General features: G+C 40.2%; 3 protein-coding genes across 3 annotated transcripts; 2 read left to right on the top strand and 1 right to left on the bottom strand.

Annotated features, from left to right (window-relative positions):
* The first annotated feature begins 32760 nt into the window (after positions 1–32760).
* loxl1 (lysyl oxidase-like 1) lies at positions 32761–50376 on the top strand. Its single transcript, XM_078252414.1, has 7 exons — positions 32761–34284; positions 38323–38431; positions 39520–39657; positions 44544–44700; positions 45112–45207; positions 45537–45652; positions 48184–50376. Exons 1-7 carry the CDS (start codon positions 33165–33167, stop codon positions 48188–48190), a joined length of 1743 nt encoding a protein of 580 aa, XP_078108540.1. The 5' UTR covers positions 32761–33164; the 3' UTR covers positions 48191–50376.
* A 14409-nt stretch (positions 50377–64785) lies between these two features.
* scamp5b (secretory carrier membrane protein 5b) lies at positions 64786–69613 on the bottom strand (the record flags this gene model as incomplete). Its single annotated transcript, XM_078258710.1, has 5 exons — positions 64786–64971; positions 65329–65446; positions 66315–66416; positions 67779–67935; positions 69484–69613. Coding segments are annotated over 5 exons (693 nt in total), but the record flags the coding sequence as incomplete, so codon positions are not given.
* Positions 69614–80141: 10528 nt separating this feature from the next.
* Positions 80142–137179, top strand: igdcc4 (immunoglobulin superfamily, DCC subclass, member 4). The gene is made up of 20 exons (XM_078258031.1): positions 80142–80208; positions 96586–96900; positions 108556–108694; positions 110575–110708; positions 115462–115596; positions 119450–119602; positions 120214–120624; positions 120722–120886; positions 122223–122360; positions 124344–124526; positions 125037–125246; positions 125747–125848; positions 125928–126117; positions 126997–127124; positions 131613–131783; positions 131980–132114; positions 134423–134525; positions 134719–134950; positions 135067–135195; positions 136319–137179. Exons 1-20 carry the CDS (start codon positions 80142–80144, stop codon positions 136811–136813), a joined length of 3735 nt encoding a protein of 1244 aa, XP_078114157.1. The 3' UTR covers positions 136814–137179.
* Positions 137180–144179: the final 7000 nt, after the last annotated feature.

Below are 144179 nucleotides of genomic sequence, written 5' to 3'. Positions count from 1 at the left end.
TCTGGAAAGAGAGCCAGCTTTTTTGGCAGGTTTGTAAATCAGTCTATGAACTTGCCCACTGAGTGCTTATGGTTAAAAGACAAGAAAAACCCAGCGTAAAAATGCTGAAAATATACATTACGGTGTACCTAATTGCAAATTACTATTTCTCTTAAGTGACAGAAACCCAAATCTTTGACGCAAAATAAGTACTTAGTTAGCAATAGGGACACCTCGTGTTTTTAAATAATCAGGAATGGTGCATTGTTGATGCAGTCAAGGGCAATCTTGCGTAACCAACAGACGGCTCAGGACCTGGCAAGGGGCAGGTGACAAGACTCTCTACATTGTCGGCTTGCAGCTGAGTCGCGAGCGGGATAAGCCAGGCTGACAGAGAGAATTAGGTGGATGCTCTATGCATACACTTGTTGTCTTTTGCGTTATACTCCCACTTTTATTGTCCTTGATATGGTCAGTCAATGGGATTAGGACTATTATGGTAAATAATAAAAACTAATACTCCTAATTTTTAGTTTAAAATCAATAAGTTCTTTGAAGTTTAAGTTATTTTTTATTTTAAACTTCCTTCCTACATTAGAAGTTACAGTAGGCTTCATAGTTCTAATGCTAAATAATATTAAGAATTTGTAATGCCGCTAAAAAATGCACTATCAAAATGCAGTTGTAGTCCCTTTATGCTACCCTATAATTTTTTTTTTTTAATTAATTAGCATCAGGAGGAATGTAAATACAAAAACTCTCTGGGCAGAAAAAATGGCCAATATTTAAATCTAAATGATGATGCACTGCTGTCATATTTGTTTAATATCTGTTTAATGTTTCTTGCACCTTTTCATTTGCACAAACTGTATACAGATTTTGTCTACACTCAGTTTATATTTGATTTGTTTTTTTCCTTGACTCTTTGTTGTATTTTGTATGTTTTATGCCTTGTCTTGGTCAGGTCATCGTTGCAAATGACAATTTGTTCTCAATCGGCTTACCTGGTTAAATAAAGGTTAAATAAAAAAAATTATAATTATGTAAATTCTGTAATTGATGTTACAAAATCTCAGAGAAGACTTCTATTTTTCGGTCTGACAGCTGCCAAAAAGTTGTTCATATTAAGATGGAAGATTACCCATAAACTTCAGATTTCCCATTGGATTCTCCCATTACTAAACATCATCTCTCTTGAACTTTCTATAGTTGTAGAACCAACGGTGCAAAGGAAATGGAATTACAATAGACATGTTATCCAAGGCACTGGAGAAAGTTAAATTAAGTTGTATAACTCAGACTGTGACATAGCGCCTGTGACTGTATACAAATGTTCATACCCTTACCAAGATACTGTATGGTCTACATTGTTTTCCTGTGGCACTTTTTGAAATTTATAACTGCATTGTTCACTAGCCAGGTTTTATTTTACTGTATATTGTCTGTCATACTGATGTAGGCTACATTGTTTTAAGTTACTTTATGTGGGGAGACTTCTGTAACTTTGTACATCTTGATCCTCCCATGATTCCTCCTATTCTCAAGAGGTGTTACGGCGGGTTGTTATTAGACCTGTAAACACTCACGTACGCCTTTTGAGATTATTTTACAAATTTACAAATCTGACTATGAACACACGGATTGAGATACATTTGCACACATCTCCACACACATTTGTAAATACTTTTGCTACAATAATGGCTCTATAATCTTTTGTTTATTTTATTTATGTATTACTGATCCATTTATTGCTAATATTAATTTATATATCTTTATTCATTTTCTATGAGTTAAGAGTTGTATTGAAACTCAGATATATGATGTTGCGAGAAGAAAATGAAGCAAGACTCATATGCCAGTTTATTGTTAGACATACCGTATATTGTACCAAATTCGGTACATACTGTAAATAATACATAATAAACGTATATTTAACTTTTTCATGCAGAGATCGGACTTTACAAACCTGGACTATTTTGCATGACTGTCACAGGATACTTCTGTTGTGATAGAAGGTCTCATCTAACTCTTTGCTACTGTACCAGTCACAATTTCTGGGTAAACGCTTCCTTTCAACATTTCAAAACAAAGTAAAGCTTTTGAGTGTAGTCTCTAATTCCATTCCTCGCCATGCCATAACATTTGCTTTCTCCATGTGTGCTTCTATGAATTGGTATATGATATCTCTGAGACTCAGTGAAGCACACCACTGCTGTCCTGCTTCTGACCCCCAGTCACCATCTGTCACAGTATCCCACCTATTCATTTTCTCCTCTGTTCTCCCTGGCATTTTGGAGCATAGCCAGCAGGCTCTGTGGTGACTGTCCCATCAGTAAATCATGGTACATCAAGAAAAGGATGAGCTGCTCTGCTCCAAAGGCTCACGCCCTGGGCTGACCTGGGCTAGTTGAGGATGAAATGCAAATGCAAATGCCATTTACATACACTTATTGGGCTGTAACACAAATGTGAAACCTGCTTGAATAACTGAACACTGTTTTTCACAAGTTCAGTTTCGAAAACTAGAGATTTGTGGTTGGAATAAGCATTGTAGTTCACTCTTTTTTTTCTATATCATGATGCAAACATGTATAGCAACGCACATGCAGGCTTCCCAAACACACATTGTTTCTGAAGTGCTGCATATTTAACCCAGCATTGTGTCTCACCTATGGGTCGGATATAGGTTACTTGTAGGGCTGGGCACCGAATGTTGATACTTTTATGGCACCAAAAGAAATACTCCGATCCTATGAGTATCGAAGAATTATTTATCTTTCGGTGCCAAATTTCGGTTCCAAAAGCATCTAAGCACATAAGCGCACACTTATCTGTCCTCTCTGCATATTTACAGAGAGCAGAGCTCCGACACACACACGCGCGCAGAGGTGCGGACGGAGTAAACTCCAGCAAACTGCAGTTTTGTTGAAGTCACAGTGAGTCACGGCAATGCCGATGAAGTGGTTTCAAGTGTGGTTACAGTTTTTCAAAACTTCACGCAGACAGCGTTTGCTGCAATATGATATTTATGAAGAGGCGAAAGCTGTTGTGGTGCTGTTGACGTTACACTTCCTCTGAGACAAGCAGGCACAACAATGGTCTCTATGCCCTGGTGACTGACTGACAGGCTGAGGTTGTAAGGCAAGGCAACTTTATTTCTACAGCACCTTTCATCAACAAGGCAATTCAATTACATTCCTTTGCACTTAAGTTAGTTCTCCATTAGTTCATTGTTGACAACAGGGCAGTCACCAAGTTTATTGTTAAAGGTTTGTGTCATTATGCACTTTGCACTAAAAAGTCTTTGTTGTTTACATTCCTTTGCATTTTAGTTAGTTCAATATTAGCCTGTACACAATGTCATTTGTTTATTGATATATTATTTAAAATATGTTCATGTTGTGGCAAAAAGGTTTCTCTTTTTTTGTTAATTTTGGCCAAATTCGGATTGATACCAATCCTAAGTGTCTGACTGGCGCACCCCTATCCAAAAGCACAACCAGTTTTATTAATGTTACTGAGTGAGCAGTGTTACCAGAATCTTGTTTGAAACTGTTTTGATTCACAATTACGGTGAAAAATAAAAGTTTTGTATTTAATGTATTTTTGTTGATGTTGAAATGGATTTTCAAATATATGGTATCGAAAAAAGTATCGTTAAGTAACCGGCATCGAAACTGAGGTATCGAAATTGGCACCGGATCGAAAGATTTTGAACGATGCCCAGCCTAGTTACTTGAGTAACTTGTTTTACCGTCTTTTGTGGTGCTATAACTTAAAGGTTTGGCCATAGTATCTGATAAAGGATGAGCATATAAAGGTCATTGGTTGACATCCCACTCCTTATACACTCAAGCCTTTCAGTAACGGAATAGATCAATCAAAATGATTTATTTATTTTTTATTTTCTTTATTCAACTTTACTTTTTTAAGCTGTTCTGTATGTGGGCTGCTTAAAGTGCTCATATTATGGTCATTTGGGGTTCATAATTGTATTTAGAGGTTGTACCTGAATAGGTTTATATGGTTTAATTTTCAAAAAACACCATATTTTTGTTGTACTGCATATTGCTGCAGCTCCTCTTTTCACCCTGTGTGTTGAGCTCTCTGTTTTAGCTACAGAGTGAGGCATCTCACTTCTGTTCCATCTTTGTTGGAAGTCGCACATGCACAGTAGCTAGGTAAGGACTACTATCCAGTCAGAAGCAGAGTATGAAGGCATGCCACACTAGCAGCTAGGCGAGCATTATAACATGTGTTACAAAGTGACGCACGTTTGTCACGGAAGTAAAGGCTGGACTACAATAGAGCTGTTTGGAGCAGTTTGTGAACAGTGTTTTCTGTTGGAGATGGTAAGTCCCTTTGGGGTGGACTTTGGGATTTTTCACTTTGTTAACCTATAACGTGCACAAAAAAGATATATAACACAATAAAAGAAAGGGAAAAAGGCAAAAAGCATAATATGAGCACTTCAATCTTGTTTTGTGTTCTAAAAACTTGGCAAACAGTAAAACTGATTTGCAGTGCAAATCACTATGAGATGGTGATGGATTATGAAATTATGGCGCAGTCCAGAGCCTGACAATTGCTTCTCAGGTCAGCCAGCCTGACCCCAGAAGCAAATCCTTAACCACTCATCACTGCCAAGCAAGACTCATGGGCTACAAGCACATGAAGCGTAGAAAATAGCATCTTAACAAAGTGGCTTGGCAGAGTGATGGAAACTCTTTCTCATTTCACAAAAACCAACAGCTGTTTGTTAAATCATCTGTTAAAGAAACCAGAGTGCCAAAATTTAGCGAGTGCCAGTTTAAATACCACACGTTAATGCCTCTCATATTTAATCACTCACTGAACAGATGCCGGCTTCTTTTAATTAAGCAACCTCTGAGTTTTCTTACTACTCTGCGAGGGCTAATGCAATCTGCTTCACAAACCTGTAACTACAAACGCTGAACATCCCATTTTCCACGTTGCTGAACTGGTTCTAATGATCAGTTGATAATGGCCTATAACCATATAATTAAGTCCTGAGGGGGTGAAGCCAGCAGTCAACTGGTCATTAGATCAATTCAAGTTGTACTGACAAACTTTAGTGTTAAAAAGTTATAATGATAAAGTATCCAGTCAATAAATTATCCAGTGTTATGCTGCTGCTATGATACATAAGGGAATTACTTTTGAATTAGTTTGATCTCTATTGCATTACATTTTACGTTTACAAATGTATGATACTAAATGAATACAAAGTACCTAATTAGTGGCCAATGCATAGTGCTGATTGTCTGCTCAAGGATCATAGCCAGAAGCAATGTGAGTTCCTCTGAGATTTTTTTTTCTTTGTAAAGTAACTTGAGGTAATGGCATTTCTCTCACATTTTGAATTTTGGCAAGGAAGCAGTGCCAGCCCCTGTGGTCCGTGACATTGTTTGCAAGGTTTAATTAAGTCACAGCCCTTCTTGATGGAGTTAGTTAAAGTCATGAGCCCCTGTTGACTTTGGAATGGCTGAGTGAAGCACACTCATTTTGTTGCTTTGATTATTTTTAGTCATTAAAGAATCAGGACACTGAAGAAGTTAAGGAAAGAGTACAGCCAATTCCACAGCATCCTGAAACGAAAAGTTATCCATGGAGGGCTAAGTAAAACCATTGGATTACTGGAAGCCAGGTCCTAGACCACTCTTGGTTATGCGACCAAGTAAGACAGCCGAGGTATCAGTAGAATAGTTTTCAGTAGACGTCCTTTGTTGTTTTGTACTGTCAGAAGTAATCAGCAACAAAAACGAGTAATCAGTAAAACAGCGCATACACAAGGCCATAAAAACTTTGTAAAACTTAAAAATGCAGCAACACTACACTTTACACAATTAAACTTTATTTTCAAATGTAAATTTGTACTGATATGTATTCATTGTAACATAAGAACAGCACAAAACATCATAAAATCCACAGCCAGTTTGTAGTGACAAGAGTCGGGTAACTTGTCACTACAAGGAACCTCTTTTACATTACACATAGTCATTTGATTCATTGTTTGTTAAACATATTGGTGCAACTTGAAAACAAAATCAATATGTGATTTAAAACAATAAATTTTTTTTAGTCAGTAACTAACAGTAACTGTAGACAGCATGGTATCAATTAATAAAATGGTAACACTGAATTTTTTATTTATTTTTTTATCTCCAGCTCTCTGGTAAAACAAGATGATCGCTGCCTCTTGACGACCACAGAATAGGGCAAATAGGGTTAGTAAGCCTTTAGGCCCTGACTTAGCAGGCTGGTAGACCACTTGTGTATCAGTTTCCTGGCCTCAGGTCAGATCCTCCTGCACAGCTCCTTAGCTACACAAGAAAGCTACCACACTTACCCATGCAAATCTGCCTAGATAATGGTATTAATGGCTGCACCTCCAGGCACGGCAGTTCCTATATTACTTGGATACCTGGATTACTGGAAACTCTGTACATCGTCATAGGGGGAGCGAGGAGATCTTTACTAAAAGGTTTAAGATGAACATGTTTATGCAGAGGTTGGAATGTATTTGTGAAGGAAGCGATCAGGTGGCCATAAGTCTGTGTGTGTTCATACAAGAATTGAAAGTCCTACAGTGGTGATAACGAGCATCATATTCTGCCTCTCTCATGCTCTCTCAATCTTTCTCTGTCTATATGCTCTGGTAAAGCTGAAGGCCAGTTTGGCTTAATTTGCAGTACAAGTCTCTTAATCCCTGGGGTCTCCAGTGTAGAAAGGGACATGAGGAGCAAATAGAGGGCTTCTGATCCTTATTAGTACATGCCACACACACACACTTACAGCTGGAATAATTCAGGTAATTTTAGAAAGCTGAACTTTTTTTTAAGCCTTTCTGGTTTTATCATTATTTCTCCTCACATCATGACCCATGAAGCTTCCTTTCCTTCTTTTGTAAAAATCTTATATATATATAACTCACATTTTCCCTAATATTTTAAGATTTAACTCATTTGTTCAGAGAATTTTCCTGTGTATGTGTTCCCTTCTGTAGTAATGCCCTACTTTACGCTTACTGCTCATTCATGTGTTAGATCTGCCCACTAAGACCACAGTCTTCAACTGCAGGTCTCTAAATAGCTCCACTTAAGCTGTTGGGGTTAGGAAGAAGGGATTATTCATTCACTTTCAAAGCCAAGATTTTAGTGCTGGTGAAGATTTTTGACCCAGCAACCTTCCAGTCACACATTTATTGCCATCCGTTTTGGTCCATAATTTGACTTTCTCTGGCATATCATGACCTAGCTGTAAAAACCTGAAACAAGAGACTATCCAGTTTAGTGAAGCGTTGTCACAAATCACTCCATCGTCTGGAATAAATCCTTCCACTCTGTCTGAGTGGATGGGATTCAGCTGCCCAAACACTCTCTGTACTGGCAACGTCACATATTTAGCTATTAACATTTGTACCAAGAGTGGTTCAACCTTAACTTCACCCCGCCGCTCAAAACAATGAACCATGATTTACCATGCTGGATTTATACACCTCTACTAATCACAGACTGAAAATCTACAATAAGACTAAAAATAATAGCTGTTTGCAATGATCCCAACTAAAACCACTCCTACTTTATTCAAATCCCTAAATGCCAACATCTCAGAGTTTTATAGTAAAAACTATTAAATTATCCATTCTTTATCTTTATCCAATTATCCATTCAACAATTCAAAAGACTTTGAAGTCTTTAAGTCCCAGATGTATTTCCAATACATCATTAAGTGGATCAATCCAAATGAGTCAGACATCTTCTGTATAGAAGAATGGTAGACCCACCATTCATCAAACCAGCACACCTGCGGACAGATTTTCCTTTAATTAATAGTGTTGCACTCAGCTGTACATACAGAAATACAAAAAATAACTCCACAAACTTGGCCAGTTGTAAAGTGGGAACAGTTGTTGGATTGTCAGTCCCCAAAAAGTTACCGAACAGTAAAAACACTTGTATATACATAAAATACTGTGTACACAGTGTGTGCAGCCATCCTTGCACTTAGTTGGGCTCGAAAGTCAGCAACACTAACTGTCCAGTCTGTCATGAGTGCCTACAGCACAAACGTTTTTGCCAATAATACAGGGCTGAAAATGTCACAGATTGCTTTAACAAAGTGGATTCATTACACAGCTAGAAAAAGGAAGGGAGAGCAAGGGCAAAGCCCCTCATCCTGCATCCTCATGCATATCACTCTTACCCTAACACCCCTCTGCCACAGTCTCTAATCCACGGCTTTATTTATGTTTTTCTGTATTTTTTTATTTATCATGAATAAGATCTAGTCTCATGCATTCATAATTTCTGCGCTCTCAGAACTTCCCAATGGGGTCAATGTATTTTTTTTCTTTCTGTGGTTTGATCATTTGCATAACTAATGTGGTATTTACATTCATCAATTGCTTCATTAATTAGGTCAGTGATCAAAGCAGGATTTCTCTATCACTCTGGAGGGGAGGAAAAATACATTTTGGTGGCTCTGCTTTGCGCAGTAACAAAGAGAAATAAAGCAGGGAGTTTGGGTTGAGATCTTACGCATAATGTCTTATGGAGAGCCTGCTGAAAGATACTGCACTCTTATGTAACTCAGCAACATCCTTATAAAGACAGTCAGAAATGGCAAAGGGCCTCCATCTTTAGCCACTACCTCTGGCAGAACAGTCAGATCACCCACGCCATCTACTGGTGGATAGGGAGAGGGATTCTAACCACCTCTAATGACCACCCAGGGGAACGGGCTGAGGAAAACTAAAAGTCCCTAAAGGGATTCCAGACTTTTGAACACTAATGACATGTATGATCCACCATCGGTCGGTATCATTAGTCATGTGAGACAAATCTATGCTCGGGGACTCGCAGTGCTGTTCTCCTGCTTTCCTGCTCCTTTGTTAGTGGTGATGTGTAATTTGTCTACCTTCCACATCCATCTGACCTTCCTCTTGACAAGACATCGTCTAAAAGACATGTTTGTGTGTGCTGGGCATTTGCGGTATCTTGCTGACACATGCAATGTAACCATCGAGCAGTGCTAAGGTCCCTGTTCCACTTCTCCAATCTCTCATCTGCTGGCAGCACTACATCATAATCTGGAAAAGCCAAGTATTAGACAGGAAAGGTACACAAATAGAAACTGCTGACCCATCTGTTTTATATGTGTGTAAAAAGACTTATATTTTGAAATGTGTTCAAAATAGAAAAGATGATGAATTTGATAGGCATGACTGGATTGAAAAATGAGTGTTGCCTTGCTTTAATTGCACATATTGAAGTTTGCGCGCCTCGCTGAGTTAAGCATTCTATTATTTCATGAGTTCACTCATTCTGTACGACCTTCTTAAAATAAACCTTCTGCAAAAAGAGAGACTGAATTATTGTGTTTAGGATTGTATAAGTAAATGACTGCAGTAACCATTATTCATATGTTGCTGTATTTACTGTTATCAACAAAACTAGTAAATTACAGCACACAAATAGGTATCATTTTAGTTTTCTTACTCTCATCAATTTGATTTAAACTATACTGCGATGCCCCGAAACACATAAATCATCAATGTTTGTTTTACAGTAATTTCTCACACAGTTTTACACCATTACCTAATTTTTTCTTGCTTATCAGAAACAACAAAACTCCCTAAAGGAAACTGTTTCAGTAATTACAGTGCCCCACCACCCCGTCCACACATACGCACACATACACACACACACACACACACACACATGCACACACACACACGCATGCACACAGTACACACACACACACACACACACACACACACACACACACACACACACACACACACACACACACACACACACACACACCTTATTCCCTCCTGCCCCTTCACTTTCACCCCACCCTTCAGGGTATGTGGACTCAGATACTAATGCAAGTTTTTCAGCAGGCTGCCAATTAATCCATGTTGACCCTATAGAGTTGCACAGGTCTGCCGCTGCTCTTCAAATACCCAGGAGCCATCAGCTGCTTCTTGATGTCTTAACCTTCATAGAACAGAACCATTTCTGACCACAGATGAATGCAGATACACATATTTTTGGTTTGATGGTCAACTTCCTGTCAGGAATGGGTTACTGACCTGTTCTCCAATATAACATCAAAAGAGGCTTTGAATAAAACTTTGCAGCAAAATGTGGGTTACAATCCCACATATATGAAGAGTGAACGTTGCCATGGATATAGGTTTTATAGCTAAGCTTTTATTGTACCCATTGTGTAAAATGGAACAGAAAGGGACATCTTTTTTGTGTGTTATTTACTACGTGCTAAATCACAAATATATAAAAATGGTATGTTCTGTTCACTCAGTATTGCGGCATCTTTTAGCAACAACAGCCATGACTAATCCAAGATTAAATGAGCTGGAGGGAGGGCACAAGGGCTGTAGTCACTTCAAATGGAGAGGGAACATGGTGTTCATACATATACACACAAACACAAATATTCACTTGCGTTTACACAAGTCCCTCTATGAGGCTTAGAGTATGGAAGATTAAATTCCATTAAATTGAAAAGTGTGCTGATTGCACTTCCAGATGTATCTAGGCATATATATCTATGTGGAATATTTTAATGAAATAAATTGAAGATATAGTAGAAAGTTAGAAATGATAGGATAGAAAGTATGCCCCAGCTAGACTTGAGTACTGGGGTTGCTATGGTGTTTTGGAAACACTGGAGAAAACCAGACCTGTATTTTGAGTTGGGAAAATTCGAAGGTAATAGCAAAAAACAGCAAATCACAGATCAGGCAGAATTGTGTCACCAAAGATTTAGTGATGGCTCTGTCCCAACCACAGGTTAGAGCCTCCAATTCTCTGGTGAGCTGCTGAACTGTAATTGCCTGCTGTTGCTCTTATCAAACTACTGCCACTTTCATGTCGCCCTTCCTATCGCTGCCCTACATTAACCCCTGGGAACCTCTTTAGAGTAAACAGACATGAACAATGCAGTTTTTTTGTCTTTTCTTACCATGGCAAAGAATTTGCGAAGCACCACTGGTGCTACTTTTACAAACCCAGAAACGCTCACATCTTACAGCAGCCTTGTGCAAACATGCCTCTCTTAGTATTGACCACCTTTGGTGATGCAAGAGGAGGGTAGATGCCTTGCTTAAAGGAAAGGGCATAAGTTACTATTTTACATAATGCAGTGTGATATACCAGTGCAGTTAGACTGAGAGACTGAGGAAACTGTTTTTGCAACTGATGTTATGCGAGTCTTTTTGATATTCAATGACATCCCCTCTAACTAACATTGATCTGTGAAACAAAGTGATGTTTCAATAGATTTTGCTCTTTTGTAAATGTGGCTTTGTGCTTATTACTACCAATTTAGTTGTGTGTTCATCTGACATGGCTTCTTTCTCCAGATAAAGCTTGCCTTATTCTCTCTCTATAGTAAATTGGTTTTGGTATCTGGTGCCAATTTGTTAAGACACTTACACAGCAACTGCACCATTTTTAATGGCAGCAAATTGTCGGTGGGGTATTGTAGGTATAGGCTTTGCATTTTAGTGGCTGGTGTTTGAAAGTATTTGCTAGATAAGACTTTTTCAAACATAATATTGTGCTGTGTGTGATTTCAAACAAATGCTTGGGATTATATGTATGTAAGGATTGATACACACCTACCTTTTGCAATGAATAAGAGAGACACAAAGAGAGGAAAGGTGAGGTAGAAGAACGGGAGAGCAATATAGCAGAAATGGAAGTGTGTTTAGAGGATGTGCAGAGGGCCAGGGGAGTAAATAAGAGGATGGATGACAGCGATGCACCTCACTGTAATAAGTAAACACATCACAACCCCATGTGATTTATTGCAGGGCCAGGATGACATTTTCGGCTGCAGGACAAGGAGCCAGGGTCCTGTTTTTCGTCGTTGTTGTTTTTTACGTAGAGGATAAATCCTGCATTCTTATTCTCGCATTTTCCCAGTGAAGAAAGGGCAGTCTGCTTATCTGGCAAGAAGAGGAGAATCCAGACGCTTGGGCTGAACGGGGTGAGAGGTATGATATTGGAAAATAGGGGTGGGAGGTTGCAGCTTGATAAAGACCCGAGAAGTGCACCATGACAAGAATATTGAGTCGTTCCTGTCATTGATTCCTTTGTATGTATATTTATTATTTGGTTAAAGCTTCCCACCACCTGCAAAGGGCACACTGAATATGCAACAAGAATCCTGATTTTACAACAAACACTTGCAGTTGGTCATATTTACTTGAAATGTTCAAGTTTTAATATCTTTTTCTCTTTTAGAAACTGAAATCATGGACCATAAAGTCCATAGTTCTTGTATATCATTAAACCATTGGGCCTTGTCTAGCTGTCCTTGAGCGCTAAAATCCAAATTGCACAATTACCAAAATAATTTATCCTGATGTGAATCATATGAGCTGTTCTTGTTACTTTGATCGAGCTGGCCTTCCTTAAAAAAATACTACTGAAACTGCTTTCAGTCCTGGACTCAACATAGTTAACAAGAGAAGAAAGGTCTGGCAAAGCAGATCCCAAGTCAGCATTCCAGGGCTATTATGCCTGCCAAGGGAAGCTCATACACAATAAAACTAGAAATAGAAGGGTGTTGACAAGTGCTAAAGTAGACGACCGTCCCCATGCTGAAGTGTTTACATACAGTAATATACTGTAAACTACATTTAGGCGCTATCGTAAAATCAGAGGGTGCAGTGATACTAAAAGTGTACAGTCACCCTCACCCTCAAAAGAGCCACAGTAGGCAGCATGCTATCACCTTATCATAGCTATGTGCTTATCTTTCACCGAGAAAAGCAAAATGTGGGCTTATTGTCCTCATACATACAGAGCAATTTGTTATATCTAGCGACAGATAAGACTTTGAATTATCGGGAATTCAAAGTGAGAATAATGCTAGTTATTCTATCACTTATTTGAGATTAAACAAAGAGGATTTTCCTATCCATGACTACAGTTGACACAAACAAGATAAATAAATGTGTGAAAGGATTATGAGGGGATGTGTGTTGACAGGTCTAAGCTAACAATTCTGGGTACCAATAAATGCTGCTAGATGCCATTCTGCTCTGTGAAAATGGATGAAATCATTGTTATTCAGACAACTTTGCTGTGTCAAACATTTATGGAAGACTTGAAGACATTAATATGCCCATAAATAGACCCACAAGGGGGCAGTAATTTGTTAATGTCCTTGTCAGTTTAGATGTGGCTGCAAGGCAAAGTTGAGGTGCATTCCACTGCACCAGTAATAGGTTGAAACAAGAAACCATGTAAGGCCATTAAACACTGACCATTAGGCCAAGCATGTTATTGACATCCTCTTTCTCTATCAATTTTTTCTAAAGCTATACATATATGCATGCATACAGGAGGTTTTGGCAAGTTATTATATATTTATTATCATGGTTAAAAATACCATGAGAACGTTATAATGTCATACTTCACTGTGATTCACAAGTTCTCTGACACTTTTTAGACTACCCTACCTATCTAATTCTGTAAGCTTTTTTTTTCAACTGAAGATCCATTGATCCAGTTTTAATTTCAGTTAGAGACAATTAACAGATGGGAGTCTTCCTTGGGATCCTACACAGTGGAAGTCAAGGGAGGGAAGAGAGAGCATGGCATCTCTATCAGATCATGTGGATAGGTTTGTTTGTCAATATGTATCTGCCTACAGTGTGATCATCAGGAAATGTCTGGGAAGTGTTTTAACCTGCCCATCCAAAATGCCAGAACACTAAATCAGGCAGCCCAGAGCAAATATTCCAGTTGTTTTTTTGGCTTGGCATCTGCAGTGCACAGCACTCTCACTCTTTCTTTTCTCTGAAGCACTTTGGCATTGACCCCACATAGCAGCATACATTACAGAAATACTCTGCCATTACACTGGGCCAAGGTAGCGTAATTATTTGAAATATTTATTACACACCTTGGTTCAACTATTGTGCTCTGGAGCAAGGCACCAGACACTTCAGTGTAGCTGCACAGGGGCTAACAGTAGAAGACTGTGTTTGGACTGTGCAGCTTTTCAGTATGACTGCATGTGACTGTGAAGTAGGGCGTTATTGCAAAAGAGCACATGTTCTCAGCACAGCCCTCCCAGGATAAATAAAGGTTTAAAAAGCACACACACTTAAGCATTGGCCTCTGACTGCAGTATATGTAACAGGAATATTCTGTCATTCTGTTGGGACTATCCAGCATATATTGGTTTAAGATTGATTCCACATGTTCTTGTTTTGGGTCTTAAATCAATGTGAAATTGGATTTTTCTATTATGCAGTAATTTCACTGCACATAGTAGATAATCTCAGTACTGGCTCATATTTGTGGCAAACTTTCTCTGTGCCATAATTATTTTGAATAATAAACATAAGACAACTTCAACCCCTCCGGGGAATGGCAGGATAATGATCTGTGTTCTTCCCAAAGGGTGTGAGGGTGTGATGAAGCTTTAAAATTCCCACACTTACAGTCTTAACCCCTGACTTCAAACAAGGAGTGGAATTTCAGGAAGAAGTTCCACATTCAACACCTGACTGAAATGGTTAAGATGCTTCACATTTCTGAGGAAATTCTGTCCTAACTTGGTTTCATGTGATATTTTGGATTTTTTCCTTCAAGAAAAAAAGAGACCGATAGTCTTACTGCTGACCGTTGGTGTGAAATCTCAGAGCCTATAAAATGTAATAAGTACTGAAGGCCTCGGATCAAAATTAATGATTATATCTGGCCGGGGAGGCCAGTTCTCCTTAAAGGAAACACAGCCTTTTGGAGGAGATAAGAGGAAAGAAAATAGTTGTTTCGCTATTCTCTTATCAGTGAGAACTGCATAATGTAATCTGACTCAATGGCGTATCAGATCAATCACTCTGTCAGGGAGAGGAGGCAGGGGGAGAGAGAGAAAGGAGGTCAAGAGACTTAACAGATGTAGGAAAAACTAAACTCCAATAAAAAAGGACTTAGGCAGAAAGGAATCATTTTTTTAGATAAAGATACATTTTCCTGCTCCTTGTTGTTATTTGATATAACACAATAAAGTAATTTATACGTAAGTAGTGAAATCTTTTATACATACATTTACACAGTACATAGGGTTTTGAATGGAATACAATTGGGATGTTAGCATGACCAATGACAACCAGTATCATACAGAAACCTAATAACTGTTATCAACAGAATATTTGAGGAATGGTGCATAATGTAGGTGTAAGTGCACCAACTACACTATAACCCCACAATTTATTTACAAAAACATAGTTTAAATAGTTTAAATGAATGTTTGCTAAGCAAGGAATGGATTAAACCTAGTACATGCACTTCTTAGCATATTCGGCTAACTGTTACCTATATTAGTAACCAAGCGTTAGTTCCAAGGGGGTAAGCGAGCGTCCACAAACCGTACCTCCTATGGAGCCATTTTGTTGCTAACAAGCCATCACCCGCCGTTAGCATTCCATTGACTGCCATTCTTATTTTTTATATATATATGTTTATTAAATTTTCACAGGTAAAACAATATATAAAACAGGTATATATATGACAGAAACAAGCATAACCTACATATAACATAAACATAAACATACATTTGGCTCACACATACATTTAAATTTGAATTTATACAGGCGAGAGATTCAGGAGTCATCCTATACAAATAAAATAATTAAGTAAAATAAACCAATTGCCGTGCACAATACGTTTATATAGTCAAAGAAAGGTACACAGAGACAAAAACATGTTAATTAAATGCTGGGATGTCATTTACGAGGCAGAGCGTGGTCAGCTATGATACAAACCCTCTTGCAAGAATAGTAGAAATATTTAAACCAACATATGACAAAAAGGGTTCCCATGTTTTACGAAACACATCATCTTTGCTGTGTAGCTTACACATCAGATAGTCCAGAGCAACATATTCAAGAGTCACTCTTTGCCATTGAACCTTGGCTGGAACTTTATCCGTTATCCAATTTAAGAGAATACACTTCCTGGCACAGAAAGCAAGTGTTTGATGACGTTTTCTTCTAAATTTATCAGTAATGGACAAATCAGATATGCCAAGTAACAAACATAAGGGATTATTATTTCTATTAGTAGATAGAATCGTATTGATTTCCTGCCCAATGACCTGCCAGAACCGCTGCACTTTTCGACAATACCACAAACAATGTGTAAGACTACCAGTTTCTATTTTACACTTGGGGCACAGTGGAGATGAATTAGAGTTAAATTTATGGTGTTGAGAGGGAGATATATGGGCCCTGTGTAGGAGCTTCAGTTGCATGGCTCTCACACGGTTACAAACACTCAGCGTTTTTGCACTCCTCCAAGCATCACTCCAACCATCATCTGTTATATTAACATTAAGTTCTTTTTCCCATAAGCTCTTCAGAAAATAGGTGTTTGTGGTGTTATATCTCTTAAGGATATTATAGAATAAACTGATAGATTTACTGGATTTCTGTAGAAAGAGCTGTCTCTCTACATGTCTAACATTTTGACACTGATGGATTGTAGTATCCTTTGTAATGAAGTTTTTTATTTGCAAATATCGAAAGAAGTCCTGTTGCTGAATGTCATATCCCCTTTTCAACTGATTAAAGGACATCATGGTAGAACCTTCCAGCAGTTTGTGTAAAGTAGATTTTCCTTTATTTACCCAAATCTGGAAGTTATTGTCCATCACTCCAGGAGGGAAATCAGGGTTATTGCAGATTGGAGTAAAGACAGAGGTGAATCGAGATCTGCCCTCTAATTTTCTAATGGCATGCCATGCCTTAACTGTAGAAATCGTAATTGGGTACAAGCAGACTTCAAAGATGTATTTTTCCTAATAAACAAAAGATTACTTAAAGGGTATCTGGACATTGAACTCTCTACATACAACCAGACAGATGTGGCCTCACTACCCAGCCAGTCAGCTATAGTACGTAGATGAACACTCAGCTGGAATTTCCTAATGTCTGGGAGATCAACACCGCCTTCTGTGGAAGACAGACATAACGTAGCTATTTTGAGGCGTGGTTTCTTCTTAGACCATATAAAGGAACTAAACCAGCTATTTAGCTGCTTGATGGTCTTATGGTGGAACATAACTGGGATCATTTGTATTGGGTAAAGTAGCCTGGGGAGGATGTTCATTTTCAGCAGTGCAACACGGCCTAGCCAGGAAATTGGGAGAGTGTTCCATCTCTCAAGGTCCAACCTTATACGCTCAAATATGGGTGGGAAATTTGCTTTATACAGTTGGTCAAAGGAGGGTGTTATACGTATTCCCAAATATACAAAGCCTTCTGATGACCACTTAAAAGAAAAGGAAGATGGAGTTTTGGGTATTTGTTTCAGACTGCCTAGTGGCATTACTTCCGATTTACTGTAATTTATCTTGTAGCCAGAAAAAGTACTAAACATATTGACGGTCTCAATAAGGGCTGGGATAGATACCTCAGGCTTAGTCAAAACAATCAAGACATCATCAGCATACAGAGTAATCTTGTGCTGCCTCGTGCCAATGGTGAGACCATGTATATTTTCATTGCTCCCGATTGCCTCAGCGAGAGGCTCAATCGCCAGGGCAAAGTGCAAGGGTGACAGAGGGCATCCTTGCCTTGTACCTCTTCAAATTTGGAAGTTAGAAGAACACAACCTGTTTGTAAGCACTGCTGAGAGGGGATTCATATAAAGTAACTTCATCCAGTTTATACCTTTTTCACCCAAGCCAAATGTATGTAGTATGTAAAACAAATATGGCATTTCCACGCGGTCGAATGCATCTCCGCATCCAGAGAAAGCACCAGACCATTCACAGACCGCTGTTGAAAAGCTTGAATTGTAATTAGTAATCTGCGCATGTTATTGTATGAATTGCGACCTTTGATCAAACCAGTTTGGTCGTCGTTTATAAGAATAGGGAGTAAGCGTTCTAGTCTTGTTGCTAAATATTTTAGAGAGGAGCTTCAAATCAACATTCAACAGGGAAATGGGCCTGTATGATGCACAGTCCTCTGGGATTTTCCCCTTTTTTAAATTAGAGAGATATGCGCTTCTCTCAGAGACTGCGGTAAAATACCTTTCTTAAAAGAGTCATTAAACATATTTAGAAGAGGGTCAATCAATAAGTCATGGAACGCTACTGAATCCATCCGGACCCGGAGCTTTGCCAGATTGTAACAATGTAATAGCATCAAGAACTTCCTTCTTAGATACAGAAGCTTGGAGAGATGTTTTTTTGGTCAGCAGATACACTAGGAAAGTTGAGAGAAGAGAAAAAAACATCCATTTTTTCAATTGTATCAGTTTGCAGATCAGATTTATAAAAATGTTCATAGAAAGTTTTAAAGGTATTGTTGACGGTTATGGTGTCGAAAGCCTGTTTACCCAGGCTGTCTGTAACTGAGAAAATAATGTGGGAATCTGCTTTTTTCTTCGCCAGATATGATAAATATCTCCCTACGTTATCTCCATGCTCATACATTTTCTGTCTAGCAAGTCTGATTTTACCTTCTGCATCTTTATATAATAGTAAGTTCAAAGTGCATCTTAATGCAGAAATCTCTTTAAGCTTCTGTGCAGAGTTTTTGATATATTCTTTCTCAGCATGTTTCAGTTTGGACTCTAAGATTTTTCTTTGTTCGTTCTGTCTTTGCCTCTTAGTGGATATATATGATATAATAAGACCTCTTGAAAAAGCTTTGGATATTTCCCACAGCAACGACGGGTCATTGGTGGAAGCTGAATTAATAGATGGAAAAGACTGAAATTCCTCTCTAAAGTAGGATATGAATTTATGGTCTGTCAGGATAGAAGGATTGAACTTCCAGTATCTAGTTTGGTTGACTGGGTTCCTTAAACTATATTGTATAGACAGAGCAGCGTGATCAGAAACGACTATATTTCCTATAGAGCTAGAGATAACTGATTGCAGCATAATTCTTGGGAGAAGGAAGTAATCAATCCTAGTATAACATCTGTGGACATTTGAAAAAAAAGTATACTCTTTCTCAACCAAGTGTTGGGCTCTCCACACATCTATATAGTCTAGGTCTTCACAAAGTGCTGATTTGACAAAGAAATGATTTTCCAGGTGGAGATTTATCCATAATGGGATTTAAATGACAATTAAAATCTCCCCCAATAAACGTGTTTCTAATGTTAAGATCTATCACTTTAGAGAAAGACGTAGTCAGGAGATTACTTGGGTATCCAGGTGGGTTATAAATATTCATTATAGCAATTTCTTCCCCGTGAAGTACGCCTCTCACTATCACATAGCAACCTGCTGAGTCTTTTGTACAGTCTAGAAGTTTGAATGGTAAATTTATCTGGATTAAGATGGCCACACCTCTACTCCTTGAAGTGAAGGATGAAAAATAAACCTGTCCAAATCCTCCCTGTTGTAATTTTAGATGTTCACTGTCATTTAAGTGTTTCTTGCAACAGTGCTATGTCAACACATTCCCTTTTAAGATAAGTTAGACTCTTTTTCCGTTTGACAGGTGTGTGAACACCATTTACGTTCCAGGTGCATAACTTCAAAACTGACATAGTTACTGACTATGAAATAAAATAATGCCTGAACACATATCGCCCGTAAAGTAGTCTGTAACAGAGTGAGCCAAATAGAACCAGAACATAACACACTAACGGTTATAACATAAAACAGTGCATCTAAAGCACACTTTGCCGAACACTGGCATTAAACATAGACACTGTCCTACTCCTACACTAACAGGAGCTTGAGCGAGAGGGTTCTCTAGCAACAAAAGAAAGATTCCCATCCGGGGGGTCGGGAAGCATTGCTTATGTGAGCCTGCAAAGCTAACAAACTCAGTGCTTTAGATACGGCGCAAAGTACGCCCATTGTCTAACTGTAGCACTAGGGCTGCAGCTATCGATTATTTTAGTAATCGAGTTTTCTACCAATTATTCCATCGATTAGTCGAGTAATCGGATAAGAAATACTTTTGTTTTATTGAAGAGCAATAATAAACAATAGTTTGGTTAAATTTTCGGAAAAAGCAACATGTTTGTTGCCTACATTGCTTACAATATCATCTCTCAAAAAACTAAACATATGAAGTGCATTTAAGTGCCATATTACATTGTAAGATTTTTAAAGAAAACATTTTCTGAAATGACATCAACCTCACACTAAGGCATACATTAAACATACATAAACATGACCTTAAGTTGACTTAACTTTCAGAACTACAAGTTTCATCCTGATACTGATCTGTATATAGGCCTATATGTAAATATATGTATATGTAAATATTAATTATACTCAATCTATTTTAATTTATATTTGATTACAATGCTACACAGCTCTGTTACACTTATGCTAGTAGATTGTTGATCAGCTGTTTCTCCGTGAAGAGAGAGAGTGAGAGAAAATGGTGCGCAACAATCAGCTGTTTCTCCGAAGGGGTGGTCAACAAGTCGGCTCTTTAGATCAGATTGTGGTCACTGCTACGTATTTTCTTGCCTTTGTTTTTGGTAGTTGGTGTGTTTGGTGTAGTTTCATCATCCATACAACTCCGTGATTTACTTTTGTCGGGTCCACTTTGTGGAATGGATGAGAAATGTTTTCTGTTGAGATGCTGAAGCATTGACGTCGTGCTATTATTGTGGTAAGCTAGTTCGGCTTTTCAGTAGACACACTGTGCAGAGTTTTCGTTTTAATTACGTTTGAACTGATTACAAACTTTGGACACTTCTGTTGTTTTCTCCAGCCTGTCTTTTCTCTTAGCCCCGCACTATTTACGCTCTGGCATGTGTCGCCAGCAGACTGAGCAGCGTCTGGTGTGCAACAATAATAATGATCCGTGTGGAAACATCGTCCGTCAGCAATACAACGTTGGTAACATTGATTTAACGAAGCTTCGAGGCAAATCATTTTGCATCGAGGATTTTTTGTAATCGAATTATTCGAGTTATTCGAGGAATCGTTTCAGCCCTATGTAGCACATAGTAAAAGTCCGACTAGTCAGCGATTCAGCATGAAAAACTTACAGAGTAATGTTCACACATCGTCACGGAGGGCCTCCTTCAGTGACTGGACGTGTTTCTCCACCGCGGCTGGGTCGTGGAACACCTTGATGGATCCGCGACAGGTGACTCTCAGAGATGCAGGGTAGATTTGCCTGTAGTCAGCGCCGAGTGCGCTCAGCTGCTTCTTCACTGCATCGTATCCCTTCCTCCTGCGGAGAACGAATGTGGAAAAGTCCTGAAATATCATCACCGTCGCGTCTTCATATTTCAGCGCTTGATTTTTCCGTCCCATCTCCCATGCCGCATTCATTACTCGCTGTTTATCTTGGTAGTTATGGAACCTAACCAGCACCGGTCGTGGTCTCTGGGTGGAGGGGGGTGCGCTCTCTCCAACTTCACTCGACCCGATTTCGCTTCAATGTGAAGGATTTCAGGGAGCCAGGTCTCGAAGAACTGAGTCGGGTCATTCCCCTCAGCCTCTTCTGGAAGTCCGACGATACAGATATTTTTACGTCGCCCCCTGTTCTCCAGGTCGTCAGCCCGCTCACTTAATTCACACACCAACTTTTCCAGCGCTTTAATTTTTCCGTCGACCAGGTCTGTTATGTCCTCCAGCGCTGAAATCCTCTGCTCGGCTTCGGTTATGCGCTTATCGTGACTATCGAGTTCCTCCCGATGTATTTTTAAGAGCTCAGCTTTTCGTCGATAACTTTGGAGATGTTGGCTGTAATTTCACTCACGGCTTCACGAAGTGTCAGTAAGCTAGCATCTGCACTGGTGTCGGCTACGGTGCTCTGGTGTCGGCTACGGTGCTAGCATGGGCGTCGTCCATCTGATGGCTATGCTCAGAGTCAACATCATCAACAGCTTTGTTTTTCTTACGTTGCATGGCGTTGGACTGTCTCAAAAAATAACAATGTCAATGTTCATGTTAAGCTAGCGTAACATTAAGAGCTTAAGGTGCTGTTTTGCAGGGTTAAATGAGAAAATTAGCGAAATTAGCGCACCAGCTCTCCCGAACATGACCTTCTCTCACGCCGCCATCTTGAAAACCACACTGCCATTCATTTTGGCGCCACTTTGACAGCGAATAACTTTACATCTGAAGCGTTTAAAGACTCTATTTGTCCATTGTTTATTTCTAAAGAAACACAACAATGTATAAAAGGCTCCATTACCTTGTATCTCACATTATGGCTCCGTAGCTGGCGTTTTTGTAAAAATAGGCTTGTGTCATAACCACACGACTTTCTGTCGCATAATAGACAAATTACCGTACAGTATAGGAGAAGCTCGCTGGCAGTTTCGACTTGCATTAGCTATTTTAGTTTAATTACTAATGTTAACTAGCATTTTAGTTAGCAGTAATTAGCCTGTGCCTATGTTATCTCCTTACATATACCTACACTCTCCGTCTCTGCAAGATTGAGATTTCTCTTGGCACAGCCAGTGGCGCAAAAAGTGGGTATGCACTATATGCGGTGCATAGGGGCGCAGCACCATGGGGGCGCCAAAGCGATGGTAAAAAAAATAAAAATAAAAGTAATTATTTTTTGGGGATTTTATATATGTAGCTGCTGTTGTGCGTTTCTAAATCATTTCTGCATTTCCTCAATGTTATATAACATTTTAGAGGACTAACAGGATAGACTAGGCGCCCTGTCTCATAAGATTCCATCATAGAATGTTGACATAGAAGAGGGGGGAGGGCTGGGCGGGGAGCGGGTGAGCGCCGTGAGCGCAGAGCAAGCAGGTACGAGTAGTGAAGTAGAGTAGTATGGAAAAAGAAAAAGAACAAAGCAAAACAGCTGTTGGGGCTAAGAATAGAAAAAGAAAGAGGGAAAAGGAGATGACATGTCAAGGGATGTAACAACAGTTAAATAAGTGGATGGTGAGAGGCAACAGGTGGAGGCTCGCAAATATTCATGTTAACAGACTAGCTAGCGTTTGCTAACACTGGGAATGTAGCAGCCAAAGGGGGGTTTACAGCTAGCTTAGAATATGCAAAACCGAGGTTGCTGAGCTGAAAACTGGTAAATATAAGGTAGAAAAGTACAATATATGACAATAATCTGGAAAACATAACTAATGCAATAACTCTGGTTTACCATGGAATCATGCATAGATTTGCTACCAAACATATCTCAATTTTATTAAGGTCAAATAACAACTGGTAAATATAAGGTAGCATACACAATAAATGACAAGAAGAAAAATAAATAAATATGAAATACAATTTTTTTTTATATATATATATATTTAAAATACAAAATGTGAATGTAATTTCAACAGCAGCACAACCTTACTGCATAATAGTTGTCTTACCTGATGCCATCACTAGGCTGATTTAAGAATTGAACTTAGGCTACTATATTGAACAGTGAGTTCATTTTATTCAGGTGTGAGGATGGTGGATCAGGAAAGACAGGGGAAGGCAACAGGTAGGTCTAACATTAGGTGGAAGTGTAGGGGGAGCCACTTGATACCAACAGATTCATTTCTTAATATTATTAATATGGAAAAACTAATGATTGTTTGAAAATATTGTTTGACAATATGTCTTAGTGGAGAAGAACACAGGCAAGGAGTGAATGAGACAGACATGAGGTCGGCGATGGCATCACGTAGAGATGAGACCAGTGATGACATCAGGTAGGAGTTATATTAGACCACACAAAACTATCACCGGAAAAGTGCTTCTAATAGACTTCACTGGTCTCCGTTGCAAGTCTACGGTGTCGCTTTGTCCATTTTACTGTCTATGGTTAGTTCCAACGCCAAAAGTTAGCATGTCATTAGTTAACAGCATCAGTTTGTGGGGTTACAGGGTATTGTGTAGTATTTCCCCACTGTGTGGAAGCTGATACTGAATGATATGAGAGTTTAGGCTAACATTAGCGGCTCTGTCCTGATCTTATTGGATTTGGGGACGTTTACACTATAGCAACCCAAGCTAATGTTACCTGAGATAGATTTACGTTTGTCAAACAAAATGATTAGTCCGTAAAAAGTCCTTTCTCTTTTGATTAATTAAAATAAGTCAGCTAGAAATATTAAAAAGACAGCAGGACACAATGTTTTCACCATGGAGCAAATGATTGCTTTGTTAACTAGCCAGCTACAGCTGAGCAAATCGGAACTAGTTGTCATTTAAGTCAGTGATATCAAATGGTCGCAGGCCAGAAATGAGAAGCTTCTGTTTGTCTACCTCTGTCTGAAATCAAGCACCCATTGTTTAAAAAAGATTTTTCACTGGTTAATCTTCTGCTCTCAGCACAAGTATTGTATCATACTAATGACATGATAACATTACACTGCCCTCTAAGAGATAATTCACTCCACACCTTCAAAAATCCACTGAAAGCAGGCCTCACCATTATTTTTGTCCACAATATTCTGAATGTGGGTGTGTTTGAGTGTACCTGCCTTTGTGTCTGTACCGAGGAGGGCCTTTGATGACTCTTTCTCCTTGAACAATATCAAGCGGAGGTGTGAGATGATTTCAGATTCAGCCTGTTGTCTGTCTCTATGCTCTGTATCCCGGCTCAGCCAGCATCTGATTACCAGGACCTTGTTGTGTTGTCTAGAGAATGTAACAAAGAGGGGATGAGAGAGTTCAGAAAAGAGAGAGAGAGAGAGAGAGAGAGAGAGAGAGAGAGCAGAGGAAGGGTAGTTCTCTGGGATGGGGAGACAACGGCATACAACACATCTGTGGAGATGACTCTCTGGGGACCAGCTGTGGATATCTGGGGCTAATTGAATAGGCTGCACTAACAAATGTACCGGCTCCTCTTTCTTTGTGAAACACATGACAATGGAATTCTCCCTCTTGCATCACTTGCCTCCGCCCACACCACCTTACCCATCTTGACTTTGTTTTCCCTCTTTTCCTTTTTGCTTTCCCTGCATTCATGGTGGTGCATAGCGTATACTAGAGGTGCCCACAGACAAGCGGTAGGCACTTACTATGCCAGTCACTTCCCTCCATCTCAATGTCCCTGAGAGATCTAATTGATATTCCAAAGCAGAGTTGAAGCTGCATCTCAGGCTCACCTTAGTCATTAGTGAGCCCCACAGGGCTGTTTGCATTATAATCTCTGATTTAGATTGTGTTGCCTCCGTGTCCTTCCCTCGAGGTTGAGCTGTGAGTGCAAAAGGCCACCGTCATAGGGGATCCAAGCTCAAATTAGCCCCTGCCTCTGAAGTTTGCAACTGAGGAGAGGGTTACAGGTCGTGAACTCACACTTTAACAGACAGATCAGATGAGCAGATTAATCCCCCCCCCCCGAGTTCTGTTACAATGTGTAAGGAGTGAACACCACCATCTAAAGGTCCATCTGGACATTTGTATGTAAAGAGGGAAGTAAAAGTGCTCATAACTCATCAAATCGGGCATATTAATGGAGGGAGCATCAGCAGAATGAAAAAGCTTTGGGATCTTCAAATGCACACTTTCAACTGTAGTATCTGTGTATGGATACATGAGCCCACTATATGTGCATGGAAAGGCACATTTGTTGGATTTTTTCTTGAGTGTAACAAACCCATTGGCACCAAACAAGCACATATATTCCCCACAGCTCCTAGTTCCGAGAATGTGTGTGTTGTTTGGGAGAGATGGGAGGGTGTCAGTCAATTGTGGGTGGGTGAGTGTGTGTGGGGGAGAGAAAAGAGAGAGTGAAATGTATGAAGGGGATGGGGGGTGTTTGTTACATATTTTACCTATTTATTTATCTTTTTAAAAGCACTGATGTGGAGCGGCACCTTGAATTTCGTTGTTTTAATACACTGTATTCATGCAATGACAAATAAAGCTTGATTTGATTTGATTTGATTTGATTTGAAGGTTTTGTGAACTTGATACTTTAATTGGAGATGGAGTAAGTTAATACAGTATGTCTTTCTTTAAGGAAATACTGTATGTAGCCTATTTAAAGGAATATGCCAATTTATTGTTATTATTATTATTTATTATTATTATAAATTATTATTATTTATTGTTATTGTTATTATTTATTTATTATTATTGACTAGCCTACTGCTCCGAATAAGTGACAAAATAACGCCAACATGTTCCTATTTACATGTTGTGATTTGTATAGTCACAGCGTGTACGCTGTGACTATACAAATCACAACATGTTGGCGTTATTTTGTCACTTATTCAGAGCAGTAGGCTAGTTGGAGCCGATTACCTTCAGGATCCATGCTAGGCTAAGCTACCGGTGGAGCTGTCGGAAAGAGTTACAACACGCACGGAGATGAGAAGGGTATGTATGGACTTATCTAACTCTGGGGGTTACGGTGAATAAGATAAAGTCCCAATAAGTCGACGTGTTCCTTTAAGGAGAATAGAAACGTATGACTTTTTTATATGACTTTCCGCTTATTTTTTTAGGCATAACTGTTCCGTAAAAAAACACATTCCACGCCTTCATGTGTTGTTGCTCCTACATTCACTCCTCCTTGATGATCCAATTGATTACCAGAACAATCTAAATGATGTAAGCAGCACTACTGTGTCCAAAATGATCCCACTGGGAACAATCAAGACAATCTTGGCGCTCACAACTTAACATAAATACGAAAGGAGGGAGTTACTGTAGAGGCCCAATTTAATTGACTTAAACATAAGAATATCAAATACAACACTAGGGGATTTCAGCTTGGCACAAGCAAATGTTGCTGTAATGTGTACTATGAAGCAAGTGGTATTGTCGAACAAGATCCTAATCTCCTCAGCTGCACTGCCCTACAAAGGCAAAACGCCTTAACATCATGTTTGGTCAAAAATGAGTTAATGTCATTTTTGGGTTATTTGAGACCTCCTTTATCATGTGAATAAATATTGTGAGTCAATTTGATTGTTTTAATGAGAAAATAAAGGGCTATGACAACTGTAACATCCAAAACGATACGAGAAACCACAGCAGAATGCCGTAACAGCTGTTAAGGCTCTTTGCCTTTTGCCACGCTGAAGTTGAGTTAAGGTGGTCTGACTTTATTTAGCCAGGCATCAAGAGAGATGTTACTGTACTCTGGCTTTGTCATACTGTCAAAGTTTGCCACTTGTAATTGTCACCAAACCACGTAACATACAAACAACACATCTTTGCAATAAAGTGGCGATGGTTCAGATCTGTCAATGTCAGTGACAGCCCGGAGCTAGCTAAATTTAATCTGTGTCATGTAGCGCTAACGGTGATGCTGACACACCTCCTCACTTGGCGGAGCCTCACATCAGACGCCGAAAACCAATTATTAAATACACAGGCATCCTACCTTTCCATGCAATCCGATATAATCCATGGAAGATATAATCCATAGCAATGCACGTCATCTGCTGTATCCACAACAATCCATACGTGTTTCCTTCTTGCAGGTGTTCATGTCAGATCTTACACAAATCCATAATAGCACTAAGCTTGTTACCGCTAACGTCCGTACAAAGTAGGCTAACTCTGTCTATGTTATCTCAGAATTAAAAAGTAGTAATCCAAGTCGAGTTTGTTGACTGTGCATCTTGAGCAGTTTGGTGGCCCTTAACCCTTAACCAGTATGGGGTGCCGAATGTAAAAGTTCGGTTACAATTTTTTTAGCTGATACATTTTCAACATTTAGCTCACTTTCCTCACATTCAGCGCATTTTCCTCACATTTGAGAGAGAAATTATATATATATATATATTATATCTAAATGTTATATCTAAATCTAAATGTTAAATATATATCTAAATGTTAAATCTAAATGTTATATCTAAATCTAAATGTTAAATCTAAATCTAAATGTTAAATATATATCTAAATGTTAAATGTTATATCTAAATCTAAATGTTAAATTTATATCTAAATGTTAAATCTAAATCTAAATGTTATATCTAAATCTAAATGTTAAATATATATCTAAATGTTAAATGTTAAATCTAAATGTTATATCTAAATCTAAATGTTAAATTTATATCTAAATGTTAAATCTAAATCTAAATGTTAAATATATATATATATATATGTATGCAGCCTGGAGACTTCCCGTCTCATGCCCTCCTGGCTTGGTGCAGTCCGCAAGCTTTGACTTTTCAAAACAAAAGCTTGCGTCTGGTCCGTTATGTTTTCGTACAGTTTTTTTGATGTTTTTGATCTAAACAGTATGGCAATCATGCTAATGAATAAAATCTTTTTTTCATCAGATGTCTTAGTTACAACACGATGAAGCTAGCAAAGCAGTTTGGTGTTTATATGTGCGAGCCGGATTTATTCAGTTTGGGAATAGGCCTCGCAAACTCGATTCCTTTTAAGGATTCCGGTTATTCTGAGTCACTCACTAAACTGATCCGGGTTGTGCGAGTCACTTGAGTCACTTGAGTCAGTATTGTATGCTACATCCAAGTCGAGCTTTTGAGTTGGATAAAATGCCATGTTTTCATTTAGAATCTTTTAATTTTATTTATAAAGCCATCTGGACTCTGAACATTCACAATGACTTACAACCTCTTTAATGTAAATTCCATGCACCCCTTTTTCATATATGTATGTATGTATGCATTTAATGTTTTCAATGTGTATGTGTATCTGTACTTGAATAATAAAGTTTTTTGAAGACAAAAAAAAAGTTGTCGGCGAGGTGAGCTTAAGGACTGTCTGCTCGCCCTAATTGCATTTTAATATACTACATTTATACACCAAACCTACAGTAGGCCTATCTAGGCTACGAGCAGAACATTGTATGTTATTTCAGAAGTGAAAGAATGGCTTTTGTTGTGGATTTGCTTTACTCAGAGCTCGAGGAGAGACTTCACTTGCTCGAATCAGATCCACATGTAGCTGGCCGATTCCCGCGAGAACACATGAATCGCCTGACAACTCATGAATCACAGACAACTCATGACAACTCACGAGCCCTCGTTGACTCTCGAGTGAATCCCATGGTCTGCGAGCTTCCGGCTGTGAGTCTGCGGGTCGGGAGTATCTCAGACCCTTGATTGACTACTGGAGTTGCTGTTGCCTACGAAATTGTAAGTTATAAAGCTTTTTGCAGCTAAGTGGCTAGCATAGTAGAAGCTAATGTTGCAAGAGGTTTGTACAGGCGCTGTTATCATTTTAGATTGAATTTTAGCAGGACTCAACTGAACCGGGTTAATGATACTAGAGACTCGCGATTCGTGAGTCAATTTAAAGACTCGGGTTAAAGATCAGAGTGAATCACGACTCAAACAGGTTTATTTGAGAAATCCCACGGTCTCTAAAGCTACAGTTCAAATTGTCTGGCTGACTAAATAGGGAGGGACCCATCTGCTAGCGATAGGGGCCGAGACTGAGAGAGCTACATGGAGCTACATGGATAAATATGCACCAAACAAGCCACTTTGAAATGTTGCTGTTCTCATGAATACAAAATTGGGTGACCATCCCCCCCTAGACTAAAAAACATTGAATGACCCTCCCCTAACAAAGAATAAAAAGACATGGCCCTCCCCTATTTTCCTCAGGTGGTCCATTCCCTAAATACCGAACAGTCCCTTACTGTCTTTTTAAAAGGTCACAAGGTTCATTTCGATGTTGTGCTGAGAAGGAAACAAATATTTAAATTATTCTATGATTGAAGGCATTTTTATGGTCTCTATCTCGTGGTATCTGATACTGAGCCAAGAACAGAGTGCAGGTGTCTGATGACTCTCCTTGAATGAAAATGAAATGAATGGAAAGCAGGTGGGTACTTCAAAGGCTGACTGCTCCAACGGTATGACCAAACGTGCTTGCAACCAGCGCCAACCTCAGCTGTTGTCTCTGCCATGGTGAAGAGGAAGTTAGGATTGTAAATGGAAGTAATTTGTTAATATTAGCTACAGTGTAGAGTAAAGCAGATGAAAGACAAGAGATCGTATGTGTTCCTCTGGAGTCAATAGTTAGTACATGGCCGGACACAGTTTGTGGTTCAGCGTTGCCACCAGTTTCTCACCAGTTACAATTACAAAGGGCCTACTAGCTTGGGCTCTGTTTTGTCTTTTTCATGCCCATGTTTATCTTTTATAACTTAGCTATACTAATATCACTTTTGCAGCTTCTCTGTGTGTTCTTCATCTATCTTTAACTTTGTATATTAAACAATTTCCTTTTGGAATAAGGAAGGCTCAAATACGTAACTCTTGCAATATCTGACGCTGCAAAGTTGAAAGATTTATTTTCTTAGAAGAAAAATATACTTTTTTCAGTAATTATGAGATCTCTTCTCTTTATTTAATGTTGTCAGCTGTCAAAATTAGCATGAAATCAGCATCTCATAAAACCTGATTCCATGGAGAACAGACGTGACATGAAGAAAGTGGTATCTGGCCTTATTAAAACATTTATCAGTTTAAAACCTTTGTCCGTTTGATGTCAAGACTGTTTGGTCCCTGTTTTCAGGCAGGACACAGAACCAGAACACAGTTTGCTTTATACATATTGTATTAGTTTGTTAGCTTTTATCGTATTACATCATTGTCCAAAATACTGTATTCAATAGAATTCTGGACTAAAACACTGATAAGTTTGTTGGAACATTACATATGAGAACTTTGTTCTACTATCTTGACTCAGAGGATGAATGTAGTCTAGTACAGTATATGAGAGCATCCCTAGCTCTGATTCTGTACAGCTTAAGGTTGCTCTCAACAGGATGCCTACTACCTGGGCTTTCCTCCCGTGCTGTAAAGTCACTCAAATCAATGTGTTCCTACACTGAACTTCACAAAGTACATGGTGTTTCCAGCAGACAGGAGACACAGCAGTCACACAAAAACAACCAACCTTGCCTTACAACATAGACTAATCTCTGTGGAATGTTTTAGTGACAGGATTTTAGTGCTTTCAGAGGCTCTTGGTTGGTGTGCCTCTTTAAAGCAGCGATTTCTGGAAATCGCCTGGGATCAATCTGTAATTAAGATTACAAACCCTTGAGTTTAATATAATGAAAAAAAGTTGAAGGGTATGTTATACTAATGCAGGAGTAAGAGCTGAAAACAAGACTGATCCAAAAGATAGAAAGAATCTTGGCTTTAAAAGGCACTAAACAATGTGGGACAGTGTGAGCCAGGAAGAATCTGACACTATCCTTCCTCAAGGAATTTCTCCATTTTGTGTCACTTTCAAGTAAAAATCCCCTCTCAAGGTATCACTCAAAAAGATCTACTCACACTGGAAAGGGGGTAGTGAAAAATAAATTAAGAAAAAAAGAAGATATAGCCAACTATAAACTATATATATTTCACTGTCCTGTGACTTGGCAATAGAATATATGCCAGTGGTGGTGTACTGATGGTAAAATATGATGCTGCATATAAAGTACAAGCATAAAAATGGCTCTCAGAAATTCTTATTGGTATTTTATCTAATAATTATCCCTCAGCAAATTGGTGTTTTATCTAGTAATGTCTAGTAGTTCATAAATAGGCTGACATTTTTTACATATACTTTTGTCAAAATGGCAGAAAAAACGTTTAATCTTCAGTCATGAAGTCAGCCTTTTATAAATGTGTTTTGAGTCATTTCATGGCAATACGAGAAAACAGCTATAGACCCATATGTGATAAATATCAGTGTATATTTAGTAATGATATATCCACATTGATGCACTCTGCTACACTCTCCATGGCCAACTATTTTCCCTGAAGACTTCTCACTACATTACATTGTACAGGAATGATCATGGTGGAGCTTCTCTTGTGCATTTGTGGGAGAGGACGTAAATTGAAATCAAAATGTGTGCATCAGGTTGTTTTTCTGGATCCTGTTTCAGAGAGGCAATGTTAATGTTCACTGCTACAGCCCTAGAGGAATGTTGTCCTTTCTTTGGTCTGTGGCACATTGTGGCCATTGCCCATGCGAGCCATGCCAAGGAAAATACCTTGCAAACTGATGACTTTGATAATGGGGAAAAATCTGATTCTGTTTGCATGCACTCACTCTATCAAGGCAAGCAGTAACCAGGCTGTTTCAAATCCCACATGAATGTGTTGACTAATGACTTGTCTCTCAGAACATTTGTGTAAATGGGGTTCTCTGAGTGCAACAGTTCAGTATTAACAGTGCTAGTATTTGCAGATAACAGCACACACAGTGTTGTCTGCATGTATGCATGTCTTTTGTGCATTCAGAATGCTACTGCTTTGGTGGGGGGAGGGTATTGAACACTTTCTTAATTGACCTCAGTTTGATATTTCTTAGTGTGGAGGATACAGACCACATTTTCTAACATACCCACCACATAAATAGAGGATTGTGTTGTAAAGACTAATGTATCCATATAAAGTCATATTGCAAATTACCAGACAGTATATCCTTATGAACTGCTCATTGCTTGTGCAAATGTCGCCTCACTGGATCAAATTTAAAATAACCTGTTGTCTATTGTTTCATGTGGTTCTCTGTGACAAACTTCCCATTTTCCAATTAAGTTATTTCCAATCTACACATGGTTATTGTAATTCTGAAAGGTTTAAAGGCAAAGCAAAAACAGAACAAGCCTTTGAAACATCTGTGGAAAAATCAAGGTCATGTTGTACAGGATGAGAAGAGAAAGCAAAGCCCTTAAAAGTGAGATGTGTTATATGTCTGAATGCCTTTGCAGATGGTAATGTTGACTCTGGAAGCCTCATGGAGCCCTGGCTGCTGCAGGCCAGGAAACATCACTAGCACTAGGGCCATGTGGGACCTCTCCTTAAAAAAAGTTTGAGATTTTTTCACAGCCCATTGTAAGCAATCATGCAAATAGAAACTTGCAGTCGTGCAGTGCACAGACACTTCTTTCCAGAAGGCAGAGAGCAATGCTCAGTCTACTGACAGTCGAGCCAGCAGAGAAGTCAGGACATATTCGCGTAGCACTAACAGACGATACCACCACCAGTGGGTCTTCTGAAGCCCACTTTCACTCTCCTGGGTGTGATTGCTCCTGAATGCACATTCAACCTCCTCTACTGCTGGCAGTGAAGACCTGCAGATGCACTCAACCACAGGCTTACTTTTCAACACTGCATCTGTCTCAACACTCACACCAAAGCTGTACCCGCGGGAAGAGGTAACACATGTTTTATTGACAGAGCTACAGGTGGTTTGAGTTTGAGCTGCTGGTGGACTGGAGGAGTTTTTTTCCTGTGGTGAGCGGTGGCATCTTTGGAGCCAGTATGGTGCCTATTGTTGTGGCATGTTTGTTATTCATTCTGCTGGGCTTGGGGCAAGCTCAAGTTGCCACACAGATTCAGGAGCAGAGCCAGAGTCGGGGCCAGGGGCAGGACAGCTCTGCCACCCCTTGGAGGCAGGTGATTCAGTGGGAGAACAATGGCCGGCTGTTTAGCCTGCTGAACAGTGGAGCTGAATATGTTCCTGCCAGGGCGGGGACCCAGGACAGAGGTCCCAGCGTGGTTGTGGCAAACACTAGTCCACGCTCTTCGCGTAGACCTCCGGGAGGCAATGTCCGCCGCCAGGCTCCATCAAGAGGATCCTCTGAGACTGTCCGTGGGCAGGCAAGGCATCCTTTTGGCTTTGGGCAAGTGCCTGATAACTGGAGACAAACTACAGGCAGCACAGGTGGTAGCCAGTTCCAAGGATCCTCTAGCACTCGCTTCAGGCCATCCACAGGCTCTTCGTCTTCATCGTCATCATCATCCTTTTCTTCATCTTCTTATAGTATACCATCCTACCCACAGAACCCATTTCCTCAACAGCCTCCCTTTCAACCAGGACCTTACGACTCTAGTGTTGTAGAGGGACCAGTCAGGAGCTACGAGCCACCTTTTCAGCCTGTTGCCGGTGGAGGATTTGGCATTGGAGGGTATGGCGGTGGAGGGTATGGTGCTGGACAAGGGTATACTGGAGCAGGGTTTGGAGGTGGTCTGGCCCCAGTGCTCCCAGGCTCTCCCTCTGATTTTACTGACGATGGCTACCGTTACTACCAGTCTTATGGCTATGGGCCCAATCCTGTGGTGCCTGCACGTGCTGCCCAACCACCATTTGCAGATGGTCTGGACCGCAGATACACCCACAGTCTCTTTAACGGGGAGACTGCTCCTGCCATCCCTGCTGTCCCTGCCCCTGATGCCAACCAGGCAGCTCCCGTAATAGTGGACAGGACAGGACCAGCTGGTCAACCACAAGTCAGGAGCCCTCAGTATGAGCAGTTTCCTCCATATGGAAGACCCCAGCCTCCTTTCCTGCAGCCCATTCCTCCAGGCAGATATTCTCCCAACTCGGGCCTTGAGAACCCCGGCATGAATGTTGGGAGTGTGTACCGACCAGAACAGAGAGGTACGCTAAGCTTTTTGTTTTGTGAACACAATGTATCCTTTATTTAAATCTGTATAATATTATGAGAGGCTTTGACACATGGGTGGGATGGCAGATTTGTAGCAATATGTTTGGTTTTCAAGAAAATTCAAGGGCAAGCAAATATTTCACATTTTCAGTGGAAACAGGAAGCATGTTCACTTTTAGGCATTCACCCAAAGGTACTTCTGTCTTTGATTTGATTTCTGTTATTGCAGAAATTTGTAAAACCCAGGGGAGTAGAGAGCTCACCACCCCCTCAAGTACATAATCATGTTGTTTTTTTTTACAATATTCTTCTTTCAAGTTGCAAATATCTGGAGTAGTTAGAATGAAATAGCTGCTTAAAATGTAGTATAAAATATATTTTTTTAGTTTACAAACAAAGCAAAGTACACAAGGACAAGGACACAAGGTTCATCTTTTTCCACTTGTATGGTTATTGAAACCAGGTGTTGAGCAAGCCCTGCCAATATACAGAGAGCACACACAAGAACCACTGCGTTTTTGTGTGGGGAGTTCTGTGGTATACGAAAGTATACGCGGCGTGTGGAGTTAGGTAATAGTGGTGGTGACCTCATAGGGGGTCTTGTGACAGGGGGTGTTGGTGGGCTGTGGCTGCCTCCTGGGCTTGAGGACAGGAGAGAGGAAACAAGGGAGGGGGATACTGTACTTCACCACTCCCCAAGGGGATGGAGTGCATGGAAAGTCCCTGTAACACATGGGGTCCATTGCTTCAGTTACAGGAAATCAAAGAAATATTTAGTCATAGTTCTTAGGGGAAGATTGAGTATCAAAAAGTGCAATACCCTGGCCTAAAAATATGTATTTTCATAACGTTTCTCAAGAGCATATTGTTAATGCTAAGGAAAACATGACTTAGCTAAATGCAAACAACTTGTGAAGTTTTTCTATGTTCTGACCACCAGAGGCTGTGTCTGGTCTGAGCTGAGAGGAGATGAAGACCTCCAACAAGATTCCGGCTCTTAATAATGCAGATTTACCTTTGATTTACTCAATGATCTGCCTTGCTGTGCAGCAGTCTCTTTAGTGTGCTGTATGCCTTGAATTCATCATTCATTAGCCAGTCTAGTGCTGGGAGCCATTTCTGCAGCACAAAAAGCCAACATGTGTGCAGATGCCTTAGTGCTCCCAGTAATCATCATGATAAAGATTCAGCCATTGGGGGCTGTTGAAAATCTGACATTTTTATTGCACTGCTTCATGGCACGGCATTAGGCTGTTAAAGTACCGTAATAACTATTGTGATCTACTAGTTTAAAATTTACTTAAAACTAAAGTCAGCAGACACGCATATTTATTAACCATATGTATTTATTATTTAACACCATTTTTAAAGGCAATGTTATGTCGTAACAGAGGCTGTAAAGTACATAAGATACACTGATATATCAAAATAAACAATATATAACAAATATTTCAATGAGCAGGATGCAGATTGAAAAACAAATACATTCTTAAAATTAAAATATATATTATCGTGTGTGGTCAGTAAAAATATAACTAAATACAAATAGGTTTAGGGTAGAGTTAGTGTGGGTGGACAATCCGGCGAGCATTACCATTAGCAACCAAAGTGTATAATGGCAATGAATAAGTATAAGGCCATGATACAAGTTTCAGTGCAGAACCACTTTCAAGTCATTTCTTTTAACTGTCAAATGGTTCAACAGACAAGTGGTTCCCAGAATCACATACACTGAATAGGGCTTGACCCGCAGCCAAAGCTACAAGGAGTTGGCAGTAGAAGCAAAGTGTTGTATAAAGAGAGCAAGAATAATACACAGCACACTGTATATACTGTGTTCAAAGAGATCAGTCAAAAAAGTTTGCATATTGTCCCCACTATACCCATTGACATTTAATCTCACTCTTCCTTGCTCTCATATTCCCTGACAAAGCCACAAGCAGTCATATGTAAAAATAATTAGACTGTAATTAATTCATTAAGACAGCTGCAAGGCAGAGCTGCAGTTATTTCACTCATTAGCTCAAACATGATATCTTCAAATTAAGAGAACTGGTTTTAGCATCTCACTTTTGTTAAAATAAATCCGTAATATACTGACCACCAGGAGTAAAATGGTTGATTATCATGAATATAGATAAGATGTAATAACAAGAGAAAACAGATAATAATAAACAACCTGGCAAAATAGGTTATAATAGACTTTATACTCAATACAATCATTAAATGATGTTGTGATTTTCATTTTAAAATGACCTAAGTATTCCAATCTACAGTTCCCATGCAGCCAACAGTCTAGTCCTCATGTCTTTTATTATGCTATATTAGATGATATAAAAAGCATGGCAAGATTCAGTTTCTTTTCTCCGTGGCCCACTTAGAGTGTAATGTGTGGCTTTGTCACATGCTGTTGAGAGCTGATCAGCTTTGGCTTTTCAATACACTTTATCCCTCTGAAAGGGACCCAATTTCATATTTCAAAAGATTAGGAGGCAGAAAACAAAGCTTTCCTTGGGTGAGGAGGAAAATGGGGTTGAGAGTGCTGTTGGAAAACCTCTGCGTCTCACAATGGTCTTACAGTATTAACATGGTCTGCCCCAGGAAGCTTCCCCCTGTCCTTCACGTCTGCCTTGGAGAGAGCTGTCATATAGGATGTTTACACAATGCCCACAAAGGCAAAGCCCTTACGAAAACTTGCAGCTGGAGAGGGAGGACTCACCGGGATGTTAAACTGGACAAGTAGAAAATAATAAAATAATGTCTTTTAATTTCTGCATTAACATGAAGGGCTTCAGTTATGGTCTGTTTATGGAAACCAGACAGGACGTTTTCTATCTATTTCTCTTTTTGTGGCTTAAGCTTGCTGCAACAGAAATGATAGGCTGTGCATCATTTTTGTTATTTTATTAACACTTCCAGGCTTAGAGGTCAGATAGTTTGACTTTCGGTTGCTTAAACAAGCTCACATTTAAACGTGTCTGGTCTTTGTGATCTAAACAGAGAGGGATGATAAGCTATGTCAGAGACTCTTGCTGGCATGGCCTTTACTGGGAACAGGATGAAGTCAGGCCTGCTTATTTAGTTTTTTTTTACTTGTTCCTCAGGTTTTCTGACAGACTTGGCCAGTGGCCCACTTTAAAACAGCAGTGGTGTGAGATCACTGTTGTTCTTGCCCTGGCATTCACGTTCTCCCTCTCTGTGTCTCTGTCTGGCTCTCTTGCTGTATCTCTGTGCACATATGCCTTCCATCATCTCTTCATCTCTGTCACTTGTTTGCAGAATCTAAAGTATGAAAAACAGGCTGCATTGCAACAAGCTGTCCTGTGATACTGTAGCTTAGATATTTCTAAGTTTAGCCTTATCCCCAACAGATATGACTAGTCATTCTACGTTTACTATATTAAAGGTTATGCTGAAGTGACACATTCTTATTAAGATCAGTGCACATAGAAGGTCACATCACATTAGCCAAGAAGGCAAGAAATTATTGGTATAAAAAAGTTCCCTTTTGCAACTCTGTGCTCTCTCTCACCCTAAAATCAACCTTGTTTGACAGGCCTATGGAGCAAAAGCGTCTCATTAGAAAACCATGATAACAATCTGGAATGCACAGTAATTAGTGGCCGAAGGCTATCTCTAGAGAGACCCAGTCTTGAATTGTGGGCCCTGTCGCTGCATGTTTGCCCATCATATCCTCCGATCAGCACCACCATAATTACCAGGTAATAAAAAGTTGATGACAAATATGCTAAAGAGTTCCTCTGTTTCTGTGGTGTACCCTGGCACTGATGGGAAGGGAATACATTTGTAGCGCTCAAAAGGTGACTACACTTAATAACATTGTAAATGCTGTGTATTATCATGTTTAAGTCTTAAACCTCCCTTTGACTAATTCATAAGTAATTACTCTCTTGTTTTCAGTATTCTGAGCACATCTGAGTGATTTTTGAGCAAATTACTTTTACTTACTGAAACAAGGTTGTGTGTTGTTGAATGACAATATAGGGTGAGCAGTCTGTCTATTATTTCAGGTTTGCCTGACCTGGTTCCTGATTCCAACTATGTCCAGGCTTCCACATATATCCAGAGAGCCCACATGTATTCACTCCGCTGTGCTGCGGAAGAAAAATGTCTGTCAAGGTAAACCCAATTGTGGATGTCCTTTTCAGTGGGTTCATTCTAATGTCACAGTATCAAACCTTTCATCATGATGTAGACATCATGTCCTTTCCCCAGTGGGTCCTGTTTTCTTGTTAATGTTTTCATGTTAATGACAAATGTTCTCATTTTAATGGTTTCTGCGATATTTTAAAGTGTAGCTTCTTGGCTCAATGGTTAGCACAGAAGACATTCAATTGTGGTATATTAGAAACAATAAATGATTTCCTGACTCAGTGTATCCTTCTTATATCCTGTCCAGGTTGAACCCTGCTTTGAATCATACATTAAAGCAAAGCACTAATTTGTGTGAAAGAATACCATTCTTTTTCAGCTGCTTCACCTTTAGGTAGCATTAACCAGCAAGTGAACCTTCCATAATTCTCTAGCCTTCAGGATTATACCAGTTCTGTGCAATAGTATCTAGAAATAATGTAAAAAGTTGACCAACAGCACAACATAAGTGAACTGAATCCTGGTCACCCTCAGGGATACGGACTGTTGTTAGTTTCATTTCTTTGTGTTGGTGGATAGCATCCCTCGAGCCCCAGGCCTGGGCCCTCTGACTGCCTTTGCACTAAAGACACTATTGAAATGATGGAAGTGTGCTGTCCCCATGGCTGCTCTATTTGCCCTCTTCCAATCACAAGCACAGCCATCCCTCAAAGCCCTTTCATATCCTGTCTGAGTTTGCTGCAATTACCGACAGATGGGCTGTTGTAATTTGCCATACACTCCAATGTCAACAACAGCCACAAGATGAAAGATTTAGATCTTCAGTGGTATTGTGAACTCGAGGTCGTTCCTCCTTTTTCACACAAAAAAGTGAATCGTGCAACAGAATGTTTCCTCTCCCCATGTAGAAACTGTGTTTGGAGAGATGGTTGTAATCTGTAGAATGAATTATTTAGTAGATATGCTTCTGCCTCCAAGCCTTTCCAGTCCGGCTCTTTTTTCCTTTATTTGTCTTAGTTACGAGAAACAGACATGTCGACATTCTTTTTGCAGGGTTAGGGTTAGTGCAGTTTCCCTTACTGTTTTTTGTCTTGATGCATGTGTCCGCCATTCAGCTCTGCCTATGGCCCCGAGATCACCGACTATGATGTAAGGGTCCTGCTGCGGTTCCCACAGAGGGTGAAGAACAAGGGGACTGCCGACTTCATGCCTAACAGGCCACGTCATACCTGGGAGTGGCATAGCTGTCATCAGTAAGTACTTAATACAAAACAGATTTCACCTAATCAGATAATTATGCTTTACTGGCTGTTGCGGTAACCAGGGAGCTAGTGAGCAAGCATTTTTATGTAAATCTGATTTTATTCTTACTAAGTGTATTTATTTATTTATTTACATAACTAATGTCTGTACACATAGACTGGTATATGTTGATCACATTACTCATAAAAAGGGTATTGCAATTTTACAAAATAGATAGATCTGGTTGTTAGTCTTGCTTGTAAGATTCTGAAAGTTGTAAAAGTCCTGATCTAGCTGAATTTGTGAATCATAATATTCCATGAATAATATTTAATTAATGTACGGAACCATGATGGATGATGATTTGCATTTCCTGGGCCTATCAGGATTAGCCTAGACACAGAGTCAAGTCAAGTAAATTACATTTTTACATATAGCCCAATATCACAAATTACACATTTGCCTCAAGAAGCTCTACAAACTGTACAGTGTACGACATCCTCTGTCCTTAGAACCTAGATTTGGATAAGAAAAAAAAACAACCTTAAAATAGGGAAAAAATAGATGTGTGTAACGAATAGACCAACAGACCACTAATTTCATGTTGAGTAAGATGATCTGGCACATGTCAATGCCATTTGATTAAAGATAAATGCAGATTGGGTGTCATAGCGGCCTATAAAATCCATATTGTGCCCTACACGGTCATACTACAAGAAAAGCCCCTGGTTGGCCAAGAAAGTACACATTCATTTTCCTGGTTTGAAGAGGAGATGGGTGTCAAACTTATGGAGTCCATTAGAGAGCCAACCCTGTGTGAAATGAAAAAAATACTCTCTACATTACATGAAAAATAATTGTATATATGGGTTTGATCAATTTATCAAGCACATTTCTTACTGTGTTTCTCAGTGAGCATATTTTAGTTGATTTAGCAAGTCAGTGGTGGCTGATGAGGTGATTTTGGGGGTATCGTCAGGATTTTATAACATTATATTCCATGGACTGCTTTTATCTCACTTTTAGCAAGTCCGCCCACTGAAGCTAGTGCCAGGCTCTGCTGCTCTGCTTTACTATCCTCATCTTAGAGGAATGTTGACTGGCCGTTAGGAGATTGGCAGTGTTGTTGCTGTCTGACTTTACACAGTGGTTCCCAGGAGGCAGAAAGCCAAGACAATAATTCCACTGGCTGTGTGATCAGAATGACAAATCCATCATTTTTTCTTGTCAATCTGTGACACCAGATCACACAGCTGCTAAAGTATGATGGCATGGATATGGGTTACTGGGATAGGGTGTTTCTTAACAAAGAAATCTCTGTAGGGGAAAAACATCTCTAGGCCAGATTCTCACAATAAACATTGCTGCCCTACATTTCTGTTCTGTTGAATAAGCTGTGTAGTTGACAGTTCTGCTTTTCATTACATTCACCCCTATCTTTCTCACTGGAGTATTAGAAAAAGGGAAGGGAACAGCATCCTCTTGAGTATCATGGTGTTGTAAAAATGTTGGAATTCTGTATGTTTTTTTTGTTTTTTAAACAATCGAGGACACGGAATTCTTATTTGGTAGAGAAGGTTAATGATAGATTTCTTCAACTTGTGCTTTATTTGTCGCAGTCCCTTACAATACAACTTTATTTAAGTGTGTGACCTTTGTGGTCAGAGATCATAGCTGCTGTTTATGCAGGTGCTTGGATGTATGTCTTCATATCCTGTTTGCACTTTGTGGAAGGCAAATGTCAGGCCACTGCTAAATAGTTCTCAAAGAGCCTACTGTAGTTCTCTGTGTTTTACAACCCAAGCTGTGATCTGAGAAACCCTCAAAGTCTTGTTTGTTGCAACACCAGTGGAAAGTGACTCATGACTTCGAAGAAGGATTGGAATGTTTCGTAAATTATAATTTCAAATTATTCTTCTTAAATCCTCTATCTGTCCTTCCAACTCTACATTCTCTATAGTTGACATAGTCAGTGAGGTGATCCAGGAATCCGAGGAGGCAGGGGACCCTTCCAGGCACCTCGCAATCCAGCACCTCCCACTCTGTCTTTTTCTCTGCTTCCCGCACTCTTTCTTTCTATTTCACACACACACACACACACACACAGACACACAGACACACAGACACACACACACACACACACATAGACACACACATAGACACACACACTCCAGATAATCATCTCAAGCCTGCCACTGAAATGAATGGCAGTTTCTGGAACACAAACAAAGACCATGCTTCAACCTTCCAGTGCTGCCCCCCCATCCCCCCTAGCCACACCCACCAACACCCCCGCCCTGGTTTATACACGTGTGAATACACTCAAACACTGAACAAAAATGCCTGTGTGCCCCACATACAATAACCTGTAAACACACTCGGCCATCAAGATTTGCATGTCAACAGAGTAACTTAAAGTATAGAGTAATTTATGCCAATAATTACAAAAGATAGTGTTCAGCAGCAGATAATAACTGACAGGTTTCTACCTGAGAGCAGCTCATAATTGGGTGCCTCTCCTGTGGAAAGAATGAGTCCTTGAATGGTCACTTGCTTCGTTAGTGGAAAGTACCCACGTTCCCTTCCAAGTCATCCTTCAATCTTTAATGACTGTTCCAGTAAAGGCTGTTGCTATGTTGAAACATGGACCATGAAGTAAGGCGAAAGGAAAATATTTATATAGTCTGATTTTGTCTGAATGTAGGAGATCCAGTGCTTACCTCACCTGCTGCAGCAACTAAAGTCAACACCAATTAAATATATTGTGTGGCGCAATTTAAGAATCAAAGGATAATGGAAATAAATACTTGCAATAACGGCTGGTAATTTCAGGTGGATGTTCCCTTTAGGATCATAGTCATTTTTATGTAGGCCATTTTGTATCTAAAAGACTGAAAGTGCAGCTATTGAGATTAACAGTTTGAAAGGTTTTGCTTTATAATCTAATCTATAGTGTGATGCGATACCTCGCCAGCTGTCAAGTATTAGCTGAATTTTAGGAATAGTTATTTGGCTAATCTTTGTGTGATTTTATCATAAGGAACTTTGGTAAAATGAAATTAAAAATAGCTCTCATGTGAGCTCTTATGTTGCATAAGAGCTCACATGAGAACTATTTTATTTTTTTCTATTTTCCAACTATACAGTGCACAAAAATAGGTTACTAACGTAACACATACACATTATCCTACATGTCTTGTCGCCACACTGAATGAAACATACTCTGGACATATTTTTGTTGTTGTTTTTCATGACTTACTGTATTCCTTATAATATAAAAAAAGTTATTTGGGTACACTTGCTTATATATAAGGCTTATCATGCTCAGCATTTGTTGAGATTTTGTCAAAGTTGATTCAACTAATTTTGGACAGTGTACTGTAGTTTGTTGTGGTATTCATTTTTGTTTTATTATAGTTGTTATATAATATATATTATTATTATATATATGTGTTGTAGACAAAAATAATAGATATTTTGTCAGTATGGGTTTAACAAAATCGAAATCAAAATGAGACGATACAATGCAATACAATAGCACAACCCACATTTTCCAAAATGGGTTAGATTAACACCTCTCTGAGCTTTATTAAGGTAGAGATTATCGCGAAGCTGCTGCATTAGATTGCAGTAGATTTAACTATTTGTGCATAGAAATGTGTACACACTATAGGAATTTTGCTATCTTAGTTATACAGACCAGAATGTTGTATGAATGAATGTTGCTATCATACTGTATTTGTTGTGCCTGTGACAAATGATGTCATGTCTGGAAACGTTATAGCCATGCTTCATGTTCAGCAGTGCTCCACGGCCTCTGCCATAGTCACGTTCTGCTCGTATTTGTGCCACCACCAGCATACCAATCAAAGTTGATTGTCAGCACTTTATATGTGCTATGGAAAAGCACAGTTTTCTCATGGAAGGGTATGTTCTGCTGTATGTTGACTTCTGCACTTTGTAACCACACAATATGGTTCTCCTTTGGCTGTCTAACATGCGCCCCCAGGTTTACAGGGAATCATCGTGACACTGAATATATAGATATATGTATACAGTATATACGTATATAATGATATTCTTATAATGTGACAAAATTCAGCAGGCTTGTGGTAAGTCATAAGTCAAGACATCCCGGGTCACTTTGATATTTGGGATAGGTCCAAGTCATACAACAGTTAATATTACAGATGATTTCAAATGGACCAGCACTTTGACAGAGTCCCTTGGTTCATATTCTGGTTCAGTTGAGATGATCAGTGGCCATGTGCATCCAGGCTTTTCTAAGCTGCTAAAGCTGTGCAAAGAAACACACTGCAACCAGCACACAAATACACGCATACTGTGATACACACACACAAATATGTGCACGAACACATGGAAATAATCACACACACACACACACACACACACACACACACACACACACACACACACACACACACAGAGGTGTTGTGTTCACACACACAAACACCTCTGATCTTGCTGACTGATACAAGCTAATTAACAACATTCATACTTCATTAGGGTGTTAATGTCGTGCTTCAGAAATACTTTATTGTTGCCATTAATTAGTATCTGTTGTCCTTTGATACTTTATGATGTGTCAAGTCAATGTGCAACATCACTTGTTAGCAGATGAGGTCAGCGGGTCTATGAATTCACTGTTTGTCTTTAAAGTCACACTTTAACTTGGATAAGCTAAATTGAAACAAAATGGCAATGTAATTAACAAACTTAATAAACTGAAAGTAATTGCTGCTTAGATACTGGTTCTTAGGCAAACGTGGCATTACAGATAATGCTAAAATAAACTTAAACTCTTTGATTGCCCACCTTAACTAAGACATTTGTTTCACCTTTCACTACATTCACAGTCTTTTGCTTGTTCCAACAGGCACTACCACAGCATGGATGAGTTCAGCCACTATGATTTACTGGAGGTCAGCACTGGCCGTAAAGTGGCAGAGGGACACAAGGCTAGTTTCTGTCTGGAGGACACCACCTGTGACTTTGGTCACCTGAAGCGATATGCATGCACCACTCACACTCAGGTAACACAGCAAACCAAAACATGAAATATTATGTTCACCTTCATTTGGTGGTCACCAGCAATACACTTAGTCCACTTCCATGCTTTATCAATCACAAAGCCAATATCCATCTACTGTAGTTACACTATTTTTGACTAGTGCAACTGCAAAAAGACACTCCGTTGATCAATATTGTACACAAATACTGTTGTGGTAAAAGTTCTGAATGAAAAAAAAATTATATATATATATATATATATATATATATATATATATATATATATATATATATATATATATATTTTTGTTGGTTGTTACATTAACTATTGCAACATCTTAACTTTTTGACCGCTGACTTAAAATTGCAAGTTTTTTTTTTTTTTTTCTATTAGTATTCCTCACGAGCGTATCTCCTCCTTTCTGTTTCTTCAGGGTCTAAGCCCCGGCTGCTACGATACATACAATGCGGATATTGACTGCCAGTGGATCGATATCACCGACATCCAGCCTGGAAACTACATACTAAAGGTAGGAGTCAAGTGAGAATATGTGGCAAGTTTGTGGACAGAGCAAGGTCACATTTCATGGAAGAGAGTGAAGGTCTAGGTCACAAAAACAAATTGATCTGGGTTATAAAAGAGTTATAAAGTTACTGAAGTTTTCTAGTTTTTTTTTTGGTGTGTGAGCACTTCATGTCTCAGTGGCACTGGTTTCCCATCCATCTCATTTTCTATTTTCCATGCATATTTTATTTTGTCAGTATGGCTGCAAGACGTACACACAAAAGATCTATACATGATTGTGTTCAGTGTTATCCATCCCAAATACCTTCTTTCATGTCTTTTGTCTCCTGTCAGCTCCAGGTTAATCCTAAATTCTTGGTGCTGGAATCAGACTTCACCAACAATGTGGTCAGATGTAATATACACTACACAGGACGGTTTGTTACAACAACCAACTGCAAGATAGCACAGTAAGTAAGAGAGAATGTACACACTTTTATCACATAGTTGGTAATTGATTAGTAATAATTTACTGGGAGAGTGTTACATTTATATGCAATGTCCTCATAATCTACTGCTTGTTTGTGCAAGTAAAACCTGGGCAGTTTTCAGATATTGTGTTTTTGTAGAATGGGAACTGAAAGGCCGTAAATCAGGGTTTGTGTCATGTTTTCACTGCTGAGTTACACTGAAGCACATAATAGGGTGGAAGCTAAATGCAGTTTTATGAAGAGCCTCACAGTGTTTTGAATTACTTAGTCGACTTAATGGGTTCCTGGCTGAAATATTTGATGATTTAATGAATTATGTTCTCATTCTCCAGTTAAGATTAATAGCCTCTAAAACTTTCATAGTCTCTCTCAAAGGGAGATGTAGGGGTGTTGAACTTTTGAGTAGCGCTATTAGGAAGTGTATCATTGCACTCAGAATTGCTATCATATCCTCTTGAAAATACTTTATATAGAGAGTGGTTATACATGAGGAAAGCATCATTCAAGTGCTCAAGTCAGTTTCCTTTAGTTTCACCGGTACAGTGAAACCTGAAACATGCACTTAAAAATATGTTTGCCAAAGCATTTCCAGAGTTAATTGAAAGCTGAATATAACCCCTATTTTCCACCGGGTGCGTCTGCGCTGCGTTCCGGAGCCGCCGCGGGCCCCGAGCAATCACTGCCATTCAAGTCAATGCTTGATATTCCACCAGCTGTGCCACGGTGCGTCCCAGAAGCGTGCCCTTCAGTGGCATTTATTGGCCAAGTGTCCATGCTTATGCAAGGTAACGATACGCCAGGTCTATTTTCACGCGAGCCATGGGCCGTTCGGACTAGTCCTGGCAAACTCGATTCCTTTTAAGGATTCGGGTTATTCTGAGTCACTCATTAAACTGATCCGGGTTGTTTGAGTCACTTGAGTCAGTATTGGTCTATAGGCGAGCCGAGGCAAGCTTGCAATGTTTCGGACGGTCTGCTCGACCTAATTGCATTTTAACATACATTTATACACCAAAACCTACAGTAGGCCTAGCTAGGCTACGTGCAGATCATTGTATGTTTAATTTAATTTAAATGTAACAGTTTGATCTGAAAGATATTGAAAACATGATTTTATTTAAAAGATGTTAAAAACAACCACCTACCTTGGTACCTCAGTTGATTCAATATGTTTTTATGATCATTAGTTTCAAATAAAATGATTTTCTTTTTCTTTTCTTCAAAATGTATTTTTTTGGGGGGTCATCTTATAATCAGGGTTGTGTTATATCCAGGTGTCCAATATGGTATATACACTTGAAATTAGGTTTTGATGTATTATGTGTTTATGTACTGTAGCTGATTACAAAACAACTTTCTGTTGCAAAATGATTGCACAAGTATAAAACAGTCATTTGATTAAAGATCTCAATGCAGCAGGCCAAGGATTAACTGTTATTTTTTGGATGCTGAGTCCCTCCTCCCAACAGCGATTGCCCAATTAGCAACAGCTGAACCCAGAAGCTAGAAGTTGTCAGAGTTTGTTAGCGACTCTGTCCTGCTCTTTATTAGATTTGGGAAAGGTGACACTCCAGCAACCCCCAGCAAACACATTGGTTAGTCCTCATCCTAAAAGCTTTTTCCCTTGTAACGTTAAAAGTGAGACATACTGTTTGAAAATCCAAACAAGCATGTACATATAAGCTACTCAGCCAAACTGCGTTATGCTCAAATGAAATAACGGTTGGATTTTATGTTTTTACTCATCATACTGGCTGTACACTGCAATACAAGAACAATGCTTTTTACTTTATGTAGTGTTACATGTCTTCTGCATAAGTCATCACTGTTGAGGATGCTGACTTTTTGCCACTTTTACGTTTTCAACCAATGCATGAAGCTGCCATTAGCTTAATTAGCTAGCTAGAAATCTGCCAGCAACAGGTGTCATTTCAGCCAGGAAAATGGATGTACACCAGCTACAAAAAGAAGCCGACTTTTTGTCTACCTCTGCCTGAAATCTAGGAGCAATCATACTTCATTTCAGAATTTAAGTGGTAAGTCTGCCACTGTTATCACTGTAAACTGCATTATATGTAGTGCAAGAATATAAAGATTGACAGGCATAAAAACAGTAGGTAAGGGCGGCGGAGCTTAGCGAACAGCCAAACTTCTTATCAAATGGTGGTAATATACAGTTTGATTGTTTTGTAACCAAAATGAAATTATAAGAAAAAAGGTCTTGCATAGTTTTGGCATTACAGTGTGAATACAATTGTATAAAATGGTCTAAAAATGTATGTGAACAGAAAACATCTCTGTGAACGGTATTTTGGATTGGCAATAAGCATTTTTGTAATTCATGGGGTCAAAGATAGTACATAACTAGTTTCTGAGCAGTTACTTAGTTTGAGCCCAGTCAAAATGTTCATTATGTACAGTATCTCATATTGCATTGACATGCTCCACTGAGTCTGGACTATTAACATTCCTCTAACAAAAGTGTTATTTGTTGTCTGTTTATTTTACAGGTCTTGATCCGGCACTGGAAGGCTGCCATGCTAGAGTGACCCTGATTGCTATTCCATTGAAATGTGAATGGAATCCATTTGTTGTTGGTTCATTGTTGATGCTGTTTGTCTCTACTATTTTGTGCTGTCTTGGTATAATGAGTCCATGGCCAACAAGGGTCCCACTGGCACTGAACACAATGTGGGGGTTTAAAGTAGACATGTGCACACACACACACACACACAATGTTGCATAATGCATATTACACATTGATATCTCAATAATGAATCATAAGTCCACATCCCTCCAATCTATGTTATAATATTGTCCTACCAACTACATTTCTCATATTGCATCTCTACCAGTCTGGTTTGGTTAATGCTAGGACACATAATTGCCTTTCAAAAGAGGTGTTTACTATATTTGTACACAAACATCTATGCACACCCCCGGCAGAGTGGCTCTGTTTGAATTATAAATAAAGCGTGAAACGGTGCCGGTGCTGAAATGAGACGAGTCAGGGTTCAGCTGTGATCCAACAAATAAAATTAGAGGACAAAGTCTTCCCAGGTGCATTAATCCATGGTGTGTGTGTACAGACAGAGATGCCCAGTGAAGAACTATAATGTTAGTTGTTTGTTGCTTTTTTTCTCTTCACTGCCTTAGTGGGTCAGGCTGAGATACTGTGATTCTCTGGGCACACCCTGTTTAATGTTGTGTTGACAGCAAGAGGCAGACAGCAGGTCATATTTGCATTTGTCAACTCCATGAAATTGTAAGTCAACATAACAACAAACTGTCAGTACTTGCGCTGTACTCCTCTAAATCCTTGCATATTTGTGTCGTGTCCCCATTCATCCTTTCTTATTTCAGTAAAACAGGAACAGGAAGCTCAACTAGCAGAAAAGGGTGCTTTCCAGAAAACTAGACTCACAGTATGTAAGCTGTATATTTACACTGTCTTGGGGTCTCTTCTTCAACTACCAACACTGCTCAGATGGCACATAGGTCATCTATACCTTTTGAAGAATGTTTATACAAATATTCCACTGATGCATGACTTTAATGATGGAGATTATTTTTTTTGTAACTGATTGTACTTTATGTATCTAGTTTGACCTGTTACTGTAATTCATGGAATTCAATGAACTTTATATATTTTTTCTTTTCTTGATAATCTGAATTATTCAAATAGTTGTTGGAAAGAAAACACTACTGCTACAGACTTAGTATTATAATGCAGAGCGTAAGCAAACCGTATCTACCTACCTCTCTAATTGAGTGAGCTGTGCAATGGTTCACTTCAGCCTCCCACCAATGTGTTGCAGCACAAAGCTAAAACCCACAAATCTGTTGAATATATCAAAGATCACATGATATAGGATGCATACTATAACTTAGATATATTCCAAAAGATTTAAAGTTATAATCCTTAAGATTTCCATCCTGGTTGGTCTGGCGACACTTGTAGTTACTGATTGTAACAGCAAGTGCAATTTGATACTACATCAAACACTCCTCGAGCAGCTACTTTGTCAGTAGCAGTACAGCAGAAGAGCAACTGCTTACAGTGAACTCAAGTTTTAATAAAGAAGTCAGTCAATAAGTGGCCTTCCTCCATCATGCCATAAGCAACTGTGATGTAATTTCATAGTGCACACTGGGCGAGTAGTTTTCCACACAACAGCAGGGCACAGTACCAAGAGTTGGTTACCTTGTTGAGAAGTTATAGTTGACTGAAGTTGACTGTGGCTTAAGAATTTTAACTTTAATATCTATAAATGTGATTACTGAAGTTTAGCTTTTTTCTTAGGAACAATCTGGTCTCTGTATTGATTAAGCAATGGCAAAGCACTAAAATGAGTTTGTTAGTGTTTGTAACAAATTAGTTTACTAGTTTTTATTCTGCAATTTCAAAGTTTTCACTTTAAATGCAAACTAGACCTTCCCTTTGGTAGCCAATGTATTGCCCTTTTTACAGTAAATAGACAATTCTTTAATTTGATGTGCATTTTCCTACGTGGGTAGCTCATGATCATACTGTACGCTCACTGACAAGATGTAACAACATGACATTCAGTGGAATAACAGCACAAGAGTTGGTGACAGTTATACAGCATCTTTGACATGTGGTGATGAAATTTGTATTTTTCTAACAGTAAACACCTGTCAAAAATGTCATATACAATAAAAACAATTACATATCTGCTGTGCACACTGAATGAAATATGAATGCTATGCACCACAGTGGATCCCTGTGCTTGTATGAAGTTTATACAGAATACATATCAGATTCTGAGGAAATGCTATGTGGCAGGTGTGACAAGTTACTGAAATCATACCCTTCATAAGAGATTAGGTGTCAAATGTTTAATTCATTAAGGTATTTTCCTGGGTACTGTATGCAATTTTGTCATGCATGATTCAGGCAGGGATGCAAAGCTGACCTTTATGAATACAGAAAATACACACTGCATATATGATGCCTGCAAACTCCCAAACAGTAAATGCAACAACTGGGTGGTGGCACCGGTGCTATGCATACATGTATCAGTCACACTAGTTGTTATGTTGTAATTTATTTTACAACATCTGCCATGTTAAGATGTGTGTACACATCCTTTAAAATATTCTGCTTGGGTCAGACACTATCACAACACAGCCAAAGATCCATTTATTTTTTCAACTTAACTCTCTTCAGAATGTTTTTTGTTGCCAATTAACATCTGACATTTCATGTGATTTCTTTTTCAGCAGCAAACAGAGCCCAATCACAGCATTAAGAGTCATTACATGGAACATAGCCCTGTGTTGCAATAGTAAGAGAGGATCTTATAATGTTAACAAAATATAAAACTATACAAAAAGTATGGTTTTGTCAGGGAAGTGATTAGTTGACTATCTTCTGGTTTGTTTTCCTTCAACATTGTTGCCAATTTCTCATAACCAAATAGTAACAATGACAAATGACAAAGAGTTAGCAATGTTGTACCACATTCTCATTTGGAAATGGAAATGTAGACTAATAAGAAATATTTGTGGAGTGACTACACGCTTCATTACACTTATATGACTAAAGGTCAACATAATCTGTCTGATAATAAAGTCTCTTTTTACCAGAAAACCATTCAAGTGGGAACAAAAATCACAAGCTCTAAAGAAATAATCTAGAAATATGAGGAGTTGCCTTCTAAAACATTGATTCAGTCTTTGCAAAACAAGATGGAAGGAACAAAAGGAAAGAAAACAAAGGAGAGGACCTTACAGCATGCACAAGTAGATCAGAGAAAAGGCAGGTTGAAAGTTGGAAGTTTGTTTTCGGTCCAGCTGTTTGCCCAAATGCTAATTTAGGGACCGTTCTGTATTTATGGAATGGACCACCGGGAGTCACCCAACTTTTGTATTCATGAAACAGCTAAATTTCAAGGTGGCTTGTTTGGTGCATATTTTTTCATGTAGCTCTTAGTCTCGGCCCTCCTTCGCTACCAGATGGGTCTGACCCATGAGTTTGCTGGGGGGCAGGGGGAGCTGAATATTACGTATAATAAAAAAAATATTACCTGGCTGATGATGGGAGCAGCAGGACGCAAAAAACGAAAGTTACTGTTGCACTAGTCTGGACATTGCCGTGCCAACGTTGCAATGAAGGTTTCCTAAATGCCATGTATATACATGTGATGTCAGCTTACTAAATGATTGCGGGTTTTGTGTAGTTTTGGATTTTTATACGTTTATTCCACTTTGTTTAAACGGCGTGAGTAAGTGGAGAGGCCTCGTTCACTTGTTTGGAGCTGGCTGTTGAATGTGACACGCGAAGGCCTTGCTGGATACACCGTGACCCTTTTTGTGGATCTACTGATCGTTGTGGATTACTTTTTTTGTGTCATTGGATTACGGTAAAATACGTATCTTTTTTCCTCAACGTGTCTTAACGTTTTATGGTGTGACTGCGCTTCGTTTCTGCGTTTGGAGAGGCATCTCAACAGACTGTAGGTCGAAAACTGATTGTTCACTGTTACATTTTAGTTGAATTTAAGTGTCGGCGCGTTCCAAGACAGCCGTGCCACGATTGGATTTCATAAGGGCGAATTGTTAAATTGTTACAATGTAATTTAAAATCTGCTTTAAAAATAAACATATGTTTTGGAATATAATGTTCAGCTTTGGCAGCTTTACCTATGTGCTAAAATATGGAGGGTTTTCACCGACGTCACGTTCTGGGTGGTAACCTGGATGCGCGGCCATATTGGAGGCACTCGGTGTAAACAACTGAATGGAGTAATGGAGTATTGTGCACTTTGGATACTTTAATATTTTATGTCTAAACAGAAAAGCTCATCAAAACGCGTCCAAGATGCAAAGGCATGGAAGGACTTTAACCACAAAAAAAGGTGCGATATTTTGAGAAATTATTAGTTCACTGGCGGTGCAGAGCCCTACAAGTTTGGATCCCTCTTCTTGGATCCCTCTTCTTGGATCCATGGCGACCCGGTGATTCTTCCTTCAGTTGCATATCCCGATATAGTCAACTACCTGGTTTTCTCGCCGAGCCCATACACTTTCACTTTATATATGTATGGCTATTTAAGACCACCACTCTTGCAGGGCAGGGTCCCCCTCATATTAATTAAGTATCTATTTATGTTTTTATTGATGCCTCTATGTTTTTAGCTTTTTGATTGTTGTGTTTTAATTGTTGGAGTTTGTATTGCAAGACAAATTTCCGTGTACAAGGACAATAAAGTGCTATCCATCTTTCTAAGCGCCTCCTTTCCTCTGATAACTTCTGGCATTCCTCTCCCTGGTTTTTAATAACTTTTGGAAGTCGATAATATTCCAAATGTTTTTCTCGGTCTGACCTATTGGTACAACCTAAAACACGGCAATAATTAACCATTTTCCTTGACGCCGTTCGGGATCTACTTCAGTGCCTGTGCTTTGCTGTGATGCGGAGTACCTCCAACATGGCGACTTCGGGTCTGATGACGCGTCGTGAAAACCCTCTATACAATGACTGATGAAGCCTAGTGACGAGTCCATAGCAACTAGTGTTGAATTGGTTATTTCCCAGTGTCCTTTGCTGAATGGTCTCAATGTTTTATTTCATGTGAATACTAGTTTACTAGAGGAGTAACTTAGTATTTGAAGTAATGCAGTAATGCAGGAAATGTGCATTTAGTTTCCATGCTTATTGTGTTTTCACAACGTTAGTGAGTAGATCTACTGAAATAGCCACCACACCATAACAGAGGAGTGGGATGCATCACATCAGAATGCAGAGGTTAACTCATGTATATTATGGCTGTAAAAAAATCAAATGGCATCTGTATATTTGCTAAGTGCAAACTAGCACATAAGGGGAGGGTCATGCCACTTTTTCAAATAATTTTGGAGGGTCATAGAAAAATTATTATTGGTGAGGGGAGGGTCAAGTCTTTTTAGCCTAAAGGTCCCTAAACTCCTCTGGTGGCCCCTTAAATAAATAACGAATGGTCCCCTAGCTTTTAATTTCATTGAATCGACAAAACATGTTCACTCCTCCACATTTTTATTTTCAGTTTGAAAGATAAGGAAAAACTGATAACATGAGAATAACACAAAATTAGAATTTCAGTTTGTACATCTGAAGATTGTTTTGCCTAGAACCTGACAATTAAAAAAAAAAAAAAAAAAACACCCTAAACATACAATTTGCAGCATGAACATGTCACGGTCTGTCAGGAATGGCTTGGATCCAAATGCAGTTTAGATGATTTATTAAACAAAAATGAAGTACATACCAAAAGTGTCCAGAAAGCAACAGGCAAAAACTAATTCCAGAACAAACAGAACAGGATCTCAAAAACCAGACCTCAGAGACAAAAGGTAGACTCCAGACACAAACACACTCACAAAACACACAGCAACAGAAACATAATACTCCCACACAAGACAAAGACAACACAGATACTAAATACACAGGTTAACAAGGACTAACAAGAAACAGGTGACACAACAGGTGAAACAAATCAGGGCAGAACAATCAAACAGGCGGGAAAACAAAAGACAGGAAGTAAACTGGAGACAAGACAGACTTCAAAATAAAACAGGAAACAGAACATCACAATCATGACAGAACAACCCCCACCCCCGCCCCTTCATCTTCATCACCCACTCAGACAAAAACCAAGAAAAGATGACACAGTAACTACAATATTCAAGACCATTCAACAAAATAATAACAAAACAGAAAATAACGTATGAACCAAATATATATAAATGACAACACCATAAACCCATCATACACGTCTCCCCAGCACAAAGCTTCTTAGGAGCCCTCCAGAAGCTCAAGTACCTTCCCCATTTTCTAGTGTAGACATCCAATCTGGAAAAGTGTTTGTATGACAGCTTTTCAAATGGCGCCACCATAGCCATCTCACAAGCCCACTCGGATTGACAGCACCCTTTCATTCCTCCATCCTCTTAAAATAATCTGTCTGGCTATCATTAAACTAGTTTGGACCCAACTTCTTATATGCTTTTTAGGATTGATCCATCTCCCAGAACAAATAATCTTTGTTCTGAATGAATGGATGATACATTCAGCTATTCAGCCATTCAGTCCTATGTCGGACTGCAGAGACACAGGTCTCTGCAGTCCGAAATAGGTTATCATGTATCCCAGTTCAAAATTCCTGGACCTTAGCACAGGACCATAGAAAATGACGTAATTGGCTGTCCTCTGTCTTACATTTCCAATTATTTGGTGTGTCTTTCAAACCAATTCTAAACACTCTGGTGGGAGTCCAATTGTAGAACCTGAAAACTGAAAATAAAGGTGAATCCATTCTCTGAAAAAGTCTTGGCATAAAATCTGGAAATGAAAAGCTTCACAAAGGTAACATTTATTGCAGGCCTGATGTATTTGATTGCATTCAATTGTGCGGTGTACCTAAAAAACTGGAAACAGTGCAGTTTTAGTTGTGAAATATGATATTTGAAAAACACATACTGTAGACATTCCTAGTACAAGTATTTCCTGTCCACCCAGAAGAGTGAGAATCAATTACCTGGTTGTTTTGAAACACTGTTCACTCTCACTCTCATATTTGGTCTGTCCTAACAAAACCCTGACCCCCGTGATGGGACTTCCTCTTGGTATGGGCTGTTTGTTCAGGTTGTTCACACAAAATCACCCCATTCCAGCTCTTTTTGCCACATTATGTTGTTTTGTCAAAGTGCTGCAGTACGTGCCATGTGCTCGACTTTAACCGTATGTGTTTATGTTAATGTGTTTACGTTAATGTGTTTGTGTGTGTCTGTGTATATTTTTGTGTGTTTTGTAAGAGAGAGAAAAACAGATTGGTAACTCCTAATGAGGGAGAGAGAAGCCAAATGATGCTATGAATTGTTTAACTTAGGGGTATTACTTTTCCAAAAAGAATGGACAGTCTTTGCCTGTCCTGTTGAAAAGTCTCACTGGTATATATCCATTTTTCATAAGCTTGCCTCTGTTTTTGCTCCTATGTATTCTCATTCAGCTGCTGGTTAAGCAGCTTAAATGAAGCTGTATATTCCTCTCTGGGGTATAGGCAATAATGCCCAATGTCCACCAGGAGCCTCTTTACAGTCCTGGCTTCGTGTTCTTGTTATTGTTAATGAAAGGGACATACTGCAGCACATTCCCGACAGCAGTGTCAGCAATGGCTGTTAAAGCATTTGAGTTTGTTAAATGATTTAGGACCATATCTTGCGACAAATGAATATGCAATTGTATTTATCAGAAATGTGCTAGAGGGTGTTTCCCAAGTGAATCCAAACAGTGTGCGATTCTGAGTGGAGCACATAAAAATACCCCAAGGGGCGTACAGAAGATAATCCCACACATACTCTATCGCTGAGATATGGAATATACAGTACATGATGCACAATGCCAGAGATACCAACGCAAGCATGGTGGTAATAAACTAGAACAGGAGGAGAGGGTTGGGATGAAGTGTTTGTATAAATGGTCAGAACAGCTTGTTAGATTATGAGGTGATTGTAAGAGTCTGTACGAGATGATTCTGATCAGCTGACAGGATGTGCAGCGTCACCGCTCTTCCTGATCCAAGAGTTAAACCATGGTAAGGTACTCTATGTAGTATCAAATATTCTGCACTTGGCACTCCATCCCAAGCAAATTCAAGCAGCAGAAAAGATCTTGAAACTACCTTCCTAATAATACATGTTCTGACTATATCTGAAGCAACAGGCATGTTGTAATTCCCATTGAATGTTGGAGGCCCCTTCTCATTCAGTGTGTGAGCTCTGCAAGCAGGCTGGCACCTGATCAAAGGAACATGTGGCAAGATATTGCAAGATAGTGTAGTAGTATCCTGAGAAAAGGGAACGACTCATAAGAGGTTGCAACATGATAAGAGCAAATCTGTTATGTAAATATTCCGCATTGGGCAGCAAAATGTTATGTCTGATCATCGATAAGCCAAAGATATGTAGGGAGGGCTATAAAGAACCTCGAGACAAATATTTCCCCTTACAACAAACCGCGTTTACTTTACCAGCAAACCTATGTAAAGCAACAACTGTTTTGCAGCTGCAAGCTTGCAACCTAATTGAGGAAACAGATCAAGTGAAGTGAAGCAGGACTGATTAGATCTTCCAGCGTTCTCTGTGGAGAGACGTCATTGAATACACAAAACCCCTACGGGAACAGGAGCCATGGGTCTAATGCTGCTGATGCTGAAAATGGAAAACACACAGGAAACACCTTTTTCTGGGTTTAAAGTTGTTAGTCACAACCAGATGAGGGCTGGATATTGTGAATGATGTTTGGCTTACATTTCTGGCATTACAAGGAAAGCAGGATGATAGTGGGCCATTACAGTTGCACTGACTGCACAGTGATGAAGCTGAAAGAGGTCAGACCTTTGGGATCTGTGATTACTACAGGCAGATTGTGGAGGTTGTTATGCCTATCATGACAACTTTGACCTATTATCATCTACAGAGTCTGTGCTGTCCCTCTAAAACATCCATCACATCTTTGCCAAGCCATGATCACAGCGTAGGCTAAGTGGCACCCTAGGCAGGTTGTGAATATGATAATAAACACAAAATAATTAATTGAATAGAATAAAAATGATCCCTTAACCTTTTCCGTCACTTAGAAAAATATGATTACAAAATTACATTCCTGCCTCCTATCTGCTTTAATTTCTTTTTTTCCTCCAGTGCACCAGATAGTTTAGTTGATCTGACATTTATTTCACTCATACAGCGCATAATTATAAGGTTGTGGTGACACTGATGACAAGGTGACAACATTCAGCTTCAGTAATTTGCTCACCCTCCCCAGTCCTGTCCCATTTTAGCCACAGTGTGTGTATTAGTTCATAGCGAGGTCAGGTCATGAGGGAGTGTTTGTGCTCAAATTTTAATTATTTGTGTTTAATCAGACTTTTTGGTTGGGGCACTTTGCCTAGATAATCTTCATGTAGCATGTAAAAGAGCTTCATTAAGCTTTTGCTAAATGCATACATATTTTTTTAATAGGTTGGACTATCTTTCCGGCAGTTTGGTATTTTTTATGGTAATTTGCAAGATTTATATATGTAATTTTAAAAACATAAGTCCTTCTAGAGAAGAGAACTCAACTTACTAACACTCTCTTTGTCCAGCATAGTTACAAAGTTTCCTTATACATTTATTAGACGTTCTCCCATATCAATGAAAAGACTATTGACTCAAACCCCTCCACCGTAATTTACCTGCCAGCTTACAATGAGACAGGACTTGAGACCTTCCTTCTTCACTCCAGCAGGTTTATGTGAGGATAATTGAATTTAGTACAAAGAGAGAATAGGGACTAGTCTGTGAGCCGGCATTGCCAAAAAGCCCACCTCCAGTCTTGAGGTCTCATTTCTGCAGAGCCTACTGTGTAGAAAATTATGTGGCACAATATCAAGGCCACAGGTAATTCATCTTCTGGCTCTAGCTTTGCTTTGCGACCTAATTAAATGAATAAAGATGTGAAGAAATCTTCATTTCCGTAGGGATAAACACATTGCTGCATGGGAAAGGTAAGAGGAAAGGCTGGCTTTGTAAATGAAGAAAAGAGGCAGATGAGAAACCACTGCCTGAAAGATAGTGAATGGCTAAAGACATTTGAATAGTGACGGGGGGGAGGGGGTGGATGTTCAGATTTACATGCAGCTGCAGTTGCTGGCTCATTTGTTTTGAAACTACCTCATCCTGCGCACACTTTGCAGAGCTGACTCCACCATATATCTGAGTTAACAAATATTTCACTTCTTGTGTTAACACTCCACATGGAAAGCGATGGGCGTTATACGAGACAAAGAAGCAGCTTGTGTCATAGACGCAAGACACACTCGAGTGCACTGCACTGCATGTTTAAATGCCGCCTGCCTCATCACTGAAACATCTGGCTTGTATTTAATGTCGGATGCAAAAAAAGCACCTTCTCTTACAATTTAGTTTCCTCACTTTCCCCACTCATCAATTTTAAGGAGTATGCAAATGGTCAATTCCTCCAGCATCCCTAGGAGTCCACACGGTTACAACAACAGGGCAATACATTCTCATTAAGGCTTTCCTTCCATGAAAGGCAAAAATTGAAGTTGGGGTATTCATGTTTATAGTCCCCGGCAATTGGAACAAATGAGGAGATCTTGTGGAGGGAAGATAGGCTTCCTGGCTTAATCGGGTCCCAGCAAAATACCCGATGTCGCGCCCACCCACCCACTCCTCCACTGGCTCCATTGGGAGTGTCAATGATGAAGTCAGTCACGAGGCGCGACGGCCCTGCACCACTGTGCTCAGGCCCCTCTGACAGGCCCATATTTCACCAGACTCATTCTCCAACCTCCACTGTCACCGTTTCCTGTGCTGTCAGGGGGATGACTCCCATCATCAGATCGGTGATTTCACAGGCTGGTGGCAGCATCAGCACTTCCTCGCTGTAGCTGACTAACATGGCCCTGCTTCAGACAGCTGGGTGACCCCTCCTTAGTAGCTGCCTGAATGCTCTGATTCCTTTCATCATGCACATGTAAAGATGATCTAGGGTGGGATTTTTTTTTTGCTGCATTATGCCAATAGCTTTTGGGGTGCTGATTGTTGTAGGCTTTTTGATTGAGTTTGTGTCAAAAAAAAAATCAAAGTCAGTTGGGACTACACCAACTGTTGTTGTTGTATTTCCGAAGCTGTACAATGCCAGAAGTCACTGTTAAAGGAATAGTTCGACATTTTGGAAAATACACTTATTCGTATTCGCCTATTCGTTTTCTTGCGGGAGTTAGATGAGAAGATCAATACCACTCTCATGGCTATCTGTCCAGTAGGCTAAATATGAAGCTATACAGCCTGCACCTGGTTATCTTATCTTAGCATAAAGACTGGAATTAAGGGGAAACAGCTCGCCGGGATCTGTCCAAATGTAACAAAATCTGACTATACCTTAGCAGCAACATCCGGAAGGCATGTCACTGTCAACCAGGCAACCATCAGACACTCCAGGAAGTCACCTGTGTCAGCCCAGAAATAGTCCGACATTCAGTGTTCAGTTACAAGGGGCTCCTTGTAACTTGTTGTTTTTTACATTTAATTGTGTTCATCTCTTTAAACAGATATCGGTATAACAATGCAGAATCTGTAGGAAACGGGACAAGATTTTGGTATCGGAAGCGTTCTGGTTTTCATTTGTAGTATGAGTAGTATTGACCAATCACGTTTGAGCGAGTCTGTGTGGAGAGCAAAAGAGGCAGAATCAATGCATTGGACGAAATGCAATCTCTGAACCTATGGACTATCGTTTGACAACAATTTAGCTTTTTATTAGCTTTCCTTATTTATTTGCATTTATGCAGATATCTGTGTGTAGAGATTAGACAAAATGTCATCTGGACCTAAAACACCTACAAAAAGTATCAAATTGGACTGTAAACAATGACCGACGCACTAAAGATGAAGTATTGAGCCAGATCTGCACTATTCTTTATCCGAATATCATATATTGGCCGATGACCCCAAAGGTTTTATTGTCGTCAGACCGATAGCCGATGGGTTCCGAGATTGATATTGTGTTTATTAGTAAGCTTTAGAGGTACTGGTAGATGGGATTTGAAACCTTTGGACAGAGCCAGGCTAGTTGATTCTACCTGCTAATCGGCTGCTTGCTGTAGCCACATTTAGAGAGTGGACAGAAATGACAGTGGCATCGACTTTCTCATACTGTAACTATCACACTTGCCAAAATATCATTTTAGGAACTTTAGGGGTGACATAAACACTTATAGATTTTCAGTGTTGCAGTGTCATCGTGTATTGTGTTATAGTTAGCTGTAGATCAGTAGGCTGCTGTATGTCCAACTAAGACTGGACTTTAAGTAGTGTGTGTTATATCAAAAAATTTGTAATAAAATAAAACCTAATTCCTGTCAAACTATATTTAACTATATTTAGGATTAACCTAGCAAAATCGTAAGGGGCACTGCTATATCATTTGGCATCTTCCATTACCACATTTTAACTGACATACTATTTCAAGTCACAGCAAACTTTGGATGATCTTAGTGAAATGATTTGATTTTAGCTTTTTTGCTTTAATGTTACTAATGACATATTGCAGTGTGATCAGAGATCGCACAAAGGCAGAGTTTTATTTGGGTCACTAGCTTTAAGGGCCATAATTAACAGAAACCACTTTACAGAGATGCAATAGATGATTTTGCAAACAATTATGAACATAATTATTTTTTGCTCCCTCTGAGTTTTTATTCTATTTTAAACCAGCTTGATCATTAACTGCCCAATTTGCAAAACCTCAGGCTGCAGATGCACATTCACAGAGGCAGTGGTAAATGTCTCACTCCCAGACATTGATTACAGTCTGTGTCTTGAGGTCATTTGGGAAACTCAATCCAAACATTTGTTTCGGATTCTTGTCATGTGCTCATCATTAGTCTTAGTCAACTTTGTCTCCCCTAGACCAAAGAAGGAAAGTCTAACCAGGTAGCCTATAGTAAATGGCAAATGACCAATGTGTTAGCTACATTTCCAACCCTGTGTAAATTACCTTGTTTAAGAGTCAACACTTCCTACCTAGCCTTCTTGCTCATCTCAGCTGTGTTACATTTCACCCACAGGAAGTCAGAGTCGGTCTATGACCTCAGAACATGTTGGGTAGTGGGACTCCAGCTCCACGTGCATATGTGTATCTGCGTGTGATACACAAGCATAAATGCATGCCTGTGTGAGTGCATGGCTCCACATCTGTACGCCTTTGTCCAGACGGTAATGTGTGTGTGTTTAACAGCATGAAAGGGCACTCTATCTCCATTTCTCCTGAGAAATTAAACAAAAAGGCCCTCTGTGCTCCATCAACTTTAGGCCACACTGTGCCCTTTATGTGGACCTCACATTCTCCTTCCTTCCTCCAACCTCTCTGTTCGCTCCTGGTGGTAAGACTGATAATGACGAAGAGCTGCATATCAGAGAAATATACTTGGTGTAAATGTAGCATTAAGAGGAGTCATAAATACCTTAGTCTTTATGGATTCCCACAACAAATAAATGTCCTTTTCTTCTGTGGTTGCGTAGCGATCTGCATATGTCTTTATCTCATCAAAACACCAGTATTATCAGTATAACCAGTATAATCAATACTTTTATATTAACAGTGGGTCAAATTACCATGTGTAAATGAAAGGAGTCGCTTGTAGTGACCTGCCAACGGGAGATTATTTTTACCCGACTATGTAACAGTTCAGCATTTTCAGCTTATTGTTTTTTATTGTTTCGAGACCCGCACACACTGTTTTGGTTCAGTCCAGACACAGCAGGCAGCTATTTGAGAAAGTGAAAAAGCTCTAACAAACAGCCATAGTGGAACATTTAGCAGCTGAAGACCCAGATATTTCTGTCGGAAGTTGTAAACCAAAAACAGAGCAAACAGGAGAGTATACTGGTATTTGTAATGAATATTGGACTTACATTCATCAGGTGGCCATTAAACTAACTCCAAATGAATGCTACTGTAATGTTGCTCTGTATTTACCAGATATATAAAGAAGCAAGGGTGATAGTATGTTGGTGTTGTGTTTACAGCTGGCTTATGCTAAAACATTATGTTTGTGCCTATTGTAAAATACTCATAACTTTCTTTACTGTGGCCAGCACCCCCAACACATGGAGGGGATATCAAGAAACTTGCTCAAGAGTACCTTGTATGGGGATCACAAACAACATTAAAATATGGCCCTCTGGTTGTGACATGCTTCAACAACCAATAGCTCACCATAAGACGCAGCTGGCATTTAGCATTTTTTTGTTCCAGCCAGAATGAAATGATTAGAGGCATGCAGTTGGATGTCCCCCTCCCCCCCCCCCATGTTTTACAAGTGGACAGAATTAAATTTTAAAAGGAAAACATCTGTTCAGTCTTGATTTGTTATGAATCAATGACTATATTCTGTAGCTGACAACCAGTCCTGTTTACCTGAGGGTGCAAGTCTTTGCTGTCACCACTTGTCACAAGAGATTTCCATGTGTATGGCAATTACAGTGTTCTTGTTGGTGGCTGCTGGTGGGTCCCTTGGGTATCTATATCGCTGTATAATTTCATCCCCCTCTCCACAGAGTAATGTTATCACTCTCACAACACAGGGAGACACAGACAGTAGGGAAGAGGACATCCACCGATAAATCTATCTAAAGTGTATTTTGAATCTAATCTATGATTGTCACCTGCTCATAGGATGTCAAGAGATAAATTGTGTTTGCCCTTGTGTAAGTCTAAAAAACATCAACAACATCTTTTGGTCAGGCAAGTAGTATCAATCACCCCTATCTCAGATTTCATATGCACTTGTACAGACATTGTAAATAGATCACTGGCAAGAAAAGCAGAGGTCATATAGTGCCCCTGGTGGACAGTCAGTGTGACAATTAGACGGCCACAGAGAACCAATATTACCACCTGAAGGCAAAGAATGTGCCTCCTATTTTAGTTTCCAATTGTACAGTCTTTAAATGTAACTGCAGTACCATTTGCTGTGTGTAATGTATTGGAAACAATTTAAAATCACATTTTAATGATTTAGTTCAATGTCTTAATTCAATGGGGCAAATATGACAAATTACTCAAACAAGAAACAGAGGCTCTAAGCAACCTCCTTGAGTAACTGCATAATAATAATAATAATAATAATAATAATAATAATAATAATAATAATAATACAATGATGGTGTGATTGCAGTCTTAAACTTAGCAGCTTGTCTCAAGATTCCTGATCTAAGTATAAAGGTGATAACTGTCAAGTGGCTGAACTGTATGTACAGTAGCTTATAGACACAAATAGCTATAGGAAAACAAAACCAAACAAGATGTTTGTTTGATATTTTTTGCTATGGGTGAGTGATTACCTTGATTTCCAAAAAACTCATTCATTGTGATGGGGAGGGCGAGAGAGAAGGCAGAGCAGAGGGAGTGACACAGAGAAAGAGAGACAGAGAAAAAGAGAATTAAAGGGACTATCATAAATGCAGATAAATGCGGAAGGATGAATGAAGATAATCTGTACATGTCGGCGCCTTCTATTTCATACTAAAACCATCAGTGCCTCTCTGTGGTCAAATATCCCTATTGCAAGGGAACACATGACATTCAGTCCAAACTAGAGCTGATTACAGCACATGGCTCAGATATTTCACTTGTTTTCTTGCTGAATTTATACATAGAACCATTCACACTGATGTAATTATTCTGTGATGTAAATCTGATGTTTTCAGTGTAAGGTAGACATGTCAACAGGAAGCTTCAAGTTACAAATTGTTTTGTATTGCAATGCTACTGCTTCTCATTGTAATACAGACAGACTTCCTTTCAACACTACAGTACAACCATTTATAAACTGCATAGAATTATGCTGAGGTCACGTAAAGTAGCATGATTTAAATTAAAATTACAATATTCCATTGGATCTTTGGTTTACCTTTGAATTTAAATACAAGACAACAACTAAACATTAACACACAAATAACAAATAAAGTAACTTTATACATCCTAAACAATGTATCATTCAAATCAATAAATGCATAAATAAATACATGAATAACATAATACTAAATAATGAAATCTTCATCACAGCAGAGGTAATTGTACATCCAAAATTCTTATTTTTTTTGCTCTATTTTGTAAAAATTGCTTAAACTGCAAGTCAACACAAAGATTACATTAGCACACAGCTCTCACGGAGCCACTAAAGTTATACACATTCAAAACTACTTTCATTTCAACCTCCCAAACAGAAAACAAACAGACATGTGAAATTATATAAAACACAATCAGCATGCCCCTTAATACAGGAAGGCAAAAACCAGCTTCCCACAGATGCTCAGAGCTATTTGTTTCCCAAATGATGAAATTACTTGAAATCACTGACAATTCTGCTGAATCAGTGATTTGGGCTGAATGTAAAAGCTGAATGTTAAAATATAAGTGTTGTTTCATTTTTTTTAACTCAATAATCAACAACATTGTGGGAGATGTTAAAGTCTTCCTAACCCTGTAGCTCAAACTTTGGCATAACTGTTTCCTTGACACCTCTGTCTCGAAGAGGCTACATCTGGTTGTCGTTATATTGTGGGCTGGGGGAGTGGGAATGATCCTGCATGGCTCCAGAAACTGCCCCCATCGCTGCCTGCTGGGCTGCTGCCTGGACATGAGGGTTCTTCCAGGCTCCTGTGGCCCATTCCTCCTGAGCTTTGGACATGCTGCCCCCACTGCCACGGTAGAAATTATGGATCTGCAGGCAGGGTGATTTCACAGTTATTATCAACGCCTTCATGTGTGGAAGGTAAGTGTTTTTTTTACTACTTTAGTTAATGTTATCACATAGATTTTTAGAGTTATGCAACTCTGTGAGTCTGTTTAAGGAACAGTTTCATTACGTACAAAAAAGATTTGAATGGAATTCTGGCATTAATCATTTTAAACCTAACAATGATGCTTTGTTGACATGAGAGGAAATTAATCAATCTTAAATCCTGGACTGACAAAGGCCTGTAACATTATTTCCTACCACAAAAACGTGTTAAAAACAATGACAGAAAATGTATTCTAATAAATGGCCTGTGTAGAAATGCACAAGTTAAATTCTTACCCTGGTGAGGGCAATGAAGGACAGTGAGGCCACAGCAGTAAACATGATAGTAGGTACCAACATGATCAGCGCAATGAAAATATTATAGCTGAAGAAGGAGATGGTAGCCAACCAACCACTGAAAAAGACAGATGAACATTAACACAATTTTAATTAAAAAGAAAAAGATTAATTTTAGAACACAACACGAACCATAATTATCTGTTATTGGATTGTCTGGTGTTCCTCATCATGACCACCATCGAACATCTGGATGTTAAATGCCAGTAATTTTTGTGGACTTTAAGTACTGCGATATAAAGTTTTAAAGTTTTATAGCGAATACATGAGAATATCCAATTGCACATGGTGACATTTATAAACTTTATGGAGGCTGTCATAATATTAATTTCTGATCATCAGCCTGAGTGAGGTGACATTTTGAGAATCTCTTTAATGGCCTCTCAAAATCTAATAACAGGACTATCATAAAAGTTATATGAGGGCAATTTCTGATCTTCAATCACTGTCATGTTAATGAAAGCAGGGACCAAGGTCTTTAAAAAAAATCCTCCTGACATGACTTATTGCTTGAGCTCAAAATGCTCATTCAAAGGTAGATTTTGTAGTCTTATTAAAACAACTTCTTGTTCTTCATGTTATTAATGCATGCAATGCAACAATGAATAAGTCACTCATACATGCTTGTAGAAATATCAGAACTTCAACAATGGCTCTGGTACTTGAGTTGCATTAGACTGATTTCCTCTAAGCATGAGTCAGTGTAATGACACTTACTTGAGAGTTTATTTTCTCTTACTTGAGTACATTTATTTTCAAAATAAGTGATGACTCAACAAAGAAATCGTTTGAATAAAAGGTTGATGCGCGTGCAAAGCTGATTCTGAAACATATTCCCTTTGTATTCTGAATTTTGTAAAATATAAGTCATTAAAGACCTTTTTGAGAGAAATATTTTCCATACATTTTCAATCTCTGATTCTTACCATACTCCCCATCCAGGAATGCCTATGCTTTGGATGATGCTGATGCCAACTTGGGCCATGAACACAAAAAAGAACTGCATGAAGTTGAAAGAGCTGTCACTCCTAAAAAAAAACGAAATAAGAAAAAGAAACATTTACACATGCATAAATGCACTACTATATGCATAAATCACTACTATATGTCTAATCTGGTATTTGCATACTGTATCTTGTGTGATGTTATTCATGTTATATATACATTTGAAGGAATTCAAGCCTACAGGGTGATATAGGTTATTCACACTTTGCCCCAACACAGGCTTCACCCTTTATCGTGGCTCTACAGGCTATAACTTATGTTTAGGAATCTACACACTGATTCTTTCCAGGTTTATTCACAGCCAGTCATGATAAAACTATCACTTCTCCCACATCTGCCTTTCTGTAGTGATGACAACACAACCGTGGATGGCCTTGTCAGAAGACTGTGATGAGTTCTTGCCCCTGCCTTGGTACTTTGGTCGGTCTGGTTTGATCTTCACTAGAGTGGAAGGTAAGACCCACATATTGCTTCAGGGCATCATCTACTGTACTAGACAACACATTGGCTGTCCCTGACTCAGCAAACTGATCAAGGAGCAGGGAGCATGCCTAAGCCTAAAAGATAAAGGAATGAGTTTACAAGATTTCAGACAGTTAGTGCTATATATGTGTCACCTCATGATACGCAAGATCTCCATGTCAGCAGTACAAGGTTTGGGATAGAGAGGATGTTCTGGGTGCCTTTCTGTCTCCAGAGGGAGTGATTGGATCATTTATATCTGCTGCCATTCAACACTTTCAGAGAATGGAGGAAAAATGTACTTAAAGCCACCATCCATAATGGACCATCGCCCTAGATACGTGTATATTATATAAACTATAGAGTAACTATGGATGGCATAACAGTGCCGGGGTGCAGTATTTAGAAATGACTCAGCAAAAGAGAAAAGAAAATATTGATTGAGCTTTTCAACTGCGAATTGCATCTTCACATAAAATGTTTCCAACATGGCATTAAAAGGAAATATCCTGTGATCTGTAGTAGTCCTCTAATCTACCAAATGTGCACATATACATAGATATATGAAAGGGTGATGGCAATGATCATAAAAGTACTATTACGGTATGCAACCATAATTACAGTCAAATGTCTGAGTGAGAATCATCTATATGTGATACACAGTTATTGTGTCTGTTGAACAGATAAAATGCTAAAAAGTAGCATTTAACGTTATGCCTGAATACCTTATATTGCAATATAACACAGTCAAATATTACTACAGTATGTGTGCTATTTATAACATTATTACTGTGTTGCTTTATACTAACTACAACAACTGAGTCGGCAAAATGCAGCTACACAAAACACAACTATATAACAAGTTAGCGCTGGAGCACAGACTAAACAATATTTTGAATGTCAATATTTTCTATTTGACTTACTTGAAGGCCTTGTAGATGGGCCTGAACCAACAGACATAAGAGCAAGGCGTGAACATGAGGAGCCAGATGATAGCCAGTCCAAAGTTGGTCACACCCCCTCCACCAAACATCCAAGCAAAGCAGCCAATGAGATTCACCGCAAGAGTAGCACTATTCACTGTAAGACCAAAACAGACATACTCTAGCTTAAGTGCAAACAAGTATCTATTTGGTACACAGACATGCACATGCAGAAAGGAATTGATATGGATGTGGATATGAAGGCAGCCAGCATTAACATATTGTGACACAAGTAATTGCAATGCTTGACTCACAAGATGGCTTTTGTTCCAGCAATAGCCTGTTTGCGGGCGTCCTTTTCTATTAATTCTCAGTAATGTTATGAGGCTACAGTACTCTTCCCTTAAGTTGCACTTAGTTCTAATTGGAGCTCTGTGCTTTGGTCCTGTCTTTCTTTTCTAAACTCGCAAAGAAGGCCAATCAGCTTTAAATTCTGGTCCATAGAGAAAATACGGAGTGCTTTACAAGATAATAATGAGGCCAAACACAGCTGCAATACGACAGCTATTAAGGAACACAGCTGTAAAATACACAACACGAAAAACAAATATTGGCTACAAATGATTTTCACACAAGAAATGTGAAAGAAAAATGCAAAAAACAAAATGAAGAACAAAAGAATGTACATGCTGAATAACACTCAAATATGCAAGCAATGTGCATGCCATGCATACAGAACATTGCTACATAGGGAAAGAGGATAACAGCACATCCAAAAGCAGATTGGGACTTTGAATACCTACTTATGTGTATCAGTTACTAAAAAAGTCGACACCTGCAGAAAGAACAGAGTTAAATTGCAATAGCTCAGAGTAACAGATACATATATATGGAAAATATTTTGTTTTGTGGGCACTGCAAACACAATCAAAATCAGTCTGTGGTTTACAGCATGCATTTTGGCGTGGAGAGGCACTTCTAGACTGGCTACATTTAGCAAAATCAATTGCAACCTTGCATCGACACCCCAGCTTCACCTTTTATTTCATTATCTTCATGTTACTCTACTGTATATTGGCTTATGGCTCTACTCATAACTGCTAGTGTCAGTGCACCTGTGTAAATGTTGCAGCAGCTTTGAGTTATTTCGCTGTCCCTGCACTCGGCTCCCTTGCATGTCGTCATGGACGGGAAGGGAGCTTCCAGACCAGGGCAATATCACAAACATCATTGCACTGCTTGTTTATGGTGTAATAAACTTTGATGAAAGTGCTTCTGGCAAAAATTGTTGAACACAATTTCAATGTTAACTGCTCTTCAAACCAAGGCCATCTGGTCAGTGCTATGACTCATTAGCAAATAAACCAGTCAGGATAACACAGCCACAGCCAATAAAAAGAATATATTTTTGGACCAAAGGGACCCTTGTAAACCATTGCCCTTCTGTTACATAGTTGTTATCATGCGTTAACCACAGAGGAGAGGACAGTTTATGGGACCTCCAGGAAAATCCTGGCTTCTGTTGCTATATTAGATGGTCAGGTAGCCTCTGCAGAAAAAGTCAGTTTAAAGTTCAAATTTAAGCTCCAAAGTTGATATATTAGCTCAACTTTTGAGCTTAAATAATAATAATTAGCCTGATGCAATGATAATGCAACAGGGAATCCCATACCACTCTTATAACAATACACTTTTAGCCACTCACATATCCACAGGTTGTACATTTTCTTGCACATGCTGCGGTGCTGCTCAGGGATCTCCTCAAAGTCCTGGTAGAAGCATGGCTTGAGTGGAATGAATCCCGGCAGTGGGGGGAAGTTGGGCTCTGAGACAAATCATTTCATAACAGTTAGACATAGCAGATTGCATATGGCGATTCTTACCAAGTATATTATTTTATAATCACTGACCTGCCATGTGGATAAAGTGTGGAGTCCGCTGTTTAGATTGTAGTCTCTTGAGCCTGTCAAATAAGAAGAAACTGGAGGTTAGGAACAAGTAGTTGGTTATTTCTGCAGCATATAACCTGTGGTCATCTGCAATTATTTTCATATGCAGTCCATTGATGTGGGAGCATTAGACCATTACCAGAACAACAAACTTTATGGGAAGAAGGCGTTTAACAGCGGGTGCTATAAGCGTTCTGCCGGGGGATTTAATGTGTGAGCCCTCCAGGCACCGTCTCAATAGTGGTGATAAGATTTCAACGACTGAATCTTTCCGGTTTCAGTTAAACCACCGGGACATTTTCACACACACACCCCGGGAGACCGGGCACACACACGCCTGTTGCAATCACACGCAAACTCCACTTCACTGGATGAAATGAGGCAGGACTAATTCGCTGTATATACGAAGACGGTTTGATATTTTGACAGTGAGCTGGTCACTATAGCTAGGAATTACGGATTCCACAGGACACGTAATCTGCTTACCTCCTCCAGATAGCAGAGCTTCTCTGTTTAAAGTGCACAGTCTCCAATGGAAGCTTCAGCTGCGTGTTGAATAGAGTAGGACTGCCAATCGGACGATATCTGCAAGCAAACTATTAGACTATTATAATACTTTATTCTGTACGGTATGAACAGAACGATAAATCCTAACTATCCTGACGCTCGACCAATCATCGTGCGTGAGTCTGCTGTCACTTTTATTCAGACCAATAGGCAGATTACTCTAATCCTTGACGTGGTGTTGTTGACCCAATCACTGTGTAGCTCTCTGTCCATGGTGCTGAACCAGTCCCACCGACGGAGGTAAACAGTGTGGCGTTTAACTGCAAACTATTAGACTCGTTGCTGACCCTTTCCCTAACAGTAGCATTATATGATAACCACATTGCATTTACAGTTCATCTGAAGTGAAGTTGTAACACTTCTAATCACACGTTTGTGTTGTTTTGTAGTTTGATATTTTTCTTCAGTTTCTTTTTCTTGTCCTGTGCAGCAATGCTCGTACTTTGCTGAGGCAAAACAAATGCTATACACAATGTATAGCATGTACAATATAGTACTGTAACGTATAAATTCTGCAGCAATACTAGAAAGATACAGTAACCCTGGATGAAATAAGCAATAGGTTAGAAGTAGTTTCCTTTACATTCTGCAATTCCAGATGTACCACACCCCATTTGTTACAGGACCATTGTTCACATCAGTACCCAAGCAATTGGCCCAAACCTCAATATCAAATACTTGAGTTTGTTGCTGAACTAAATACTAAATTGACTCCTGCTCTCCAGCTGGGGTTGCTGTTTCACTGCAATGAGAGAGTCTGGAGGAAAACTTGGCCACAGGAAACAATCTCTTGGTGGTAAACACACTTGTTGGCAAACATTTGCTTGGCTAACTAAGAAGGACTTTTTTCAACAAAAGACAAACTTTGTGACTGGTTTGATAAGCATACATACAACCACTGATGGAGGAGGTACTCAGATCAATTACTTAAGTAAAATTAGCAATACCACAGTGTAGAAATACTGTTGGCCAGGTTCTGTCCAAGATTTTTGCATGTTAAAAGGAAGTTTTTCCTCGCCGCTGTCGCACAAAATGCATGCTCTTGTGGGTCTCTGTAAATTATAGGGTGTGGTCTTGACGTGTCCTGAGATAACTTCTGTCATGAATTGACACTATAAATAAAATGTAATTGAAAATTGAATTACACTGCTGTGTAGCTTAATCTGTAATAATATATCATATTTTATTAGTTGATAATATTTTGTATTAACAATCTGAATCTGTAGAGTATCTAGTAACTAAAGTTGTAGTACGATACGATACACTTTACACATGCACAATGATGCTGCATGCATTACAAACAGTGAATAGTACTCTATAATCAGATTAAAAGATAGATAGTGAAATACAAAGTACAACATTTCCCTCTGAAATGTAATAATGAGGTGATTGAAGGATTACTGCGAGATCAGAGTTACTTTCATATTGCCACAGCAACACATTTACAGTATCAAGTAGGCTAAGCCACATGAGTTCACTCAGAGAAAATGATTAGAAAACTCTTTTCTTACTTGTCAAGCCCCATTGGTTTTCAATAATATAAATTTCACATTGCAAATTACACCACATCTTGAGGTCTCGGTAATAATCTGATGATATCTATATCATAATATGTTACATATTGTACTGGGCTCTACCATGCCCTGATCATTGGGTTCTGACACAGATGATTTGATTAGTCATTGAGACAGTTAGATAAACTATCATACAGGTCAAAAAGACAGCGGTGAGCATAGTGAATATTAATACCTCCATCCTTAGGAAAAACTCTTTATTAGTTACAGTGTCATGGTACTGTTTTGTAGTGGAGTCGTGCTCCCACCTCCCTGTGAAGGTGTACTATATTATCATATTATTATTATGTTATAGTATTGCTATTTCCTATAAGGCACTTTTTCTATCTATCTATCAAAATTCAAAATTGAATATCCTCCTTTCCTCCTTCAAAATTGAAAATCCTCCTAAGATGATTTTAAGATGAAGGTACGTTTACCAAAGTAAACGTACTTTCATCTTAAAATCATCTTTGAAAGGACTGTCGTCCCTCTAGTCAAAATGCAAAATATACTACTGATAATTGTAATATTAATTAAAAATGGCCATACTGTACATGTTCATTTCTCTGATTGTATTGTGAAAATAGTGTCAAAATTATAAGACATTGACATTTACTTTCCACAACAATTTACACAAAAGCAAGAAGAGGAGGCATAAAGTGTTCTCAATTAGTAGAAGTATAGAATATCAAAGATTACTCATTCCAGGGTGTAATCAGTAATATTTCTTTTGAAATAAACAATGAATAAAACATGAAAACGTGTGACAGATTGTTATAATGAGTGAATAATGAGAGATATATGGCTTTTATCGACTGGCATCATCTGTCAAATCGAGGCCAATGGGTATGGATATGTGGACTTGTAAAGCTGACCGTTACCTCACACTGTTTCTCCAGCCAGTCTCTCATTTTTCCCCTCCTCTCTCCATAAATATTTATCAGGCAGAGTTTCAGTCTAGACAAGCTTCTGACAGGTTGTTCTAAAGCCATGATGGCGTAAACCTTAAATAGAAATCTACAGAAGAGTTGTCTATAATTGGCCTCTCTTTCTTGCCTTTTAATCTTTCTCTCTTTCTCTCATTCTGCCTCTCTCGTCTCTTCACCAAACATGGCCACCAACGCCTTGCATTTTTCAACTGAGATTCACAATCTACTTTTTAAGCAAATTAGGACAAGGGCTGCTTCTTTCAGAGAGTATTGGTCCTACTCTGTATTTACAGATCCCACTGTCTCCATCCCACTTCAGCTCACCAACAGTGCTTCACTCTGTATAGATTCGAATGGGAAAGTCAGATTTCCCCCATGAGCTTTCCCAACAAACCATTGATGGGTCTTTTCTGGGTCCTCTTTGCTGTGTGCTTTGTCATCATCCTGAATGGGATGTAGACAGAAGGCAGGATATTAAGTACTGAGTAAGACAGTGAGAGAATGAGAGGGGTAGGATGGAAAAACAAAGAAAGACAGAAAGAAGAAAAGAGGAAATGAAGGGTGAGAGAGGGAGTTTAATGAGTTAATGAGTTTAATGTTTACTTTGGATCAGTGAAAATTCCTTCTCTGCTTCCTCTCATGGCAGGTAACCCACAAATAATCCATAAATCACTAAAGATTTACAGTTAAAAGTTGATTTTTGCGTAAGTTAGATAATGTCCTGTACAAAAAGTTTTTCAGTTTACGGAAATTTCATAAAACATTTTGTCAGTTAAATGTGGAGGTGCTACACCACCACACGCAAACAGTTGCACAGACACACAGACACACAGACACAGACACACACACACACACACACACACACACACACACATGTTAGTCCACCTGTTTCATATTGAATACCAAAATGCATGTATTAATGTAATCTTCATCATTGGGTGTGTAAATACACTTTAAATGAGGTAAAAAATAAGTATCTGTTGTTCAGCACTCAACATCCCTTATTGATGCTCTCAATTGCGGACCAGCACCAGTGCACCCTCGTGTCATTGTCCTCCTAAAGAAAAAACATTTGCCCAATCGCCCTCTAAGCCCTGTGCTACCGTTGTCTTGGTTTCTATGGAGACGCTTTCCTCCAGACTAAGCATGTGGAGGGCATCCCTCCAGCGGAAGGAGGTGGAATAACACTGTGGCAAGGCAATCATACACCAACCTCATTTACATATCCAAACATGGACCATGGACCGTAGCATACAGTATTTGTTCACTAAACATTTTAAAGTAGTAGTTGATTCAATCCAGCTAGAAATATATATATATGTTCTTATCAACAGAAAGGAAAAGTTTAGTTAATTCTGAAATTGTGTGAATAGCTGAAGAAATCAAATGAACGAACGTTACAGTGAAATACTCTTCTTCGCTCAGAATGTAGAAAACATCTTTCTTTGTGCATGGAGATTGCTCAGCATTCAGGTCACCGCTGCTCCCTTTGTACCGTTGACATGAATGATGCATGCTTGTGTCTCGACCTTTTGTGGTCACTCCTCAACACCTCCAGCTGGGGGCACTGTTGTGTCTGTAAGTCAGCCTCTGTGGTATTTCCCTACCTATTCAGGAGACGCTCTACTGTCAGATGGAGCTGTGTCTCTGACCTTGAGAAAGATGAAAGACAGCCACAACCCAACAGAGGCTACTGTACTCAGCATTCAAATACACAAACCTTACTGAGACAAGACTGTCACACTTGCAGCCTAGAGACAAGGGCACAAACAAAGAAGGGAAGAGGAAGAGACAAGGTGACAAATACCTTTTCTTTTTTTTTCTTTTTTCTAGTCACATTATAACCGCTGTCATTTCATACTATTTCCTTGAAAAGCTACTTTTGAAGCTGCACTTGTGATTTGGTCATTATGTTTTGCTTTATTTTTAGATTGCATGCTATTTGTTTACAACTTTTATACAAAGTCAAGATGAAAAAATAAAGCTTAATAAAACAATAGAAAACAGTATAGTTTTCTCACTCCTTTAAATACTTGTGAAATGGAAAGGTTCACTGATTAATAGGCTAAATAAAAATGGAACCAAATAAACAGAACTGCAGCTAACCATTATTTACATATTTCACTGGGGCCGTAATTGCACCGGTGACTGACTGGCACACAGCCACAATGATTTCTAATCCAGCAATGAATCTCTAACTGTAAGATCCCCCACGGATGACAATAATGCAAGTGCGTGTTTTAATCAGTAAAATACTCCTTTTCAATTCTTTAACATAGTATAAAAACACATTATCATTAATACAATTCAAATGAAGGCTAAAAACTGAAAGACTCAATTAAAAGGATGTTATAATGATCCTGATACCACTTATTTAACACAAAATACCAACCCATAATGGTATATGTGTCATTTAGGCATATAACAAGTTAATAATCCTTGCACCACAGAGTGGCTAATGAACCTCATTATGACATCATCTATGTACATTTATTTACAATATTTCTTAGGGGAAAATACACTAAGGGTGTTTATAATGTGATGTTTCACCTATGTCTTATGGCAATGATTGTAATGTATCACCAAGCATTTAAGAATGGTGGTAATGACCAATACATTAGACAGCCCACTTAATGTGTTATTAGCTTGAAAAGATACCAGAATAGATATTAACTGTTCATTTTATCATTTTATTTATTTATTTTTTAACCTTTATTTATTCAGGGAAGGTTCACTGAGAGGCAGCCTTTTTTTTGCAGGAACGCCCTGATCACATTCACACATTTGCACATCCATACCTGGAAGCTGCCCAGTACAACCACAGTCTGATCTGCTGGCCACTGAGCAGCTCCACTGGAGCGGTTGGAGGTTAAGGGCCTTGCTCAAGGGCACCTCAGTGGTGGTAATGAGGGAGGGACAAGTGCTGCTCTATCACTTTCCCCACCCAGATTTTTATCAGTTGTCAGTATTGTCAGTCTGGGGATTGAATCGACGACCTCTTGGTCACAAGCTGTCTTCTCTAACCTTTATGCCACCACTGCCTCCTTTATCTGTGTTTGGTTATGTTTGAAGACTTGCTACTGAGCTGTGGAAAGCTGAGGCCCACCATCAAGTTCCATGTCCAGGCGGCATACGACATGCTTCCCAGTCCGTCAAATCTCGGGGCAAAGGTTAGACACTGACATTGCCTGCTGTGCTCGTAACTGGGAAGTGAACCATAGGGCACATTCTGAGTTGCTGCCCCAAGGCACTAGGAGAGGGCTGATACTGTTGGTGCCATCATCAAGTCCTTAAGGTAATTGCAGAACACATCAGCACCAGAGTTGAGTGGGGCAAGCGATCCCGCCCCTCAAAACAGGCCATTACTTCTCTCAGGGCAGCGGAGCAGCAAGGACCCTCAGTTCTGCAGGAATCTTGACCTCTGCAGGGGACTGGAAGCTGCTGGTGGATCTGGAGAAACAGCTCAAGTTCCCTAAGATCGTGTCCAAATCGTCCATGCACTTCACCATGTTGGAGCTAACAGTCCCCTGGGAAGATTGCTTGGACTAGGCCTTTGGTGAATGCAGGCAAGGTGGCTGGAGGTGCTCTAGGACAAGGTGCTTCCAAGTTTAAGTTAGATGCAGCGCGTTCCTTGGCCAGAGCCTAATTGAAGAGCCATGTCAAGTCAAGTTTATTTTTATCATATTTTTTATGGCCCAATATCACAAATTTGCCTCAAGGGGATTTACAATCTGTACAGAACAGGAAATCCTCTCTCCTTAGATCCTTGTTTTGAAAAAAAAAAAGGCAAAACTCCTCCCAAACAAACCCTTTAACAGGGAAAACATGTTAGAAAGCTCAGCAAGAGCAACTGAGGAGGTATCCTTCTCCCAGGACGGAAAGACACGCAATAGATGTCGTGTCGTGTGCGACTGTGGCAGAGAGTAGAACCATGTGGCCAAATAGCCATCTGGACACAAGCTGAGGTCTATTCAGCCTCAGCAAGGTTGCCTGGTGGAGGGTGTATGATGCTGAAACACCTGCTTATGGCAGATTTCCTTTCCTCAGTTGATTCAAGAATATTCTTGAAACAGAGTAAGTGTACTGTAACTTACTTACTTAATCCTCTTGGCCCCCTTGTGAGCATAAGGCGTCCACCATGGATGTCCACCTCACTCTCCTCTGTGCTAAGGTCTATACTTCTTGCCAGGAGGTCCCCATTTTGGTCAGTTCATCAAGTGTGGACCGCCTCCAGTTGGAGTTAGGTCTCCCTAGCTTCCTCATGCCTTGGGGATTATAGTCCAAAACTCCCCACTTTATGGATTTCATTTCAATGTGGATTTGCTCCTGGTTCATGCGTCTCCACAGGTCTATATTTGATATCTTGTTGGGCCACCAAATCCTCAGTATGTATCTGAGACCGTTGTTAATGAACACTTGTAGTTTATCGATGATTGATTTGGTGGTTTTCCAGGTTTCACAGCCATATAGAAGGACCAATTTTACATTTGTATTGAAGATTCTGATTTTGGTGTTTCTAAAGAGCTGGGAAGAGAGCCATACAGGTCGGAGTGTTCTAAAGAGTACTGTAAACAAGTGTTTAATCTCATCCCATGCATATTAAGAAAAGCACTTTCGCTCACGGTAAATATAACAGTTACTAAGATTCATTTTCTGGAGCAGTGTTGCTCAGCTACTCGCCAACCAATTACAATATTGTCTATAGTAGAAAGATCTAATTTGTTTTCAAAGAAAAACAGCAACACCAACATACCGTTCACTGCCAAGAGAAACTACTAAAACCTCTGGCAGTTTGACTCAAGCCAGATGAGTTTACTATCCTAATTGGTCTCAGTGGGTAGAGCATCAAATGTGTAAATAATGTTCTCAGCACTTGGCCTGCTCTATCTTTGCTTGCCTTCTTTGACTGTGAAAGGAAAGCTGTTCCTGTTGGAATAATGTCCTGTAATTCCTGAAGCACATTGTTTTTATCTTGTAGCCTACAAAACTGCTTTAAATATGGTAAGAGACCAGTGTTCAATCACAGAGCCACCAATCTTATAATACATATCAACCAGAGTGCATGGCCAGCAATGTCTGTTGGGGATAACAAATTGCAGATGAGATTTCAACTGTTGCTGCAGCATGCGCAATGGGATTGAGGTTTAAGAGAATCAGGTTACTCATAATTAAGAACATAGCTTGAAGCAGGTCGTACCCTCCACCGGATCAGCTTTTGTGGTTTTGATGGGACACAAGTCATTTAACTTGTGTTTGTCTGGACTATAGCACTGCAACATAAACTTAGTTTCACATTGCATAATCATGTCCTGCATTGTACACTGGTACTGCTTTTATTTGTTAACACTTTCTACAGTACCAATACTGTAGTGCAGCACACACACACACACACACACACACACACACACACACACACACACGCGCGCACACACACACACACACACACACACACACACAGTGTGATGGATATAGAGGCACAAACACCAGCAAATAGTGAAGTGTCAACATTTTATGACAAATCTGAACGAAAGCTATTTGTTATAGATGTTTTGTGCATTCAGATCATAGCACCGCTGTAGAGTGATTTGCGAGCAGCTGGTAGTTCATTATTTTACGGAAGCTGAGGAGGGAAAAAAAGGAGAAGCTGCTTGACCAGAGGACACAGCAATGCTATTAGTTTTCCAGTGCAACTACATAATCCAATGGCCCAGACATTTGCTTTAATCAGACACCTGGGAAATGCATCCATCCCATTTCATTTCATCAACTCAAATCAATCTCATATCAGCATTAAATTAATACGCTGAGAGGAGATATTTTTTTACCAAAGGGAACTCCTTCATTACCTTCTTTTATGATTGCCTGTCTCTTTTCTCCATGGTGTATAAAGCATTCTACTCCTACATGTTGTAAACTCATTGTGAAAAAAACAAAACAAAAGGAGGCTGTATTTAAAAGCACACATTTTCACTCAAATTGAAAAGGATGATTCAATAATAGGCTTTCTTTCATCCCAAAAAGCAATTTATAAGTATATGTCACATCAAAAGGTGTATAACTTGGAACTTCAAAGAACAATGCTTCGTTCATTACAGTGTTACAAGTAGCAGCTTTGATATACATGTAGACTGCTGTATCGCCATATCTAATCTGGTTAAAGCTTGTGGTTTTCTCCCCTGCTCTATCTTTGTATGCTGGTAGTGAATGTGGGGATGCTGCTGGTTTCAGTGATGCTGAGAGTGCTGCACGAGGCGAGTCTTTGTCTGCTCTGGGAAGGCTGGGCTCCAGCTGGCTCATGCTACTGTATGTGCAAAAGTCAGAGAGTCCCTCAGCACTCAGTGCAGGAGGCGAGCTGGTTGATTGATTGGGATGCACACCACCAATGCCCCCCCTTGTTTCCTCCTCCTCCTCCTCTTGCCTGTTCTTGCTCATGGAACACATGTGCCTTTCCTGCTCTCCATTTTTTACCCAGACCTTTATAACACACAAGCATTCATGCTGCCATGCACACACATCTGTACATGTGGATAAACAAAGGTACATGCACACACACACACACACACACACACACACACACACACACACACACACACACACACACACACACAGATCAGATTGAAGAAAACTAAAAACACGCTATGATAAATTATATGAATGAATGAGTGTAGATTTTGCATGATTAGAACATGTGTATCTGGATGTGTGAATGCTCATTCAAATAACTAATGTCTGCAACACTGGGTTCATTCAGGGCGACACATTTGCAGTTATTACAACTGCCAGAGCATTCTCCACACTTCGTTTTGCTCTAGCAGAGATCCCTAACGAATTCATCATTCCAGACAGAGAGAGAGGGCGCCTGGGGTAATATATTTTAACACATTTGGTGTTGCAAGTGTTTCTACAGCGTCTCCGCTTTGAATGAATCTTCCAAGTGTAAGAGGGAAGCATGGAGTTGAACAAACAGGAGGAAGAAGGGGTGTGTAATCACCAACCGCTTTTCAGGACTCCAGCGACGACCAGCCAGCCAGTGTCTGGTGAACGCGCGTGTGCGCGTATGCGTGCGTCCATGCGTGTGCATGTGCGTGCGTGTGTGTGTGTGTGTGTGGACCAGCAGCTAACACACACTTAACATTCGTTCGCAACATGGCGTTGAAGCGCCGAGAGACACGACGGCTCTCCCCCGACTAAGCTTATTGTTAGGAAATCCAGGGGACTGTTAACCAAAGAGACTTAAACATTTACAGAGAGTCATTTACGCACCGGCGGAGACAATAGCAGATTCCAGCATGTCGCTATAACGGTATAGCTGGTTGTATAGACGTACGCTGCTACCCCACTGTTGGAAATCAAAGGCTGTACATGGCGGTGGAGAGTACAATTTGGCTGTTCTGTCTTCTTTCGCTGTTTTGTGGTGCATCCAAGCAAGGTAAAAACACACACTTTGATCATCTGCATGTTTTTCAGTGGAGTGCATGTGTGAGGCAGCGGGACACTCATATTACACTGAAGTGTAGTTACTAGAACATAAGTGGGCTGTGATAAAAGATAGGAGAGATACTGGGTGAATTTGCACCTTGCACGGTAATATCCCTCCGTGTTCTGTGTTCACCTCATGTGGCCTCACCGATTCGTACGAGGTAGGGTTGGATTGTTACTTCATGGATTTCTCTGACAGGACGCGCTCTGAGGCTCTGGCGTTACGAAGTTGCAGCACATTGCCCAAGGAGCAGCCCTGAATGGTGCCACAGAGCGGCCAAAGGGCTTTGAACCGACCGGGGAAGTTTCGGATCACACATGGGATAGATAGATAGATAGATAGATAGATAGATAGATAGATAGATAGGTAGATAGATATTTGTTGATCCCCAAAATGGGAAATTACATTGTTACAACAGCAACATATCAGTTACACAGCACAGATGGGGTTCATTATAAAGACGTGTGTTCGGCCTTTGGTGTTTATTAATAAGAGTGGAGAGCCCTGGAAGCAGCTCAGTCTTGCATGTGTCGATTGCTTTGCCCCCCCCCCCCAAAAAAAAAAAAAGTTTTTCTCACGGTTTAATAACCGAATACGATTGTGTACATGGTTGTATAGACACTGGCTCAGAAAGTTGAATGAGAGGATTTTAAGGAAAGAGTAATATTGTCATCAAAAGGACGTTCTGTGTCTCAGAGCTGATGGTGAAACATGCACAGTAGCAGTTTTATTTCCCAGACATTTGCGGTGGCTTCTGAGAGTGGAAGCGTGCTTGTTGGAGAGGGAAGTCTGCCTACACAGGTGGCAACGAGTGGGTGAAACACTGACCACAGGATTTACATGACAAAGACCTGTGCAGAATGTCAGTGGATAATAACAAAATATAAGAAGCAATACAAATATAAAAAAATATACATTTTTTGAAAATTGTTTAAAGATTCCACATTGGTTTCTGACATTCTTCGACTTATAGATTGATCAAGAAAAACAATCGGCAGATTTATCAATTAAGAAAATGATTGTTAGTTGCAGCCCTACTTTGAATTCCCACCCAAGTATTATGGAGCAGGGGCACCAGATGACGTGAACTGAAATCAGCCTTACTTTGACCTGTGTCCAGTACCTGTAATGTCTACAATATCTTATGTCATATTTTATTCCTGATATCTTGTGATGGTTGATTGGTTCCTTAGCCCATGCCAATAGTACACACACTATTATTATTCACTATTTCTCATTTTAACACTTTTTCCAATTTTAAAGTACATCTCTTGGCAAAAATGTCTGCTTAAAGATTTACATTGTTTTACAGTAATGCAGTTTGTGGGTGTTGTCTCTCTTCCTGCAATATATATGTAACACACGCTTTCTTTCAAAACTTTGCTACCATTGCCTTTTGTCTCATCAGCCAGTGGAGTTGTGCTTAGGTCATAGCTGCATTATTACAGTTTTTCTTTTATCCTTCTCTTTTGTCTGGAGATAGTACATAGTTTTGCTGCTGCTGCAACTTTCTTCAATGTCTTATTATGACATAATCTGCAGTAATTATTACCAACATGATAAGAAATAAAGGAATATCGTGCACAAGGATTGGTGTGGCGGTGAAAAGTCAAGCGTGGTGGAATAAATATATCACAAACTCTAAATTACTTTGGCACATCCAGGTAGACACTAACTCCTTCTGAGAAATACTGTAATCTTATCACGAGTTCCATTATTCATTGTTCAATTATGCATATAAAAGCCTTACAAGGGAGGCAACTATAGAGGGATGCTTCCTTGACTTCCATCTGATCTAATGGTGGAAGGTCAGAGGATACAATTTATATAGAGGTAGATTACCATGCCCCGCAGACTTCAGCAGGGACAGAGTAAGGAATTACTCCCCTTGAGATCCTCTTGACAGGAGAGTAAGTGCTACACACTGGGGGAGATCACATGCAGATGATGAAATCTCTTGCGGGTAAATGGCAATTGTGATGGAAGTTGTTTGTGATAAGAGTGAAGAGGAAATTGATTTATTTGCACTGTGAAGTTTATTATTAAAAGTTGGTACCAAGCAGTTTTGACAATTGGTCGCTATTATAAAATATCACATTTAAAAAATGACTGAAAGAACATTAAACAAATCCAAGACTAACAACCATTTAAATAATTAAGAATTGTCATCAAACTGTGCTTTGCTTCAGAGCAGAAGCCACATTTGTATTGCTCTGCACAAACTGACAGCATCATCATGCATGTATTATTACTAAATAATTACTTTGCATTATTAGTCATCAAGGCCAGTAAACAACATCATTAAGGATGACTTGGCGTGTGCATGTTTCTCTGTGTGTGCATTTTGTTGGGTTTAGAAAGTGGAGCATGAATGTTGTGGATTTTGGTGGTTGTGGGAACTGAGACTGGTGAGTGGGGGCTGGGTGTGATTCTGGGATGTGGATGAATTAACGGGCGCTGGCAGGGCGAATTTGAGGGCAAGGGCCATTGCTACATCCACAAACAAAGAGCTTGTTTTGTCCTTTCTAAAGCTCAAAAGGAAGTATGTCAACTTCACTTAACATAACACAAGCAAATCAGTTGTACAAAAGTGCCTGGGTGTCTGTGTGTTCACAGTCCATATAGTTATTAAAAAACATCTGCACTCCTGCAAGACTTTATGAGCAAATCAATCTGATTATTGGAACGCCTTTAGCATTTTTATATGCACATGAAAATTATACACAGCAACAGTTGCATGATGAAGAATTGGCACTACGCTGACTGAGAATGTCATATGAGGTAATTTACCCTTATGCATCAAATTAGTATTTACTAGGATAAATTAAATTACATTATTTTATGTGAAAGATGGATCACTCTACAACTCAACATCTAGTTACTGTTTTACTCAAAAAACACATTTATTCCTCCAATATTCTCAGGTCAGATGTGGTCATCTCAACAGCTTGTTTTATACAAAGTTAATATCTGGACTGAACACCCGAGGAACATTAGCTGTAGGAAACTGCTAAAGTGAACCCGTGCCATGTTAGGCATGGTGGTGGGAGGAATATGTTTTTTTTGAGTCAACCATTTATTCCACACACTGCACCAGGGTACTGTGGGGCAAAGTCCATTCTCTAGCTTAAATATCATGGAGATGTAAAGTTACACAAAGGGTTACATTTTTGGCTTGGCACAGTATTTAGAGGAAGATAGTTTTAATGTAGTGAGGTTGGTGTGTTACAAACATTGCATCTTTAAAAAAAAGTCTGAACAAGGTTATTTGTCATGAGTTAGCAGCACAAAATGCAGAAATGTATTAGCAGCACAGTGAGGTCATGGGTATCATCGTCACAAAAGTTGTATCACTAAATGCAAAAGCTTGAATGGCATTATGCATGACAATCAAATAACAGCAATTTCTTCCCAACAAATTTCAAAATGTACTTAAAATCTCAAACAAAACTTTTTTTTCAATATTCTTTTGCTACTGTTTACTTACATTGTGTTTCCATCAAGCTAGGGGTGTCATAACTCCAGAGTTATGTCAAGCAAAACAGACCAAATGATAAAAAGTGTGTTAATAATAATTGATTGTTGGACAATTTAAAGAAGATCCTAATACAAACCTGAGATACCAAACTATTACATTTGTGTCATCGTAGAAGCTGGAAATTTCAATAGAAAGTGCAAAAAGAGCTGTGGGTATCAACAAGCCTTTCCTTTACTTTGACAGCGTGTAACATTTACTGCAGATACAAAGCAGCATGGGCATCCCACATTTTTCCCCTCACCACATTTTGATGTATGTCCAATACTCTTGTCTTTTGGCCTCTATTGGTCTTCCAAATATTGAAAAAAAAATCTGGCTCAGAAATGAAAGTTTACTTTGCAGCTTGGTTTTTGTTTCTGGCACTAGTTTTCTTGCTGCTGTTATTTATGGTACAGATACTCATAACACAAAACACTATACAGTCAAGTTTTTGCTCTATTGTTCATATATTCTCTAATAAGAGTCCAATGGGCGCCTAGACCATAATCATAGTATGCAAGGGTTTCAGCTGCAGTCTCCATAGAAAGCAAGTCCAGAAATTCCTTCAACCAGTTAAATTTATTATAGCAGTCTAATTTTAAAAAATGATCGTATAAACTGAATAAACAGCCCCTCTGGCAGGTAGATCTTCCTTATCCACTGCAGGAAGATGGAGTCAATGTTGGTCTCCACCTTTTATGTCCCTTAGAGTTGAAATCCATCTCCTTCTTAACTCATCTGTAATGTTTAGCTGTGTTCAGCTCCAGTTTGTTATGTCTACAACAGAAGGCCAGCTGTTCAACCTCCTGTATAGTGGCAGCTACAGAATATTAAACATTTAACTTGTAGAGTGATGTATGCTGTCTGTAGAACCACTTGCCTTGGCCTTTACTGTTACTGCTCATGTGTCTTATATCAGTGTGAAATGGCTTTGAGGTCACCAAAAGATTTTTCTGTGTAGGTTGTTTTTGCGGTTGTTATTTTGGCAAGTAAATCCAGTGAGTAAATGTGGAGAAAAATACATTATACCCATTCTTACCTTCCGTTCGTCCATGTCCTGTAGCAGATTGAGAGATCCCCTCCTTAATGACTTCATGTAATTGCACTTATAAATTGACTGAAGTATTAATGAGGTACTTATTTAAATTGCAGCTTTACTGACTATGTTCTACTTGCTAGCCTTGTTTGAACGTTGGGCTCAAACTTATTGCACTTTTTCAGTATTTATGTGAACATACATACACAGATCTCTTGAGACTTAAAACCAGAGTTTGTTGGACAGCAGTGCCTGTGAAGAATAGCTCATTACACATTAGCGGCAAATTAAATATCTGCGTGTGTGTGTGTGTGTGTGTGTGTGTGTGTGTGTGTGTGTGTGTGTGTGTGTGCTGAGGTGCATTCACCCTGTGTGACTGCCTGCTCGCTTGTGTGTAAGCATGGGTGTGTCAGCTGCAATTTGTGAGTGCATCTTGATCCCCTCCCCAGAGTCCATGCTAAATTAGGATGCATATTATTTAAAGATGCCCTGGGCTGAGTTTCAGCTGGGTATATTTGTGCAGTGAATATGTTGATTTTTATGGTGCCCTGTGTGCTCCTATTCACGCTGCCACAGAGGCAATTTTAAGCACAGAAGTGTTTGTATGAAAGGTGACGTCTCGATTTTTTTTTTTAAATGATTTTCTCTCCTGGGATGTTCAAAGCACTGTGATGAATTTATTTTGTTTTCATTAATGACTAGCACGGTCTCTTAGAAATATCTGAAAATAAAATGTTGTAAGCTAGTGTTAATTTTGCACAAGTATGAGCAGACATGTGTGTTTACGACTAGCCTGGGTTGGATCTTAGGTAAAAGAAGAAAAAAAGCCCATCTTAAACCTTTGACAGAGGTTAAGATAGTATAATAAGGAAAACAAATTAATTTCCTGAAGTTTCTTTTCCAATTGTTGATTTTCTGGCTTTTATTGATATATATGATGCAATTTTAACCATTAACCATTTTCAGGTATAAAACATTTCAGGGGTTGTCTTAGGGCTGTGCGATATGGAGAAAATCAAATATCACGATATTTTTGACCAAATACCTCAATATCGATACCGCAACGATGTTGTAGTGTTGACTATTGGTGCTTTCACAAAATATTTACACAATGAGATTTAAAATCACAAATAATCATAAATGGTCATCATAAATAATCACCAGAAATTGGGAAATAATGACTAAGTGGCTAAAGGCAAATAACAGAACAGTTATAACAGTCTGGAAAGTTCAGAAAATGACTTCACTTTACTGTAATGCAACCTTTAAAACCAGGAAAAGACAACACTTATCGATATAATATCGATATATTGCCCAGCTCTAGGTTGTCTATCGACTAAAGTAAGTTTATCGGTGTTTTTTGCCCCCAACGGCTCCTTCCAGGCTGCGCTGCCTTTAAGGCACTAGGATTAGGCACTGGTTATGGTTATGGTTATGGTTAGGGTTAGGGTTAAGGTTAGGGTTAGGTGCCTTGGAGGCAGCGGTTGCAGCGCTGCCTGGAAGGAGCAGTGGTGGGCAAAAAACACTATTGAGCCTAAAGTAATGGCTTTCACATGTGGGTCTCAGTGATGGAAAAGTTCCATTTGACTCTTTTCAATCCTGACAGGAGGGTTACATAGAGCTGCTTCAATTTCCTTTTACAAAAGTATTACAGCTTGCATAACTCACAAATGTCACATTTCAGAGTCAAAATTTCACCTCAAAGTCTTTTGTGAGCCGTTTGTACACTATACACAGAGATCATATGTAAGAGCATTATACTCTTGAATGGGACCTTACCAGAAATGTTACTGCTTTGTTCACACTTGAGCCATAGTCAGATGATGCCAACGTATAAAATTGGCTAAGCATTTACATTACAGGGAATTCCTTATAGGACCTAAATGTCTTCTGTATTCTCCTTAGAGATGGTCCGATACCATTTTTTGCTTCCCGATACCGATTCCGATACCTGAACTTGCGTATCGGCCGATACCGAGTACCGATCCGATAGCAGTTTGTCATATATTTTATTATGTTTTAACAACTGTATACTACTATCCCTGTATGGATGTGCTATTATTTCTATCTTTGTTATCGGTCTGGCTCAAGTTAAACTCTTTGTGAAACATGAACGCCCAGAACTTTCTTTTATTCTGCAGTTTGACAGTCAGTTATAACGGAAAAAGAACGTAAATAAACTACTTTAACGTAGATTTTCTTTAGGGCTTTATTACGTGGTATCGGATCGGTGCATAAACTCCAGTACTTCCCGATACCGATACCAGCGTTTTAGGCTGTTTTCTTTAGCAGGCGATACTGGTATCGGTATCGGAACATCTCTAATTCTCCTATGGCATTTGTTTGCCCTGAGTTGCACCTTTATTGCATACAGAGACCAAATGTTTCCTAGTCTTTTGTAATGCTGCTATTTGTTAACTATTTGATCCCAGGAGTACAAATAGATATTACTGCTGCAATGATGCAACTTAAATGGATTGTGCTATGTCATCCTGTTGGTTTACTAGGTCATTGAGGTTAGCCACATAGTGTAGTTGATAACATTATATGATGTGCTTCGAGCTGATGCTAGGTGTAGGGTCACAGCTGCACTGAAGTAGGTATACAGTATTTGACCTCAGCAAGCCAGCAATAACCTCAATCCAAGGTCTAATCATAACCTCATTTCAGTCCTAGCACTTGTTCTATCCATAGCCCCAAGCTTGGACTTGGGTCATGTTCATGTTAAAGCTGCAGCAATATTTTGTGTAATGAGGTAACCAACATCAAATGAAGCTCCTTATAGTAGTGAGCATTTTTTAAGAAAGTAGTCGGTCAAAAAAAAGTCAACTTGTCACACTGATGAGCTCTATATACCTGGGACAACTTGATTTCTCACTGATACTTGTTTATGTTACTTTGGCTTATTCTAGCAGTGTAGCTTTATCTTTGTGTGTGTGTGTGTGTGTGTGTGTGTGTGTGTGTGTGTGTGTGTGTGCTTTTGAGAGAAAAGCAGCAGTCTGGCGGCGCTCACTTGGTCAACTAACCTGCATTCACATTCCTTCCATTCCTCCCCACTGTCTGCTTGGTCACATGAGTGCAGTGGAGGTTACACTGAAGGTGAGAACATGTGGGTAGTTATAGATAAATCAATAATTTGACTGCCGAATTATAGTTTAGCTTTAGAGTTATGGTATATTGATGAGTATGTGCTGCGGAGGAAACAAGTTGTGAACAAAACACTGACAATTTTGTGCAACAGTAGACTGTGCTTTAACACTCAAAGGAATTCTAATTGCTACTAGAATGGCCCTAGCGGTCATACATTATTTGCATATAATTTCAAATATAAATTTAAAATCTATTAATACATTGACCTGTAATGTTAGGATAGGTAAAGGGCTATGTGGTTCCGGTAAACAAGCTGTTTTGAGGCAGCAGATATTACTGAAGTTACAGTCAACATCGCCTACGATGAAGTTGCAAAAACACCAGGTGTTTCCACTGGTAGATTATTATAGTTAATAAAACTGCAGCACAGTGACGATACAGACATTTTGGTATTTCTGGAATCATTTGTACTTTCATACTGAGTACACTCGCCCTTTACTCCTCATTCAGATGCTGTATATTACCCAAAAATCACAGGACATCTCTCTTACATCAGTGATGAAAAATGTCATTATTGACAATTCCAGTGTGAGCATAACAATATGTGAAGCTCGCTCAGTGCAGTATGCCTTTCCTCAGTACATGTACCAGCAGGTATTGTCACATAGTCTCATTCATTATTCTGACCTTTAAAAAGCAGAGTTGAGTCTACATACTGGGAACCGTTACATTAATACCAGTATACCGTCTAATTCACCAATGTCACCAGCAAAAATTCCTGTTCATTCATTGTGCTGCTGCGTGAACAAACAGATTCTGATTTGGATCTCCCGTGTTACTCCCATGTTAGTTTTATTGCTTGCTTTGTTGACTCATGCAAGTGGGCCTGGCACTTGACATGGCCATGTGGAGGCCCCATGCTGTTGGGAGGCCCTGCATGCATGAACGCTGCTCTGTGATTGGAGGAAGCCAGACTGGGATGAATGAGCACTGTACATAGAGCAGGAGGCATGAGGGAATGCACTGGTACGCCCCCCTCTCTCATTCTCTATCGTTTCGCTCCCTTTCTCCCTCTTGTGCACATACACATTCAGTGGGGCATAGGAGCCATGTTTGTCTCACCACAACCCCTCTTTTTTTCATTCTACACTTTCATGACTTTTTTTGTTCTGCTAGCTTTGAGAACAGAGTCACCGTATGATCTCCGTGATTGGAAATGTCAACTTTGAGGTGCATTACTGTATGCAAAATATGGCAACTTTTCATATTCAGATGTGTGGTACAGTGTGACAGGTGCAAAGGCATGTTGACAAATCATTACACAAGTTTAAGTACAATGTTGGGCTGAAATGATTTTTTAAGCAAAAATGCCTCAAATCCCGTATCAAAACACTCAATCCACAGAGAAATGCACACATATGCACACTTATATATATATATATATATATATATATATATATATATAAGTAGAAAGTGTCACTACAGTGCCATTACAGTCATTCCCCGGCTGCAATGACGGTGCAGAGAGACTTTTCAGACAGAGGGTGAATACAGATGTATTCAGACAGAGTGTATAAGAAAAATAATATGTTTTTTTAAACATGAAACATCTAAACATGTTCTAGAAAAAATAAGTGTGAAACTGGAAATGAGCATAATATGGTAAATTTAAGGAAATAATGATGATGGTGTGCATTTTTCACTATTTTCTGATATTTTATATTGCTTTTGGGAGGTCATTAGATAGTAATAATTTAGATTTATGTGTTTTTAAGTTTAAGATTTTTAATATGTCACTTGATTTAAAGGCCAGGGATCTCAAACACAGAACACTTAATTTAGAAAGATGCTTCAAACTGTTTTTCATCAGAAGTAAAGGCAGCCCTTAAGGTGAATAAAGCAAGTTCCATTAGCAATTAGTTAGCTAGTGGGAGCACTATTGTTATTGCGCTTCTAGCATTGCGCCACTGTATGCAGAGGAAACACTGGAGCCATTGATAGAACTGCAACTGATGTGCCCTGTAGCACGATACTAACGATCTCTCTGTAAAGGCAGATTGAGGACACATTTTGAAAGTTCACAATCTAATATCGCCATATCGCACACCCCTAATTGCAGCCCTGTCAGTATGTGTAAACTCAGTTGACTCTCCAATGCACAAGTCAGAGTAAAATCTTTGATTCATTGTATCAGCTTTCTGACAGTGAGAGTGAGTGAGTGAGTGAGTGTGTTTGTGGTTACGATGACGGGGTGTGAGAAGAACCCTGCTGTATCGTCATGGGAGGAAACACAGCTTGAACGGTTAACACCTGACACGGCAGCTGTTCAGATTGTCAAATGACTCAGAGCCTCTCTGTGGATTCAGTGAAATGTTGAGCTCTCTGTATGCCCCATTACTTAAAGCGTAACTCTCGCCAAAATGCAACCTAGGGTCTTTTTGTGAATGTACCCGAGTCAAACTTTTGTTTAAAAGCATATCTAGAACGGAAGCGTCACTTTTAAGATTTATCGTATTCTCGTTTTTCGGTCAAATGACCTTTTGAATGGGAGTCTTAGGGGCACTTTTATGCTAGCCTCAAAATAGCTATTTTTTAAAAACACTAAGAAGGCTCGACACAACATGAAACTTTGCTCGAAGTATCGCCAGGGGCTCTACACATGAACGCAAGCATTGAGAACATTGTGTACACAGAGTTTACTAAAAAGAAAGGTTTTGAGCAACTCACTGTAGCTACATAGGGTTGTCACGTAGTGGCCCAGTGCGCTGACATGCACTAACATCTAAATCAAACACAACTAAGCCACACAGCCAACGGACGGGACGCAGCGCTCCACAAAATAAACAAAATATTGCATACTTATTGCGACACTTTCGATATATTGCAGTAACGATATTGAGTCGATATATCTTGCACCCCTCGATATAATATTGCGCAACATGCTATTGCGATAACGATATTTAGTCGATATATCTTGCACCCCTAGTTCCAATCATGATGAATTGTAATAACTTTATTAAGCCCTAAGCAATTCATCTAGCGCCACCATGAGGTCAAATTATACATTTGTCCAATACTTTGATTTATGAAAATTTACCTGCAAAACAAACAACGTTCCTATCAGCCTCAGTTGTACATTGTGTTTAGTGCTAATTTGCTAATAGTAGCATGCTAACATGCTAAACTAAGATGGTGAACATGGTCAACATTATACTTGCTAAACATCAGCATGTTAGCATTGTCAATGGGAGCATCTTGGCATGCCAACATTAGCATTTAGCTCAAGAGTATACAGAAGCCGACTTGATGTATATGTACAAGGCAATAACTGTGCAAAACAGATGACATATACAGGGTATATCAGCATTGGGTAAAAAGAACATTCATTTGCACTCTCTTAGCCGAGCCACTTTGTGCATATCTCTAGTTCCTGAAAGGCCTGAGGTATTGTATAGCTTCACTTTAGAGACTGTGGAAACCTGAGCTGTGGCCTCTTAGCCATTGGGTGTCCAGTCTCTGTTGACAGTGAGCAGGGCCGGGTGAAATATGCACTGTGTTGGGTCATTCTCCTGCTCCTACTCCTCCTCTTTCTCCTTCTGTTCTCCCAAACGTTTTGTGAATAGGTGATCCATTAACAGAAATTGACCAGCAGAATAGCGTTGATGGTATCGAGAGCACTGCCCTCCTAACTTCTCCATTTCTCCTGCCCTTTCTCTCTTCTTCTCTATCTGAGTGACAGACAGGGACAGTCTGTTTCTTTGTCTCTGTGTGTTTTGTTTTTTCTCTCTCTCTTTTCTGTGTATTTCCTTGTGAATAGAATTACAAATCAGTCTTTAATCTATCCATTTATCTATTAATCTAACTGATACATGGCAGTAGTAAGGAAATAGGCCTACACCAAACGTGATTCAATCAAAACACAAAATCTTGGGGATCATACCACCACCAATTAATGTTATTGGTGCAATTAAAAAGCTATTACAAATCCGGATAAGGTATCAACATTGTTACTGATCTGCTAAAGGGGCACTGTATCATTTGTGTGTGGTATGTTTGCTTCTTTGTTTCTTTTTCTCCTGTTGTCTGTTGGGCTCTATTTCATCCTCTCTCCCTTTTGAAAACCACTGTCCTGTCTCTACTTAGAGTAAGCTATGAACCTCTTGGCGCAGTGCCATCACAATCCATTCACTACAGCTCAGTGCGACCTCACAGCCGCTACTATCCCAGAGTGCACCCTGTCCTTTACAGCAGCTCCCATTTGTACAGTAAAGTGGCAAAATGGCCACTTCATAGATCCCCCCCCTCTTCACCACATTGTGTTCTCATGAGACAATGACAGTTACTCTGTGGGCTTACACACATCTGTGTGTGTTGAAAGGACCATGTGGGTACATGGCAGCATGTGAATATATGTGCGTGCGTGCATGCCTGCGTGCCTGTGTGCCTGCGTGCGTCCCTGCGTGTGTGCCAAATGGCCACAAATCTAGGGCATGTTGAGCTTGCTGGTGTGACTGTGTGTCTTAGTATCATGTGTGTTAATCCCATGAAATAGCCACTACATAAAATATGTGATATGCTTACTATGCCTATTTTTTAGCACATGCTTGAACGGTAATGGGACTATACTGTTACAGCAACTATTTTAGGTTGGACACCTATGTTTTATTTTATCTCATTATATAATTAGTTTTACACAGGTTAAGATGTCCAAACCTAAAATAAAATTAGTGTTTTGCAGTTTTTTTTCTCCTGTTTTGCATGTTCCTCATCACACGTCTACTCTAATGCCTTCCATATCCAACGCAGAACGATCCCCACTTCTCGCCAAGTGAAACCATTGGCAGTGACCTGCGAAATGGCTCCTAACGTTTTAATGACTTAATGAGACCTAATTAGTTGAAATGGGAATCAGGAAGACAGTAGCCGTGGCAGTTATCTGTGTGTGTTGCCATGCTTGTATGCAGGTGTTTCTGTTCCTGTTGTGAGCATGTTTAAATGTCTTTTACATGTGTGATGTTTATCAGTCCTTCCAGAGAAATGCAGTTTTTTTTTGTGATTTTTTGTGCATAATCCTTGATTATGCGACACGTTTCACGTTCAACATTTTTCAACTTTCTGCTAAGATATCTGTAACTTTTTTGCAACGAAAATGCGGGGATTATGAAATCATGCAAGCCCCGCATATTTTGCGTGGAAATCGGCAATTTATGCGGCGAAAGTGCGGCGTATTTCAAAAAATGCGGCCCCCGCATAAATATGCGGACTTTGGCTGGTTATGCATTGAATTATGCGATCGCATGATCGCGTTTTTCTGGAGGGACTGAAGTTTATCTGTTTGTATGGGTTTTGGGTACATGTGCATGTATGTTTATGTCCGTGTGTGTGTGTGTGTGTGTGTGTGTGTGTGTGTGTGTGTGTGTGTGTGTGTGTGTGTGTGTGTGTGTGTCAGAGCGCTGTGCAGCCTTTCTCAGCATTACCCAGCCTCTTCATCAGGAAGTGATGGTAAGGGGTCAGGCCTCATTTAATCAAGGAAAAAATTCCATCTCCCATTAACTTAATTAATCCAACACTGGAGAAAGAAAAGCTGAAAGAAACCTGCCTGTGTGTGTGTGTGTGCTAATATGCGTATGGCATGTGAGAAAATAGTGTTTCTAAGCTGGAATCATGGAGAGGTTTGTCAAATGAACTATAGAAGGGACGTTTAAATGATATTACTTGCACTGGTACAGTAATGACTTCATGAAAAAGACATTTTACTTAACATAATATTTGTCAGCTATAGATGAACCGAGGTTCTAGGCGGAAGTAAACAATCTTGTACAACCATGTGTATAACACTTTGATGTATGGAATGGATTTCACTGCTTTCAGTGCTTTTGCTAATAAATCTATCCATATATATATATATATATATATATATATACATACATATATATATATATATATTCAGTAGAACCTTTTATATAGTAAGTAGAACCTTTTATATAGTAATAAAAATATAGTCATCAAATAAATTTTTAATGAAATGAAAATAAAGGCTATCATTTCAGTAATGTAAATGTTTCTCTGAAATTTGGTTCAGTTTTAACACATAGCTGGATGTCAATTCTTTGCTGTGCTGTAATCAGCTACTCCACCAACAAACTGAGACTTTGGAAAAGAGTTTTTTCATTGAGTGTGATGAGTTAAATCATAAACCAGCAAGTCATTCCTGGTGGGTTTAATTGCTGCACTGTACATTTACATACAGACTGTGGAGGTCGGGGAAGCGATAGGGCTAATGTTTTTTTTCCCCAAAGGCTAAGTCAAAGCTTATTTCAAACTAGTGAGGGTTGAGACTAAAAAACCTCCACATTCACACAGACTAGTTTCATCTGACAGAGAGGCAACTGGCATCAACACAAACATATCTGCTTTCACTGTCAGTGTAAATGTGCACTTGAGAAAAGAACACATAAGTAAGATGCCAGGTTTGTCTACAGAGGTCAGACAATAGGAATATAAATGTTTTCAAAGCAATATGAGGCAACTCAGTCCAAAGCTCCAAATATGCAAAACTGTTGGAGGTACTTTAGTCACAAAAAGGAAAGCTAAATTATGTAAAATTCCAAGGGCAGGCGATTTTTCAAAATCCTTATTATGTAAAATACAAGTGCCCAATAAGGATATGATGACTATATACAATATATGATTTATTTTCTTTAGAGTGAGTTCCTTTTTCATTATGTATTTACATCATGCATGCATTTTTTTCCTAAAAATTGAAATGTACTAATATGGAGATGCTCAAAACAAGCAATTTCAAGAAAAATCAGTTTCAGTTGATTCATTATATGCTGTGCAGTACTAGACTAAAGATGTATTTTGCAATGTTTTATCATAATTGCTACCCACTGAACCTGTGTCTTCTATGTGCTGAATATGTGTGATCTACTAAAAGTAGAAAACAAAACTCACAGATAAGTCTTTGTTTTCTTTGATCCTTGCCACTGCTGTGCACTTGATACACTTTTTAAGATTTGGAACTGTGCAGGCTACTTTCCATTATATCTAATGCTATCCAGTAGGGATGTAAGAAAAAATTGATACACTTGAGTATCGCAATATTTTATTTAACAATACTTTATACAATTACTTTTTTTTTTTGTTTACATGCAAAAATATTCATGTAAGACAGTGGTTCACGTTTATGTTGTGTTTAAACCCCCTACCGCTAGATGGCTATGCTGAGACGCACCACTAGTGTCCTTGCCTAACAGTGCCTAGCAGTGCCTGACTTTTTGCTAGAAGCTAACAATGTAGCTATGGCTGATTGTTGGCCTACTTTAGCATATACAAATTTGCTCACTAAGAACCTGTGAACCACAATTCCAAACTGGCAGTTTGATTTTCGGTGTACTGAATTGTTTACCTAAAGTAAACTTCTTTGACTTTTATGCACATCATGTCTTTTTTTAAATATTACTCTTTCTAAAATTATACTTTAAAAAAATCCCAATATATCGCCTTACGCACAGTATCAAAATATATTGCAATATATTGAATCGTGACCCATGTATCATGATACGTATCATATTGCCAGATTCTTGCCAATACACAGCCCTACTATCCAGCCTGTTCATAAAAGATAATTAGCTACCGTCGTGTCAGTCAAGGTTTGAAGTGTTCAGGGCTTTTTATCTCCCATCTCCGATTCTCTCTTGATCTTTCCCCTCTTCTTTTTTCATTAGTTCTCAAAGAACTCAATTAGAACTGCGTTTCACAGCACTTACTGATGTATAATAAGAGTACAAAAACACAGTTGTGTAGGTGAGATACAGTAATGTAAAGATAGGAGAAATCAGTTTTTTTAGTTTATGGTTTAATATCTATTTTGTTACTATTTTGTTGAATTTTTTGTCTGGGTGGGTGGTGATGACGGGGGGGGGGGGGTGTTCATGTGGCTAGTTGTATGTTTTGTATATTAGACAGAAAAGATAGGAGAAATCTGCAGGTAGTGTGTTAAAACATACATAGCATGACCATGAATGCATTTATTTTCTTTCAAACGATTAAGTTTTAGTATTGTAAAATTGCTGTGGTTAAACAACATCATCTCCTTTAAGTGCAGTTTATGCATCATCTCTTTTCACACCAGCTCATCAACCTCTCACTCCAGGACTTCCCCTCTCTCTCACTGACTCTAATGTCCTGCCGCTGACATACAAAACCTTTCATGCCGCTGCACCCATTTCATTTTCAGAGCTCCTTTTTCTGGCCTGCTCTCTGTCCCCAAAACACCCTGCCCCTGGAATGCACTACCCCTATCCATCTCTGCTGCCAACACTATTGATTTTTTTGAAGTTATGCTATAAAATGACAAATTGCCAAGCACTGAAATGAATAAAGTAGACAAAAATAGCCAGAAATGACATATGAGGTAAATGTGTAAATAATTGGATCAATTGAGAAGAAAAGTGCAATATTTAATTCATAGTTTAGCTGTGATAGTGTCTGTGTCGCTGTGATAGCAGTGTGATAGTGTTCACAGAGCAATAAAATGCTCCTACAGAGGGTTGCAGAGAGGCTCTGTATATATAGTGTATATTATACTGACAAATGAGTAAAGACTTATTATCCTAGACAGTGGCAGGTACAGAGCATGGTTAACAAACTTTTTTTTTTTTGTCTTTGTCTCACACAGAAAAGCCTGTTTCGGTGGAGCTGAGCTGCGGGGCTGGGCCCAGCCATGTAGTATTGGAGCCAGGTTCGCCCCTCTTGCTGGACTGCAACCTTGGGGCCAGCGATACGCCTTTCAATGTCACCTGGCTTCAGGATGGCCAGCCTCTGCCTCTGGAGGGGGTTGACTTCCTGCAGTATTTGGCCAACGGATCCCTCCTCCTGCTGCCGACCTCTAAGGATGGCCAGTCTCCTCAGGGCGTGGAGGGTGGCTACAGCTGTGTGAGTGCCAGTGCCCATGGAGCCCTGACCAGCCGGACTGTAAATGTTCTCCTAGCAAGTAGGTGTCCAGCAGATACATTTGCAAATCCTGCAGTGCTCTCACATGTTCATGCCCATGTTTGGCATCTGTTTTTTGATTAGTGAAATGTATCAAAATGAATGCAAATCAAAGCTTGCATGCTGCAAGTGTAGGGCCCCAGATTAGCTGGAAGCCCCGAATTGTGTATAGGTGCAATATGTATATATAATATATATAGTGGTTTATTCAGTCTTTCTGTAGCCCTGTTAGACAAAAGATTTGTCCAGGGTGTATCAAGCCCTTCACCCAGTGCATGCTGGGATAGGCTCCAATACCCAAGTGTAGAAAGTTAATTGATAGATAGATGGATAGAAAATAAAAGATTGAATAGATGGAGTACAACTGAAACTATTAGTAAATTAAACGATTAGTTGATCAACAGAAGTAAAGTGAAGTAAAAATGTCACAAATGTACTGGTTCCAACATCTCAGATGTGAATATTTGCTGCTTTTTGGAGTCTTCTTTAATAGTAAATATTGTATGTCTTTAGGTTTCTCTTGGTTGGGCAATACATTTGGAGACGTCACCTCTGGGAAATTGTGATGGACCTGACATTTCACTGATGTGATGGAATGTTATTGGTTTGAATCGTTCATCCATTTAAAGCATTCAGTTGGGTATGCACATATACAGAGAGCAATGTGATTTGTCCGATTTGTCAAGGGAATTTCCTTGCATGGATAGAGTTGAACTTGGTTCTGCTCTGCCTCGGTTAGGAGACTTATACTCTGGTGGAGCCCTAACAAGTGTCCTGGGAGCAGGTACACTTTTAAACAACAGTCTGCTAAAAGGCACAGAGTGAAGGAGGAATGGTGGGTGGAAATGAAAGAACTTAACAGGAAGATGAGGGTGTGAGGGATGAGAGGACTGTAGCTTTTTAATCGTCCCTCCAAGGAGGCCTCTTTCTTTCACACTTGTAAGTGGTAGTCTTTATTTAGTCATTAGCTTTGTGTAAAATGAGACAGTATCCTTTCTGGATGCCCCTGCTTTTGTCAGCTGTCACATGCCTATTTATGAGGACCTCTTGTTTAAGGGACAATAAGGAGTAAAGGAGGGGGATGGAGGATGAATGGTGAGAAGGCGGAAAAGGCTGAAGAGAGTTTGCAGTGGTGGTGAAAGGAAAGGCTTTAGAGACCATTAGGAATGACCTTCAGTTTGCGTGTGTGTATAGGCGCATGTACATGTATGTGTGTGTGTGTGTGTCTATTGAATTAAATCAGCGGCGAGAGACTTTGAGATAGATGTGACCAGTGTGCAGGAGGTTGAAGCCAAACTGCCTCAACATTGACATTGAGCGGGCATTCTCATTTCTTACTGCGTTTTCGAACAGCAGAAATGAGGCTGAAGAGAGAACGTAGCAGAGCTCACATCTGTGAAAACACATTACGAAACCCACTTGCTCCATTTTCCCAGTCGCAGTTTATGACGCATGTGGCTTTGTCTAATAGCATGTGAATGCATTGCAAAGGGAGAGACACAGTGAAAGACACCTGCTTCTTCTTTAGATACGGATAAACAGTATTTCAGTCTCTAGCTCACTCTTCTCTCGGCAAAATGCCAAAGGCAGCATGCAGTGTGCACATTACGTTTCCCAAACACATCCACGGGTAAATGATGATGCAGGGGGGAAAAGCAGCTTTTAATGTTAATTAGACCAATTAACCTTTCACATTATGAGACTGCTGAGGTGAATGTCAATATTTTCTAAATCCAACCAGCATTTGCAACCCATATCATAAAAGCGTGTTGCATTTTTGCTCTTCGTTTACAAAGGACATTGTAGACAAAAGTGTATTTTCTCTTTTATTTCAAGCTTAAGAAATTTATATTTTGCAAACATTTTTGGTGCACGCATGTTGGTGTATTTCTGCCTCTTTATTTTCAACTCACATGAGAGTCACACGATTTTAGTAAATTCAAATTTTGAGACAGTCTAATTTTAATGCATACAATCTTCATCAGTTGCAAAATGTACAACTCTATGCACCCCTGCCTTTAAAAAGATAAAAAGGGGACAAGGATAATCAATTTTCAAGATGAGAAATGATAATTCCTCATCTCACACTATTAGAAAAAATTCCAGGCTGAAACACTTTACTTAACAAAACGTACAGAATTACTGTAAATGACTTCCTTTTGGCAATGTTTCTGTTTTACAGGTTATTCCTAATGAATGCCAAAACTGACAGAATTGAGCACCTGTATGAAGCCAAAATGGGCAGTGTACTGTAAATAGGAAATAAAAATGTCATACCACACACATTTCCCAGTTGCCAAACAAATATCTGTTGAGGCCACGCTTCATTTGTTTTTTTCAGACTGTTAGTCGGCCTGAAAGCTGGGTAGCAAAGAGGTCACGAGTGGAATTATCTGCTTGCACAAGAGGAGGGGAAAAACACTGCAATCTGATAGCTGCGGGGCCAAAGAGTGGGGCATAGATAGAGGGACGGACGAAGACAGAGAAAGAGTCCAAAGTAAAGTTAAAGACAGGAGAGAAAGAGAGAGAGAAGTAATGAAAAAAAGACATAATGAGAGGGAGCAAAGAAAGATGAGATGGGGACTTCTTATGTAGTGCAAAAGCAGTGGCCACAAAGCTGCCTGAAAATGTTTTTTAAACATAGATAAACCTTGTTGCTAGGAAACAATTGGACCTATTTCTTGATAGGTCACCTTTTGCTTGAAGTGTTCCTCTAAAACAGTGGTTCCCAACCTTTTTTCCTTGGCGACCCCCCCTACTTATGTCTAAGAAAAGCTGAGCCCCCCCTTCGAAACCGAAGTTGAGGTAACTTTCGAGATAGAGCCTTACTTTCTTTTTTGATACAGAGGAGTTATCAGCACTTTTACATTTCTCCGCCATGTTTCATTCATAAAATAGTGATGCCGTGGCGGCAGGACAAACGAGGATGATAGCAGCTAGCAGCTGACCTGATGACAGCCAGGGTCCCAGGTTAAGAGGTCCCTAAGGTTTGGCCTACTAAGTAGCCTGCCTACAATTTTAAGCGAGAACTAAAATATATAGTTTTTATACAGACTTTTGTATACATTATATATTCTAGTGTATTATCATAATTTGTTTAACATGTGCAAATATTTTTTTTTTACCTCAACCTCAAACCAGATAAAGACTTGTGCACCCAATGTGATCTTTGCCATCCCCCTGAGGGGTCCCCGGACCCCAGGTTGGGAACCACTGCTCTAAAAAATGGTGCCAGGCAGTCTGTCATGGAATTTCATTGCGGGGGACATTCATAGAGTCCTGGGAAAATACTATTATGAGTATGCTTTGACAGAGTGGAGGTGGAAGCCCAGTCAGTCATCATTGTTCCATCACAGCATGGGCTAAGGGCCTTCTCCAAACACCGCCCACCGTTTGCATTAAAGTGTGCTCATGTGCACTCTCGCTGATCAGCTGTTGTTCACCACTCACATACAGACAGTATGTGATCCAGTAATGTAATCGCAAGCAGTCCATATACAGGCATCAAGGCCCACATTAGTGTAAACACTGAGGTACAATAGCTTGGCACAGATGCACTCAAGTTTATCACACACACACACACACACACACACACACGCACACACACAGTGGGTCTGGCACCTTGTCGGGCACTCTCTGGCACTGTTAACCCCAAATTCTGCTAGGGGCGTCTGCGCTGCATTCTGGCTGCGCGCCTCTGCCGGAACAATCACGGCCACTCAAGAGAATGCTTGTGATTCCACCAGCCACAACGCAGCGTATCCCAGAAGCGTCTCAGAAGCTGCTCTCTGCGCTGCTAAAATTACTTGCTAGGTCTATTTTCTTGCACAGGCTGGGCAGGCAGTACAACGGCTAGAGCATGTTCATTTTCAAAATAAACACCCTGTGCAGACTCCCGATCGTACATCACTTCACTATTTTAACAACTAAAACACAGCCACAAATCCTTGATCCATGATCTCTTCTGAACGTTCCCGGTGTGGTGTGACGCACGGCAGAGGACAGAACAAAACCACGGCGCAGCCAGAACGTGGTGCATCTTTGCCTGGTGGAATCCCCCTGTTCCAGGTGGTGTGATTACATGAGGGCATCATGCTATGTTAAATGTCAACTCCTCCTGCAAAGCTTGCTACACAACAATCACTGCAAGTATTTCTGAAATAAATTAAATGCTTTCTGCTACTATGGCCAGCCTCTGTGTACTCTTTGAGAAACTTTGTTCCTTCAGCGCAGTAGGAAAACACAGATGGCCAGTTTGTTGCCATGACTATCAGTTGGTGTGATAGGGGTTAGGGTAATCTTGGATATTTTGCCCTTTGTCTCCTCAAGCTTGGTTTAGAGGAAATCTTTTCCAAAGAAATGGGGTAGCTTGACCTCTTGAGGCAGCCATGTGATTGGCAGCAAGTTTGAAAACACCCAGAAATAGAAACACGTTTGGGACCACTGTCAGGCTGTGCACTCAGTCTGCCCTTCCATAGTTTTGTTTGTTTAAAGTCAGATGACATCCCACTGTGTCTCCACTCTTATGCAACTTTTTAGCCATGCTAGCAGGCGGCTATATGCATGTATGTTGGTCTGTTGGCTGGTGGGATGACCACCACTTCACTTTGGTCCTGACCGGAATATCTATTGACAACTATTGGAGGGATTGCCATAAACTGTTGTACCGCCATGGTGCCCTGAGGATGAGTCCTAATTACTTTGTTGGTCACCTGACATTTCACATATCCTACAACAGCAGGTAAAAGATCTCAGCATCTACTAAATGGATTGGCACACAACATTGTACAGATATTCATGATTCCCAGATGATCCTGACATTTCCTCGAGTGCCCCCATGAGGTTGAACATTTGTGCTTTTGAGTTTAATGTCTCAACAACTATTGGATGTATTTCCATGATATTTGGTTCAAACATTCATGTCCCCATCAGGATAAATTATAATATCCTTTAACTTTTCAACTGGTGCCATTGTCAGGTCAAAATTTCACTTTGTCCAATGTTTCGGTTGATGATATTCCCCTCAGCCTCAGCTGTACTTTTTGTTCATAGCTAATAAGCAAATGTTAGCATGCTAACCTGCTAAGATAGGATGGTGAATTTGAAAAACATGATACCTGCTAAAAATCTGCTTGTTAGCATTGTCAGTGGGAGCCTCTTAGGATACCAACATTAGCATTAAGCACATAACACCACTGTGCCTAACTATAGTCTCACATACTGCTACACTCATGAATATTTCATGGCTCATTTACATGACTTGGTCCAAACTAGAGTGACACAAAATAAAGAGCATCCAGAACTTTTGCCAATAGAAACACTTTAAGAATCAGATCAGTTGGATTCAGCGCAGCAGAGTTTGTTATGAAAATGGAAATTGGCCATAAGTCATTTCACCATATGAGTGAACTCAAAAACAGCTATCACTCAAATACTAAGCAACTTGTCCGACAGATCAAGCTTGAGCAGTAAAGGACTGGAAGAAACTGACAATCTTGCTGATACAAAATGTCTGTGGTATAAAGTGTGGTGAGTAGTGTCACCTGATGTAAAATGTAAATAGAGTAATAGAAATTGGGATCTTTGACAGCAAATTACATGTTACCTCTAAGTAAGACCTACTCTTTTGTAAAGAAGCTGTGTAAATAGTTCACACAGTATCTCTGCTACCATTAGCTCTTTGAAATGCATGAATCAGCTTTGTCCTTCCTGCAAGGTATATTTCTGTATGTAACAATGCTGGATAACATGCTTTCATTCTGTACGAATCTGGCCTGAATTGGTTCAGCGATTAGCTTCACATGGAGAAAATGTGTTACAGAACAGGGTCAAGAAACCATGAAGAATGACTGATTACAAACTGGTTTTGTTTTTAGATGCATTTATTTATTCAGATGCCTCGCTTTGTTTTGGTACATTTTACTGAACACGAAAATGATGTGATATAATGAAATAATGTTGGTTTTGTGCCATTACTACATAAATAGGTGACTGTGTTTTCTAGTTTTTTTTAGAATTTGGAGTCTTCTTCTGTTGCCTTCCTGCTTTCTTCTTGCCTTTGGTTGCCTTCTCTGTCTTCTTTCTCTGCTCTCTCCTTTAATCCACCCCCCACTTTCTACTCTTAAGAGCTACAGGCAAAGTGGCTGGGACAGCCAACCTGTTTTGTTCTCTTCTCCAACAGCCTGTTGGGGTCAGAGGTTAGAGGCCCTGAGACAATGCTCACTGCTACCCCCTGGTGTTCAGTATTATCTACAGTTGGAAGCTTTCCGTGCATGTGAATGTGTGCTGTGGAAATTGCAGCCCTGCCAAGACTCGACCTGGAAGGAGAAATAATCCAGCCAAGCCTGATTAAATCAAAAAAATGCTCCTTATCATGACATTCAATGCTATTGAAATGGTCTCAACAAGTCTTTAATTAAATTACAAAATTAAAAATGGTACCTTTAAAATCCCTAAAATGGCCTGAATACAATAATCAGGACATATATGGATATATGGACAGATTCTGAACAGATTTACTCCCAATAATTTGATATTATTATATAACAAAAACTGTGAATTGGATCATTGTTTCATTGTGTTTTATTAAGGCTTGAACTAGGGCTGCAACTAATAATTATTTTAATAATCGATTAATCTGTCGATTATTTTTTCGATTAATCGATGAATCGGATAAAAAAACAAAAAACAAAAAAGCATTAATTTACATCAACTCAATACATAGTTACATACATACTTGTTGTCTAAGTTAATAGTTGTGTAAAGGTAAGTAACCCAAAGAGCAGATACAGACAACACACACACACACACACACACACACACACACACATACACACGTTCACTTGAAGCTTATTCATTAGCTTACGTTCCTCACTTCAAAACGCAACAAAAGTAGGATTCTGTAGTGACTTTACCCTGCTGTTGAACTCCCTTCCTCCTCATCAAGGACTCATGTTTACGTTTATGTGCTGAATCATCACCGTGGTGCGCCTGTGCCATGCCATGTCGCTTGTGCTTATCTTGCAATTAACACATTTTCGATTTATTTAGTGTGAAATGCTCCCACACCTTGGATGACTTAGGTCATACTGATTTCTCTGCCTCCGCCATGTGTTTCAGAACAACGTTACGGGTCTCTCCGGTCTCTCTCTGTATTTCCACCCAGTCTCAAGGCAGTTTGTGTAAATGCCACGTTATTTTTAATCTATTGTGTTTCGTATAGGCTTCGCCCTCTAAGAGCTATCGCTATTGGGTTTATCCCTTCGCGCATGCACAGTCGTGAAGATTTTCTTTCGCACCCTGTGCCCTGCACGGGCCTCTCTTACGTCCGCAGATACTGTATTACAGTGGCGCGACCAGAGATCTGCTCCCATTTTTCTTCAGCGACAAGCAGTTTTTGAAGACTTCGAAGAACAGTGGTGTCCACCGTGTACCGACCACCGACCGGCTACATCCTGCCACTGGCCCACTGGCACCCTGCTGGCCACCGACAGTTCTGTGGTCGCTTACCACCGGAGGAACTGAAGCAGCAGACGATGGCAGCCGAGCGGACAGTCGAGTAAGGTAAGGATTCCGCCTGCGGCGGCACCCAGACAGCCAGGAATGGGACCCCTTTGGCGGGCACGAGTCCGCTGACTCGATCCCCCAAAGACGGTTCCCTTGCCAGCTCTCCCTCCTCCCCGTTGGGAGGAGTGAAGCTCGTAACGGCGGAGGATTACGAGTCCCGTTACGGCGACTGTCTCCGTCCCAGGAGAGGAGCACCACACCGGCGGCTTTCTCCTCTTTCTCTCCTCCACAGCGGGTGGGCTCCCTGCCCACCGCTAGGTTCTTGTTCTTGACCTGTGTCAAATGCCGAGTAGCATTCCCCTAACCAGGGAAATGGACGGCGGCCCCGTCACGGCGGCAGAGCCTGGCCTCCATCCCGCTTCTGACGGCCCCCTTCTTCGGCCGACGGAAGCCCACACCGCCATCTCCCCGAAACCAGGTCCATGCTCACTCACTGACCGCGCGTACCAGTGTACCGCCTAGGTGGCCGCCGCGCTGAACAATACCGTTTTTTGCTAGCATGACCGCTAGCTCTGCTGTATCCACCATGACTACTAGGCTTGTCTGTTCCCCGCTGAGGCTGTAGGTTGTGGAGGGGATGCGGTAACACACCTCCTAGAGAGCGGCACTTCGGCCACAACAGCGGCACCGAGGTGTCGGCTCAAGGAGACGGAGCCCCGCGGGCTGCGGTCTGCGCCTCTCCAAGCCTCGGCTCCGGCACCACCTACGGCGGCGCTGACATGAGGCTCAGCGGGCAGCACCCACCTCGCCGTTCCACTAACGGCGGCGACGGTGACGGGGCACCGGGAACGCGTGTCTCACTCCAGCTGGAGTTGGAAACATAACGCCATTTTTTAAGGGCACACAGTTCCCTTAAAAGCAGATTTTCCCTCTCAGTTTGCCTTGTCCCCCCTGGGCATCTTGCAGCCGCTAGACCCCACGTTTCACCTCACACACTCGCAGACAGGCTCGTCACCACGGCCACAGGCAGTATGCGGTTGGAGCCAGCCACACTGTGTCAGAATTGTTAGGCATACACACACCCACTCAGAGTGCGTGTTTATAGCCTACTCGGTTTTTCTCCACCTCCCAACTGATTACTCGGAATGGTGAAAGTGTTGAGAGAACGGGTCATGAGAATGCCTCACACACACAGACCAGAGACTGTTTATTACTATTATACAGTCTGTGAGACAGGCTCGCCGCCACGTCACATGCCATATGCGGTTGGAGCCAGCCACACTGTCAGAATTGATATGCTTACACACACACACTCAGAGTGCGTGTTTATAGCCTACTCGGCTGATTACTCGGTATGTTGAGAGTGTTGAGAAAACGGCTTGTGAGAATCGAACTACCGCCTTTTCATAGCGGCGGGGGGGGGGGGGGGGGGCGCAATACTCACTGCTGTGTAACAGCCGACATAAAGGCATGTGCGTGCCACTCTCTCGGTCAATCACACACGGGCAATCAACACACAACTATACGCCTCAACTCGCCAGCTTTTCTCTTACCGGCGTGGTGAAAGCTATAATGCTATCTCGAGTTCAGATAACGGCTCTGACGCCTTGCACACATGTGGTGCCGTAGGCGGAGCCCGGTCACTCCCACACTGTGTAAACAACGGGAGCAAGCGCCCACTCAGTATGTGCGTGCTACACAGTCACTCATCCCCCGGCCGTCTGGCGGGACAGGGAGAGCTCTGACTCGATGACTGCCCCGCCATGCGTTCTCTGAATACACAGCATAGCGGCGCGCTCTCTGTTGCTATGGCAACAGACAACACATGGATGTGTGCGCTCAGAGCGGGGTGCAGTGTGGGAAAGCTTGCCACCCAGGAATGCATGGCTGTCAAGCTTATCACAGAAGACTATACGCCCCAGTTTACCAGCACCCATCCCGGCTATTGGATAACTCTGCCCGGCTATTGGAGATAACCAGGAGCCCCCAGCTGTGGGCCCACAGTCATCTGTTGACCCTCAAAGCAGTTTACATCCTCGGGGTTATTTGAACCGGGCGGCAGACCTAATGTCGAGGGGAGGGCCCTCTCACAAAGAGTGGAAATTGAATTCCACTATTGTTCAGAAGCTGTGGAGCAGGTTCGGGAAAACGGAGGTGGATCTGTTCGCCTCACAAGAGAACACAGTGCGCACTGTAGTTTTTCCTCGAGCACACGGGACAATCCACCCCTTCGCGTCAGCGCCTTCTCCCACCAACCCTGGCCCAGAACCCTCCTATACGCTTTCCCCCCGGTCCCTCTGATCCCTCGCCTCCTAGAACGCATCCAGGAGGAGAATCTATCATTCTAGCGGCACCGGAGCGCACAAGTACATCCTGGTTTCCAACTCTGGTTTAGCTGCTAGATTCCCCTGGCAACTACCGTGGCATGAGGATGCTCTGTCACAACTGAGCGGGAACACTTGCAGAGACTAGGCTTGCCCCCTGCGATGGTAAGCACTATTCAGAGCGCAAGACCCCCCTCTACTACGGCGTGTTACGCAGGGCATTGGTCTGCTTTCCAGCGCTGGTGCACGGAGAAGGGTGCAGAGCCCACGTAGTGTCCTCTGCCCCTAGTGTTAACTACCTCCAAACATTAGTGGATAATGATTTGGCTCCGTCTACGGTTAAAGCCTACGTAGCGGCCATTTCATCCTGCCACGACGGCTACGGAGAGAGAGGTTTGTCTCTGGCACAAGCCCCTCTCAGGATGCTGTCACTAAAAACAGCGCTCCTCCTTCGTATTGACGTCGGCTAAGAGGGTGTGTGATTTATGCACTCTCCTCTCCATTAGAGGGGTGCAACTCTTTCGGAGCAGCGTCTGTCTCGTTGACTGTGTGAAGCTATTACCCACGCCTGTAGCGCGGAGGGAGTGGAACCCCCCCCCTCAGAACATTCAAGCCCACTCCGCGAGAGCGCTACCAGCGTCCACGGCCCCCTCAGCGGCGTGACGGTGGCCGACGTTTGTGCAGCGGCCTCCTGGACATCCCCGTGCCCGTTCATCCGTTTCTATCTGCACGGTGCGTCTGAGTCCCCCGTGACTCTCGCAGTTTTATCCGCACTTGACGGCGGATGATCCGCTGTAAATTTTTGTCACCATAAAACATTTTCACAATCCACATGACATGGGCCTCACGATCAGTAGGCCTAATCATGATGATGACAGGGTTTTTCTCATCAAAATAATGTTTTTATTCATTAAACCTTGTTCAGTGGAAATAGGAAGATTAATTAGTTTACGTTCTGCTTGTGGACCTTGTGTCGCAGGTGGCGTTGACAACGTCAGCTTCGCCCTTAACCCAATAGCGATAGCTCTTATAGGGCGAAGCCTATACGAAATAGAACGATAGTTACGTATTGTAACTCCAGATTCTATGAGTATAGGCGCAGCCCTCTAAGATTCGGGCCACCTTGCTTCACCAACATTGGCTGAAGAAAAATGCTGATGTTGGGAGCAGATCTCTGGTCGCGCCACTGTAATATACAGTATCTGCGGACATAAGTGATGCCCGTGCGGGGCACAGGGCACGAAAGAAAATCTTCACGACTGTGCATGCGCGAAGGGATAAACCCAATAGCGATAGCTCTTAGAGGGCTGCGCTCAACTCAATTTATTTTTTTATCTTCGCGACTGAGTGGCATATTGATACAACGAATCGATAATCAAATTTGTCGCCAACTTTTAATCAAATTTTATCGATTGTATCGATTTGTTGTTGCAGCCCTAGCTTGAACCCACAATTAGTGTATAGAACCCTTTCCCCCTGTGACCACATTAGTTGCGCAGCCCATTTAATGTAGTGTGTGTGTGTGTGTGTGTGTGTGTGTTCTAATGTTGTCCATGTGGACTCTGATGGAAATGGAGCTGTCGACCAACTGTGGACCGAGCCTTCAAGATAATTGCACACGTCAGTCACATGATGTGTGACCTACATCAAATAAACTGTGTCCTAGAGGTAGACGACATGACACACACATTTCAGATCATTAGGAATAGGTCATTTCCACTAGCAGTAGTTTAGATATGGGCCACTTTTAGTGTCTGTCCTCTGGGAAATCACCAAGTCTGCTTTGATAGATACCCCTCTGACCTTTATCACCTCTATACGCCCAGGTCTGAAGTTCCTTCAGGAGCCATCGCCCCAAACGGTACACGCTGGGGGAGCTGCTCGCTTCAAATGCCAGATTGAGGGAGTACCCACACCTGTTATTACCTGGGAAAAGGACACAGTGGCTGTTCCTGAGGAAACAAGGTGACCCTTTTATGTGTCGTTGTTGTTGTTGAGCTTTACCTCACTCCATCTTCTCTTCTGTCTTTTCATTTTCTCACAATGAATGATTTATGTGATTCCTCAGGTTTGTTTCAGGATTTCTGCCATTTCAACCCAATTATTTTGAGTGCATATTCTTTGAGTTATTGTTCTTTTTTACCTGATACTTTTCTCTGTATGTGTTCCGTCATTAATATCGTAGTATTGATCATTGATTGGTCATAATATCAAGTCATTTATTGACTGACATATAACAAGTCAATATTATATGACAAGTCATATAATACATGATTTTCTAGTTTAATGACTCCCTATTAAAGTAAACTAAACCATAGTTTAGTGAAATACTTAATCTGGGAAACACACACAGGCTAAGTGTGAATTTTATGCAAGCTGACCTCATTGAATATGATGTGAAGATGAATGTACTGCATAACTCAAGCTGGCAGTGGCCATTTAGGTTTAAAATTAAATTTATAGTGCGTAGTTTCTGCTGCTCCCATTGTTTATCAAGCTTAATTTAGCATATATATATATATGCTTTTTACTGGAATACATTGCTTTAGATATTCAAGGTGAAAAGTGGAAAGTTTTTTTTTAAATAATGTCCTTTCATCTCTCACTGCTACATTGATGTCAATGGAAGTACGAACTTGTCACTCACTCATAAAAGGCCTGTAGTAGTCCCTTTTTGGAAACTTTTTCCTTCAGTAATAAAGTAAATTAATTCAGAATTACCTGTTCCCTTCCTGTAAAATTAAGTAGTTACTTGATTACGTTCCACTTTTTCAGTTTTCTTTTATATGTCTGCTGCCGCATCCTCGACGGATCTCTCTCTCCCTCTGTCAAGAATAGTCTTATTTATGGGGCCACTTAACGATTTTGACATTTGGCTCCTGCGCCTTGGAATTTGTTTCCAGCCTTATTGCACAGGACTAAGTGCTAATGGCCGCTGTAGCCCAGCATGACCTGCAAACATTATGAGGTCTTATTGGTGGGATGTAGTTCTCCGACCTGAGTCGCTGTTAATGGCCTCTCTCAAAGATGAGCCAAGGGATGGCTGATACATAACTGGCATTTTCTTTCTCTGTTCTCTCTTGTTCTAATGTGCCTTTTTCTCTCTTTTGACCCTCCTGCCATCTCTTTGTCTTTGTTATTATCACCTTTACATCTCTAATTCTGTGTTTTCTTATTCTTAGTTTTTCCCATCCACTGCTCTTTATTCTTTACTCTCTCTTTTTCCTCACCTCCTCTCCACTCCCTCCCCCTTCCTCCCTTCTGAACAGGCTACCACTGTTCACATTTTGGTGGGATTAATAGGCTGTGATAAAGACCATAAGTGGTTGTGCTATGGCATTACATTGCCAGGGACCTGGGGGCCTGGAGTAATATGCCTGGAACATGACCTCCTTAAGAGAGGAAGAAGTAGAGAAATGTAGGATTAAAGTAGAAATAGTAAATGCCAACAGCACAAATAAACATGGTACCCAAAAAGATAATGTAATCATTATTTTTATATAGTGCTTTTTGGGATATTATATGCTTTTATGAAGCTCGAGAGCTCGCCTTCGTCCAGAAATCAACTTTCATCTTTACTGTATATACCTGTATTTAAGTCACGTTTTGAGTTGCATGACTTGTAATTGCAACCCCTCCTTGTTGTGGTTGCACACAATAGCCCCTCTCCTGAATAAAGAAGGATGGAGTCCAGTGAGGACTCAGCAGGATCCCCACAGGCTTGATCAGCTGAAGGTTTCATGCTGCAGGGCACACAGCCGTTTATTTGTTTTTCTCTGTGTAATTTGTCTTCTTACTCTTTCTTCCTCTGTCACCCATACTCTGTTATGCCCTGTGTACAACAGGTTCATTTCCCTTCTTAACGGGGTACTCCAGATTCTGGAGGTGACCAAGGAGGATGAGGGTGCCTACCGCTGTGTCGCATCCAACTCTGCCAGGAAGGACATCAGTCATGAAGCCAGGCTCACTGTCACCACAGGTGAGGTCTGTTGCAGTGTGTAGTGTTTGAATAAGCAGCCAGGCCCCGCTGGGAGCTGCAAGGCCAATCTCAAAAAATGTAATGTGAGTGTCAGGACTAGATGCTTGAACTTGAGCTTAGGTCTCTCTTGTGCTAATAAAATGGCTCTCTCTGACCATGTATTGTGTGTAACAATTGTGTGTATTGTGTATTTGAAACCGCAGTGGCTAATCTAATCCAAATCAAAAATATATTGTTTTTGGCTAATATTTTGCAGGTTGAACTAGAAAAACTGTTTTGCATAACAGATGTGGAATTGCATTATTTGGACTATGATAATAAAAGGTTGCTATAATACTAAAAATCCCCTCACAACATTTTTTTTAAAGACAAACTTCTCTGCTTTGAACAATAATTCGTTTCTGATTCAAGTTTCTACATCACACTTGTTAAAGTTGGATTTTGAACAATGATTGTCTTCCAAACTTAACACGCCTTAAACTGAAATTTAAATTGAGCACAACTTTGTCTCTTCAGCTGATGAAGGGAAAACTAATGTCAAACTCTGCTCATACATTATTCTGCACAATGATGGTCAAACATTTAACTAAAACATTCAAGTAAAGTAAGCAATAAACAATAAGCAAAACACATTTGTTCTAGTGGAGGTGGCATTATAATAGATTGTATTATTATAGAATAGATTGGTTGTGTTCGCTTTGGTTTAGGCTTTGCCTTCTAAGAGCTGTTGTTATTGGGTTTATCCCTCACGCATGCACAGTTGTGAAGATTTCTTTCGCGCCCTTGTGCCCTGCACGGGCCTCTCTTACGTTCACAGTTACTGTATATAACAGCTGCATGAACAGCTGAGTTCTGCTCCCATTTTTACGTCAGTGATACAAGCAGTAAACTTTGTGAAGAAAAAGGGGTTTTCTGAAGTCCCGCAGCTGGAGTAAGGCCTGGCATCTATCCTGCGTTCAAAAGCCACATTTTTCAGCAGCAGGGAAGCCCACACTGCTGTCTCCCCGGGACCAGGTCTATACTCGCCTCACGAACCGCTCGCACCAGTGTGCCGCTTAGGTGGCTGAGGCTCAAAACCAGCCCCCTCGGGGCGTCTGGGCACACTCCATAAGAGCCTTATCCTCATCCACAGCCCACTTCAGAGGGATGACAGTGGCTGACATCTGCACAGCGGCATCTTGGGCATATCCGTTCCCTTTCATCTATTTCTATCTGCAAGGTGTGTCTGAGTCCTCCATGACTCATTCGGTCTTATCCATGCTAGACAGCAGATGATGCGCTGTTGTCTGGCATTTAATATTGAATGTGAACTGGATCAAATTTGCATGGTTGCCAAACGCGCACCTAAAATCCCATCATCACAGATTAGTAGGCTGCAAAAGGGCCAAGTATGATATGTTAACGTCCTATCGTTCTATCAGCAGTGCCCCACTGTCCTAGTACGCATCTCATTTATGAAGTTATGAACTGGTGTATGTTATCAGCTTGTGGCACTACATCAGCTTTGCCCATAACCATAATACCAACAGCTCCTAGAGGGCGAAGTCTATACAAAATACTTTGTAGAACGATAGTCACTAACATTACAAGAAAATGCTGATTGTTGGGAGCAGAACTCAGGTTACACTGCTGTTATATACAGTAACTGCAGAGGTAAGAGAGGCCAGTGCATGGGCACAATGGGCTATGCCTATACTCATAGAATTTGGAGTTACAATAGGTAACTGTCATTCTTGTTGATAACACATTTGTGAGTGTTATATTCCAGGGATGCAGTAACTTCAGCTGTAAGAATAGAATAGCTGATGCTGCAAACATTGATGCTGTCAGTGAATGGGGAACGTACAATATCGAGACCAATCTCTCTATTCATTCCCTTATAATACAACCAGAAAGGGGGGATAGAATGGGTTTAATGTAATCAAAGAATTGCATTAATAGAGCCACATATAATCACTTGAGCACCTTGGTCTTTGATGTGTATTATGATGTGGCTTAGGGACCTGGGAATGTGAGAATAGAATATTTCAATATTTAACTGTTTCCATTAGAAAACCTATTATTTTTTATTAACAATTAGGAAAGCATCAGAGCCATATTGCTTGTCTGAAAAGATGTCTGAGTCTCAGGTCCTACAGAGGCCACCCTGCTAATTGTTCCCTTAACCAAAACAAAACAATGTGAAGTTTAGTCAGTTATGTAACTGCCTTTTTATTATGACTTAAGCCTACTAAAACTTCAGAGACCTTTACCATTTGTCCTTTATGCAATATTATGTATATAAATCCCCCTCTCATTTCTCATTAAAAGCATTTCTATTATGCAAAGCACTTTAAGCTGCTGTTGTTTTGTATTAACTGCAAGTGTTGTGGTTTTACTGTCCTTCAGACTTCATGTGCTGCAACAGATACAGATATCAAGAAAACAGTATTGAGGCATAGTTTTTATACTGTGCACTTTGATTTCAGTGACTGGCAGTGACTAAATATTATATGAGCATAACACATCTCAAGTTATGCAAATCAAATACAAACGTTATTGAAGTCATAGCTGCTGTGAGGAAAAACATGTATATATGTATTAGGAATCACTTCATCACCAATCATCTTAAACTGTATCACTGATCAATGTTTACAACCCACAGTGAATAGACTATGAAGGCATGCTCTACATAAGCTGTTTTCTGCTATTTACTATGATCAAAATTACTACACATGCTGACTCCACAGGCAAGAAGAAATCAAATCCTCAAAATGTCATGTACGCTATTTCAGAACAACATGACAACAAACAAAGGATGAATGCTACATTGTGGTGTAATTCTGCTCCAATCAATGAAACGCAATGCTGCAAACAAAGTCATGTCTTTCAGTATACTGTTTCTAAAGTATTTTACTAATTTGACATCAGTGTTCTCCCTTTTCTCTTTGATCAATCTCCCAGGGTGACTGTTACCTACAAGGACTTTCATTAGTGGATGACATAGTGCAGTGAATCAGTGAATGGTATTGTGAGGTGTGCTTTCACCATTAGGCAGCCCGGATTAAAGCCAATGTTTTGTATTATCTGCCTCTGTAGCTAGAGATCAGTCAACTGTAATTGGCTGCTCTGTGGGAACCATTGTGTCCTTTTCAAGTCACAGCCTTTCTGTCCTTTACGAGAAAGGCAAAAAGAAAGAGGGAGACAGACCGATAGATAGATGAGGCCAAAAGAAGTGAGTCATAAACAGCATTTTGACTTTAAAAAGTTTGCATCCCATCTTTACAACCATCTTAAATTACTTTTTATCATGCTTCTCGTATCGTCATTTGAGTACAAAAAATATAATCTAGGGTAAAGAATCCTCTCTTTGTTGCACAACGGATGCTCTACTCTTCTGATTGCCAAGGACATTTTTGGAAATTAGTTTTTTAATGGATTTTCGCACCTGTATTGGCAAGGAAGCTGGTAGTGGTCTTGCTGCTGTCGTGAAACCCTATGAGGAAACTACTTAAGGCTCTATTGTGAGCCATTACAGATGTCAGGTCTTTCACTTCACTCGCTTGCACTTCACAGATCTATAAATAGGACACCTCAACACCCATAGCAAAGCTTTGATGGCTTAATGTTGAGGTGCTCAAATCCACGTACCCCAGCTGCCTCAACCTCCAGGTTGTAATTTCTTCCATTTCTTCTTTTCTTTACCTAGTTTTCTACATGCTTTACGCTGCACCCACACCCATCATAACCAAGACCCTTATGAAGGAGCACCCTGCAGTGCAGTCCTTGCAAAGGCGGACTGACCCACTTAAAGCCTTATGCATAAGCAAGGATTGCTTTATGTAATCTAAATGATTAATTTATAATGTTTACAGAATGCCAGGCTTCTCTCTGGAGGTCATTAGCATTATGTGCTGCTGCTGAGTCTGCCTAGACTGAGCAGAATTGCAGGGAAGTAAGGCCCTCTCACATTAGCGGACTGATACACACTTAAGAGTGTCTGGTCCCTTTAACCCATTAACAATATGATTTGCATAACAACCTTAGTTACTGAAGGGCAGAGATGTGCCTCAGTTCCATAATTGAGGCCATTCTTTTAACTGAGGTAATGGTTTAGCTTTTTTCTCATACAAAGATTCTTTCTTTCACATCATCTCCTCTCAGTCAGTCCTTTGGTTTAGGGTTCATTACAGGTTTTGTACAGTATGTCTACAGTCTGTTGTGTCAGATGTATACTGCTACCTGTAATAATATGTGCTATAAGGGCTTCCATCCTGTTTCCCAGCAAACTTGTACATCAGAACCTTTAATCAAGACTTTCCTCTCAGTATCCATATTCACCATCCACTAAGAATTGATTAAGCCTCAAGCAGATACCAATCAGCCAACTATAGGGGATCTTTTTTATTATATAATCAAGTGACTTAGAAAAGAAAGGAAAGGAACTGTATCTTCAGTGTTTTGTTGAGAAGACAAGGGCCTGGAAGCTTTTCGGCTCACCCTTACTGGAGTTTCTACATGCTGGGGTTAAACAGTAATTGGTGAGAGATGTTATGCACTTTTGCCCAATAATCAGACGAAATTGCATTCATAGGTGAAGAATGAAGTATTTGAATTGCTGAAAAAACTGTAGATGTGGTCAGCGATTCAGAAGTCGGGACCAGGCTGTAACATCTCAAATTCAGTCAGTGGATTCAAACAGGCAACGTTCAAGCTACAATCACAAACATATCTAATATGTATTGGTTATATTTATTGGTTGTTTTTGTCATAGGCTCAACAGAAGCCCTGAACAGAGTTGCGATTGTTGCACCACCTCAGAATGCAATAGTCGTGCTCGGCCGTCCAGCTGTGATGGAGTGTATGGCACAAGGCCAGCCGAAGCCACTGGTGTCCTGGAGCAGACAAGGTAACACTTGCAAATGCTCTTCGTGGTTCTCATCCTGTTTGTTTTTCTTTTTGTCTGTCACAGACTGTGTCTCGTTCTCTAAATAGCTGTCTCTCACACACCAAGAACAAACATTAAAGGGGTGGTTCAGAATTTTGGACATAGTACCAAGTTAGCCAGTGTATTATTTATCAATGGAGACAGTTTTCAACACTTTTCATCCAGTCCTTCCAGTCCAGAGTTCGCTGGTGCTAGGCTAGCGCAAGTCAACAGTATCTGCTAGCCTGCCATTAAAAGCAGTCTTACACACTCCACAGTGCACCCGAGACAAATAAATTATAACGCAAGACTATCGATGTAAATGTCTGTTGATAGAATAATGTTAGAATTAAAACTACCCTTGCTTCGCATTGCAATAGTTATACTTTGTTCCCTGTAGTTGGTAGCATAGGCTACAGCAGCGGCGGAGTGATATTACCTAGGCTACCGAGAAAGCCGGTTTACATGACAATACTGCAAGTTTATTTACCTGCCGCTGTGAGCTGCAACTAATTCCACTCTGCCAGGCTATAAATCACATAACGTTACCGGTACATGAAAGCACACGGGATAGCAATTTGCACGTAAACTGTCTGAGCTTACATGATGCTTCTGTCAGCAATTACCTAAAGTTAGCGGTTAGCCCAGCCAGGTATCTACCAAGAGTGTAGCTATACCGTTAGCTAACGTTGTCACTCTCCACAATGCATTGAACAGTAACGTTCCACTAACGTTGTCAGTCTCAATCTATCAGTAGCAGCTAGGCTAACGTTATGAAAGGGGCTAGCTTTATTAGCTAGAGTAGCCTACCGAAAGTTATTACCTGTTCATCAGTAGCTGTTGGTGCATCTAGAAAGACGGATGGAACCGCATTCGTTGTCAGTGACTTGTGGTCCTTTAGATTGCGGGGTTTTTCAAAGTCGTCTGGTCTAAAATGATCACTACACATTTGCCAGTTGAGTAGGGTCTCCGCCGGTATCTTGATGTCCAAGCCAGCAGGACTACTAGGTTTCTCGACTGGTGTGCGCTTCTCTGTTTACTTTATGGCGCAGTACTACTAACCGGAGCTAAGTAAAATTCCGCCGCTGCTGAGAAACTAGTCCCTCAAAATGTAATGTAATCATTGAGATGCAAGGGTAGTTTTCTTTCTAACATTATTCTATCAGACATTTACATCGATAGTCTGGCGTTTATTTATTTGCCTCGGGTGTACTGTGGAGTGTGTAAGACTGCTTTTAATGGCAGGCTAGCAGATACTGTTGACTTGCGCTAGCCTAGCACCAGCGAACTCTGCAACTGGAAGGACTGGATGAAAAGTGTTGAAAATTGTTTCCACTGATAAATAACACACTGGCTAACTTGGAAATGAGGTCCTATGTCCAAAATTCTGAACCACCCCTTTAACACATAGGGCTGGGCAATAGGGAGAAAATCAGATATCACGGTCCGTGTACGTTTTGATAGTTTGTTTTTTCGTTTGAACCACAAAACAAAATAACGAGAAACCACCTGTTTTTCGTTTGTCGTTTCAAACCAAAAACAAAGAAACGGTAAAAAAAGAGCCGTTCTACCGTTTTTGGTTTCTGAATCCAAAAGCGAAAAACGACTAAACCAAATTCAAATAACGGTCCGATTTTGTTTTGTTTTTATTCCTTTTTTCATTTCTCCGTTTGAATATCTACATTAAAAGAAAGACATGTTGGCCAAGTGACCCAGAAGTAATAGTAAATATAGCCTATAAAAATAAAAGCCAAGCTTTTAGAACGATTAGCAGTGTTAGAATCAGGTTAAAACAGAAGGGCTTGCAGGTTTAACTCTGGGCTGGGGGTGAATGATGATGATGATAACTAGGTTGCAAATAAAATCAAAATGAAAAAAAAAAAACAAATGAAATGAACAACAATAAATACATCTGTATCAGTAATCTTGATTTAAAACAGTTACCAAAGACACAATACAGTCAGTCATTTAAATACTGCCACCTGCTGGTAGAAAGGGGGAACAGTTTGGTCCATTACAGTGGAAACCACATTAAATATTAATTTAATTATATAATATAGTGCTAACAGTAACAACTCTGCACACACAATAAGTTCTTAGGTTAACTATTACCAACTGTATTGAACCAAACAATGCGCTCATTAAGCGTGACTGGTGATGTGTACGTGGATAGGCACGATATTAAATCACTGTAATAAACTACTGTTGCTAACATATTTCTTTCGGTCCAGGTTTATATAAGCCTATTTATTGATTGATTTTTTTTCTTCTAACGTTACTCTGGTATAACGTTAGTGCTGCATATTATGACCGTTCTAAAAGGTTGGCTTTTATTTTTATAGGCTATATTTACTATAACTTCCGGGTCACTTGGCCAACCTGTCTTTCTTTTAATGTAGATATTCAAACGAAGAAATGAAAAAAGGAATTTCAAAAAACCAAAATCGGACCGTTATTTGAATTTGGTTTAGTCGTTTTTCGTTTTTGGATTCAGAAACCAAAAACGGGAGAACGGCTCTTTTTTTTTAACCGTTTCTTTGTTTTTGGTTTGAAACGACAAACGAAAAACAGGTGGTTTCTCGTTATTTTGTTTTGTAGTTCAAACGAAAAAACAAACTATCAAAACGTACACGGAACTATCACGATATTCTTGACCAAATACCTCGATATCGATATTGCGGCGATGTTCTAGGGTTGACAATTGGTGCTTTAACAAAATATCTTCACACTTAGATTTTAGATAAATACTCATCAGTAATGTGGACATAATGTCTAAGTGGGGAAAAGGCAAATAATAGAACAGTCTGGTAGGTTCAGAAAATGACATCACTTTACTCTAATGCAGCCTTTAAAACCAGTAAAAGACAACACTTATGTCATATCACGATATTCAAAATCTAAGGCGATAGCAAGTCTCATATCACGATATCGATATAATATTGATATATTGCCCAGCCCTATTAACATGTCAGGATAAGATTTGCGTACCTGTGGCTATAAAGTTGTTGTTTTACTGATGATAGCTGTCTCCTCTCAACTAGTCCTCCCTTGTTTTTATTGTGTGTGAGTTATTTGTTACATAAGATGATATGTGACTTTGATTTACACCTCCGTAGCGTTGACACACACACACACACACACACACATGCACACACACACACACACACACACACACACACACACACACACACACACACACACACACACACACACACACACACACACATATACACACACTTGTAGTCCTGGTGGGAATGATGTCATGTGAAGCTTTTGGAATTCCTTCATGCTGTGCTTTGGCAACATCTCTGCAATTTGTTTTGAGTCAAGTGTTGCATCTGAAATTCCTCCCCATTCACCATTAACATTTCACTTTACAGGGAATTCTGAAATTCAGAAAACTGCACTACACTACACTATTCAGGTCATGTGCAATGCAAAGTGGTAACTGGTGCTTTGTCACTACTTTCTTATTTATGTTGCATTGTGAGATAATTCATTATGTAGGTGATGATCATTTTCTTTAAAGCATCTAACAAAATGGCGGACAAACTAAATAGGGGTCTATTAAGTGAATAGTGAAGGATTTTACACAGCCTAGTAGTGTGCCAATGCAGACACCTCAGTGAACCCAGACTAAAAAGTCACAGAGCCACCTGTTGGTCAGCTTGTGGAATTACAGGTCATATGCTCTGAAGTGCTGCCTTTAGTGCTGTTTCTCAGGCAACTGAAAGCCTGAGAAATGATCTCCACTTTTCTCAAGGCCAATCTCTTCATCTGTATTATCTAAGACTGTCCTGTTTTTTTTTGTTTTGTTGCTTTTGTCTTTGATCAGATGGAAAGCCTATTTCCACTGATGTGGTCGTCCTTGCAACAAACCTGGTGATTAGAGACACAAGGCGTCACCATGCCGGCGTTTATGTCTGCCGGGCCAACAAGCCCATGACCAGAGAATTTGTTGATGCTACTGCTGAGCTGCATGTGCCTGGTAGGATATGTTTGTACGGTATATAATGACAAATTAGATATTATAGACAGAGTAGGGTTGGGCAATATACTATATCGATATGTGAGGCTAGATATTGTCTTACATTTGGGATATTGTCACAAGTGATGTATTTTTTGGGTTTTAAAGGCTACATGACAGTAAAGTAATGTAATTTTCTGAACTTACCACACTGTTCTACCTGTTCTGTTGTTTGCCTTTACCCACAGAGTCATATCCATGGTACTGGTGATTATTTATCAAAAATCTTATTGTGTAAATATTTTGTGAATGCACCTACAACCCTACAATATTGCCGCAATATTGATATTGGGATTTTTTTCCATATTGCCCAGCTCTATCTGAGAGCTGTTTTAGCTAAGACTAGTCTCTGTCACCAGCTTCCCCTTAAGTCACCAAATAATTGAAGGTCTGATAGTGTTGGAAAAGAACAAATAGAATAATTCTACTGCTTTTTAACACTTATTCCTATCTATGTAGTCCCCTAACTTTATCAAAGTCCAATTTACAATCTCCAGTGTCCATTTAATTGTATAGTTCAAATATAATCAGTGTCCCCTTTATGTCAGAGCTTTGTTTCCTACTTCCAACAGCCCCTCCAGTGATTCTCCAGCCCCCAGAGACAGCGTCCCTCTCCCGGGGAAACACAGCCAGGTTTGTGTGCAACAGCTCTGGGGAGCCTCCTCCAGTGTTACACTGGCTAAAGGATGGTCATCCCATCAAGACATTCAGACGGGTAAAGACCCAAAGCCCTGGAGTCCTGCTCATCAACCAGTTGGCGTTGGAGGATGCGGGCTACTACCAGTGCATAGCAGACAACGGGCTAGGCACGGCATGTGCCACTGCCAAGCTGACAGTCATTGTGAGGGAAGGTCTGCCCAGCTCTCCTCGCCACCTGTCTGCCACGCCCTACTCCAGCACATCTGCCCTGCTCATCTGGGAGAAACCCGAGTATAACTCGGACCAAATCATCGGCTACTCTGTGCATTGCCAGCGCGCCGCAGGTTTGTCTCTGTTCATAAGCGTGTGAAGCCGTGCAGCATATGTGTCCACATTTTCTTTAAAAAATGTATTTGATTTGAATATTGTCATCTGTTTCAGGTTCAGATAATGTGGAGTACCAGTTTGCAATGAACAACGACACCACAGAGTATCATGTCAAAGAGCTTCTCCCCCATACTGCCTACACATTCTTTGTGGTGGCTTACTCTCCCATGGGTGCCAGTCCGCCATCCCTGCCTGTTACGGTAGAAATGCTGGAGGACGGTGAGTAATCAAACTAATACACATGTAAAATAAGGCCAGCCTTGAATGCTTCACAGACTCACAGATCATAGCATGCCATCCGTTCATGAAGTTTAGTTTATGTAGTTATTAGGGCTGTCAAACGATACATTTTTTTAAATCGTGATTAATCGCTGAATTTCTATAGTTAATCGCGATTAATCGCATATTTTATCACATGATTAAAATTCTATTATTTTGCATTTCGTAATTGTTTTTAAGTACATATTAACAATGGAAAGCAATTATTACCAGTGTATCTTGATTGGGAATCAAATGAATGCAAAGAAAGTTCTTTACTTTAAGAATTGTATTTGTTATTATTTATTTACTGTAAACAAAAGAAAAATGTGAATCTGTCATTATTGCACAATTCCTCCAAGTACCTAACTAAAAAACTAAAAATCCCTATCCTTACCAGAGTCAATATAGTGTGCAGTAACTCCTAAATAATTTTGATTACTCACTGACGTCCAGTGATCAGCGGTTAATGAGACAGCGTTTGCACTCTGCAGCAGTTCCAGTGTGGCTGCTTTCTCCGTGTCGTACAGGCTGTGTATGGTGAAACTACTGTCCCCCTCGACTGCAATGAGACGGGTCAGAACATGCCAACCGTAGTACGTCTTTAAGACCCGAGTCCTCTACGATGCTGACAGGTCTGCAGTTAGTTGCCACCCGTTTCGCAAGAGCTGTAGTAATTTTTTTGGATTTGGTTTCATCCACAGGTCGGCAAGTAGCACTCTCCAAAATACTGCTTTGCCTGAGTGGGTAGCATGCTAGTGGGTAGCATCAACCTGAGTCACGTTAATTAGCTCGTAGGTGGTAGCTCAAGCTTGACGTGCTTCAGTGATATTTTAATTCGGCTTTACACAATGTGCATATGACTTTCGACTTGTCTACTGAGCCATCCGGGAGTTTTGGAAAATAAAAAGCGCCATTCAGAACTGTGTTGCTGCTGTCTTTCTCCATCATGCCTGCAGCCTGCAGCAGCAGGAAGTATCGCAGCTTAATGATAAGTAACGGTGCGGCTAGGGTCAAAATTAATTAATGCGATTAAAAAAAAAAAGACGCATTATGATCGGCCCTTAATCGCATCGCGATTAACGCGTTAATGCTGACAGCCCTAGTAGTTATTTAAAAGTGTATTAGTAGCTCACTGTAGACTCAGCTGAACATTTTTTTTAAAGGTTCACTAAGTATAGATTAGTTATAGACAAAGTGTGTTTTACAGCCGCCCAGTAACTATGCAGATCTATAGGAAATGCCATGAATGTGTATCATCAAACAGTTCAGCATATTCTTTTATTCCCTCCTGCAGTGCCAAGTGCACCTCCTCAGCTGTCTATAGCCAGCACCTCCCCCTCAGACATCAGGCTGATGTGGCATCCATTGTCCTCCCAGAACAGCCGAGGAGCTGTTACCCGCTATCGAATTGAGTACAGCACTCTGGATCAGGGTGAGTAAGGCTGCGTTCACATACAGTCAGACGGTCGTCAGGCTTCCCAAACCCGCTCAAAATGTTGAGACGGATTCAACTTTTGGAGAAACGCAACCCAACGTCACCTTGAGTGTAACCACGTTCAGACTTGTCGGTCCATTTTAAGGCGGTGTGAGAGTCTTGTATAGCAAACAGGAAACATCACTATCTCTATCACTACCACAAGAACGTTTTAAAAAACTATGAGGGTAAAAAACAAAACACAAGCACTAAACTGCCCAGGAGTTTTCAAGTGCTGTCGAAAATGTCGAGATCTATAAACGATCTCACTGAAAACAATAATTGTGAAATATAAAGTCTACTTGTGCTACATTGGGGGCTTAAAGAAAATAACATGACGTCAGACAAATTGGCCATTTCAGTGAAACTTTCATTGCGCACAACTCTGCGGTAAATCCTGGGTCATTTTTTTTGGTCTACGCGCGCCCTAACCCCTGCTGGACTACAAGTTGACCTTAACTGACAGTAAAAGCAACATTTACAATTTACTATATACTAATCCAAAGTATTTATCATGTCACAATAACCACTGTGAGGGAATTGTGTGTTTTGGATGTTATTATCATACTGTCAGTGATGTGTCGTTGTTTTTGTTCTTATATCCCCGGCTATCTGGAACTCTGTGCTTGCCCGGTTGCCTGGAAGTACAGCCGCAGGTATACAAAAACATATTTTTAGTTTCATAAAAAAAAAAAAAATTCACGAATATTACTACAGACATTCCTGCTCTTACGTCACAATCTCTGTTGTTGCTATTTAGAAGCCGGCGAGCCTCAGTGGTCGAATGCAGGGGCCATAAAACGGTTTCATTTCCTTTAAATTCTTAACAATAAAAGTCCCTGCTTATTTTGTTATTTAAAAGCTTTTATTATGAAGCAGCAAAAGCAGGGAATGTTGGGTCTTCATCAGCAGTAACTTAACACAACTCCTATAAGCGAACATGAAACGTAAAATAAAGCAGATATAGAAACTGAACTTCAAACAACAGACATTCAGTTAGAAGCTTCAAAAGTACTGAGAGCTGAACACACAGAGACTTTAAAACATCTTTCTCTCCTGCACAGTTCCCAGCGACCTGTGGTAGACATCCTTATTTTGGCACACATACAGACTGTTGACAGTGCTTTTTCATTAGTCATCGCACATTTCTAATGTATGATTTATGTGAGAGTAACAAGCCTGCCTATATGCAAACGGAAAGGATGTACGTGGTTATTCGCATATAGAGCGGGGAAGTGAGATCCGATCACAAGTGGTCACTTAGGGCGCATTTGGAGACACATTCTTTTGCCAGGTGTGAACACACATACTTTGAGCTGTCCACTTGATCACTCAGGACGGATTTTAAAACCAGGGGGAAACTCTCTCACAAGTGGGCTAAACCCCCTCCGAAAGATTAATCGGATCTCAATGCGTCCTCAATGCCTCCTGGGTACATTCACACCTGTACTTAGATCGGATTTTAATACCAGGTGAAAATGGGGCTCAAAGTTGACACACTTACTATAATTCAGGAGATATACCCATCTTAGTTTCTTTACAGAAGTTATTCATAGAAAAGTGCAAGACAGCCTACTTTACAAATGTTATGTTTCTGTATTGATAATACTTAAGATCTTAGAGCGCAGAGGCTAGAAAGGTTAGAAAGTGTATGTATTATTATTCTGAATACCGAGCTCACCAGAATGTACAGAGATTAAGTTCACTCTGAATAGACTCATTTTCATAACAGATTTTCCTTGAAAGACAGTAATATATTTGAATGAGTGGAAGACAACACAGTAAAGAACATTAAAAATCCTGTGTGATGCTTGTTATCTGTTGAATCATGAATTATATAAGCTGTGCATTTTCTCTAAAGAAACATTCAGAACATCATACTGATTAGATACTCCATAAGTAGATACATATATGTGAGTGTTGTATTGTGTGTTCCCACAGTGGACAGTGTGTTCTCCGTGGAAGTTGGGGGTAATGAGACTCAGTTCACACTAAGAGAGCTGCAACCCAACCAGGCCTACCGGCTGAGGATAGCAGCTGGGACAGGCGTTGGCTTTGGGGTACCCTCTGAGTGGGCTCAGCACCAAACATTAGCCCACTACAACCACAGCGACCACAGCATGGGTAAGGAAGACACCAGACCAGGTTCACACTAGTGTTGTAGTATTTTTGGAATGACGTAGAATTCTGAGAGCTATAATCCATTATCGAGAGAATAAACTCTCAGTAAAGTCAAGTAAAAATGTACTTGATGAGAATAACTTGTTTCCTTATCTTGCCAATCACATCTTTCCATCTTGTGCTTGCGGTCTTGCTAGCTTGAATTTTGATAGCCTTTCTAGCATTGCAGCCCTCTTGTTTCTTCATTGTTCCCAAATGTTTGAAATTCAAATTAATAAAATTCATAGATGTTTTTTTTTTTTACTACAGAGTTACATAGACTGAATGTGAATTGCTTACCATACACGTGGAATATGACGTCAGCTAGTAGCAGCACTGTGTGGATTTAGACAATGATCTTTTCCACAAGCAACAGGTGGAAATGTAGCTGAAGTCTGGTTAGTGTTATAGTATTATGTGGGATTCTTGGTCATGTAATTTTTTTTTTCCATTACCATTTGCATACATTTTCAGTGATCTTTGCCCCCACTGAGCTGAAAGTCAGAGCCAGAGTGAAATCACTCAATGTGACATGGCATCCCTCGCCCAATCACACACTGGTCTCTGGTTACAAGCTGTCCTGTCGAGAGGTGGAGGCTGATGAATCAGCCAATGAAAGGACAACACAGACCCACACCACTAGGCTTGGTAAGAAGGCCAGGTATCATCTCCTCACCAGGCTGGGTAAGTTGTTGACAGAGGCCTCTTCAAATGTAACTTGCTTTTAATACAGTAGTAGTCTGCTTTCAACTGTTCATTGTCATTTTTCTAACTTTGCATTTAGCTCCCTTTGACTAAATTTGAAATCAAATGATTCCCACTTTGCTTTATAGAAATATTTCATAAAAAATCAGTCAGCTATTTTTGCATACTTGCAGTAGGCGTAGCTTTTGGACAGCCTCGTTCTATTCCGAACGGGGTGCCCCTCACAAACACCCTTACTTTTGAAAAAGACCAGAAATAGACAGACACCTCTCATGAAAGGCAATTAAGTCAAGTCTTTGTCAGAGTCTTTGTAAGTTTACTTATAAAATATATGTATACAACATACAGCAGTTTTCATTATTGTCTCTCTCTCGCTGTGTGTGTGTGTGTGTGTGTGTGTGTGTGTGTGTGTGTGTGTGTGTGTGTGTGTGTGTGTGTGTGTGCCTGCGTGCGTGTGTGCCTGCGTGCGTGTTTGTCAGTCCCTGACCGGCAGTACGAGGTGAGAGTTTGGGGATTCAACAAGCAGATAGATGGAGCAGCTGCTGTGTGGAAGGGAAGGACAGACAAGGCCCATGACAAAAGTAAGATTTATCTTACTGCATGTGTGCTTGTATACATAAATTAATTCATTAATGAGTGTCTTGTGTGTGTGTGTTAAAGCATCATCGCCACTCCTTCCGCGCCCCCCTCCATTGCCCCCAAGCAGCATCCAAGCCATGGCCAACAGCTCCACCTCCATCTGGCTGCACTGGGAGAAACCACGGTTTAGCCACGTACGCATTATCAACTACACAGTGCGCTGCAGCCCAGCGGGAACCACCAACGCCTCCCTGGTTTCTTATTACACAAGGTCAGAAACCAGCTTGGACAACAGAAACTTAATCTTTTTATGTAATGTTTAAGACATAATGGCCCTGGATATCTCAACATTTGAACAATACTGCGTCCTGCATAACTTCCTTTGTATTCATGTTTACATCGCTTATCCCATTTAACAGTGTAAGTGAGAGAACACATCTTTTGAAGCATGATGTTTTAATTTGTTCACCAAAAAGAAGCATTCCTAAAGCATTCTTTATTTGCGTTTGAAGTCTATAAATTGCTTTACTAAATACAAGCTTTTAGTTTACATTTTCTGCTGGAAGAACCAGAAGTGCATTTCTCTTTAGGTGACACGTTTCCATCTGTAGGAGCACCTTGGCCCCTGCAGTTCTTTACACCAAACAAACCAACACATTTTTAGTGTTAGTGTAGTAAGAGTTCTATTATCTTTCAAGTTGCTTCAAGAGGCTCTACTATCATTTAGAAATGAAAGTGAAGCACATTGCATTAATTTTGCCCTCTCACTTGTGGAACTACTACTCTATGCCTAGTCTATATCGACAGACCCTCCTCCACAGCACTGTGGAGGAAGGTCTGGCAATGCAAGACTACTCTATGCATATATCCCTCCTGTTTTCACCATTCTTTGAATGTCATATTTATTCAAGAATTATCTTAAGTAAGGATATGGAGTTCTTGGGTTAAAGAGGTGTATAAATACTCACAAAATAATAGGTAGGGTAGATAGAGGTAATAAGAGTTAACAATATAAAGGTAATACATATTGTAGCCTAGAGCGGTCCAACAGGTTGTACAAACTAACAAGACTAAATTGAACAAAGTCAAAAGCGCAGAATACAAAATATGCAGCACACACTCAGGACTCTCCCGTGTTTGTGTGTTGCAGCTCTGCTCAGGAGATACTTCTCGGGGCCTTGAGGCCCTTCACCCGCTATGAGCTGGCGGTGCAGTCTAATGGAGTGGACGTGGTTGGACCCTTCAGCGGCACAGTGGAGGAGTCTACCCTGTCTGACCGTGAGTCTCGGCTGTGCTCCTGTCAGTGTAGTCAGTTTAGGTTTTAAAGAGCCAAAAGGTAAAGTCCCTGAAGATATTCCTGTAGGAGTTTGTGGCCTTTAAAACATTGTTTGGTATTGTAAGCATTATATTTGATTTTTCATTCATATTATTAACTTTTTATTCTTTGTTTATTTTCTGAAAAACACTTTGTTGTCTGAAGGGTGCTGTATAAATAAAGTATTATTAACAGCTGCTGGCATCCTGACACTCTCGAAGAGCTATGACAGGGAAAAAACTTTTTTTTAAATTTAATTGGTTAGGAAATATGTTAGCAAACTCACTCACGTATGCACTTTTTTTTCTTTTTTCATTCACTTGAAATTGATAAATGAAAACAGTCCTTGCTCTCACAAACTTGGCAGTGCCCTTGAGCAAGTCACTTAACCCTAAACAGCTCAATGGGAACTACACTGTGCCAAAAAAATTAGAAGAGTGTAGTTCTGCTGGGCAGCTACAGTACTAGGTGTAGATGTGTGTAAATATGTGGGAATGTGTTTCGAATGCAGGAACAGTGAGCATTTTCTGTTTGACTAAAGGTCAAATAAAAAAGGTTAATTTCAGGGGCCTTATCCTTTTAAATTAATTTAGATTGACACCGCTCTGTTTGGCTTGTTTACTTTCAGTAATTTTACTCTTTTTCGCGAATGCATTGATCATTTTGTTTGATTTTCATACTCAGTTAATTAGCAAAGTTCAATAGTTATATATAGCTACGCATTTTGTCATCTTTGCGCCGTATTTTGTTTTATACGGGGCTGGAGTCTGACGTGATGCCTGATGACCGGAGGATGCAAGTTGGTCATGGCTTGTCACGGCCGACAAGTGAACGCTGGCACAGCTTGCTGCCGCTGCTCGCCGTACTCGGCCATTGACCTGCTCCGGCTGCGCTGTCACCTGCCTGGACCTGCGCCGGAGGCTCTCCACCTTCACCCGGACATTGCCTTCCAGCCCCGCCGGAGATCCACCGAGGATCCCGCCGGAATTTCCACCACAACAGCTCAACAGCAATAAAGTCCATCTGCTCCAGCTCTCGTCGCCCTCCACACTCCACCAACTGGGCTGTCGACCACAGCATGTTAACCTGCCTAGTTCGGTCGGCTAGCACAACCACCAGCTGTGACAATACCTCACTCAACTTCGCTCTGTTCAACATCCACTATGACAGGCAAGGGACATCTCATCCAGGACTTCATCTCCGATCATAAGCTAGACTTTCTTTGTTTAACCGAGACATGGCAACAGCTCAACGACTTTTCTCAGCTGAATGAATCCACTCCTAGTGGGTTTGTTTACATATGTCAACCCCGTGGCTCCGGCTGGTGAGGAGGTCTCGTGATAATCTACCGTGAAAAGTGGAAAGTCTCGCCGGTGTCTGTGCCTGTCTCCAGCTCGTTTGAATCTGCTCTCTGCAAGTTGTCTGGTCCCACTCCAACCATCATTGCTACTGTCTACCGCCCCCCTAAACCGAACAGTGCATTTTTAAATGACTTTGCTGCTTTTCTCACCCACTTATCCTCTCTCTCACCAAACATAATACTGCTGTGCGATTTCAATATCCACATGGACAATATCAATCTGCCTCTCACCAAAGACCTCCTGCTTAGAGAGTTTTGGATGTCAGCAACATAACACTTTTCCCACACACTCCAAAGGACATATTCTGGACTGAATCTGCTGCTCTGGTGTCACCCCTTCTGACCTTACAGCTGATGAACTCCCCATAACTGACCACTTTCTCCTCTCATTTACAGTGAAGTTCACACTCTCCATCTCTAAAATACCACGCCTTATTTCATTTCGGAATATAAAGAATAGCAACCCCGCCGCTCCGTTAAAAAACAGATCTGTTTCTTTCTTTCTGTCTCCACCCCTTGGTTCACCCCCGATCTTCGTCTCATGAAAGCCAAAAGTCGGCAGCTTGAGCGTCTTCATAAAAAAACTGGTCTCACTATTCACAAAGAAATGTACAATAACCACATCTTACCTTATAAGGACTCCATTGCTAGCACCAAAACCCACTATTACTCCAATATAATCACTGCCAACAAAGGAAACTCCAAGTCACTGTTTTCCCTACTTAACAATATCACCCAACCCCAGGACTTTCTCCCCCCTCACTTGTATACAACCTCTTTCTGCAACTCCATTATGTCCTTTTTCAGCACCAGCACCTTGGATCAATCCCTCACCTCAGCCGACTTTCACCCATCCACACACTCATTCTCCTCCTTCCAGCTCCCCGATATTTCAGAAATCACAGAACTCATCCAGAAATCCAAGCCATCCACTTGTCAACTTCACCCCTCACCACACAACTTGTTAAAGCCTGCCTTCCCTCCCTGGTCCCCATCATTTCTGCTATCATCCACTCCTCTCTCACCACTGGAACTGTCCCTACATCCTTCAAAACTGCTGCCATTACCCCTATCTTGAAAAAACCTGGTGCCGACCCCTCCAACTTCAACAACTTCTGTCCTATATCCAATCTACCCTTCATCTCCAAAATCCTTGAAAAAACAGTTGCCTCTCAACTCCATTCTCACCTATCCCACAATAACCTGTATGAACAGTTCCAGTCCATAGCACTGAAACAGCACTTATCAAAATCACCAACGACCTCCTTATGGCAGCTGATTCTGGACTCCTCACCATCCTCATCCTCCTCGACCTGAGTGCCGCCTTTGATACCATCTGTCACACCACCCTCCTCAACAGGCTATCTTCCATCGGCAGCACCCACACTCCGTTAGACTGGTTCACATCTTACCTCTCTGGACGCTCTCAGTTCATTCAACTCAAGTCTTTTAAATCCATTCCCTCCTCCGTCACCTCAGGTGTGCCCCAGGGCTCTGTCCTGGGGCCCCTACTCTTCATCATTTACCTCCTTTCCCTCTGCAATATCTTCCGCAAATTTAACATTCACTTCCACTCTACCTCTCCACCAAACCCTCGTCCACTCTTCCGCCCACCTCCCTTACTTATTGCATCTCTGAAATAAAAACCTGGTTCACCCAAAACTTCCTCAAAGTAAACAGTAATAAAACCGAGGTTCTCCTGATTGGCACCAAATCCACTTTATCCAAAACCGACAGTTTTTCTCTCACTATCGATAACTTCTCCGTTTCACCCACCCCCAAGGTTAAGAGTCTGTGTGTCATCCTTGACAGCACACTATCCTTTCAACCCCACATCAATAACATTACCCGGTCTGCCTACTTCCACTTACGAAACATCAATCGCCTCCGCCCCTCCCTTACCCCCCACACTGCCACCATCCTTGTCCACAGTCTCGTCACTTCTCGTCTGAATTACTGTAACTCTCTCCTCTTCGGCCTCCCTCACAAATCCCTCCATTAACTTCAATTGGTCCAGAATTCAGCTGCCTGCATCGTAAGTCGAACCCGCTCCATCCCCCACGTCACTCCTGTCCTCCAACAGCTCCGCTGGCTCCCGGTTCCGTATCCAATTCAAAGTCCTCCTGTTTACAATTCAAGGCCATCCACAACCTCGCCCCCCCATATTTGTCTGATCTCCTCCAGGTTCCCACTCCCTCCCGCTCCCTCAGATCCTCTTCCTGCACCCGTCTCACCACCATGGAGCTGAATTCTCTGCTCCCTGTCTCTGGAATTCATTATCACCCCAACTCAGAAACATTGATTCATTCCCCCATTTCAAATTGCAACTCAAAACACATCTGTTTAAAACTCCCTATTCCACTTGATGTCAATTGATCTGCCTCTTTCTGTTGTTTCTATTTTATTCTTTATTTTTATTTATACTTTTTTTTTGCTGCTTTTAAATGTCTTAGGTATCCCTGTATGGTGTCCTTGAGTGCAGAGAACGGTGCCTTTAAATAAAATGTATTATTATTATTATTAAAATGTGTCACCTCATGTCCCATAAATTATTTGTTAAATCTGGTTCTTGAAATGCACATCCATGCATTCAGATTGTTTTTGTCTGATTAGCTAGGCTTGAGTTGCGTGAGCCTGTGTATGCAAGGGAGTGTGTGCTCACTCATGTGTGGATCAGTGGGTTTGGCTGGCCAGTGGCCAGTGGACATGGGAAGTAGTAGTTGGCATTGGTAGCTGATAACTGGCTGTAATGAAATAGCCAGGTGTAGTAGTGGCTCTCATGTTGCCCAGCAGCTCTGTCTGGAAGCCAAGTCAGGGTGTAGAGTGTAGAGTGGGCTGCTTTTAATGACATTATTACCACCAGTCACCCCATCACGCTCCCATTTGACATGTATCATCACCTGAGCCCCATCCCATTCCCCCGACTGCCCTGCTTGTCCCCTCGCTCTTGTACCCAGGTGGCAGGGACACAAGGACGCAGATGGTTGTCACACAACATGTACAATCCCCCACCAAGAAAATGTACATTCTGCAGCTGTGAGGCCTCATTTCTGGGTTATAATCACTGACCCAGTCCTCTTCTCTCCTTTAGGGCCCTCAACACCTCCTGAGGAGCTGCGGCTGAGAGCTCTGGACTCTTCCTCTGTGCTGGTAAGCTGGCGCCCTCCGCTGGAGCCTAATGGTATCATCATCAGCTACAGGATCTTGTTCAGTGGCAACCTCAGCCAGCCTGAACACTTGTGGGAAAACCTCTCTCAGGATGGTGGGTGGCATGACACGACTCTTCACTGCACTGAAAACTGTTAATCACTGAACTTTTAGCTCATAGTTTTATTCAGTTTACTATGTCAACATAACACTTTATTTTTAGAATCTTGTTTTTTTTATTCCATGCCTGACTGAAGCTGCGATTTACGATGGGCCTTGACAATGTTTCTCTGTCTCTCTCTCTTTCTCAGGGAGCATTACCAGTGTGGAGGTCCAGGGTTTGTCCAGTGACACTCGTTACTTTTTTAAGCTGGGAGCATCTACTGAGGTGGGGCCAGGGCCTTATTCACCTATAAAGGATGTTTACACCCCACTTCAGAAATATGGTTCGTGTCAAATAGCACATATATAAGTGACATAATAAAAGAAGTAACAGTAGTTTTTAGAGCAATGGTAGCAGTAATCATGGTTATGGTGGTAGTAGTTCAGTAAAAAGAGGTTAACATGTGTGAATGGAAATCGACAGGAGTGAGAAGGAGAAAGGTTGCATTCTCAATATCAGGAGAGTTTAAGGATGCACAATGCTTAGTGAGAAAGGGACAACACTTATCACTTTACTATGGGCAGAGGCATTTATGTGGCTGAGGGCTGAAATAGAAATTTACTACCAGGAAAATGAAGAGAAAATGTCACATCTCTCTTTTTTTAATGTCTTTATAGTCATTAAAAGGAATACTATTAATGCTACATAATTAATTGGTGGGTATTATTCCAACAACATGATTGCTAACTGTTATATTTGACTTCCAGTGCATATAAAACAGAAGTAACATAGGTCATTTTGTTTTTGTTCTTTATTTTCATAATTTTGTTTACAAAAACAATTCTCACAAGCAGATATGTAAGGAGATCATTTATAATAGTTTGACTTTTAGAATCCACTGAATAATTTATTGTGAAATGTATGTCGTTGGGTCTACGTTGGGTTCCCTTCATTGAATTGTTCCTTAGGTAATTTAATGTGGTGCAATTTCAACAACTTGAATATTAAGTTTTTTATTTTTCATTGATGTTTAAGTTTCTCAAATTCCGATTTAAAGAACATTCAAATTTAAACCTCTAAACTACCCAGGATACTCCTACTTCCTCTTGTATACCAAGTTAATGAGACGCAGAACATATAAATGACAGAACATTACCAGACGTCTAATCAATTCCATTCAGACGTGACGTTTTTGAAATTGCACCACTTTTTAACCTTCTGGAAATGTCAAAGAGGAGAAATAAAACCTGAAAAATTCAGATAGATGATGGTTTTGAATGTAAAAGCTATGAATTCTGTGGTATTTACATTTTTACATTCCATTTTCAGTAGTGGTTAAATTACACAATTAGGTATTCAGTTGCTTCTAAGATTCAAATAATATGGCCACTTTTGCTTCCATACGCAGCAACAAGCATATATCGAGCACACACACAGACACACACACCCTGTCATACCCATACACACACAGACACACCCTTTAATACCCATACTCAAAAACTCACACACAGACACACACACCCTGTCATACCCATACACACACAGACACACCCTTTAATACCCATACTCAAACACTCACACACAGACACACACACACTCCGCATTTCCAAACGGGTAATTTATCCTAGTCAGCAGAGAAAGTGTAGCTCGGCAGGACACTGTGTTTCTGCTTGGTGCACTTTGAGGAGAACATCAAGTGTGGATATCAAAGGGGCAGCCTCATCAGCGACCCCCAGGGGAGATCTTTGAATTACTGCTCTCTGTGCCTAGTAAAATTGCTGTGAAAAGCACTTTCATTATACACTTTTTAATTCCATTAGTCAGCATTTTATCTTTATTTGTAATTACTGAATGCCCCTTTTGTCTTTATACAGAGAGTGTCAAAAATAGAGAACTATTCTGTGGACAATTATCCAACATCAGCCTGCCAAACCCATTGTTGTGTACATGCAATGTATGTATGTGTACAACACCAACTTGTACACATACACTACATTGTATTGTTTTTCTTTGCTAGCCATTAAGTGTATAATGGCTGGGAATTGATTTCCAAAAGGATCATATATCTGGAATATCTGCACATAAAACTTTTCTGATGCAAAAAGCAGCGAGAATGCATTCTTGTTGTACCCAAATGCTAAGACAGGGTAACAGGTTTATTTTCTTCACATAGGCTGTAATAGTGTTGGCAGTATGCTGTGTGAATGGGAGTGAGATGGCTAGTGGGTGGGTGAGAGCTCCCACCATCTGTTTCCTCTCCTCTCTATGTCCAGACCTCCAAATATACCCAGCATAAATGAATATCAATGGAGGCCTGCTGTCATAAGTTGATGTTGCCTTATATCTCTATAGTACTGTCACTTTAAACTACTTTTAATTAAATTAAATTAAATTACTTTTAAATAACAAAATCAATACGCCAAGTCTATTTACATTAGGCCTGAGCCAAATAGTTTTTCGAACTAGATATGTTATTATAATTCTTAGTATTTTTAGGATGGAGTTCTAGATATGAGACAAATATGGCAACACACATGAAAACCAATATGGCATATTTCTGGGAGTGTCAACATTTCTGCAATGTGTCAACTTTAATTGTGTGTTGCCCTGATTGTTGTTTTTCAATTTCATGTTGTCTGATATTTGAACAGAGCTGGACATCCACGCAGTGACAGGCATCATAGTCGGTGTGTGTCTGGGGCTGATATGCATCCTCCTCTGCATGTGTTTCAGCTTTCGTAATGGCAAATCTAGGTAAGGTAACTCTACAGTATCACTACTTGTACAGCCCCTACAGTATGCACATTTACTCTTGTTTCACTTACTTAAAACAACTGTTGTCTTACCAACTTAAAGCCAGATAAAAAAAAACAGGCAACTGTATTAACTGGCAGTCTTCTATAGTGCCCAACTCCTATACTATTCCTCTTATCTCTGTTCCTTATAGTGAGGTATCTGGTGGCCTGGAATCCACAGCTGTGACCCCTCAGTACAGGCGAGGAGGCTGCCCCGTTCCCTCCAACGTGCCAGAGTGCAGCAATAGCCACGAGCTGGAGACACTGATGCCCCCAGGCAGCCAAGAGTCTGGTCAGCCGCTAGAAGAGGCCTCAGAGGAGCAGAGCCTGATGGCAAGTGCTAATCCAGGGGAAGGGGAGGATATTCCTGCACCTGAACCCAAGGTCAAAACCTGCAAGGGGGTAGCCTTTCTCCAGATGGGCCTTGGATACTCTGTTATTTTTTCACGTGTTGATAGAGGGATAATAGTTGTAATTTTGGTGCATCCATTGTCTTGCAGGCTGCTTGGAATGGCTCTGTGAGTCATAACTGGGCCAACAGAATCACTAGATACAGAGACACCATAACAGAAGACTCTCCAACACTCATTAATGGAGCTCTCAACAGGCTAATTACTGATAACGGCACGGTAAATGAACAAACTAAATTCAATCAATTTTAGCTTTGAACCTGACAAGCAACTTCAGCTGTAGCATCACTGGGTCAAATGGCATTTCTACTGTTTGCTAAGCTAACCCCCTTTTAATAACTGTCACTATGCCTGTCAAGATTTCCGTTATTGCACGGCACATGGACATTTTACAATGGGGCATTGCATTGGGGCATTGCATTGGAGCAGATTTACCACTTGAAATATATTATTTGTTTTTTTTTAAACAACAGGCCCATTTTCTCTTAGGAAGAGGTTAGCAAAAGCGGGGTTCTCATTTCTGGCTGCCGAACATCAATTGTGCTGGCCAAAATGACAACTGTCTTTTGCAGATTTTATCAGGTAGAGCTGGCTGTCAAAATAAAGCTAACGTTAACTCCATGAATTGATTAAAAAACACTGTCTCCGGCTGACTTTTTAATGTTTCCAACTGACTGAAACTCTGTAAAGGGTTCTAAATATGCACTTGATGGCTGCATATATGATATTGTGCTAAAGAAAATAGGCTGAAGTTGCATGTCCCAGGCAAAAAGCCAGCAAACGTAATGCTATCTCAGTTAACAATGCTAAGGTTGCTTCCCCAAATTCAATAAAAGAGCAAGATAGAACTGCTAAACTTACCCTAAACTCTGATAGCAGACCGGCTTCCACAGAGTGGGAAACTACTACAAAATGGATGTGCTAGTCATGACTAGAGCTAACTAATGTGACCTTAGTTAATGATGTGCTCCTTGGCCCTGGCAGTAACATTTGCATTTACAGTATGCAATAAGCTAGTTAGTCAGATATGCTAACAGTTATAGCTTAGAGTTAGAGTAGATAAAAACACTGTTAATCCATTTTTTTTTTATACTTTTGCTTTAACTTTTTTACAGGGGGAAACATAATTTGGATTATTAATTACTAAGCTATGATTCGCCTATCACTGTTCGGGGGAGGGTTTTAGCAAACAGCCCATTGTGATCATTGCTGATATCTATGAAAAGAGTCGCCATTACAGACTTTACATGTACTTAATCAAAAAACATTACATCTTTTAAGTGACCCAGGTAGATCAACTATTAGAACAACCTGAATTAACAGTGACATTGTTTTGTTGCAGGACTTAGAAGATTGTCTGTGTACATCTGTGTGCAGTAACCAGGTGGAGGCAGAAGTCATTGTTCACTCAGAGCTGTCAGACCCAGGGAGGGAGAAAGAGGAGGAGGGCACCACCAGGGGACCCTCATTATCAGAGGACAGATATTCCCTTTTGAGTCAGCCAAGCCCACCAGGAGAGGGGGACACTCTCAAAAAACTATCACTGGCCCAAAGCCCCTCGAGTCATCCCTTGATAAAGTTGGTGGCTAATCACAACGGGGAGCTGCAAGGCACGGCAGACATAGAGCCACAGCCGGGCATGGGGCTAACCAATGGCTTCCACTCCCCAAAGACTGTGCATTCTGTGCTGAGGTCAGAGCATCTGGAGAATGGGGACTCCAGACACTGCCATTTGGCACCTGGGAAGGCCATCTCTGCAGGGCTGTCCCCTGCCCCCTTTGTCAGCTCCGGCTTTGTCCACTCTACCTCAGCAGCACACGGTTATCTGTGCCCGTAGCCCCTGCATGGAGGGCATCAACCCTTACATACACATGCAGACATCAGACTGATTTTCTTTTCTGATTTCTTTCTTTCTTTACATACCCAGGAGCAATCCATAGGGATTACTTTTATGCACCTCATTATTGGATTCTTTTCTCTTCCTTGAAAAGTTTTTATAGGTACTTTGAATCCATTGTTTCATACGTGCGTGTATAAACGGTATACATATACAGTATATTTTTAATGGTAGAGTACTGTATACAGTATATGTATGCATTCACTAGCATTGCAACCATATTTTCCTCTGTTTTTTCCCCCTGTCTGTAGGAAAGAAAAGAAAGATTTACTTTAACCAAGCAGATGGAACTGGATTGAAGGAGGCTATTCCCACTGTTGCACATGGCTTTGTTCCACTCAGGAATGAGAAAGCTAGTACATATGTTCTGTGAGTGAACATCATGGATGGAAGGATTGGAAATGCAAGCTTGATGAGTCTCCCTGGGCTTTGTCATGTGGATGCTACTTTACCGTAGCACTGAGGAATAAGCCTTAAAGGATATCTTCACACTCTGAGAGTGCAGAACACCTGTGTCTCTCTCCAGCCTCCTGCTGTCTCAGGGTCCATGGTATCTCACACAAATTCAAACGGTCTCCCATAAACATACATTTATACACATTTTTCCTGACTGGAGTGTGGGGGTCTCAGGTGCCTAATTATTGTAGGTGCGTTTATAACCTCTGTATATTTCTATAGATGATTCTATTGAATATAAGTACAAACACATGTCAAAATGAAAAAGAAAAAACACTCAACATGTAAAAAGATATGGAGTATACAGATTTGGTACTAGGCATGGGCCGGTTACCGGTTTCAAGGTATACCGCGGTTTTAAAACCACTAACATTTTCTGTCATATGTTTAAGGTATGAGCTGTTCTGAGTCTTCAAGGACAGAAAGTAGACTTTAGAAATCCCTCTCCCTGCCAGTGTGCAGTGTGTTTAAAAATAATATTTTTTTTACCCAGACATTTAAAAAATAGAACATTTTAAAGCTGTAATTGCAATACCGCAATACCGTGAAACCATGATATCTCATACCAGCCCATGCCTATTTGGTACACATGAAGTATTCTTTTCCAAAATGTCATATATCCATGTGGTGTGATTTTGTAAAACAGGGACACTCAGTTGAAAAGTAATATGGTGGATATCTCATTTTGGAATCAAAGTATTTACATGTTCATGTTGGTATTGGTTTAATTATGTTGCTGGGAGAACTAGAGAAGTTGTAACAACAACCTATTTGTAGACCACTTTGGCTCCCAGTTAGGGATGCACCAATATTATACTGTGCCATTAGTTGTCATTTAAAATTTCCCTATATATGAAACACTTGCACCGCATGTTTGTAATTCAAGGGGAATTTGAACTTGATATATCTGATTCCAGTTGTATGAGAATTTCCACAATGCTGTACTCTGCTACAGTACCAGAAATCATAATACATTTCTGCATTTATCAGATAGGTAAGAAGTTTGATTAGAAAAAATAAATGAATGTGCTCCAATTGTATTTACACTGACCCCAAACCATTCAACGTATTTAGTATCAGATTCAACGTATTCAATCAGATTGCTTTCCATAATTGACTGATATGTGAAGCAGAATGAGTCAGTATTGGTTTTGTCAGTGTAAACGGGGAACTGGTGCATCCCTACTACTTATGAACAACACTACCTCATTTCTTTTCATAACGGTTTCCAGTGTGGTTTTATTAGTTGTATGTAACTAGCACCTTTTCAAGAACTTTTTCTGAACTTGTCTAATTTTACAGTCTTTGGTATTAGCAGAAATAATCGTCCGACGCTGACTGTATGTTCTTGTTATGTCAAAGACATGTTTGGCGCTTTAGTGCATTGCAGCTTCTTCTCAGATCTCTGAAGATTGTGTCACTCAGTATTTCGTAACTGTTAAAACCCTACAGAAAACATCAACACCCAATTTCTTTGATACGAAGCGGAAGCACCTGAAACTTAAGTCCAGTCATTTTCATCCAATTGCAGTTTTGGACCTGAAGTTCCAGTCAAAATACCGCCAACTATGGACAAGGAAAGTAATAGCTCCTACAATTTGACACTTGTGCCGCTTGCAGGCATTTCGTGTTACTACTACATTTCCCCCCCTTTTTTTTTTTACAGGTTTTGTTTAAAGGCCATTTTATGCTTCTGTGTTGAATCGACAGCGTACCCCCGCAGACCCCTCTGCATCTACGCCGGACCCTACACCGTAGCCTGACGTGCACCTCTCGAAAAATGTAACTACATGTCACAGCAACGCACATCGCTCGGCCGTGGATGGGTAGCGTTGCATTTCCCCCGACTCATTTCCTAATTCTCCTTCTCCATAAACGACATGAAATCAAGGAGATGGTTAACTTTTCCTGCTAAAGATTTCCCACCATGGTCAGAAAGCACAGGGGAGACACTTTGTTTCTCTCACTATGACTCTAGAGTCGGTACTCGCTCCGAAGCTAATCGCCGTCACTCTCTCACTGATCCCTCGCTCTATCACCCACTCCCCACACACACACACATGCCGGCTCGACGCACACACCAGCGTACAAGTATAAACATCAGGCCACTTACGTAGGCTATGCCGAAAGCTCTGCGTAGAGCCTCCACAGAACCATAAAACAGGCTTAAGTGTGTCTGTGTTGGATGTTTTATGGAACACATTTGAAATAATACACATCTATTATTTAGCTAACAGGTAACACAGGATGTAAAACCACCAAAACGTACTCACAAAGAAAACGGTGTAGGAAAGAAAATTACTGTAAATACCTCGTCACACCGGCATTTTAAACAGCAATTCCATTTGAATTAATCGCTAATGTAGAGTTTAAGTTCAGTGAACTTTAACGTGAATTTGCGCCATTGACCAATAGCAAGCCGTCTTGACAGTGCTGATCTTTGAGGGGATGGAGAGTTCAAAATGGAGGATGCTATCATAGGTATCATTAACTGTTTTTTAGCATCCAGTTTTATTTAACCTCCTCTGTTGGAGTAAAAACTGTTCCACAAAAGAACAATGGTAAACATACAGCAATGAGACAGCAATTGATGGTACAAAAACGTCATCTAAATAAACTCTGAACTTGTTGTCGTCTTAGCAACTGACCAAAAAAAAAAAAAAACTAGCTAACTGACTGTTAGCAGGCTTGTTAGCTCAGAGAGCGTTATTTTACCTCTTCAATAACTTTTTATTGAAGGAAATGGTGTGCAATGGTGAACAAAATGCCAGGGGGAAGGCAACAAAATGAGAGAAAGTAGAGAGAAGCTCAGGGGGATATTGTGACTGACTATCACTAGCTCGGCGGCGCAAGCTAATTAGTTAACGGTTAGCTCACCAGCTATAGCAATTCACCAACTAGCCCTGCAAGTAGTCACTACGTCGCCAAGCTTCTGGCCCCATTTATTTCACATGGACAGAGTGAATATCATTTTGTGGTGTGACCACCGCTTACTGTAACACTCATTGCCTGCAAGTGGCAGAACTGTTAAAATTACAGCAGCTTTAACTTTTTTTTTGCCTGTAGGAGCCGATAGTTGACTTGCACTTTACTCATGAGAAATACTTTGTGAGTTACTAACACGTTTGTTCCTGGAGGTGCTTCAACATCAAAGACTATTTTAAAAATGCTAACACCATACTATAACTCATTTCATTTGTGGTGGGAAGAAAGGACGAGGGTTACTCTAGTGCGATATCAACTGTAGATGAAGTTATGTCGTACATCTGTGTAATTCTGTGATAATGGCAATTTTGTCAAGGTTGGAATCAGTTAATAATAATAATAATAATATCCACTTAAAAGATTAACAAAATTAAGCAGAGCATTGAGTCCAGCCCTGTTGTGCATAATGTCTCATCTTCTCTCAGGTGGCTTTATTGTCATCCAGCAGGGAAAAGGGAGTGGATAAACCCCTTCTATATTGCCACTGTTTCTACCCATGTCCATTCAAGTGCCAAAATCTCACCAGCTAAACTCAATCATATCAGCAACAGAAATGTAATGGTTCCTCATGACATGTATGAAACACCCTGAACATGTTTCTCACCAACATAATGCGTTTTCTCTAATACTTCTTTTGTTCTTCATTTTCCGAACAAAATACATGGTTGGTACCTCAAGGATATATATTATTATTATTATTATTATTAATAATTATTATTTTGTTTAGCCTTTCCATAATTGTACTTAACATCACAACAATGTTAACATGTTTTTGCTGCAATAGCAGTCATATAGGGACAGAAGTGAATGTGTTCTTTGAGTGGGGTTTGCCACAACAGGATAATTCAGATTTGACCAACTGTCAGTTACAGAAATGTTTATTAAATACCTTATCAGACTTAAAGCATGTATGGCACTCACTGTACTATGCTTTTTGGCAAACCACACATAAATGCTATAAGGAGCATTTAAACAGCAAGGCAGGAAGCTGCTGCACCACTAAACTCATCAATCTAAAGTGACAAGCATATTTTACTTGTGGCCCCATTCCAATTAGTGATGCCAGAGCAGGATTCCATCAACTGTTAAAATGAAAACACCTGCTGTCAAATAAGTAACAATTTAAATGTAGAGAAAGCAGTGCAGTTACAGCTTTCCACCCTGAGGTTCGATGACCATTTGCCCTTTATATGCAGTAAGCTAAATCAGCCCACCAAAACTACATGTGTATATTTTTTATCCAGGTTCTTTACTAATACTGTTCTATATTGATGCTGTTTCTCATCATCCTCAAAAGCCTGTATGTCCTGAGTCCAGAAAGAAGCATAAAATGAAGCATAATCTCAAAAGCATTCCAGTTTGATACCTTAAACATACCTCTCTCAGTCCAGGTCAGCAATGATAATGAACCTTAAGAAGAGAAGTGCTAAAATCCCAGCATATGTTCCTGCTCTGCTCTGATAGATTTCATGCAGACCTGGGTTCAGTTCTTCCATTCACCGTTTGCAGATACTGACGCCTAAGCTGCAGTTTTTGCAAAACTGCTTGGACAGCAACCAAGTGGATGGAGGTCACTGAATCAGAGCCATAAAGATAGTGTTTCAAGTAAGTTGTCAGTTACTGTGACAAAAAATTAAATTGACCTTCCTTTTTTATGTGAATTTTGAAATCTTCTGAGTATGAAGTTTGTGAAGTTGTCCCTCACACAACACCATTTTCAAAGGAAAATAATTCACAAGTTTTTATTTTGAATGTATATATCTCTAAGTGGATACAAAGCAACCATTGCTTTGCACATAGCAACGGTTCACCCTTCCAGTCTCTATTGTCACTGGAGCCATTTGGCAATCAAGTAGACTAACAAAGTACAAATTATTTGCTGTGATGCTTTTCTGTCCAGTAAAAGATCAATTAAATCCACACACAACTGCACCAATTTGTTTAACGCACTTGGAAATTGATTTGTGCCAGTGAGTTGCAGTATTTGGATGTTATTCAGACAATCAAAAGACACATCTGTGATGCAGGAGTTTTTATGATAATGCAGCTGCCAAAATCCAACGCAGAATCTTAGTCGGAAATTGAAATGGTACAGTGTAGGTGAATTTTAGTTACATACAGTATTTAAAATGAAGGGTTGTACAAATATTTCAGTCAATTTGTTTTGCTTGTTTTTCAAGTATTGATGCAGTAGTGGATCATTATGGTGTGTGGAGCCGACACATAGGGTCTGAAATGGGGATTAGCATAAAACCTGCCTCCAGCATAAAAGATGTATGCTCTCCTTATAAGAGCTCTATTACCAGCTTTTAAACACTATCTTTATATACATTAACTTTCTTGCTTTTGTTCGTCTTTTTGTTGGCTAGAACAATCAGATTTGATGAGAAGAAAATTACTCATGCTCTTATTATGTAGAGATGATAATTACTTTGATAATTTGTTTATCTCATCCTCCTTTGTAAGGGTTTTATTAAACAGTATACCTCATGTTGGTAACTTGTTGATTTGATTCTGATCAGTTTCTCGATAGTGCACATTTTGTAACGAGTAGAACATATATCTGTGAACATCCTGTTTTGTGAGCCAAGAGAGGACAGGATCAACTGTTTCATTTTACCTCAGTGAGAGTTTTTACTCATAACAGTGGCCTGGATGGTCCAGTCTAGTGGTGAAGGGGTTAACAATTTAGGGGAGAAGGGAAGTGGAAGTCATCTAAATTGACTTTTACATTGTTATTCTGCAATAGTAGTTGCTTATTAAAGACTTTAAAAGATGGGTTCACTCAAATGGTACTCATGCTGAATAACAGCTTAACAGTCACTTTTTGGACGAACACCACTGTAACACAACCCAGGCGACTGAAGTACTAAGCAAGGAGAAGGGCTAAAGGGACATCCTCCCCAGGCAAGTCATACCTCTCAGTGCAGACAGCCATTTCAAAATAATTGTCTTTTTTCTTCTCAGGTGCCCCACCTTTGCATAAAATGTTAGAGGATCATGCCAGCATAGCCGACTCAGATACATGTCATTTGTTGTCAAATAATGTCTCATTTTCTTCTTTTAGAATGTAAATCAAGTAATTATGCATAAATTATATTTTGTTTTGTACAAATGTCTCAGTGTATTCCAGACTCTCTGGCTTTTCTCTGTACATTCTGGTGCTTTGGTGGTGAGCTGCTTGTGACAACTTAACAAGATGTCACATTGTTTAGCATTTTCTGTACATCTTCTTAGTTGTGTGTGTACCAGCTCAATCGTGCTTTTCAGAATGTGTGGTTATGTGCCACCAGCGACGTTCTGCAGCTACTCAGACACCTTTGTAATCATTGTGTACTGAACAAGACCTCATCCATGTCAAAATATACTACTGTGGAAGCAAACTGTAGGAATCACTCAATAGATTAGCACTTATTCTTGGCCCATGAGCAACTTTGGACTTTCATCTTTACATTTCTAGAAGTGCAATTTTTTTAGTCTGTAAAATGACTGATGGATTACTCAGTGTTAGTCATGGCGACCGTAGTCATGATTTGTGATAGAAACATTTCTTGTTCAGAGGTATCATCACAGGATAGGTACTTGTGGTTTGTAGAAATATTTCCACTGTGTTACCATCATGTGAAAATATCAAAACTCTCAAGATGTCTGTGGAAACTACTCTTCTGTAAATAAACATCAAAGAAAGAAAAAAAGTAAGGCTCAGTGTGATTTTTTTTGTTGAGCTTTTCAAACTCTGATTTCTTCAGCCTAACTTGAATCTACCTTTCATTTTCCTTTCTATCACTCTATTTACCAGTCCATTTAATTCCCCATGTTTTTCTGGCATTTACGTTCCCAAAATTGCATTTACTGTAAGATGTCG

Source organism: Sander vitreus, chromosome 1, assembly GCF_031162955.1.
Source record: "Sander vitreus isolate 19-12246 chromosome 1, sanVit1, whole genome shotgun sequence".
Classification (NCBI taxonomy): domain Eukaryota; kingdom Metazoa; phylum Chordata; class Actinopteri; order Perciformes; family Percidae; genus Sander; species Sander vitreus.
This window is presented reverse-complemented; position numbering and strand designations above follow the sequence as displayed.

Coding starts and splice junctions, on each gene's coding strand:
- loxl1 (XM_078252414.1), top strand. CDS start 33,165: ATGGTGCCTATTGTTGTGGCATGTTTGTTATTCATTCTGCTGGGCTTG. Junction 44,701..45,111: donor CATGCACCACTCACACTCAG/GTAACACAGCAA, acceptor CTGTTTCTTCAG/GGTCTAAGCCCCGGCTGCTA. Junction 45,208..45,536: donor CTGGAAACTACATACTAAAG/GTAGGAGTCAAG, acceptor GTCTCCTGTCAG/CTCCAGGTTAATCCTAAATT.
- igdcc4 (XM_078258031.1), top strand. CDS start 80,142: ATGGCGGTGGAGAGTACAATTTGGCTGTTCTGTCTTCTTTCGCTGTTT. Junction 119,603..120,213: donor TGCTGAGCTGCATGTGCCTG/GTAGGATATGTT, acceptor TACTTCCAACAG/CCCCTCCAGTGATTCTCCAG. Junction 125,247..125,746: donor TCATCTCCTCACCAGGCTGG/GTAAGTTGTTGA, acceptor CGTGTTTGTCAG/TCCCTGACCGGCAGTACGAG.